This window comes from Calonectris borealis, chromosome 17, assembly GCF_964195595.1.
Source record: "Calonectris borealis chromosome 17, bCalBor7.hap1.2, whole genome shotgun sequence".
In the NCBI taxonomy this organism is placed as follows: Eukaryota; Metazoa; Chordata; class Aves; order Procellariiformes; family Procellariidae; genus Calonectris; species Calonectris borealis.
Window position 1 is genome coordinate 2,466,560 of NC_134328.1, and position 143,613 is coordinate 2,610,172.

A 143,613-nucleotide genomic window follows, 5' to 3' on the forward strand; every position below is an offset into this window, starting at 1 on the left:
TTTTAAAGTGGTGCTCTTTAACTGACTGTCTTAAATGCTGCAGAGGTGGAGTGCCACCTTGAAGCTGCAGTTAGAAATCCCAGGACCCCCCACAAGCTTGCAATACTGACAGTACTTCAGCAAGCAGATTTTAGGACTGTACAGTCTGTAAGTGCAATATTCTGTTTGTCATAATATGATGTGCTGGACTTCTCCCCAGTATATCTGCATCAATGTTAATCAATTATGATTGTGTCATTCATTAGGTCTGTGAAGTTAAAGTCTGTGAGAAGTTCAAGGCTCATAAAAGAAAGCAATTGCAATTGAAAGATTTGTATTACTGTGAGGTAGCTCTTACTTCTTTTACTTACCTTCTGGCTAGGAAGGTAGATGATTTTAATTTTTCTATTTTATTTATTTAACTGGAAAAGATGGGGGGGGGAAGAAATGCACAAAATTTAGCTTTTCCTTGTGAAAATAGAAAATGTGTAATATTGTTGTGGTTTAACCCCAGCCAGCAACTAAACCCCATGCAGCCGCTCGCTCACCTCACCCCCTCCGGTGGGATGGCGGAGAGAATTGGGAGGGCACAAGTAGGAAAGCTCCAGGGTTGAGATAAAAACAGTTTAATAATTGAAATAAAACAAAATAGAACAGTAATAATAACAACGATAACAACAACAATAATAGAATATACAAAGCAGGCGGTGCACAGTGCAACTGCTCACCACCCGCTGACTGACACCCGGCATGTCCCGAACCGCAAGAGCCCCCTTTTCCTGGACCACGCCTCCTAATTATATGCTGAGCATGACATCACATGGTATGCATACCCCATTGGTCAGCTGGGTCAGCCGCCCCGGCTATGCTCCCACCCCCCCCCAGCTTCCCATGCACTTGGCAGAGCATAGGAAGCCAAAAAGTCCCCAATGGAAGCGCCACTTGGCAACAACCAAAATATCAATGGGCCATCAATGTTCCTCTTATTCCAAACCCAAAACACAGCACACAGACCCCCCGCCAGCTACTGGGAAGGAAGTTAACTCTGTCCCAGCCGGAACCAGGACAGTATCCACCCCTTATTCTAAACCATCTACGTCATGCCCAGGTCTCACGTTTTTTGCCTTTTGATATATACACACAGATATCATTCCCTTAGTCTATGGGCCATCCTTCTAAAATGTCCATTGAGTTCATGTAGTCCATTACTTCGGGCTCCATCTGTCATAACAGTCTTTCAGGGCAGGAGAGATGGTATATGGTGTTGGATTGTTACATCTTGAAGCCAGTTCTGGTTCCATTATCACTGCGCTTGTCCGGTTCTATCATCATTGCACTTTGCTCCGTTTCATCAGAGTTCATTCTTCATTAATATGGGAGATTTTTACTGCAATACCATTGATATGACATATAGCAAGCATAGAAGTGATGACATACAGTATTACATAGCAATTAACATCATTCAATTCAGTTCATTGGCTGTTTTCACCCAAAATCAAATCCCCTTGAGGTACACACCGGACCTCCCCATCCTTTCGCATCACCCACCAACTGCACCCAGGTCCTTGAGCAAAAACAATCCCACGAATGGGTTTTTCCTTGCCTGAGGCAGGAGTAACCCAGACTGTCTTCCCCAGCATATTTCTTATGTGCACAACAGGGACTTTATCCCCCTCTACAGTACGTAAGGGTTTTGATTGGGCAGGGCCAGCTCGAGTGACAGATCCCCTGGTGTTGACTAACCAGGTGGCTTTTGCTAAATGTGTATCCCTTATTATTTAATTGTATTGTTTTGGCCTAAAGATCAGGCAATGGAATCTAACCTCTGTTAAATAGGGAGTGACAGATATCCAAGCTCAGAAAACAAGCAAGGGGGAAAGAGATAATCTCAACTGCATTCTTATTTGATTAACAGTCAGAAAAAGAAGTTGTGAATAACTACTGGGAAAAGAGAAGGAAAAAAATCCATTTGAACAAAAGGAAGGAAAATAATCTCAGAGCTGCTGCTTCAGGAGCAAAGATTGGTCTCCTTTCCTCCTCCAGCTCCTTGTACGTATCTTTTGAGATTCTCCTCCAAGAAACAGAGCTGAGATGAGAATTCCTGCTAATGGCATTTCTTTGTCAGTCTCTGCAGCTCTCATGCACCTTCAGACAGTAAGGGACACCGAGCAAAGTGTTGACCTCTTTATTCTTCAGGTTGCATTTGGTTTCTCTACTCTTCTTTTCTTCTAATACCACTTAAGTTTTTGTAATTAAGGACTAACCTACCTTTGTGTGATGTCTGCATGTCATTCCCCAGGGCAGAATTCAATACAGTCTTACTAAAGGTCAGACACTTTTATCTTCATAGTAAGCAGAGGGAAGAAGTCATGGTCTAACCATCTCTTCTCAGTCATTTTCTTGCTTTTCCCATGGCTGTCCACTGAAAAATCTGAATATGCTTTTTCATGATATCCCTCTACCTAATCCTTAGGACAGGTGTTTCTAAGTTAGTAGCTCGTCCATACATCACCCCACTTGTAATCTCCACAAACAGACTCTTTAAAGCATGTATTCATATACATAAGCAAAAACTTGAAAGTTACCTTGCTTAAAAAGAGCAGGAAAAAAAGGCAGAAGATTAACTTCAGACCTTGGTACTAGAAGGGCTGAGTCCCAGAAAGCCAGCCCTTCCCATGGAGCCCCATCCTTGGTGCCATCCAAGACGTTAAGTTCTATGATGAACACAAGAAACCAAGAAATGCTTATCAGGGCAGACTGGCTGTCTGCCCAACCCCATGCTCTGTCTCCAGCAGTGGCAGAAGAGATGCTATTCAAGGAAAGCATGTGAGCTAAACCGTGGGGGTGGTTTGCTGCCATGGTACTTTCCCTCCCTCTTCTCGTGGCGCTGTAACTGGGCTACCTGCGCGATGATCCCAGGTTTGTTCCAGTGGCTGGATGATGCAAATATCAGCGAATGTGACCCCAGCTATTATGGCATAACAGGTTAGCCATAAGCCTGTCTTCTCAAATGGACTTCAAGTCTTCCTGGAAGTTTGCACCGGGAAACCATTTTAAAGGAGTGGTGCTGGCAGGGTAACTTTCTCCTGGGAACAGTTAGGTAGTTAGTAAGTGCTACTAAATGGACACGCAATTATTTGACGGTTGTGTAAAAGTTTATTTCTGATTACAGAATCACACATGTCATCTTAAAATCATGCTGGGGTCCTATTATTTTATTTTGCATTGATGGTAGTGGGTGAGAAGGTAAGAAGTCACTTAAGTGAAGTGGTGGATATCTGGGGTTTTTTTATTATTTTTGGACCAAAAGGTATTGATTTTGCTTCTTAAGGATTTTTTTCTCTTTTTTTGGAAGTTGAATAAGAAACAGTATTAGCTGGGATGCAGCCTGATTATTCTCTCCTCATGGTGACTGATGAGCAATCCAGATAGACTATAGCTAATCAAAGTTCTCTACAATAACTAATAGCAACTTGCAAGTAATTTTTTACTGAGAGAGACATTAAGAAACATAGTATCTATTAAAACTGCATGTAAGAGTCTGGATCTAGTGAAGACAAGGCAATTATGCCAGAAACTGCTTCTACAGGCTTTGTGTAGGTGCGAAGTAAAGTGTGCACTTACATTAGTGTCTTAGTCCAGACCAAGAGTACGCTTTTGAAGATCTCCCGATAGACCCCATTTCTCACCCTTGCATTTGCATTGCAGCCACCGGGTTCGTTCCAAGTAAAACTGCACCCAAAGATGAACTCTGGGAGCCCACCTAATGCACTCACACTCCAACCTTTAACTGCCATTCAGGTCATGGCACCAGATTAGAGCAGGACTAAAGTAAAACCTCTGCAAAGTGCATATTGTGGATGCTGGCTTCTCAAGTGTTGACTGTGTTGCTCCACTTATCTGCTGCTATTGAGCTGCATTACAATCCATAGCTGTTGTACCTCCACTAAGAACTTCCACCTATGCTATATCATCTGCTCTTGCTGTATTTGAGCTCATCTAGAAGCAATACCACAAGCTGATACATTATCATCACTCTGAAACCGAGCAGGTTATTGGTAGAGCTGCGTATGTGATTGTTACTCATGCGAATGTCTAATTTTTAAATCCAAGTAAGTTTTGCTGTTGCTTGTTCCCTGGAAACAATTGCAATTAAATAAAAAGGCCACTTACACAACTTTTCTATCAACACTTTTGCTAAAAGCTCTGCTAATTATTTCAATTTGTCCCTAAGTTTTGGAAGGACCATATGTATTCTTCTGTCTATTTCTGTGCTTTGTTTTATTTATGTAATCTTTCCACATTATTTTATTTAGAATCATAGAATCATTTAGGTTGCTAACGACCCTTAAGATCATCGAGTCCAACCGTTAACCTGGCATGCCAAGTCCACCTCTAAACCATGTCCCTAAGCACCACATCTACACGTCTTTTAAATACTTCCAGGGATGGTGACTCCACCACTTCCCTGGGCAGCCTGTTCCAAGGCCTGACCACTCCTTCAGTAAAGAAATTTCTCCTAATGTCCAATCTAAACCTCCCCTGGCGCAACTTGAGGCCATTTCCTCTTGTCCTATCGCTGTTACTTGGGAGAAGAGACCAACCCCCACCTCGCTACAACCTCCTTTCAGGTAGTTGTAGAGCGCGATGAGGTCTCCCCTCAGCCTCCTCTTCTCCAGGCTAAACACCCCCAGTTCCCTCAGCCGCTCCCCATCAGACTTGTGCTCCAGGCCCTTCACCAGCTTCGTTGCCCTTCTCTGGACATGCTCCAGCACCTCCATGTCCTTCTTGTAGTGAGGGGCCCAGAACTGAACACAGGATTCGAGGTGCAGCCTCACCAGTGCCCAGTACAGGGGCACGATCACCTCCCTGCTCCTGCTGGCCACACCAGTTCTGATACAGGCCAGTAGGTGATAGAGTGAACCTTGCCATCAAACTCTGTTAAGTCGCGCTTTTGTAAATCTCTCTTAAAATTTCTGCTTTCTGTTACTACCTTTGACGGTGATCCTTTAAGCGGCCTCTAAACCACTCATTCGCGACAGCCTGCTGAAGAGTTCGCCCTTTGTAGGCGTGTTAGCGGTCTCTGAAATGAGCTGGCATGTGCCCGTCTTGGGGTAAGTTAAGCTGTAGCGGAAGAAGGAAGCAGTAACACAACCGTTTTCTTCTAGTGTGGGAAACTCTATTCTCTTGACATAGCGGGCTGACTGCTTTGGTGACTGTACATCCTCTGACAGAGGAGGAGTTTAAAATAGCAAGTAATTGGGGAGAAAATGGAAGGAGTGGATTTATTTGAGGAAATTATGCTATTGGCATGCCTTTCACCGACTGCCTGTGCCAGGCTCAGGGAAGGGGTAGGGACAAGTGGTCTTTGCAAGCAGTTGAAATTGTTGCCCATAAGAGTCAAAATGTCATTGGTTATTTGCCTGCTGAACTTTTACATGAGCAAAATGTGATCGAGCGATGTTCTTTCTCCAGACTGCTCCTTGTTTTCTATTCTACTTTAAGTCCATTCTGAGGAACACCACAACTACGGACTGAGTGCTGGTCTAGTATTCCTGAAGGACCGTATCTCAAAACCCCGGACTCAAATTTTAAGAGGGTAAGATGCTTTTGCATAGGGATGGAAAGTGGTTTACAACACTTTCCCCATCTTGAAAGCAAGCTCAGCTGCCATATTGCCATAGGCAGAACTTTATCTTCCTATTCACAATTCTTCTGGCTGTACATGCAACCTCCTTCCCCACAGGAACATGTGAGGAGCTCATGGTAAGCTGATTAACTGCTGTGACTCTGCTGTCTCTTCTTTCCTCTCACTGAAGTCCTTTCTGAAGTTTCTTTCCCAGAACAGGACTCTGCATTTTGTAAGGGTAACCCACGTCCTTTGCTCTTACCTGCATTCCTTCACATTTTACTGTACTGCGGATCATGCTGTTTGTTTGTGCTCAGCTTTGTAAGACCACCTGGGATGGATCTTTCTAAGATCCATCTTGTCTTGTATCATTTTTTTCTCCTCTGTCCCTCTCCATCTATCATGATTTATGGTTTCCCAGTTTACTCATTTAAAAACAAAACAAAACAAAACAAACCAAAAAGATCCCAATAAATATGGCCAGTCTTACAATTCTCCACTTCTAACTGCATTTGATTCTAATTTCATTATTGGCAATTTAAAACTTATTTAGTATCCCGCTGTTGGTTTTGTATGGTTCTAGTTTCCTGATCACTATTTTGGTACCATGCTGCATTCCCCTCTGAACACTGGCTGTATTACATTGGCACTATTGCTTTAATAATAATCTCTTACATATATAATCTTTTCTCACTAGATTGCAAAATGCTTTACAAAGAGAAGCCGCATCATTACAAATGGGCAAAAGGAGACAGAGAGTGGTGAAATGACCTATATGTGGAAATGCATTGATGGAAACAGGCAAGATCTGTTGATTCCCAAACACTTTCCATGCAGTTATAGGGTTCAACCACGAGTCCCACGAACAGAAACTCTGTAAAAACAAATGTAACTAATTAGTATGAATCTCAAAGTTGCCTGAATGTTCTGGTTCTCCTCTAGAAAACAAAGCAGTTTGCGTGTTTAAAGTTAAGTCAGTTAACAATTCAGTCTCCTCTTGAATGCTTTGATGGAAGAGAACATTGGCTTCACTCCAGTTATATGTGATAGAAAGGGCTGAGGAGAACAACAGAAAACAATAATTTTTCATCATTTTATCTTGGAATCCAGTGGGATTATGAGTTTTTGTTTTCAAGATGCGTGGTTGCTGTGCCAGATGACAGTGTAACAATGCTGCAGTTTGAACACAGACAGGGAAAAACCCCCCCATCAATATATCCAAAGAGTGGCTACAATTTGCAGCTGTGCAGTCTTTCTGCTGGCCAATTTCAAATTAAAAGAAATGAAAACTCTGCATGGCACAGTCCCCTACATGCAAGTACAAAACTGAGTGAATCCATCTGTTTCTAGGAGATCTTCAGCTCTAACACTCAGAATACAGCAGGGACCAGGGTGGGCTGCTGGGCTTCAGCTGAAAGTAAGCAGAATCAAAGAAATATCTGGAATAAGGATGGAAATGTGGAATACTGCTGTAATTTTAGATATTTGTTCTTATTTTAACCATTTCCTTTTTTTTTTTTTTTCATCATTGTGGGTTTTTTTTAAGAGCTCAGGGAAAGATCCTAATTTCTTTCTCTCTTTCCCTTGGGCAAGGAGAAATACAGAGAAATGTAATGAACTTCAATGCCTCCTTATAATCTCTCCAGTGCCTCCAGGGCTACCAGTCAGAAATGCAATGGTAAAAACTTAATTAATTTAGATGTATATAGGCATTTTCAGTAAGAGTCTCCCTGACTGATTGCACGGGCAGCTGATCAGAACTCTATATGCCAGTGGCAGAACAGAATAGTCCATTTTAACTCCAAATAGGCATCCTAGTGGGGGCCCAGTTTCTATTAAAAAAAAAATAATTGAATTCCATTCTCATTGGGTTTGGACATACTGCATACAAATTGTGCCTATCAGGATATTTTTAAGAACTTGAGAATTTCCATGATGTTTAGAGATAGAAGCTACTCACCTCAACTGAAATGTAACGGCTTCTGTGATGAAAGCACAAATCTCTTACTAGATGGGTTGTCTAGTAGCCTGAAGGCTCTTCCAGGAATGGTGGGCACTACAATTTCCTCCTCTTATTTTTTTAACAAAGGAAACATAGCAGCTCCTTGCACTTATATCTTCTCAGTCTTTACAGTGTGGGTAAGTGGAACCAATTGGATCTTCCAAGTTGCAACATTTGATTAGTGTTAATTTAGACATTTCATTTCTACTGTGTAGAAGCATATGCTGCTTTTAGATATATTTTTTTTGTACCTTCAGAAAGAGAAAGAAATTAATTTAGAAAATGAGATCACAACCAACATGCTACAAAAGAAAAAGAAGGCTTCTGGAATAAATTTTCTGGGTAAGTAGATACTTCCTTAATGTATGTGTTTAATAGAACTAGTATTATGTGTTGAAGAAAAAAGGTACACATTCAGGAAGAGTTTATTTCCCAAATATGCTAAACAGGCTGTCAATCTACCTCATTTAAATAACAGATCTTTGTTTAAGAAAAATCTGCTGAATGAAAATAGATCATTTTTAATGGTGGAGAGGTGCAGAACAAAGCCTTGGTTTTAGTCACTGCTTTCTCTGTCCTATTCGCCTCTTTCTAATCATCTGTTATTTATGTCGAGACCTTAGATCCAGTGTTACTTATTTCAACCGCTTTCAGTCTAATTTAATTTTGAAATATCGATTGTGAAACTGATTCATTTATGCATTGATTCTACTTTTTGAGTATTTTGGAAACTTGTTAACTGCAAACTTAAAAATAAATTCTGTCACAAAAGCCATTCTGAAGGATGTGAGACAGGTGTTTCTGATTTTAAGAGTTTTATTGAATCCTGGGCTATTTACTGTTCCTTTAGAGAGAACCAACACTTTTGAAAGACTAAAAGTACAAGGTTAGGGACATTGTGGTACTGAGAGAACTGGAAAATATGCCCCCCTAAAAGCTGCAAAATCAAGACGCAGAGTAGACTAACTTATGAGATTGCTATATAAGTCATTACTTTAAGCAAATCTTATGTGCTTTGGACTCTGTGACACCTGATCGTGTCTGTTCTTGCATTTCTTTTTCTGCTCATGCTTGGTCATATAACTTTACGTTCCTTTTATACAAGCTTTCCTTCATATTACTTGCTGAGTATGGTTTTGGCTGGGATAGGGTTAATTTTCTTCACGGAAGCTAGTATAAGGCTATGTTTTGGATTTGTGCTGAAAACAGTGTTGATAACACAGGGATCTTTTCATTACTGCTGAGCAGTGCTTACACAGAGTCAAGGTCTTTTCTGCTCCTCACCCCACCCCACCAGCGAGTAGGTTGGGAGGGACACAGCCAGGACAGCTGACCCCAGCTGACCAAAGGGATATTTCATACCATATGATGTCATGCTCAGCACATAAAGCTGGGGGAGGAAGAAGGAAGGGGGGACGTTTGGAGTGATGGCGTTTGTCTTCCCAAGTCACCGTTACGCGTGATGGAGCCCTGCCTTCCTGGAGATGGCTGAACACCTGCCTGCCGATGGGAAGTGGTGAATGAATTCCTTGTTTTGCTTTGCTTGTGTGCGCAGCTTTTGCTTTACCTATTAAACTGTCTTTGTCTCAACCCACGAGTTTTCTCACTTTTCCCCTTCCGATTCTCTCCCCCATCCCACCTGGGGGAGTGAGCGAGCGGCTGGGTGGGGCTGAGTTGCCAGCAGGGGTTAAACCACACCAACACGCTTCCCATATTTAAGTCCTAATGTTTACTAAATACATTAACATCAAGATTGGAGTTATCTGAACCAGGAGACCAACTTCTAAGCAATCTCAGCCAAGACAAATTCTCAGACTCCCTGCACAAGGACAACATTGCAGCCAGCTGGGCAGTGATAGCTGTGCTGCACGCAGGGAGCCGCTTGCCCACCTGTGAACAGACAGTCCTGACAACAATCATCTTCCACAAAAATGTTCCACCACCAACTAGAGAGAGTTTCCCCCTCGTGTACTGCTGACATGCGAAGCCCAGGCTGCTCCCGGGGAGCAGGAGGCAGCTGGCCGGCCGGGCACGCTGCCTGCAGGCAGCAGCTGTCCAGTTCCGCACCATTTCGGCACGTGTGTCACGATGGCAGTTGCCCTAAGACATCACCAAGATAGTACAAAAAATAAAAATAATAAGGTATTAATAAGATGATGGATTTTAAAATAATTTCCTAAGAAAAACCAGTGTGTTTAGTCCTAACAATTCTGGAGATGCAAGAATGGGATTTAAGGCAGACCACAGATTCTGGCATGCACTGACTTGTTTGTTCAAGACTTGAATAGCTCATTTTAAGTAACTGAAATGGCCGCAGTGATAGGCAGGTCACAGTAATGGCAGTAAAGAATACAATGCCTTACCCTCTAATCTATTTAATCTTATTTTTGGGAAGAGGTAGGAAGCAGGGAGAAATGGACAAAGAAAATGTTCTTCCTGCCCCTGCAGCCAGCATACCACATCCTAGAGTTTGGATTGCTAAGGAATGAGTTTTGAATGGCTGGGAGCATGCATCCCTGTGCAAAGCACTGCAACTTCTGCAGCTCTGAGTCTGCTACAGCAGAAGACTTCTCATATCCTCCTAAAGAAAAGCAGATATACAAGTATCTGATGTAGTCACTGCCTGTAGGTAGATACAACAGGCAATGACTATTTCAAAATATTTGCCTTGTAATGCTGTGTTTATTCAACTAAAATATTTTGAAAGAAAGTGCTAATAATGACAGGATTTGAGCTTTGAAATTAATGTTTTTTTCCTTTAATTACATTGCAGCTTAAGAATTAACAAAACCATTTTCCATCAAGAAAGGAGAGAAAATCAACAACTTCATTATTCAAAGCAGTATGAGCTGAAGGTGTTTCAAGCTCACTGGAAAAATTATGAACGATGTCCTGACTGCAGGTGGATGTCACTACCCAAGGAGGCACTCGGGTCGCAGAGAGGAATGAAGAAGCTGACAGGTGACAACTGGCCTGTGAAGGCTTGTACATCTATAAAAGAACTAAGATGAAGAAAAAGCAAAAGCTCTGTTGGAAATAACACTGAGTCTTGAAACAAACTAATGGCACTGGTAGCACTACTGAAGTGTAGATCCTAAATACTAACTTTCTTTGCTTACCAGGCAAAGCAAACACCTCAACAAATCTGGCCAGTGCTTCATACTAGCCCATCTAGGCGGCTTTAAGTACCTGAACTAGTGCTATGCAACAGCCGTCTGGAGTGTTTGTGCACCTCCGGACGTGCCCTGCTGGCACTGGACTGCTGAGGGTCCCCAAATGATCTGAAAAAAAGAGAAGGATCCGTGAATGAATCTGATGAACGGCATTCAGCGTTCCCGCTTGGCTACACCGTGAAGTGACAATGAAGACCATCTTCCAAAATGTAAGCCCCTTTCTGTGTCTCTGCCAATACCTAGTGGACCTGTGCTTGCTTTTAATTATTAGTTTAGAATGGCTTGAAACCTATGTGTGGGCTGACAGTGGTGAAGAGCTTGTGTAGGAGGTGAACTTGCTCTGCTTGAGCTCTGATGGAGCAGAACACATGTAAAGGCTAAAGTGAGGTCTGCAGACTACTAGCATGCTTAGAGCAGAGAGTGCCAGCCTGATGAATCCAAATACCCTGGGATAACAACCCCACTGCTAGAAGATACTTCTGGTGTCACCAGCTATATGAGGCAAAAGACACTCAATGGAGACAATGTAGGACAACTGAGCATTTTGCTAAGATATATGGTACTGCTGTACTCAAGTAATAAGTACCTGAAATTACAGGTGTTACCATTTAAACTACTTCTGTCTATGTACTCAAGTTGTGGGTTCAGTCCTGTGCTGTTAGCATTTCTGCTGCATTAGGACAATAAGGGCTCAACAGCTTCTATATGGCTTAGGACTATAAAACTGTATTGCTTTAAATATTTACTAATTTGCTGAATTCAGATAAAAGTTGTATTTAGTGGATAAAGCTAAGGGTTTGTGCCTGAATATCTGTATGTAGATGTGACCTCTATTACGTGCCATGAATCTAGAGAACTCTACAGATCCTATTGGTAATACCATGCTAGCAGAAGTCTGTTTACTGTCAAAACAAATACTGGATGCATTGCTTTATACCAAACACTACAGCAACAGAGACTTTAGCACAGCAAGAGCATTAAGAAAATAGTTGGCTATAAAAAACCTGTTGTTCTCAGAATTAAAATGTGATGCACGTATTACGGAAACGGCTGCTTTTGGTAAGACATTATAGTCATAACAATTTAAATTAACTGTGAAAGACACTGAAGAGAGTGAGTTTTGCTACTGGGGCCAAGACCTATCCAGAAAAGAGAATTAGTGTTACATTGATTTATTTGGATAGGAAGTGGTTCCTCAGCTCTGGTCATCCTTTTTGCCTCTCTCTGGACTTTTTTGACATTCACAACTGCATGTAGAATTCCAAATATAGCTGCATCACTGGCTTATGCAGTTCCCCCGCGCCACCTCTAAATTTCTTTCCTGATGTGCTAATTTCATTTTTTCAATGCTAAGAATTAATTTGGAAAATCACTCTGATAACTATTCTGGAAAGCGCTCATGGAGTCATCAAGGATTCAGGCTTTACCTTCCATGTCTGTTTCTTCTCATTGAAATTTTATTGACCAAGCTTTGTTGCAAGATGTCCTGATGCTTTATGCATGGTTATTCTGAATATCTGCGTCAACAAACTTTGTCTTAAGTAATCTGGAAAAGGGCTACATATCACTTGGCAGCTATGAGCATCCTGTAACTCCCTTTGGACTTCTCTCTTTCTGTTCTGAAAAGCAATCATTCTTTCCTACCCTTTAAGCAACTGTTGGTACAAAACTAGTGTCCAGTCTTGCACTTAACTCTTGTCCCGTGACAGCTTAGTTTCTTTAAGTGCCTTCATAAAGGCACTGTTGGAAGATGCATTTAAAAAAAAAAAATCTGTGGTGTATCAACAGCTGATTTTTATCTGTGCCTGTTAACACCTTAACATTTTTAGATTTCTGGGGCAAGACTTCTCTCTGCAAAAGCTATGTTGGGTCTTATCTAAATATCTTATCTATTTGAGACTATCATAACTCAGTTATTTAATACAGTACTGTGATGGGTTTTTTTGCTCCATAATCATACCCCCTTTATTTTGCTCTGCAGGAATCCCGAGGTAAGTCGCACATACAGCTTGTTGCAATAGACTGGCTCTTCAGAACTGACGGTCTGACCAGCTGCTATGCACAGCTCAGGGCAAAATCCAGAGCTGCATCTTCTCTACTCTTCTGCTGCCTATTTGACTTGACAAGCAGCTGTTTATGATATTTAAAAATGGTGCCTCTGCATTATGTACTAGTGTGTCTCCCATTGTGCACGAGAGAGAGGTGACATCTGTTCTTATGATAAGTGGGAAGACAGAAATCTGGACTCCCTTCCTTAGGAAATCTGTCACTTTTTAATTGAAAAGTTTGTTTTAAAAAAGGCTCAGAAGTGATTTGTCACAAGTTGTGAAACAGTTTCTCATGTTACATTGACCCTTTTTTTGTTTTGTTCCGATAACAAAAAATTAGGGGCAATTTCTGTTGTGTTACCTAAGGTTGCCTCTCGTTGCATTTGTCTTATACTCTTAACATTCAGACTATATCCACTACGTTTTCACTGCTAGTGGAAGGAAGATCAGCTTCTTAGCAGCTCACAGCCCGTTCAGACCGATCTCCTCTTTGCAGTGACTGGCCTGTTACATGCTAGAAGTAGCATGCATTTCCTCCAGTAGAAAAAATCAAGGTTACGGACTAGCAAAACTTTTTGTGCATTGAGAATGTGTGTTTGCATCTCCATATGCCCTTCTACTGGTGCCATACATACAAATTTCCAGGAAAAAGAAGCTCTAATGATAAACTGCAGCTGCACTACTCTTGTTCTATTGTTTGGCACATTTCTGTAATCGGGATTGTTAAAGCAAGCAGTATTAGTGCAGACCTAGCTATAGATCTCAACCACCAGCTAAAATCTGCTAGTGTTTTTGAATCTTTGCCTAGACCACAGAATTTATGTAGAACAGAGAAGGGACTCATCAACAGTTCTGGCTAGCATGAACTAGAAAATCAGACCTTTTCGCTGGCTTGGATGCAGGTAATTGAAGTGATCATGGCTGATCCTTGGTTTTGTAAGGGTGTCAATCTGGGCCAACTTAATTGAGGTAAAAAATGCCAATCTGCACCAGGGCTAAACTAAGGGCCAGGATTTGTTAATATGGCTTTGCTATTCAGTGCAGATAAACTGGCAGCATTTACTACTGCAGAGAGGATTCCCTGTAGAAAAGAAAAGCATGTAAGGCACTCAAGGTGTGATTTGAGCTTTTCGAATTTCTCTGCCGGCATAAACCGGGGAGGACCAGGACCACAATGTGCATGAAGATTAAAGGCAACCTCTAAAGGTCATGTGCAAAAAATTAAAGAAGACAAAGCTCCTGACGTAACCATCTGGAGGCTCATCAAACACCACAGCTGTCAATGTGCCCAAGATTTATTTCAAAATGAGCTGAGAGCAAAACTGGGGACCAGTGCAGATATGTTTAACTATATCCCTTGGCTACCTGTTCTTCATTAGGCATAATGTTCTTGTCATCGGTCACCAGCACACTCTCCATTCTACTGAAAAACAAACCCCCAAATCATTAGTCTTGGAAGATTTATTAGTGGACAAAACTTTGTTTGTGTTGGGCTCCATGATGGCTCTGAAGGAGTTGTCTTTCCTTCCCAAAAGGAGATGCAGGCAGACCCTGTAACTTCAGGAGCAAGGCTTTGCAACCAGGTTCGTGACAAACCCTTATTGCAAGAATGCATATTTAAAATGATGAGAAAATTGTATCGCAGAAGACATTCAAGATAAATTTGTAATTCCTATTTAACATCAAAGCAGAAAACTAAAATTTTTCAGTGTGTTTGTACCACAAACCCTTTCCTAGAATTATGTGCAATACAGATTTTACATTTCTCTGGCAAAAAAAGGGAAAAAAAAAATCAATATGTGATGGGGCAAATTGCAAAAGAAATTTTAGCTAAATGAATACATCTAGGCATTCCTTTCTGCTGCCTAAACTCTCCAGCACTTTTGTTTAAGGTATACACAGTGTGAAAAAGTCATTGCATTTCATTAAGGAAGTGTTGAAAGGCAACATTTTTCATAACAGCATGATATTTTGACATTGCCATCTCCTTTCTTTTTGCCAAGTCTGCCAGTGAATTTTGTATCCACAGAATATAATTTTCAGTGAATTAGAATAGTTTGTGAAAAATCTTGCCACAATATTTCCCTCTAGTTTCTTCCCAGAAGCTTTAGACTGGAAAGTTTTAATGTCACATTAAAATGGAAGCACGGTCATAAATTTCCACTGTGTTTGCAGATTCTTAGATGTCACAATGATTTCCCTTAATACATTTCTCTTTTTTTGTCTTTCATTTTCAGAGGAGGTGTACTTTTCAAACTTATTTTGCAGATCTGCAAAAAATCTTGCTTCTGTTTTCAATTCATGCTGTAATGGATTCTTGGATAAAATAGTACTGAAATAGTGTCCAACATTGATTTGAACAGATCATTGGGCTCTGCTAACAAAACGCTAAGCTCACTTCTTAAGCGCTAATCTGAAACAACAGCAAAACCCCAACCCTGAGGTGAAACATTGTCCTGACTGATGGGATGGGGACTGGGACAGGGACGGGGACGTGGGCGGGTAGGGGAGAGTCAGGATGGGTTTCTGCTTACAAAAAGACTGGAAAGGTGTTGATTTTGGTTGTAAGGCAGACAAGCCTAGATCCTGAAAAGATGTTTTTAAATGTTTAAACAATGAAATAATTAAAATAATTTAAAAAATGGTTTAAAAATTATAATATGCATCATATAATAATAATTATTATTAATAAAAATACTTGTTTAAATGCTGTACAACATATTACTGAAACCAATTATCCCACCTGGAGCGTGTAAAGTCAAGCACATGTGTGAGTTTTTGCAAGACATGGACTGTAATTTACCACTTGGATTTCTAGAGCTGTGCTCCCACATGGAAAACACCGTCGCGAGGTCCCTCACACCACAAACCCACCAGGGAGGACTCTCCCTATTTCAGTGAGAAGTCAAGTGAGTTACGGGTTTCAGTCTCCGGGATTTAGAAGTTTCCAAATACGATAACAAGCTGTTACACTACATAGGCGGTTGAAATACAAAACCGTGACTGTGACAGAGATGACTATGGTAAACATGTAAGGATTTAATTTTCAGGTTATTAAAAAACAATGTTTATTTAAGATCCTTTCTGAATTAGATATGTTAAAAGTTCCCGTTTTTGACAGGGAAGTGAGAATTCCATGTCAAAGACTGAGGAGGACTGCAACATCGGTAAATCTGTCCCCGGAAGTTTATGACTCTAGACTTTTTTTAAAGTGTTTTTTTCTTTTTGATCTAGGAGCTGAAATGCCTTTCTCTATCAGCAAGGGTTTTGTTTCTTCAGCTTCATGGAAAATCTAGAAAAGCCAACACTGCTAATCAGGCAAGTACAATTTTACCTGCAAGTTCTTTTTTTGCAAGATGTATTATTCAAAACACATACATATTTTTATTTCTTTCACGAACCAATTTACTGTTTCAAACTTTGACTAGTTTTTCAAAAAAGAATGAAACCCAAGCAAAAATTACAAGGTACTTTCAACAGTCACATCAGACTTGGAGTGCTTTTATGCACACAGAACGTGGAAGGAGCATAAGACAACTTCAGCTGTCACAGAGAAAAAACATACACTTTAACTGTAGCTTGCATTTCTTCAGTATGAAGAATGCTGAAATGCGCTGTGCAAAACCAATTTCATATATTAAAGGAAAATACGGCATTTGAAACTCTAAGCTAATCACGTAAAACTTAATCTTGCATTTTGGAAATTGAAAGCAAGAACGGATACGGAAAAAATCTATTAGGTATATGGGAGCCAGGAAAAAAGAACCTATGCTTATTCATAGACTTTAAAACAACTCAGTAGACTTCCCTTGAAATAGCAAATCTGGTTAAATTAAACTTTAATTCTTGTTTAAAAGCTTTTCAGCAAATATTTTAAATCAGAATGTTAAAAGTGGTATAGTAAGCTCAGAATTAATTTTGCCATTTTAATAGTGCAAAACTTTCTGTAAATAGCTAGCATGTATCTGTCACAATGTTTGTAAAATCATTAAAAAGAACATTATGCATTAAGCTTGCTATAAATATACATTTCAATACAAACATAAATATATATATTCTTGGTGGATTATTATACTTTTAAGGATGAACAGAGCCATAATCACAATCTTCATTAAAATGGCACTTGCTGGGTTTCGATTTTTTAAAATAATCTTCTGGAACCAGACACTTTGATCACTAAATAACGTCAGCACAGGACTCCATGCCATTGCAATGCAGAATCGGAATAGGTAGGTTTTGCATCAGGCATTTGTGGCATTTATAGAGAAATATAGTTACTGAAACGCCTTAAAACATATTCAGTGGATTTTTCCTCAAATATTAAAAACATCTGTGGTTATGGATATGTAGTTTCATCTCCTTGCAATATGCTGAGAAAGCGAAGTCACCAAGCACCAAGAAGAATTTCTGAAGAGCTTCACAAATGCACATAATGTCATTACTGCAGTTATCTTCCCAGGAGAAGCGAAACATTTATTAGCAGAGGGCTTTAAAGAAGTTCAGCTTGTAAAACATAGTAACTTTTAAAAATGAGTGGTATTATCCCATCTTTTGGCACATTTTAAATTAACACTAACTGAGAAAAGAAGAAAAAAAGAAAGCCTAAGCAAAACATGGAAACAATTTTTTTTTGTTAGAGCTTTAAAGAGGTGCCTTTTGTATTTCAGGGTTGCTTTGACACATTTAATATCAATTGATGGTTTACATTATAGCTAGACTTTATTACCATCTACCTATAACATGAAATAAATGAAACCGATGATCCATATATATTGCATATTGGAAACACTTCAATCTCAGGGATCACTAAGATAAAACAGGATATGAAGATTTTGTCAGATCGCTTCCCCAGCATCCTTACAAAACTTTGAGTTCAAGAGTGACTATAAACATTGGTAGAAAAACACTTTTTTTTTTTTGCTACTTTGGTGGTTTAAGCAATGCCATAAATCCAAGAGTCTTGGAAAATTATCTCCTTGTATTTTAAAGACATAAAAAATTCTGCTGAGAATTTTTTAAATTTAATAATAAAAGCTTAATTGAGAATGATCCAAAGGGTAAAAAAAGATACTACAAAAAAGGAAATATACCACAAAAAAGCAGCATGTATTTAAAATTAAAAGCTATTGAGCACCTGTGCAGCATCAGTCTGAGTTTTGTGTGGCTTTGTATGCATATCATAGAAATTTATTTCTCCTCTGATTTCTGTTACCAATAATAATCACACACAAATTTGATACATTAATAATCTAAACCAAGTTAGGTTGTGCTAGCTGGAAAAAAATTGCTACAAAAGATTATTCTTTGCAAACAGGAAATGTAATATTGAGGTCTGTAGGTAGGCACCTCCATACCTGAAGATCAGTACTTTTAAGTATTTTTTTTAAAAAGAGGTTGTGAGATTCTTTATATACCAAGTTATTTCCAGATATTGCAAGGGAAATCCCTTAGTGTTTTCAGGACCAATTCAAGATATAAGATGATTTCTGGCACCTTTCTTTATAGATGTCTCTAAACTATGAAGCCTACGTTTTTCCATCTGCAAAAGAAGCTCACGGTAATAAGTAAATGACAGATACCATCAGCAACTCATTCAAAAGATCAGTTAGCCACTAAAATAGCCAGCTTTAACTCATAACATTGCCTTCAGAAACATGACGCACATGAATCAGACATCTTCCGATCACATAGTAACCACGAGCCTCCCCAAAAAGTCTTCCGCACATTTGCAGCTGAAAAGGAAAACATAAAAAACTGTGCAAGAGAATTTCCTAAATAACCAAGAGATGACATCTTCCTCTGCAACGTGTAGTATCAACAAAGGATTTTGAGAGAAAGAGGCAGGAACTGGAAAGGAAAGGGATAGGATTCGTTGTTACACGCTTGAGGAAAGGAAAGGGATAGGATTCGTTACACACTTGAGGAATAGACTCCAGGAGCTCTGTCCTATCTGAGCAGAGAGCAGCTCTAATCATTCGTCCTGAGGGCTCCAAATTCTCTCTAGTGCAACTGGAACAGCTGTTGCCTTTAAGAAGCTCTCAGGAAAGAAGAAATCTGGCACCATCTTCCAAAAAAAGACACACATGTGTACATAAAAAGGGGGGGGGAGGAGGAATATCAACCCCAAAACGGTCAATAAAGGATGAAAACGTACTGCCTCCACCACAAATCCATCAGTTTTCCCGTCCCCTATCTAAGAAGCTTTTATTGCTACCTTCAAAATGGAACTAATCTGAAAAGGAAACGCACCAGTGTACAATCATCCTAACGTTTTTTCTTCTCCAGATGTAGTCATTGACTGCAGTATACTACACTGTGCTGTCTCGTCCCTGGTTCTAATTTGTGGTGAAATGCATAGCCCATCTTGATTCATTTCTGGCCCCTTGGAAATGAAGGTACAGACTTACTCTTTACAAAAGAAATCCAGATTTTCTGCTGGGAGCAGGAAGCCAGCGTTCCTTGTTGTACCTGAGCGTAGCCTGGCTGACATGCTCCTTCAGAGCTTTAATTTGTTTGGATTTTTGCCCCTCTTCAGGGCCTGATCCCGCAATCAGCAGGCACCCACCTGATGGTTGTTATTCGCTCTGCATTAGTCCCCCTCAAATGGAATCTGGATTTGTAAAACCACAAGAAGCCTGGAGTTTATGTCACAGGGGATAACTAATTTCTACAGGCCTTCCCTTCCAGCTCCTCAACTGGAGTTTAAGGACGGTGTGGGTTTGCCATTTTCCAGCCATTTGCAGCTGGTCACCTCTGTTATTGTACCCAGCTGGTACAAGCTAAATCTTGGTCTAATATAGTCTTGGGTAAAGAATAAGAGAAACGTTATGGTTTCAGGCTATTTGTATCTATTTTAAATATAGTCTTGCAATTTTAAGCAGGAAGAAAATTGATCCTTTAGCAAATATTTCTCACTGATATCTAAAAAGGCCCTCTGCAACTGGACCTGCTCAGCTTTCTCTTCTTTGCATTTGATTGCACAGCTCTTGATGCAAATGTTAAATATTAATGTGATTTCTTAGGCATATCAGGATTTTTTTTTCCTGGCTACATTGTGTGAAAGGAGGCACCCCTGAGATCTGTAGTCCCTTCTGCCCTGCCTTATCTTAGGGAAAAGTCTTTGCAAATTCTTACCCATCTGATACCGGACAGTTATAATCCAAGGGAAGGAATACAGGTAAATAATATCAGAACAATTATAGGTAATTTCTTTTTCCTCTGTGTAAAAAAAATAATGTGGAATAGGCTGGAATGCAAGCCGTAATTTGTTTCTGCTTGTGGATCTCAACACCAGTTGTATTAGGGTTGATACTACCATCGCCATTAGGGCTTAATGACCGGAGAGGACTTGGAGCACCCCATACATAGGCTATACAGAGATAAAAAATTTGCAGTAAAGGAAGCAAGTGATGCTCTGAAAAAAGGAATTCTATCTGATTTTTTTCCTTATGCAATTTTCGCCAAGTCACTAGTGAATTAAAGATGACTTCTAACTTGCAGACCAGTCTTGCCTTTTGGAACAGGTTTTGTCTCACCTTATAATACTTAAGATTAAAAGGGATAAAATCAGTCTTCCATTTCAGAATATTGCTGCTAATATGAGACTTGGTTTTCTTTTAGTTAAATAAATATTGTATAAAAATGAAAAAATATTTATTTTCCATCCAATTCGTCATACATACGATTTCTGAGGCAAATCAGAAGGAAACACAAGGGAAATCAAAGACATGGTTGGCACAGTACCTCATTCGATTTGGCACAGTATCTCATTTGATTTTTTTTAGTTTGATTTTTACCTGCCTTGGTTTTTTCCGCAAATCTTGTATAAAGCTTTAGTGAAGGTGGAATGAAATTGGCAGCAATGCTGATGCCAGTTAGGACTAAATCCCTCTCTCTCTCCTGGCAGCACAGAAGACTTGAAGGGTGGTGAAGCTGAGAAGAGCAGCAATGGGAACACCAGAGCTGCCAGGCTTCCCCAGCCTCTTTCTCCAGACTGCGGGGACAAGGACAGGCTCTACAGCTGCAGCCCCAGTTCGAATGAATGAATGAACCATCCCTCCCTACCATGGGGTTAAACCGTTCTGAAAAGTATCTGTGGGTTTGGGTGGAAATGGTGAGAGCCAACATCTTCTTCTGAGAAGAAAAGTTGGGACTTCTTAGCACTGGGAGAGAAAGAGACGGGGAGTGCTGACAAGAACATAAAACAATCTGCTTAGTTCCACTTAGCAATGCGGGTTGTGCCTCCTCCCAGCTTTGGAGCTAGGGACTTTAAACCCCCACGTCAGGGTGTCCTAGGGTTGGCTGGGCTTTTGTTTGTTTTCCTCCTTCTGAAGCAAGAGGTTGCAGCTATGTCTGGAAAAAAACACCACATGCTGGTACTTCCAGTTACCCTGAGAAAGTTTCTCACTGGGGTTGCTGGCTGGGGTTAAACCACGACAGCAGCTTACAATATAAAGAAGGCTGACATCTTGGATGACGGTATGAAATGAATGGGCCAGAGAAAAGTTAACCCAACTCCACATCAGGTGGGCTCGATGTCTTTCATCTCAATGTAAATTTGAGAAGATGGAGAAGACTGGGTGTGACAAGCCATGACCATCAAGGAAGGGGGAGAGGATCGGCAGGCGAGTCATGTTTCTGCCAGTTTTCCCCAAAATGTCACTAAACAAGCTGCTGGCAAGATCAAAAGCCCTTGTGGCTATGTCTTGGTTTAGTAAGACTTCAGATACATGACACTTTTGTGAGCATGGAGAAACACGTTCTGAACAAAGCGCCTAAGATGGCTGTAAAACTGCTGGAAAAACATGGAAGCTTTGTCAACAGCTCCCTGTCAAAGAGGAAGGATGCATGGAGGGTACTTAATGTGGACCAGGAATAATCAATTTCTTAAATATGGATTGGGAACCAGGACACTGAAAGAAGAAAAGCAGGGTGCATGAAGGGGTGCAGGAGAGATTAGTAAGAGTTCTTTAACAAAGAGGAAACTGGGACCTGAAGAGCCATGCTCCTGTCTTTGGAGAGCTGAAGCATTTGAATGAATGAATCCTGGAACACTGGTTATTATTGGGCTACTGTAAAAGCCGAAAAGGGAAGAACAAGCAGAAATGTGAAAATACCACCTATAGCTGGTATTTTTGAATATATCAAAATGCCAAATATTCAGGCTTTCAGAGAAGAGAGAATTTACTGCTGAGCTGATCCAAAAACAATTAAAAGCTTTGGCTCAGCAGTTAAGTCCTTTAAGCAAAAACATATGTATTGTATCCTCTGCTAGGTGAGGAAGGTAGCTTAGCTGTGAGTGACCCACAGAGCCCTGCCAAGGCAATGCTACTGCTTCTGACCCAACAGTTGTAAAAACTGAATTAAATGCAGCTCCTATGGTAGCAAAGGGTCAGTGTGCTATGTGAGCTTCAAAAGCAAGAGCAGAAACAGAAGAAGAAAGAAAGAAAAATTATCATCTAGAGGAGCACAAGTCCAACAAAAGCACAGCAATATATTTGGGGTTGAAAGCTTCTGTTTGTGGTCTTTTATATAAGAGCTTGACAGGCTCTAAATCATAACCAAGCAGCATTTTAAACAACTTTAGTAGATGGCCTGACCGCAGGAATGTGTCCATGTGTCTAGCCTTAGGGCGTGTAGATGTAGGAACAGCATGGAATGTGTTAGAAGCTCTAGGGCAGGCAGGAATAAGCTGTGAAATAATGAACACAGCTAAAAAAAAAAGTAACTGTAATGAAAAGGAATGGCCTTTGCTATTATAACTCCCTGACAATTTTCCTTGGGGAAGGACAGAAAAGGAGGGTGACTGAGTAAAAAGGAGGGACAGAATAATGTAGCCCACTAGGGAGCATTAGATAAATAACGCTGCAATGGATCTGCAACAGGAGCAAACATGAGCTCACATATGGAAATGGCCTCGGGGGGTTGGGGAGGATGAGACAAGTCTTCAGGATGTGTCCTACTTGATCCCTTGACAGACATCAGGATGAAAAAAAAGGGAAGGTGAGCCCAGGGCCTCCATCACACCAGTTCTGGAGTAGGGATGCCCATCACCTGCTTTACCAGTGCCTGTGGACTGGAGAGTGCCCTGCAGGTACAGTGGATTTACAAGGTGACAGGGCAATAAAGAGCCCAGGATGCTGCTGAGTACTGGTGTGCCCACCAGCATAATGCTGGGCACCTGGCTACCAATCTCCATTATGAGAACTATTAAGCTTGAATCTGCTACCAGATGCACAGCAAAATCCAAAGAAATCGGACCTATTGAAGTACGTATTGGCTTCAGGAGAGGAACTAGAACATTTTGTGCAGAGCCTAATGCTAACAGCCTACCAGAAGAGTAAGAGCAAAATCTTCTGCCTCTAGCCTTTTTGTGAGAAAATGAATTAATACCAGATTTAGCAAACCAACATCCTGAGCCTCTGTCACAGAGAAAGTCAAAATACCCTTGGCCACAGTGGAAAGCCGGGAGCCCACCCACAGAGGCATATTAGAGCAAGGAGTAGTTGTACAATGCCACATGCCTGTAGGTATCCTATCTGGCATGTCCTGAAAGCAGATGGCAAGGCTCACCAGCTAACATCTTTTTGTTTGTTTATTAATAATTCCAATTTAATTTCTAATGTAGGAATTTGTATCAACATTTTTATTAAGAATTTTTAGGATTAAATGTTATTATGCACCAAACAACACCTGCTGTAGCACAAAAAAAAAATGCTAGTAGCCCTAACTGTCATAGTGGCTGGGGAAAAGTCATTCAGTGTAATAAACTTAGCAAATGCATTACTTGCCCTCCTGCTAAGTTGGTACAAGTTTGTTTTTGCAATCAAAAGACAGTATAGTGCTTTACTTGGGTTCACTAAGGATTTCACAGTACCCAGCTATGTTATCCTTGCATTATCTGGATGGAGGAAAAAATATCGTAAGCTGATAAAGCCCATGTTTCGTATGTACATGTAGTGTTTCATGGTCACTCAAGTAGAAGTTAAAAAGTGAATTAAACAAATGTTAGCTATAGCTACGGAAACAGGATTCAAGGTAAATTGGGAAAAGACCTACCTGGTACAGAACACAATTAAATGCCTGGGAGTAGATTTGGATGGGAAGGCTGTCTTTGCGGGGGCTTTTCTAGAAATGTGCTCGCAACTTCAGGCTAGCAATGGTGCGTGAGGCCTGCCTGAACCAGGTTGCTCTGCCCTGCACAACCCTTTGCAGCCCAAAACTTGGAATTCTTTGCAGAAACATCCCCACTGGCATTCCGGCAATGACTGCGATGATGCCTCCCGACGGAGAGGCAGTACTGGCTGCGCCGGTGTACAGTGCTTATGCTAACATGGTAAATACGGGTGTAAAGGTCTTGTGTCAGCAAGAAGGCAGTGAATGAGGTTGGTTATTGGGGTGCTATAATCCAGCTCTCCAGCTGTACTCATGAGGAAGGGCAGCAGCAGAAACAAATTATTGTGGATGTGCTTTGCTTTGTTAGATAACCCAATCCCCTCATGGAAGGATGAAATTCAAGACTATTGCCCTGACCCTTGAGCATGAATAAGAAGGATGGGGGAGTATCTATGCGTAGGTTGTTGTGCCATGCCTTAAGTTTATGATGTTTGTTTCCTTCCACTATTTCTCAGTTTTTCCTTTCCTTTAAAACAAAAAAACCTCCAAACCCCAACAAAACCATAGTCCCATGCTGGCAAATAATAAAGTCCTATCTGTTTCCAGGCACAGTCTGAGCTGTTGTCATTCACTCATAGAATCATAGAATCATTAAGGTTGGAAAAGACCTCTAAGATCATCAAGTCCAACCGTCAACCCAACACACCATGTCCACTAAACCATGTCCCTAAGGGCCTCATCTACACGTCTTTTAAATACCTCCAGGGATGGTGACTCCACCACTTCCCTGGGCAGCCTGTTCCACTCCTGTCTTAGAAGGCCCCCGCGGGTAACTGATCCTTGCTTTGCTTCTGTTGGCTGCAAAATCAAGTAGAATTACATTGATGAAAAGGAATTGGGAATACGAAATTAAAGCTTTTGCGTTTAGAACTGCACAATAAGGTCCTCAAAAGAGCAAATAGTCCTCTCAATCTCATGAGAAAGAACTAAGGTCATAATTTAAAACAGGGTAGCTAAACTACATTAGACTCTGTCTAGATCTTAATTTAAATGGCTTAAATTCAGTTTAGCCTCATGAATTCTCACAGGCTGAACTATGAAGCTATGTACATAATTTTCTTATTTCCTCCCTCTTCTCAATTTCAAATACATGCAATTAGAGGCACATTTGCTAGATTTAAAATTATTTTTTTGTTCCTGTCCAGCACCTCAGGCGAGAAATTCTTCTTAGATAAAATCTCAACAAAAGTTGGCAAAAATTTTCTCCAGCTAGTATCTTGTTTCTAATCTAAGTGAAACTGTTAAAGATAGACCATACAAGCCATCCCAGGCAGAACCGCAACCAACACAGCCACAATGCCGAAATAGCTACAGCCCTACCAAGCCCTTGAGCAGCCACGGGTGGCTCCTCTCCTGCCGCCCGCCAATGGTGCCCCAGTGGTATCCTGACATTGTACTGCGTATCAAAGTCCGTTCTTGCCCTAGATCCATCTCGAAGTGTGATGAGGAAGGTGGTTATTTCTACTACAGTGGGGGAATGGACGACTGTTCAGGAAATTCGAATCTGCCCTGGCTGGGTCCTGGATGAAGCACATGGAAAGCAGGACCAGCACTGTTGAACCACAGTGCCAAGACACTTGTATTAAACCTTAATGAGTAAAGAGTGCACTGGTCCAGTTTTAGATGTTGCTTTTTCAGATTTGTAATAGGACCACAAATCAGGCAGGAGTAACGTAAATTGGAAACAAATGTCATTTTCATTCACATCTCTCGCGTATGACATGTCTGAGGCAGAGAAGGGACCAGATGGCAGGCTTTGAAAATTAGGTGTGGAGATGGGGAAACCAGCAGGGGATTAGGGGAGAAAAGAAACCTTTGCAGCTGGATTTCTTTTCCCCTGTCTTTGTTTCTAAGGTCCCAGAAATTTTCTCTCTTCCCCTTCCTGGCCAAGAATTCATTAGATTCCCTAATCTGTTAGGCTTTACATTCATTACAGAAAAATGTGTCTGGTCTTTCCTTGTTAGTTCTTTTTCTTTCTCTTTTTCACCCTCCATTTCTTTCTTTGTTTCTGCTTCCTTTCCCTCTCACTTCTCCATTTTTCTTCCCTGTACAGATTTGGATTTCAAAAATCTGTACTGATATAATATGGCAATATAGCTGTGCATATATAATATATCAATGCAGCTTGTTGTAGACTCTTTGCCCTCCCCAGAGGTTCTTGTGATTGGGAGACAACAGTCTGAACGCCTGGGGCCATTTGCACTAGATGACTTGCCAAGATTAGTTATTTTTCAGATACGGTGGTTGTGATTTCTGAAACTTTTGTTGTAGTCCCATTCTGTACTACAGATAAAGATGTGTTTCAAGGTGCTGTATCCCAGTAAATAAGAATGAACTGTATTGCAGATTTATTGCTGGTCGGTTAATATTGATGTTTTGATCCCCTCCTGTGTTTTTCCCCCATACATTGCAAGAATAAAAATGCAAGCATTCTTGGCTCAGCCTTATTCAAGCCCTGCCAATTGCATTGAAAAAAATCAACTAGGAGGGATATTACATCATAAAATATTTTATAAACATGGAGGTAAGTTTGCTACATCCTTTGTAGGTAATGTTTAAGGTATATAATATGCTTAGTTCCTTGCTTAAGTGATAAAACCCACTTTTTTCATTCTTTTGAAATGCAAGATTTAAAAGTGGTGGTGTGGGCAAACATGTCTACTTTTAAGAATGAGTGGCCAGTTAACAGCAAACAACTTCCATGTTAAGTTTGGGGTAACCGTGGGTGGTGCACAGGTCTTGCCTCTTTTTATTTAGATGCACGCTATTTTTGTTACATGCTGCTTTTCTCAATTCTATGACCTCTGCATCAGGAACAGAAAATTCATTCTCTTCTCTGCAATACCTAGAACAAATTTACAGGAGTCACTTTTATGTCACCCATTTTGCTTTGAATAACCTGACTGGACCTGAGTGTACCCAATGAAGCACGCAACTACAGCATCTCTTTTAAAAATTCCAGACTATACATTAATACTTTTGCAACGGCGAAATCAGTCACCCAGGAGATACTACATGGTCCTATTACAAATCTGAAAAAGCAACATCTAAAACTGGACCAGCGTGCTCTTCGCTCATTAAGATTTAATAGAAGTGTCTTGGCACTGTGGTTCAGCAGTGCTGGTCCTGCTTGCCATGTGCTTCATCATGATAAGTTTGACACTGATACCCTTTGTACTCTAAGCTGCACAGAGGCATGTCCTAACACAGGGAGACATTTAGTAGAACTACTAAGAAGAAACTAGGACTCTCGTATGCTCGTGGAGAATGGTATTGCAATTCTTAACACAACATTTGGGCTTTCCTTCCGGGCAAAGCATTTGGCTGAAATGCATCAGCTACGTATTAAAACACATTTACGGCTCAACCAAGCAGCAAATTGGAGGAGAGATTTGGAAAAGCACATTTTTGTTTCCCTGATCATTTTGTTGCTCCCTCTAAGCATGCTGCTCCCACAATCCTTGTTCAGGCTCTGAAGCTCTGGCCCATTTGGCTGCACTGATTCATTACACTGGGCACCTCAGACACATGACTCAGGTTTTTCATTTCCAGCAAGCTGCAAGACATTTCCTGAAGGCTGCTCTGAATCTAATCCTAATTCATTTGGACAGTTTCCCAGAGAAAGTCAATAGCAAAGTTTATTTCAGGAATCCCAATCAATGCCTCAATCATAGGCCTTTGCAAAATTCAGCTGTTCTTTAATGAATAAATAACTTTGGTAAGGTTAGCAGACTGCCAAGACAATGTACCAGCCATGTGGCTTGGCAGCTACCAGTCTATGAATGCAGCTCTCGGGGCAGGAGTCGTAGCTTGTTGCTGCTGGGATTTGTTGTACTGCTCTCAGTGCAATCTTGTCATCTCACCCACAAATACTTGTCCGGTTCTATTGACTCAACTAACTCTGTGAGTCCAGGTGCAGGACATGGGAAATGCCACCACTCTGCAAGTGCCTGAGATAGTCATTGGTGACAAGGACTGTGAGACCATGAGTACATCTGACATAGTCTCGGATGCAGCATGATCCAGCAGAGTTGGTTTCACGATCTGATCTAAAGCCCCCTAAAGGTAGTGTGAGGTTTTTGTCGTGGTTTAACCTGGCAGCAGCCAAATACCACGCAGCCGCTCGCTCACCCGCCCCGACGGGTGGGATGGGGGAGAGAATCAGAAGGGTAAAAGTGAGAAAAACTCGTGGGTTGAGACAAAGACAGTTTAATAGGGAAAGCAAAAGCCGCGCACGCAAGCAAAGCAAAACAAGGAATTCATTCACCACTTCCCACCGGCAGGCAGGTGTTCAGCCATCGCCAGGAAAGCAGGGCTCCATCACGCGTAACGGTTACTTGGGAAGACACACGCCATCACTCCGAATGCCCCCCCTCCTTCTTCTTCACCCAGCCTTATATGCTGAGCATGACGTCATATGGTATGGAATAGCCCATTGGCCAGCTCGGCCAGCCGCCCTGGCCACACTCCCTCCCAGCCCCCTGCACATCTGGCAGGGCATGGGAAGATGAAAAGTCCTTGACTAGCGTAAACAATACCTAGCAACAACCAAAACATCAGCGTGTCATCAACATTATTCTCACACTACATCCAAAACACAGCACTATACCAGTTAATAGGAAGAAAATCAACTCCATCCCAGCCAAAACCAGGACAGTATCCACCCCTTATTCCATACCATTTACATCATGCTCAGGTCCCACACTATCCAATACATTCTCATTACCCACCATCCCCCTTCCCATCCTTTGATATAATACACAGATATCATTCCCTTAGTCTATGGACCACCCCTATAAAATGTCCATAAAATATCCATAAATGTACACAAAATTTCCACTGCGTTCATTTAGTCCATGACTTTGGGCTCCATCTGTTATGGTGGTCACTCAGGTCAGCAGAGGTGGTGTGTTGCATGGAGTTACTGGGCACCAAAGCCGGCTCAGGTCGGGTCACTGCTGCACCTGCGCTGCTTCTTGTAAAGTTTGTCCTCCGTTGGTTCAGGTGGTTCCTGCTATAGTAATTCCTATAACATGCAACTCAAATCATGGGTTACAACAATTTAAAGGTATATCCATTACAATCTCCACCCCTGGTCCCTTTGGGCCAGACCATAGGGTTTAACATTGCAATGAACTCCTCCCCTTGCCCCTGCTCCGGCTTGGATTTATCCACAGACTGCAGTCCCTTAGGGTGTACCTGCTCCAAGTGGAGTCTTACCTATGAGCCACAGTCTCTCCAGGGGTGTACCTGCTGCGGCACAGGCTTGTCCACAGCCACAGTCGCTTCGAGGTGCACCAGTTCCAGTGTGGCCTTCTCCATGGGCCACAGTCCCTTCAGAAGTAAACCTGCTCTAACATGGCCTTACCCATGGCTGCAATCTCTCCAGGGGGGTACCTCCCCTGTCATGGGCTTATCCACGGCCACATGCTTTGAGGTGCTCCAGCATGGCCTCATGCACAGCCACTGACACTTCAAGGTGTACCTGCTGCAGCATGGACTTATCCACAGCCACAGATGCTTCGAGGTGTACCTTCTCCAGCGTGGACTTATCCTTAGGCCACAATCCCTTCAGAGGTATACCTGCTGCGGCACGGACATAATCACGGCCACAGACGCTTCAAGATGTACCTGCTTGGGCATGGGCTTATCCTCGGTCACAGACGCCTCGGGGTGTCCTGTCCCGCATGGACTCAGCCACAGGTCACAGTCCCTTCGATTCGAGTTCACGCTGCAGTTCCAGCCTGTCCAGCACAGCAGCACAGAAGCAGCAGCGATGCCCTGGCCATCTGCCAGCCCAGGCGCATCCCCATTGCTGTTATCAGGATGTTCCCAGGCACAGCACAGTAAGACGATCAGCAGTGCAGCAGTACAGCAAGCAGCAAGAGCAAAAAAAGCAGCCACTAACGAGCACAAGACTCCAATACACATTAAGGCAAGCAAGCCCCATGGCAAGCGCAAGAGCCTGCGAATTAATAGCTAAACAGCAGTAACAGCTATAAATTCAATCTAGCACATTCCAATCAAACCTGTCGTTATCTCGAACCCTTCGAGCCCCACGTTGGGTGCCAAAAAGGACTGTCGTGGTTTAACCTGGCAGCAGCCAAATACCACGCAGCCGCTCGCTCACCCGCCCCGCCGGGTGGGATGGGGGAGAGAATCCGAAGGGTAAAGTGAGAAAACTCGTGGGTTGAGACAAAGACAGTTTAATAGGGAAAGCAAAAGCCGCGCACGCAAGCAAAGCAAAACAAGGAATTCATTCACCACTTCCCATCGGCAGGCAGGTGTTCAGCCATCGCCAGGAAAGCAGGGCTCCATCACGCGTAACGGTTACTTGGGAAGACACACGCCATCACTCCGAACGCCCCCCCTCCTTCTTCTTCACCCAGCCTTATATGCTGAGCATGACGTCATATGGTATGGAATAGCCCATTGGCCAGCTGGGCCAGCCATCCTGGCCACACTCCCTCCCAGCCCCCTGCACATCTGGCAGGGCATGGGAAGATGAAAAGTCCTTGACTAGCGTAAACAATACCTAGCAACAACCAAAACATCAGCGTGTCATCAACATTATTCTCACACTACATCCAAAACACAGCACTATACCAGTTAATAGGAAGAAAATCAACTCCATCCCAGCCAAAACCAGGACAGGTTTTCCATTTGTTTCTGTGGGCTTTGGGTCAGTTTACGCACAGTTTGAGCTGTTGGTTTAGTATATATCAACAGTCTTTTGATTAGTTCCTAAATTTGAAACAAACTCATGATCAAAAGTAAAGGCAGACAGAGAATAGAGGAGAATTTTGCTCCACCATGTTGTATCTTCTTAGTAGAGTCTACTGTGCAGAACCGTGGGAACCGAAAGGTCCAGCAGATACTGTCACATGAGACGAAAGACAGTTTCGGTGAGTGGTGCACCCCAAGGTGCCTCAGTCTGCTGGAGAGGAGTTCCTGTGTTTTACCTGTGGACAACAGTTCGCTTCATCACACAGTTGTGCCAGAGCCATTGCAGCAGTAAAGCTGAACTAGCTCATAAAGTTGATATGATGTGCCTTACGCAAAGAAATCACAGGGCAAGGCGTCACTTCAGTGGAGAAACAGATCTGCCAGAGGCATGGGACAATTTGTCATTACAGGGGACTGGTGTTTTGGTGTCTCCAGCCCAGCAAAAACATTCCCAGCTACTGCGGAGTGACAAACAGGCAAGAAGGAAGAAAGATGTACAAAATGAGAGGATCTGTAGCAATCGGCAGAGCACAGCTCTGAAGAGGCACCGTGTTACGGTCACACAATTTCCTCAAGACAAATTATATGGGCAAGAAACAACACTTTCCTCGGGTGAAAGACGTAAGTCTTGCCTGCATAGCCAATAGTAAATGACGTACATTTCACTGTAGCTGTACGTATGTGTATGTGAATACATGATGTAAAGAATGATAAAATAATGAAATAAGCTCTAAGTAAGACTTGGTGTGAGATATGGGGAAGAAAAATAAAACAAAAATTAGCCAATAGCGTTTGGAAAATATTTTCAAGCCCCCATAGCATCAAAGTGTCGTGCAGTTCCCTGTCATCACAAGAAAGGTTCCCATTTTCCCTAGTACCAAAACAACGGCAAGATTTTCTACTCTGATGGGAGATAAAGAAATAATCTCCTAAAGCTGGGGCTTCTCAAAGACAGATGACAGTTACTGAACATTTTTCTAATGAACCATAGTGGTCCTGTTTATGAAGATACAGACTTTATTGGGCTACAATAGAATAATAAAAATGAGCAAGTTCTAAAAGTCCTGTTTAATTTCGCTACCTTAAATGCTCGTGACAGCAGAGATCCTATGATAAATAGGATGCTTTTTCTCACAGGGGAGACATTCTGCCTGGGAAAGGTCTCCACATCAGCCTGAGAAATATGCTAAAAAGCTAAAGCCCATGAGGCAAAAAGGTGAATGCTGCTTCTCGATCTGTTTTGGCTCTCTTCTTTTGAGCTTAAAATCTGCACAGGCTCCTGAGAGCGGAGCAGTTTCGTCTGTTTTCCTTTGGGAAGCGCAAACGCCGCAGCTGCGCTCAGCCCTCGCAGCAGACTGCCGGGGCGGGATGGCTTCGGGGTCTGCTGCCGGGCGGCCAGGCAGGAGCGCAGCAGGACAGCCGCCGCGGGGAGACGGCTGGTGGAGACGAACTCAGCGGTGAACGATCGTGACTAATTTACAATGCTCTACCTGCTCCTAGCTCACTTATACAGCGGGTAAATCACAACATCCCTTTAAATCGTAAAAAGCTGCTTTTTGTTTCCCCCCGCCCCTTCCCTGTCCCGCAGACCAGGGGTCTCCTGGGGAGGGAGAGATCAGGCCCTCTCAAGCTTTGGTTTTGATTTGCTTTGAGGTTAAGGTTAAAGCTGACATCTGCGACAGTCTCTTCGTTTAGTGGGCGTTGGAAGGTACTGTTCTGCACTCAGGTGCGTTTCTGGGAAAAGCATTGCTGTTGTTTGTTTTGCTGTCTTAACTGCCCCTTGGTGAAAATCAAAACAGAGAAAATCGGTGTCAAGGATTGTATTGCGTTTGTGTGGCAAGGTTTTGGTAGCAGGGGGGCTACAGGGGTGGCTTCTGTGAGAAGCTGCTAGAAGCTTCCCCCATGTCTGACAGAGCCCGTGCCAGCCGGCTCCAAGATGGACCTGCTGCTGGCCAAGGCTGAGCCCATCAGCGGCGGTGGTAGCCCCTCTGGGGTAACGTATTTAAGAAGGGGGAAAAGTTGCTGCACAACAGCAACTGTAGCTGGAGAAAGGAGTGAGAATATGTGAGAGAAACAACTATGGAGACACCAAGGTCAGTGGAGAAGGAGGGGGAGGAGGTGCTCCAGGTGCCGGAGCAGAGATGCCCCTGCAGCCCCTGGTGAAGACCATGGTGAGGCAGGCTGTCCCCCTGCAGCCCGTGGAGGTCCACGGTGGAGCAGATATCCACCTGCAGCCCGTGGAGGTCCACGGTGGAGCAGATATCCACCTGCAGCCCGTGGAGGTCCACGGTGGAGCAGATATCCACCTGCAGCCCGTGGAGGTCCACAGTGGAGCAGATATCCACCTGCAGCCCGTGGAGGTCCACGGTGGAGCAGATATCCACCTGCAGCCCGTGGAGGTCCACAGTGGAGCACGGGGATGCCCGAAGGAGGCTGTGAGCCCATGGGAAGGCGCGCTGGAGCAGGCTCCTGGCAGGACCTGTGGCCCCGTGGAGAGAGGAACCCAGGCTGGAGCAGGTTTGCTGGCAGGACTTGTGACCTCGTGGGGGACCCATGCTGGAACAGTCTGCTCCTGAAGGACTGCACCCCGTGGAAGGGACCCACGCTGGAGCAGAGGAAGAGTGTGAGGAGGAAGGAGCAGCAGAGACAACATGTGATGAACAGACTGCAACCCCCATTCCCTGTCCCCCTGTGCACTGGGGGGAGGAGGGAGAGAATTCGGGAATGAAGTTGAGCCCGGGAAGAAGGGAGGGGTGGAGGGAAGGTGTTTTAAGATTTGATTTTATTTCTTGTTACCCTACTCTGATTTGATTGGTAACTAATTAAATTAATTTCCTCCAGTCAAGTCTGTTTTGTCCGTGACAGTAATTGCTGAGTGATCTCCCTGTCCTTATCTCGACCCATGAGCCTTTCGTTGTATTTTTTCTCCCCCTGTCCTGTTGAGGAGGGGAGTGATAGAGCGGCTTGGTGGGCACCTGGCTTCCAGCCAGGGTCAACTCACCACAAGGATGGAAATATAAAATGAGAAGAAAAAGTAAATGGCTACATGTGGCAAGATGTATGGTTTCCAACAAAGAGATTTGGCAATATATACTGAAGCCTCAATGTTATTCCTGCACAACTTCCATAGAAGATACAGCTCTGCAGTGGTCTGTATTTCTGTTTGGGAAAAAAGTGTCATTTCGGTGCTTAACATCCTGGGCTTTTCACAAGACTCTGGTGAAGTACAACATAAAGACATAGCAGAGCTGCTGAAAATGTTTAGTTGCTGCCACAGCATCGGGGGAATACAACATGAGTTTCATCTCAAAGCAAACTTGGAGAAGGTACTTCTAAATTTTTGGCAAGTTTGAAGTAGCAGCTTCTTGCTGTTTTTCTCTTTTTTTTTTCCTCTATTTGTGAAGGTGCAGTTTGGTTTTGAGTTGAATTCTTAAAACAGAGAAATGCTGTTGCACAGTAAGTACCAGATAAACCAGCACTAGAAAATGCAATAACAGGGGTTGTGCTCTGTCTGTGAGGGCTGAGCTGAGAAGAAGCCATCAGTATGGATAAACCGACCCGGTTGGTGCCTGTGAGGAGTCAGGCTCCGGTGCAGGGTGTCCATCTCTGTCTGCAAACTCACGGTGAGCAACTGGCTTCTTAGGCTTTAAATGCCGTAGAGTGGCAGACCCCATGTCAGGCAGAATTGTAAACCAAAAGAAAAATGTTGCTTCTGTGTTTGTCCCAGAGGTAAAGGACTCCTAAAAGGCAAAGTAGCAGTACCCTCTGTTACTGGTAAGGCCACTATGGATTTCCATAAGAGCAAAAAATAGTCTCTTGTACTGGGAAGAGCCTGCGGGAAAACAACTGCCTGAATGGCAGAGGCAGGAGACAGGGAAACCTGCAGAATTTGAGCTAGCTCCAGTTGCTTTCCCGAAAGACCAGTATCAGGGGAGAGTCTGTAAATCTGCCAGCTCAAAGGGGATCAGTTCCTAAGTAAACAGATATATAGGCAAAACTGCCAAGGAGAATGGGGTTTCCCAAACTATATTTCTTCCAAGAATGACTTCCTGAAATGACAAGGTGCCTATTTGGATTTAAAACATTACTATTTGTTGTATTTAAAAGGGACCTGGATCAAATGCTGCAGAGAATGAAAGCATTTGCCATATCTAATAACTGGGTGACATGCTAATAAGTGAGAGAAAGTCTTAAAAAAAAAACCAAACCAAAACCTACACAAAAAAACCAACAAAAAAACACCCACCAAAAAATCCTAGAGGTGTAAAGAGTTTGGAAAGACTCTTTAACAACAGTAAGCATCCTTTCTTTTTTTTCCCTCTCTCAGGACTTGTTTTCCCCAAGGCATTAATTTAAGCCGTTAACTCTGGCAAGCAGGCTGTCCCAACCTGGGCATCTCTGAGTCCAGTGACTGTCCTGTGCACGCCCTTTACCCATGATGGATGCTGCCTTTCTCATTGAAGAGTGTTCAGCTGAAGTGCATCACTTTGCACTTGCCGTTGGCTAAACTTTTAAACACAGAGTTACTGCAATGTAGTGGATGTGGTCTAGTGAACGGTAGCTTAGCAGATGTGGCAACTTGCTACCATACCCTAAATTACTCGTGTCTAGTTTCCCGGTTTAAGTGTACGTCTTTGTTATTCACAAAAGCACCCTCTGAAATGTCTATATATTGAAATACATAAATGACAAAGCAGACAAAAGAGAGAAATTTTCGAGGCAGAAGTAGGTAATGCTCCATTAGTGGCCAAGGACCGCATGGATGGTTATCGGTCTTCGTGGTTCACTGGTGTGATAGTTGTTACAGACCATCAGAAGAACTTGTTATTGCAGGTACCCCGTTTGAATTGACCCATTCATAAGAAAACTTACAACGGGGAGTGTTGTGCTGGTCTGATCCTATTATGGGCAGAAATACTGCTCTGGAAAGAGGTCAAGTCTCTGCCTTTCAGATAGTGTTCGTAGTTTCAGAATATGGGAAGTGTACTGGCTGAGAGTAAAGTATCTCCAATTTTCCTTAAACAGTTATGTCTTTCTTTTTTCTGTAAGGACTTCGAGTTGCACAATAAACCTCATTAAAATTACATAATATATATATTAAAGATATAGCAAGAAGTTATTTTGTGACGCCAAAGATGATAACAAAAGGAAGTGTGAAATGTTCCTTTGAAAAAAAAATTGGGTATTGATTTTATTAACTGATGATGACTACCACTTGCTGGGAATTCTCAGATCTCCTGTGAAACTACATTGAGCCGCAATTTTTCATACTGAGGTTTAAAAATTAATATTGGTGGCAAGTGTGTGGGAAGGAGCTATGTTTTTAAGAAAACCTGCTATTGGTTTAAATTGTAGAAAGCTTTTGTTTCATGCCTGCAAGTTAAAGTTCCCCAGGGAAATATGTGATCAGGATGTTATTTCTACTTTCATTTCAGGTTTCTTGCAACAAGATCACTTCAATTATCTCTGTAAAAGAGGGTCTTTATTTTGTCATGTTAGAAGACTGTTCTAGATTCTCCAGGAAGAATCTTTCTGTTGTTGCCTGTTCAGAAAGAATATAACTCTTGATCTGGATTTTCTTAACTTCACCATGTATTGCAAAAACACAGCAATCATCTGAACTCTCTTCCTTTTAATGCCACTTCAGGTAGAGCAGGCAGATTGCAGGACAGTACCTGGACTGAACAGAGACTGAATCAGCTGCGCTCAGAGCCCTGGGAACGGCCGAGGGCTGTCTTAGCAGAATGACTGTCTCGGCTCCTGAGAAGCTGTGTTAATCTGAGCTCTGGCCAATGCCCTGTGATGCACCCGTCGCTTCAGGAGCAAAGCAACTGCCACACTCTAGGATTTATGCCTGTGGATCAGACCTGAATGAAACACGTGGCTGAAAGCACAGAATGCATCCCCAAAGGGAAAATGGTCAGAACGACTCTACAGCTTTGTTCCTACATCCCTCGGGGCAGGAATCATCTTCCTACATCTTTGCAGAGACCACGCTGTGAAAAAGCCATGAACGTGAGGGAATCAATCTAAGGAATTACCCTTCGGCTCGCTGCACGTGGATGCAGTCTTGAGCGGCTTGGTGGGTACCTGGCATCCAGGTCAACCCATCACATGCTTGTTCATCTCTGCAGGTGGGGGAAACAAGTTCCAGGTTGTGTTTAAAAGAGAGAGATGTGCAAGGGAAAGGCAAGAGTCAGAGACAAAAGAACTATGCTTCTCAGAAGTTACCAGTGATCTCATGAGCTGAACATGATTTTGGTATGTGGACTGTATTTATCTTTGTCATTGGTTACTAATCCTTACCATTTACTGTGCTTTGGTTTATTCACTGCTGTGGCAACAACAGAAGTCATAAATTTGGTCATGAAACAGAGGACTGTCTATTTTTTCTAGAAAAAGGGAATGAACTGAATTTTCTCCCCTCCTGGCAACAAAGTTAAGTAACTTTGGGACAGCAGACTGTTTACTGAAAGAGGCAAGAGTCTTGAGTCAATTTACTGGTGAAATCTTTCAATAAATCGGGGATTCCCAGCTCATCCTGTACAGAACGGACACCAGGAGCTTCTGTCCCTCTCAGATACCTCTTTCAAAATGGTTCCTGCTCTGTGCTTGCTCTGCTGTGTTGTCTGTTATCTTCTGCCCAGTGCCTGTGCCCTTGAGTTACGGCACAAATCTGCGCTCACCTCATCCACTTGCACTGTGGCAGCAACGGCCACCAAGCTTAGAAAATCATCTGAGCTGTCTCCTGAAGGGGAGCAGGATTCACTCTGTGTTGGAGGCTCAAAGGCAGTGTCTGCAAACAGCAGGGAAGTGTTGAACACCAGGATCCCTGGGCTCTCCAGCCTGTAGTTTGGGAGCAACATGTAATCAAGAGCAGAATAATAGCCACAAAACCAGTGTCAGTGGTGGCAAAGCTGTGGAACATATGTTCTGAAAGGCAATGGAGCTGAAGGAAATGGTCCAAGACACTTTGGTGCACGGGGTTCCCAACTCTTGGTAAGCTTTTCAGGGGAAAAGGGGTATGTGGAAAGGGATTTTATTCCTTTATTTCAGTGCTGCTGGCAAAGATGTGCTGCTCATGGGACAGGGAGAAAATGGCTAAAACAGTAATATGGACTGTTCCAGGAATTCCAGCTGCTGGAATTCCTGAAAGCCAGGCTGTCCCCTAAGGGGTTTCTCTGCAGAAAGGGTTTCTCTGCAGAAAGGGTTTCATCATAAACAGCCTCTCCGCTAAGCCAAAATCTGTCCCCTCACCAGGGGATGATTCAAACCAGCCTCTTGGACCAATTAATTTCGGAGCATTTCAAATAAACACCCTCTTCGTGCAAGGCTTCAGTCCAGCCTCGGCTGTGACTGCTGCACCGTAACTTGGGAACTCGGCAAAAATGAAACACGCTCTCAAGGGTGCTTATAGAGTAAGGAGGCTGCAGAGCACACTGCCTTCTAGCAGTGCAAACCTCATAGCCTCTTAGAGCAGATTTTAGTAACTAAAAAGCTTGGTCATTTTTAAGATGTAGATGGGGATGGATAAGTCTTCCTGATGCTCGAATTCTTATGCTAACACCCAACTGAAAGTTAAGATCTATTGTGTGGAGTGGAAAATGCAGCAAAATGAGACTGCTAGTGTGGTGGGTAACAAAGCAGCTGGGTATGAGTCAAAGCTTCGTAAATCTCCAGGCATGTTTCAGCTCCTTTGTCTATGTCTTCATTAACTATAGATCAAGATCAGGTGTTCAGAGAAAAAATATGTTTTTCTTTCCTGAAACTTGGGCTCCTGATTTCTGTTTTCTTTCTCACTTGGCTCAATATAAACAAAAGTATTCAATGCCAAGGCAGACGCTTACTTGTTAAGAATTTCATGGCTTTTTTAACACGAAAGAAACACCTGTGGGAAACCTCAAACCACTCTTCGGGAGTCCAGGGTTTTCCAGACAGCTGCACTGTGAAGATTGTGGTGCTACTGATAGATGCAGGAAAAGGGGTGCCTGGTTCCCCTTTCCACCTAGTGTGTTTCTTTTCTGGACCTGCACCCTTATGTTCAAACCCAGACAGAGCTGGGAACTAATTCGTATTTAGTTTTGTATTTGTAGTTCAAAGACAAAAATCATTAGATGGGTGGTCAGAAGCCCTGGGCTATCTGAAGCCTTAGCCTTTCCCTCAGTAGAGCACCCCATAGCCACTAACAAAGCTGTCTCCTCCTCTGGTCCAGTTCCCACAAGGACGTTGCTAATTACTTTCTTGTTTTTGTTTTTTTTTTTTAACGAGTGGTCTCATTTGTGCCTTTTGTAATGTTTTTTCTTTGTGATTGGCAACCTGTTTTCTGTTTGGCTTATTGCTTTAATACAGAATATGTCTGGATCAAACCAAGGGTTATTTCTCTTATGTGAGATTTTAACCATAGCTGTGCCCTGCATGCTGAAGCTGTAAACAATCTCTGTGCATTTCTTTTCACACTGATTCTAAGAAACAGAAGCAGCATTCTAGGACCAACACATGTTTTAATTTTTTAAGAATCTTGAAGACAGGTTGGCCTGAAATTAGGGCTTGTACGGCATCTCATACAACTAACAGTCTAAAAATATTATTGTTTGTAAAGAAAGCCCCATCTGATCTTCATCTGAGACACATTCATCCTGTTTCACTGGGTAGCTGAATCATCCGGCTGTTCTACAAATCTATTTTTCGCATTTTCAGCACCTCCCCCCTCCCAGAACCATCTGAATTCTTGGATAACTCAAAAAATGATTACTTCCTTTTTTTTTAAACAACTGCCTATTTGTCAGAGTTCACTCTCAGGGAAGGCTGACTACTTCGGTGTATCTGCTACAGGGGCTGTACGGCACCAGCAGGTCCTGCAGCAATAAGCACCACCTACACGTGCTTGGGAACAGGCTCTCTTCCAACGCATTCGTAACTCCTAGAGACAGCAGAGGTGATAAGGAAAAAGCACAGAAGCAAAGGCCTGAGTTACCAACGATATTCAAATGTCTGAAATTAATGGGAATTGGACACTTAATATCTTCTCATAGCCTCGGGCAAAATGAAATGTCAGCAGTCCTGAGATCCTTCAAGCCTTGCTTAAGCCCTGCCCTAGTTTCCACCAGTGAACTTTCCCATGCCACCCGTACTCCTGCAGCAGCCACATACACAACCACAGAGGGTCTCGGCACTTGCCGAGCCAGAGGGAATGAAAGAGATGGCCAGTGGGAAAAGCGTTTTCCTCGGAGATCTGAGAACAACCACCTCTGCTTGGATGGTTTCAGTGTTTTATGCAACGTAGAGCAGCTTTGAAGGAAGCCACAGAATACCATGCTGTCCGCTTTGCCCCATTACTAGGGTGTGCACTGAAGAAATGGGTGATAAGAGTTCAGGCTTTGGAGAAAGAAATGAAATGGAGACTGTTTCCTTTCCCACAGCCTGCGTGCTCTGGCTCTATGTTTGCGGGGGACAGAGCTGCTGCCTCCTGGTCATAGCATGATGGCTGGGTTGCAAGGCTCCTGCTCTGCTTGTGCGTTGTGTTGGGAGACTGGACATCGAGCTCTGGGGGCTGAGGGTCCCACCAGGTTCAGCCTGAGGTCATTTTCTTCGTATTGTACAGAGAGGCAAGGCCAAGCTGGGATACGAAACCCAGAAAATGATGTGCTGCTTCCTCTTCTGCAAGGCATCTGAAGGCCTTTCAAGATGGCCTCAACACCTCAGAGCCCAAGTGTTTCCTTCTGGCTCCATGTTTCTAAAGGCCAAAGAGCAATGTGAGGAAGGATTTAGACCCAGGAACTGTCACAACAGTTGTGCAGCTCCCTCAAAAGGCGCTGATATAATCTTTCCTTGCTTTCCATGGGCACCAACAGCCTCATAGTGGCAGTGTTATTTGCTCCTAGGACCAGTTAAGTTACTGTGTGAAGCAAAAGGCCTATATCTGTCTGTTTGAGATGGTATGATGCTATGTGCAGTCACGCAGGGAGTCTTAAAAGTCTTTTTTTGTTTGTCCATGACAGTGACTGCCAAAGCACTGGAGCCTATTGAAATGTGTGACTAATGGAGCCGTTCCCATGTTACCCAAATCAGCTCCTTTGTAATTTACTGAATGACTCTGATCCTCACTGTGGATTTGCTGTCATCGTTAAGCTAAGGCATTTGCATTTAAACGAACGCCTGTTAGTCTTCCGGATATATTGATCTTCATTGATGGAATAGTCTTTCTCACCTTGTGAAGGAAGGGCATTTCCTGCTTGCTTCTGTTATATTAGCATTTGAAAATAATCAATTATTATTTTGGACTTTTTGATTCTTAAGTAATTCACAGAATCAAATCAGATCCTTACTGTCAGGTTGACAAAAATTAACTTCAACTTAAGGCCAGCAACTGAACTTCAGGATGTCAGAGGCAACAACTTTGTAACTTTTCTGTAAGCAATGCCATGATATGTCTAGAATAGCACTTTTTTTTTTTTTTTTTACTCTGTACCAAGAATCAGAAAACTATGAAAAACATTGGGCCTCCATTTTTCACCCATGACTATACAGAAATCCCATTTAGGAATGTGGATGAGTTGCAGCGTAACTTAACCCAGCTGACCGCTCCAGTGTTTGAAAACCTTGCCTAGCTTGTACAATAATGTGCTAATTAAAAAAAGACTGAACAGCACTTTTACTAATCCCTCTGATTTTTCTACCACAGCCTACTGCACAGTTCTGTTTGTACGGCTTATGCTGATAGTAGTTACCTTGTCTGACTGGTACACTTGTCCCTGCAAAAATTCTATTGCGGGTGCAGTTATAATGGCAAGACCGCACATTTAATAGAGGATCGTTGGTCTGTGTGAGATGGTGGATTGCTTGAAATGGGTTTATAAAATCCACTCAACATTTGCCTTTTCCTTTATGAGAGGTTTATTTTGACTGGGCCTAAGTCAATCACTTATGAATTTAGGAATAGAAAGATAAGGTGCTGCGGCTTAAGTGAAATATATGCATTCACAAGATCTGTGCCTATGTGACACCTTAGAAATGGATCTAATTGCTTTCTTTTTTTTTCCAGGACTTTGTTTGAATTCCAGAACCGAGATGCAATTCAGTCTGTCACCGCTTAAAAAACTGCGTTTATTCATATTGTCAATTATCACTAATAGGTATGTGTCAACTTCTAGTTAAGGGGCTATGATGAGAAAATAATCTAAAATATATGCTCGTCTGTATCCATTTTCTTCTTATACTTCCCTGATCAAAACTTGTGACAGAAGGTGGTATTTCCATCAAATCTGGAAAAGGTTGTTTATGGTCTTGTATCGTTTCTAGACATCCCTTTGACATTTTTAACCACATGCAACTTTTTGAAATATAGACATGGAACAGAGTGTTTTCTGGCAATTAAGTTAGGACTTACTCCTTGTTTAAATGGATGCAATTGAAATCTTGCATCCACATGATGGTGTTCTTGATCAAACCTATTGACAATTTTTCCTGAGTGAGATGCTACTCAAGAATAGCAACAGTATTTTAGATGCTTTTGATCTCAATCTTCAAGTGCAGGAAAGTCTTAAGTGAAAAAAGTGACAACACCTCTGCAAATGTGACTGTCTTGCAGGTGGTTTCTGCACCTCTGTAAGAGGAAAAAAAGGCTGCTGGAGACAGATAGTATTGATGCGATTTTGCTTATGTACACAAAAAGGCACAAAGTCCTCTGTTCCTATGTATACAGGAGGAATTGAACATGAACCATGTTCTTGCTTTCAGGACCAATCCTTGTTTCGCCTGCTCTTTCTCAACCATATTTAGAGCTTGTCCAGGCTGTGCGTTCAGTTTCCTGGATTTTTTAATGCCCAGAGGTGTTTCCCCTCTTTCTCCTCCTATTTTCCATCTGTATTGAAAACAGTACCTAGCAAAACCTCTGTCTGCATATTACTTCATTGCCAAATGGATTTGTCTGTGATTTTTGTCATGCAAAGCAATAGGAGTGACGGCAGCAGCATGTGCTTTAGGTTTCCAGGGAGCTCCTAGACAGGCACTAGACTATAGCCACCAAAGCTATCAAATCAGGTAAGGAGAAATCTGACTATAAAAGCTACATTACAAGGGCTATTGTTCCCAATCTGAGAATTTCTCACACACTGAACAAAATGTTTATTTTAAAGGACGCCCTGGGCAGTTATCCAGGCAGAAAGTTTAGAAAACTAAGTTGTGACAGAGGAAAGTTAGGCTCTCTACATCTGTGGTTCTCAGTGGATTTCGAGCACCTGATTTGTTTAGCACCTGTTGAAAGTGTCTGCAAACACCATGTTCAGAAGAGCAGAGCTGGAGACAGTTAGGAGAAGAACTAAGTTCTGCCTTACCCTCTTCCTGTAAAATAGTGAGCGGTGTGTTTAAACTTTCCTTTGCAAGTAATAAGCAGGGGTTTCAAGCGTAAACCTCTGTATTAGCCGTTTCTGGCAGATTTGAACTGAAAGCTGGCTAATCTTCCAATGTTCTGAGCTCTATCATGAGTCACCATGCTCCCCTCTTAGCCTCTCTCCCAAAAGAGGTGCAGGAGAAATGAAGCGATGCTCCTGCATGACACCGCAATGTCCCGCTGCCCGCAGGCTGCAGAAGTCACCATAAAAGCAAACCATCCGAACCCCCTGGAGCGTCCTGGGACGTTTCAGACCCGTGGGCTCCAGCTTGAGGCAAAGCATTTTGGGTGCTGTCTTCTTGGAGGGTGCACTAGTTGGGGCTGATCGTCTAGCTGCATTATGCATTTGTTTATTTTGGTAAAAAAAATCCCAAAACCAAACGCCACCTCCCCGCTCCCCAAAAGCCCTTTTATTAGATCTGCAGTTTGCTGTTTTTCAAGGCTTTGTGACTCTGCCCAGGGGAATGACAATAAACTTCGGGGGTTTTTTTGCTCGCTGGCCCTTCGCGCCAGGGCAGAGCGCGGGGCCCCTTCCCCAGAGCCGCTCTGCGGGACGGGTCGGGGTTGGGGTCGCCCGGGAGCGGGACCGCCCGGGACGGGTCGGGGTTGGGGTCGCCCGGGAGCGGGACCGCCCGGGACGGGTCGGGGTTGGGGTCGCCCGGGAGCGGGACCGCCCGGGACGGGTCGGGGTTGGGGTCGCCCGGGGCCGGGGCCGCCCCCGCCCGCTCGCGGCCGCCCCCCGCCCGTCCCCGCCGCGCGCGGTGCCCTGTGCGCCGGCGCCCCCTGGCGGCGGCCGCGGGGGGTGCGGGTCTGGCGGCTCCCGACGCGGCCCCGGGCGTAAGCGGCGGTAACGGAGGCGGGAAGAACCTTCCGAGGAGCTTCGCACCGGTGAGGCGGTTCCTCGGCGTCTCTGCTGGCGGGGCCAGTCGTGACGGTTGTGCTCGCTCTTCCCTGCGCACCACCTGGTTTGCAGCTCCTCGTAGCTGCACGATCCCCAAGGATTCGGGACGTAAGGATAAAAGATGAGGAGGCAAGGGGTGGTGAGCGAGGAATGTACGCACGAGCAACAAATCTTGACATCCGATCGCACTGGTAACTAACGGGCTCTTCCTCTTCCAGCGCTTGCCCGTGCCCGGGGCGGGTGGCTCCCAGACGCCTTCTCCTCCATGCAGATGTGGAGCTGCTGCAGGGAGTTTCGGTGGGGACAGACTGACAGACGACCGGTGCTTCAGGCAGCTCTGTGGGAGATGCGTTTTTGCGAGACAAGAGATGTAGCTTGGATTCCAGCGTATGTGCTCTGATTACTTCAGGCCAGCCAACCAACCTTGCCTATCTCACGATAAATCTTGATACAACCTATTGTTTTGTTAATCTCTACATGGAGATCATTGTATTGTTTGATCTCTCAGCCAATGAAACAAACAGCTGAGCAGACTGTTTGAAAAGCTCAGTCCCACGCAGCAAGAAGGATGATGCTCGTTTAGGGCGAGAGGAAATGGCCTCAAGTTGCGCCAAGGGAGGTTTAGACTGGACATTAGGAGAAATTTCTTTACTGCAAGAGTGGTCAGGCCTTGGAACAGGCTGCCCAGGGAAGTGGTTCCATCCCTGGAGGTATTTAAAAGACGTGTAGATGAGGCGCTTAGGGACATGGTGTAGTGGGCATGGTGGTGTTGGGTTGACGGTTGGACTCGATGATCTTAGAGGTCTTTTCCAACCTCAATGATTCTACGATTCTATGCCTACCGGACACTTGGCATTCAATGTGCAAGGGGATTTCCCAGCCCTCGGGGCGTGAAGTGGAGGGAAGAAAACAATCCCTTGCATTTCCTGACTCACAGGTGATTTGGGATTGGATACTGGAAAAGGTTCAGAGAATAACCTGGTCCAGGAAGAAAATGGTACAAGTGGGAGTGATGATCACCTTAATCTCTATTACTCTTCCCTGCAGAGACAGCTGATAGCCATCACCCCAAGGAACACCACCATGGAGAAGTGGCAAATGACCTGTCAGGAGCTTAAAGAGACGTATCACTGAGGTCCTGAGTGCCAGGGTTAGACCCTATTTAGGACCAGTACCTTTTCTGCAGTAAAACACTTTCAATAAGCCCTTAAGGACTATAGTTTTTAGGACCAAGTCCCTTCAGGACTATAGTTGGGAGAAACGTCGGGAGACATTTATTAGAGGATGAAGGCCATAAATGCCTGCAAGGTGTGACATAACATGTGATTGCTCCAGGCAGAAAAGGGAGTAAACACATCCACTGGCTCTCAGGAAAAGAGACTTTATATATAACTTCGAAATGTCAGGTTTTGGAAAATAGTCTCTGGTCATGAGAAGATGCAGAGTTCTTCTCCAGACCTGAGAAAGCATTTGGACAGAAATGTTTTGTGTTCAGAAAACAAAAGAAAATAGGGACTAAAGGGTTTTGAGAGGGAAAAGCAAGGCAAGGATGGACTGGCAGGAGGACTATAGCTTGACTGTCTCCTGCATGCCAGAGAGCAGACATAGTATATTGTTGTAAACAGAATTGCATTAAAGGTAATTGACTGTCACTAGAGTTTTCCCCTTTAAGACCCCGCCCTTTGCCTTATTGTTCTGCTAAATCTGTCAGTTACCATGAAGTTCAACTTTGGACAATAACGTTCACTCTTTTTTATGCTGCTTGTGTCTCTGTTTTTCTCAAACAGCCCAAAAGTGACTATCTAATTTAAACCCACTGCTTAAAATTTTGCCAAGAGGTTCAAACTTCTGACTTTGCGTGCATTTTCATGCAACTGCAGTCCAATGTAATAGTCCCTTAATTGTTTTAGGTGGTTTGAGAGTGATTCTACTCTTTACTGCAGTTGGCAACAATGCAGGATCATTTTTGGAGTGGAAAATGGATTTTAGTATGGCTAATTATGGCACATTCCACTTCCTCATGAACAATATCACAGTGCTCTGGAAATTATTTTCCATTTTTCTCTCAAAAGACTGGTGAACACTCTGCCTCAAAAGAAAGCAAGTATAGAACCTATTTTATTATTATCATTTAATAACTGAAATCAAGAAAAAGACAAGAAGCAGCAGAATTATGGGGAAGAAAATGACAGTGAATCTAGCACACCAGCAGCCTAAGCGCTGCTCTGTTTTTGTAAGTATTGTGACAAAGAGGAGTAAGGATGGATTTGGAGGTTGGTTTTGAAGTGACTGAGGATTTCACATACTGGTGGAAAGAAGCATGGCGGAAGACAGAAAGAAGAAAACTTGCACTCACCCTGAACGATGCTAGACTGTGGGCCGGGAGAAGCCTCAAAAATAGGCATTTTGACCAAGTGCTGGTTCACTTTGGGAAGAGCTTTCACTACTGTATGAATGCACTGATTAAAATGCAAATTTGGCTTTTCAAAAACGTGTGTTGTAAAAGCAAGTCCACAGGAAAGGTTTGAAATCCTCCCCTCCCTTTTTCAGCTATCCCCTTTCTGCACAGCCAGAACTGTATCACCCCTGTCCCTACCAGCTGGGCTTTCGGCTGTGAAGCAGATCTTTCTTTGTCCTCACCAAGCTGATTAAATCCTGACGGCTTCCTCTGTCTGATGCCTCCTCAGAGGGGCCCCGTTTGTCTGGGCTGCTTTGCTAGAAAGTCTTCTTTTTCCATGCAACTACTTTCTTCTCCACACCTACTTCACCCATTCTCCGGGTGAAGAGCTCTTCCCTAAGAGTACAGACTTATTGGCTTCTAATTTCCATCGAGGATTCTTCTTCCTGCTGTTTCACTCTTTTTGGGTGGAAATAGGGCTACAATTCTGTCTTATAGATATCTTAAGCAAAGGGCAGTGGCTAAACCTGTGTCAGTGAGTTTAAGCCCAGCTGTTAACACCACTTATTCCACAGCAACCTTTAGACTAGACATTTTAAAAGAACTTACTTACTGAGAGCAGAATTCAGTGCTATGCATAGACTTAATAAAAACTGACTTACACAAAACTTAAAGCAAAATCTACTTTAAAACTCAATGCTCACATAAGCCTTAAATTGTGCCTAGAGTTACACCAACATCGTGGAAGAGTGAACTTCACTCTGTACAGAAACAGATGTTTGGCCATCACCTAACAGTGGCTAGAATGAAATTCTTCCTTTTGCTCCCTAGGAAATCATACAAACACAGCTAAGATCAAAACAGCCGTGCACGATTCTATAATCTCAATTTATGTGTGTAATAGCTACTTAAAACAGATGTCTGATGTCTTCAGTTTTTGGCACTGTATAAAAGTATGGCTTCAGCATCACAGGGAGCTCTAGAGCTCAGAATTCAGTAAGGCAAATTCACAAGGTCTTTTTCTGGAGGGCTGGGTAACACTCAGAGGGAAGACATACTCGCAGCCTCCACAAGCGTATTTCACATGATTGTGATTTTCATTGTGCCATCCAGAAAGGCTGACAGTTGGGGTTGTTCAGCCCAGAGAAGAGAAGGCTCCAGGGACACCTTATTGCGGCCTTTCAGTTCTTAAAGGGGGCTTATAAGAAAGATAGTGACAGACTTTTTAGCAGGGCCTGTTGTGACAGGACAAGGTGGAATGGTTTTAAATTAAAAGAGAGTAGGTTTAGACTAGATATAAGGAAGAAATTTTTTACGATGAGCATGGTGAAACCCTGGCCCAGGTTGCCCAGAGAGGTGGTAGATGCCCCATCCCTGGAAACACTCAAGGTCAGGTTGGACGGGGCTCTGAGCAACCTGATCTAGTTGAAGATGTCCCTGCCCATGGCAGGGGGTTGGGCTAGATGACCTTGAAAGGTCCCTTCCCACCCAAACTATTCTATGATTTTATGATCCCCCCAATTCAGGGTTGCATTTGAAGTTTATTAATCGCAGACTGTGATTGCTCATCACTTTCAGACTATGACTTGGGTAACTGCATAATACTTCCAGTGCACTCAATTTCTGAGCTTTAAGTATCTGAATTTTGGTTAGTGAAGTTAAAATTCTACTTGACATGCTGCATCATATGCCTCTTCCTTAATATGTCATGACAGTTGCTCATCAACAAAATAAGAAAAAAAAGAAAAAGAAACCTTTTTATCTGTGTGTTTCTGCAAACTCTTTAACCCAGACTGCGCTTTCTTTACCAAAACTCATGTAGGAATTTTTTCCCCAAGTATCAGATCAAAGACACTAGTTTGTTCTTGGCCAACTGTTGTAATTGGTAACAACTAATTAACAACTAATGTAGCAGCACTCTTAAGTTTCTGGAACTTATTTAATTCACAAGGAAAGCAAAGAAGAAAATACAACAGGAAAGTCCTGCATCTGGGACAGTCTGTCAGCAGAGGACGGGAAAAAATCAATATAAGGTGATCTCCCAGGCCTGCCTTTGATGTTGCAGTGTCTGCAGCCAAGAGCTTCAAAGACAGTGTTTTGGTTTCTATCTGAAGATCACGATGTAACTCCAGCATAGCTCTTCTAGCGGCTCCCACTAGCTTTTCCTCTGACATGTTCCAAATGTATTATGTATGTGCACAACATTATGTTATGTATTATTCATTAGGCAGCCCAGCTGGAGGAAATCTCAGGATTTTTCATCACCAGATATCTCAGGGTATTTGTCACCAGTAATACTTGGTCCCCAAGTACTACTGACAAAGAAAATGGTGAATCTTATTCTAGAATGTACTAACAGATATGTTATGGATGAGACATTGGGGGGAATTACACTGCTCTATTTGGTACTGCCAAGGCATCCAGTGACAGTACTATGCCCAGTATTGGGCGCTGCAGTTAAGAAATACGTACATAAGTAAGTGAGGTGTAGAAGATAGCAATGAAAATGAGAAGAGAACAGAAAATTATGATCTCGTGAAAAAGGTTGGAGGGGCTGGATTTGCATCTTTTGAAAAAGAAGACTGCGGGGGGCAAGACAAGAAAGGGCACAGCGATATTCCAAAGGCCTGCGGGTTGTCACACAGAGAACAGTGGACTTCTGTGGCCTCAGGGGACACCGCAACAGGCATTGGATTAAGTCACAGCAAGGAAGATGAAGAAATTTGTCAGGCACTCGAACAGGCTGCAGAGAGAATCTCTGTCCATGGTGGTTTTTACGAACAGCTTAGACAAACGTAATTGGGCGTGCTATAAAAATATAGTTATCCTGTCACCGGACAGGAGGCTGGTCCAGGTGAGCTCCGGGGAGTGAGGTGGGTGTTGGGCTGTGGCTGGGCCAGTGCAGGCACAGTCACCAGCAATCCCTGCGCTCTGGCTTCATGCCAGTGAGAAGTGTTTCAGGGTGAACCGTCTAGTATGACAGGGATGTTGAAGCAAACGCTTGCAGCAAAAGAAGGAAGAAGAATTTGGTGGGAGACCGTCTTCAGTGCTACAGCCGCAGCGTGTGTCTGCTCAGCTTACCAACAGCATTAAATAACAGCTGCCTGCAGTCCCTGAAAACCCATGGTATCCCTGTGACATAATGGCAAGGGACAAAGACACAAATGCTGCAAATACCAAGAGAAATGTGGTGGTATTGAAGCAAGAAAGGAAAGCAATCTTTTGAAGTTGGGTTTCAGAGGTTTAACCAAAAAATATTTTAGTTGTACTGGGAAAAGCTAAAACTGGTCCTGTCTCCAAACTGATGGCTTTGCATACAGATATGCTGGGTCTCCTCATTTTCAACTGAGGCAAGCAAGAAGGTAGATGAAAGGAAGACCAAGGACAGACAGGTTGCAGGTGATTAAAAAGTTAAATGATATAGTGTGCATAATCTCCCGCTAGTGTAAAAAGAATAGTACAGGTTTACATCACATTATGGGAAGTTATGGGACTCCAAGAATGCGAACAGTCTGGAAACAGTAAAATGTAAAACACCGTGTAACAACGTTTGGGTTGATGGCTGTCTGCTTTAACACCAAATCTTGCATGAAATGGATGACCTTTTAATTTCAAAGAGTTGGTTGGGAGGCAGAATTTTAACATACTTCGTGGTACGTAATTCTGTTGTGTATTAGTACCATATTCTTTTATTAGCTAGTATTACGGAAATGGAATGAGGAAAAAGGACTAAAGGATTGGAGCATCTAACATACGAGAAGCCGAGAGAGCCCTGACTGTTAAACCCATAAAAGAGAAGGCTCAGGGGGACCTTATCAGTGTGCATACAGAGGGGGTAAACAAGACAGAGCCAGACTCTTCTGGGTGACAGGACAAGGGGCAGCAGGCACAGGTTGAAGTACAGGAAATTCTACTTAACCATAGAAAAAACGTTTTTATTGTGAAGATGGTGGAACGGGTTGCCCAGAGAGGTTGTGGTGTCCCCATCCTTGGAGATATTCAAAACCCAGCAGGACGAGGTCCTGAGCAACCTGTTCTAGCTGACTCTGCATAGGCAAGCAGGTTGGACCAGACACTCCAGAAGTCCTTTGCTACACCAAGGACTCTACGATTCTGGCCGAGGAAGGAGGGTCTGCTTTTTCAATGATGGACAAAGCGGTACTGCATTTCTCCCTTACTTTGATCAGTGCAACCCCCCACTTCTCTCCCTCCCCTGTGCCTCTGCCCTGACATTTTCTGATACATATTCCGCCTATTCCCTTCATGCTTTTGCATGCAATAAACCTGGGAAACAAATGCTGCTTCTTCTGGGCCCAATAAACCCCGGGAAGAGGCGCACACACCCTGAGTTCCTGGGGGTCCTCCCGCCGTTCCCCTCCCTCACGCCAGCAGCAACGGCCGCGGCGGCCGCTGCCTGACTCCTCCACAGGCCCTTCCACAGGGGAACGAGCCCGGACGGAGGTGCCTGCTGGGTTAGCTCGGGGATGCCGAGGGGGAGACAGCTGCGCCCGTCAGATGCCACCCCGCTTGACGGCCCCGCTGCCCCGGCGGCGGGGAGAAGCCGGGAGGGGCCTCACGGCTCCCGCCCGCCACCGCCTCACGGCTCCCGCCCACGGCCCCGCGGCGCAGGCGCAGCTCCGGAAACGACAACTCCCGCGAGGCGCCGCGGCGGGGCGCGCATGCGCGGGGCGGCTGCGCAGGCGCGGGGGAGCGCGGCGCGGCGCTGCGGGGGAGGGGAGCGCTGATGCAAGAGGCGAGCGCGGCGGTCGCGGGCAACGGCTGACCGCGTCCCTGAGCGCCCGCCGCTCCGCTCGCCTCCCGCTCCGCTCCGCGCCCGGCCGCAGCCATGTCGGGCGACGAGGTGAGACCCGGCGGCCGCCGCCCTCGGGGGAGCCGGGCTCGAGGCCTGCGCCGCGGCCGAGGCCGCCGCCATGTGGGAGACCGGGCCTGAGGCCTGCGCCGGGCAGCGAGCGCGGCCGCCGCCCTGAGGCAGAGCCGGCGCCTCGGTGCTCGGGCGGGCGGCGGCGCGCGGGTCCCGCGGCCCCGCTGGGCGGCACCGGGCGCTGCCCCGCTCACCGCCGCCCCTGAGCAGGGGGGCCGCGGCCGCCTCTCGGTGCGCGGGGCGGAGGCCGGGCCGGGTGGGGGGCTGGAGCCTTCCCGGCCCCTGCGCGCCGCGGAGTGCCGCCTGGCCCGCAGCCGTGGTCTGGCTCCGCGCATCGTGGGAAGGCCTAAAACTCGCCGGGAGCTCCCCGAGTTCTGCCGGCGCCCGCCTCTGGCAGAGGGAGGGCCGGGGAGGAAGGCAGATTTCCCCGCCACCCCTTCTCCATCGTCTTTCGTGCTCTTCTAGCGGTATTTAGCGTTTAGCCAGTATGCTACCACTCTCTCTTTCTGGAGCCTTACTGTCTTGTCTTTTAACCCCGAGAGCTAAATATCTACATCTTAACAAATGATAACTTCGGGTTTTCCGGATCCCGTGGTGTTGGCTTAGGCACACTTCCAGGGCAGTAGATACTTCTGTCTCAGAGAAGTTTTTCGAGCGTTGGAGATGCCACGTGTTGGCACCTTGACTAACCTCATTTCAGTTACTCTCATGGGGAAAAGGAAAGCTTTACATGTATGAGGTTATAAGCACCCTGATGGATGCCTGTATAGCTTGTGGGAAACTGCACTGGCTGAATCCGTGAGGTAGCTGCTTTCAGTATCTTCTTTCTGGTAGTGTTTAAAATACCAGTGTGACTTGTTTTCTTCTGAGCAAAGTGGTCATTCTAGCCGTGGAGACAAGCAAGTCATAATTTGTCCTACGTAATAAAGGAGAACTAGTGTAATTATTTTAATGGTAGCTAAGACTGACTTATTCAGCTACTTTAACATCTAGAATGAATGTACTGCATTTTTATGCCTAATTAGAACTGCAGTTCTAATGTCTAGGTTGTACTCTAGTTGCAGAAGTCAGGACCCAGGAATCCTTGCATCAGATGCTTTCTGTCTCAGGTGATCATAGGACCGTACAGCGCTTCATCTGGAGTTCCCAGTTTGGATTTAGTTTGAGTATCAGTTAAATTATTTTCCTGCCTAATGCGTTTGTTCTGACATTGAGGTGATATCAGGAATATCTAGTGTAGTAAAGTTACATCTCTGGATTGCTGTATGTAGCAGACTGACAGAGAATAAAATTGGTAGCAGATACCACAGTTGAACTGTCACTGTTAGATCTGGCTAGTGTACATGTGAGAGCGAGTGAGCGCATATGCCTTCCAGAACTTCTGTATATCTGGTTGTTAGGAGCCAAATAGTTTGTTACTGACGTTAAGTTGATGAAACTTTTTAAAGCCAATGATCCTATAAAGTTGAGGAGGGTGAAGACGCATGAGGACAAATTTGCACCTTAAACTGGTATAGATGTTACAAAACTTTGTTCTGTTGCATTGGACTGTAGCTTAAAATTTTCGGAGCTGTATACAAAATGAAACTCCTTTGTAGAAACACCTGCTGTCTGAGTGCTGCCCAGAAGTGTGGCACAGCAGAGGCAACACGGGCCCTATTTGCAAGGGGAAGCAGTCTATTAACATCTATTTGCTTTATTAAAAATCCTACTATATATATAATCCTACTAGATACCTAAAAGTTCTTCCGGCCCTGTAGTTTTATGAAGCTTCAGGAAATAATATTAGAGAATGCTGCGTTTTGAGCAACCAGAGGGTTTAGGTGCAGATTGGTCTTAATAATTTTGCACGCTGTCGTAGACATCAACTCAGTGTAGTGTAGGGATACCTGAACTGACTATCGGTGCAGAGTTGCTATCTGCTTTGTAGACATGCCTGTGTTTATTCAGACTAATGAAATGGGATTAATTTGTGACCTCTGTTGCCGCTGTCACAGCGGTTTAGAGTAATGTTGTCTTCTGTCTTGAGAGTTGCGTTTGGATTATGAAGCTTTGATTTCCCGCCCCCCCCACTTCTTTCACTTGCTCATTTTCTGTAAGTTGGGATTTTGACTGTGTCGGCATTTGAAATAAGGAGTAGATGGAGCTGGATGTGAGAAAGAACTGTGTGGTCTATAGAAGAGAAAACCCCATATGGGAATTTGGCATAGGAGAGAAGAAATGGGATGGAAATTTGTAACCATTTCTACACAGGAAAAGCATAGGGTTTGGTGTATTTGGGCTGGAGGCTCCAGTCCCTTCAGTAGAGGGCCTGCAACTTTGTGGAGTTTTTCAGTGCTTAAATGGTGTCATAACGCTTCAGCTAATCAAACATACTGAATAGAGAAAAGGAATGAAGAAATTTCTGAACTGTCTAGCTCAGAAAGGCAAAACACAGAATAGCTGGTTATTAGGCTGGTTAGTTTATATCATGATTTGTTGAAGCATCCGTGACCTAAGACTCCTGCTTAGTTTTTGTTGAAGCTCTTGATGAACAAAATATTTCAGGCATAGACCGCCTTCTCAGGTTGTGGAACTCTTATATTAGTTTCCTGAGAGCAGTTAGCATGTTATGACTAGGTCTTTGGTTTGCAGAAGCTTGGCTTGACCTGACTGGATGGAATGGACCTTCAGAGCAGTGCTCTGTTCAAGGCCAGCTAGATTGTTTTTTAAGCATTAAATCTTCTGCGTCCAGAAGTTGTCATTGTGTGTGTGCTACTACTGAAGACACATTCTGTCTCTTGTAGACGCAAGATATGCTTTATGGTGGTTCAGGATGAAAAACATCTTTTCTTTCACAAAGAGAAGAGTGATTTGGGGCGGGTGGGCTGGTTCCTTCTCAGAAATCATTACACCCAATCTAAGCATAATTTTATGTTTGCTTAATCATGTGAGAAGATATAAAACTCTTCAGAGCCTTGCGAAGCTGCTTTATTGAAATGAGTCATGATCTCGAAAATGGTGTTCATGTGCTTGTTCCCAAAGCTGTGGACTCTTGCCTGTGCAGGCAGCTTTCCTTCTGTTTCCGCAGACTGTGGAGGTTTCAAGAGGAAGCCAGCAGACAGTGCAACCGGTTGTGCACATTCTTTGATTACTGTGCATGATTCATACATGTGTCAACTAAGCATTAGAGGGAAGCCCTCTGACTGAACTTTTTTGAAAATCATTCTAGCGCAGTGTGTACAACTAAAGACACACTTCAGCTTTGAGTTTCAGTGTCTCGTATATGTGGACACTTTTGTGAAGCTGTGCTTCAAACACCCATATACGCAGTTTACTGCCTTTCAGTAGAGCCTTTATGAAACATGTAAGTTCCAGAAAATCAGAAAGGTATCACAACAATATCATGTGTAGGGAAATGAGAAGTGCAAGGAAAAGATTGCTTCGTGGGGGGAGGGAAACCCCCAAACTTGCAGGGTGTAATGAAACAAGAAGTTGGAGAACTGCTCCTTTGATGAAGTGGTGGTATTTTCATGAGTGAGGGTATTCATGATGCTAAATTTTAAATGTCTGTGTCTCTTCAATTACTAGATAAGAAAAACTGGAGGAAGAGTCTTACTGTGTGTCTAAAATTGTTTGATGTATTAAGTATATACTATGGTGTGAAAATACGGCCAGATATATGTAACAAAACTGACCACTGACCACTAGCTATGATGTCAAATTTGCATCTTAAGTGAAAATAGTAAGAGGCATTCTTTTGTTGGAAAACTGAAGAGCTGGTGTGTTAATTATCTCAGGTCTGCAGATGATGAATAGGTTAAAAGTGAGTCTTGGGGTTAGTGCCTTCTTCACAGTCAGACTAGGTGAATTAAGCTTCTTCGCTGACTAAAGAACTCATTAGCAGCTTTTAATCACTTGGTGTCTGAGCTTCATTTTCTCACCTGTGGGGGCGGAAAGGATGAGACCTTTGCTACTTGTGTTGAGAACGTTGAGAGCTGGTACAGGTCTTGCTGTGTCAGCAGTCCCTTCTAGGTTTCTCCCTAGTCCAAAGCATTCTTGTTAAGAGAGTTGTTGGTAAATCTTGCCTTTTAATAAATCTGGAAATTAATGTGTCTCACAAGTGGAGGTACAAAGTGTAACTGACATGTAATCAGGCTCTGTGGTATAGGTGTGCTTAAATTTTTTCTGATGCTAAGTGGTTCACTGATTGCTTCGCATAGTCTTACTTCAAAATCTGAGGCCATAATGATAATAAAATGGAGAAGCAGCTGGTAGCTAGTCTGTCAGAGATTCACAGCTTTAATATATTTTCAGCTGAACTGATACATAGATGGCAGGAAACTTGGACTATCATAGGAAAAGTAGCAGAAGCTCTAAACTGTCAAGCAGTCTTCTCTTGTAATTGGTCACATCATATATGCCTTGGGACAAGATCTGTGTCGTTTTTAAAGCAGCCTGTGGAATCACTGTTTTAGGTCAGCTAACTTGTATTATATTGTTACAGATCTAAAAAATTCCTAGTTGAGATTGAAGCCAAGGAACAGTTTGGGTAACAGAAGGAATGTTGAGAGAAACTTAAAAGGTGTTATAAATATTAAATGGTAGCTGATTATTATGCTGCTAAGGAACTCTTGACTTTTACAGATGATTTTCGATCCCACTATGAGCAAGAAGAAGAAGAAGAAGAAGAAGCCCTTTATGTTGGATGAGGAAGGAGGGGATACACAAGCAGAAGAGACTCAGCAATCGGAAACAAAAGAAGTTGAACCAGAGCCAACAGAAGACAAAGATATTGAAGCAGATGAAGAAGACAGCAGGAAGAAAGGTAAAGTGAATTCATGTAGATAAACTCTCAAAGGTAGTCCTTCTGTATTTTGAGACTACAAGCCCCATTTCAAGAATTTGGCATCACAGTGTATAATGCTGGGACCCTAGTTTTTTTAGAGGCTTGTGAGTAATATTCTGCTGCCTATTTGGAGGGCATATTTCCCTCCTGTTTGAAATCACATTCACAGACATCTAGCAAGCTACCAGTGGCTTTTGTAAATTCCACTTTACTGACTCAAACAGAGGGGTTTTGTGTGAGACAATGAAAAGAGAATCCCTAAAATAGTTAGCATGAAGTTTTAAATCTTCCACATGCAGCTGTTGCAGTAATTCCACAATTATGGCTGTTTTTCATTTGAACAATTAAGCAATAGTGTGAATAACAGAAATATGGTTAAAAGAGTTTCTAGTTTTTGGAAACTGTGAATGTGATAACTAGAGTGTTCTTTGGAATCGTTCAGGAAGTAAGCTTGCAATTGTGTATATAACCTTGCTTTTTAAATTAAGTCTAATGTCATTTCAAGATGACCTGATTCAGGGAATACTGTTAACTTAAATCCAGTTTGTTGATAAAATTGGCTCCTGCAGTAGACCAAAGAAACTATACCTTCCTCCTACAGTTTTCAATTTTTTCAGGCATCTCTACTTATAATGACAAAAGTGGCTAGTTTCTCTTGTACAGCAGAAAGAAAGATTAAGCACTTGAAAAATAAGAAAATGCAGTGAGGAGTTGCAGAAAGTGTAAAATAGTACTGAGGTATTTGGGGGTAGAGGGGAATGACCTCTTTAAAACCTGAAGGATCTCTGTAGGGGCTACAGGTCATTGCTTATGTCTTACTGTAATGTTTCGAAGATTTGGATGTAAATTAGAAACCTTAATGTCTAAACTGTTTCTACAGTTATACTACTTTTGGCAATCCTTTGTTTTTTAGATGCAACAGATGACCTGGATGATTTAAACTTCTTCAATCAAAAGAAAAAGAAGAAAAAAACAAAAAAGATATTTGATATAGATGAAGCAGAAGAAGGTGTAAAGGTTTGTTTACATAACTAGGCCATCTTGTCTGTGGCGGGAAACTTTCTTGCTTTCATTTTCTCGGGATTGGCAGTGCAGGAGTTGTTTCGAGTCTGTCATTGTGTCTTAGTGCAGTTAATAATGAAACTTACGTTTCACTGTGTCTTTCATATATAGTAGGTTCTGCAGAACATGTTGCTCCTGCAGGGGTTTTTGCCCAGAAGTGAAAAAATCTTAAGTGATTTGCAGAATGAGCAAGTAATTCTGCAATCTGTAGTAAGGGTTGACTAGCATTAAGGTTAATTGTCTTTTGGGGTGAGAGAAGTAAATGGATGTCAGAAGCCACACACAGAATAGTCCTCTAAAGGCCAGCCCTTCAAATAAAGGGTATATATCTGCTAAGAAATGTGTTTTTACTCTGGTGTTTTCTTTAGAAATGATTGGCTACTGTTCTGTGTCCCAGAAGGTGTACGAGGTATTTTTACGCTTCTCAAGTTTTATTCCAAGTCGTGTTTTTGTATCACATGTCACTGTAACTGGCAAGCCCAGACAGCAAGAGGACAGAGATATGTTATGTTATGTGTAAACCTCTTCTTTGGATTCTGCCTTTTGGGGAAGAAAATATCCCTCTGATTTGTCCCAGACAGGTGAAATGCTTGCTCTGTGTTCTCTACATCTGCGGAATTGTGATAACAAACTGGACTGGCTGCTGGTAGCACAGCTTTGCCTTACCTTATTGTCTGGCATGTAGGGTGTTTTGTTCCCTTATGCCCTAAAATGGCTGATGCCTTTAGGCAAGTGTAGCGTGACCTTGTTCTTTACGAGCCAGAAGTTAGACGAGAAGGTAAAAATCTAGTCCTACTTCATGGTAGTTGTGCAGTGCTCTCTTCAACATACTTTAGTTCCATTCATATCTGCTATGTTTCATGATTGTGGTGGATATTACTAGAATTCATCTAGTATAGTATGCTACTAGTATTATTTCTAATGCTGTGCAATGGAGTTTTGTGTTTTAATACTGTAAACTATAGTCTTATTATTTATTTGTAGGACTTGAAAATTGAAGGAGATGTGCCAGAGGCAGTAGAACCTGAAGATGACCTTGATATCATGCTGGGCAATAAAAAGAAGAAAAAGAAGAATGTGAAGTTTCCAGATGAAGATGAGATAATGGAGAAGGATGAAGGTAAAAGTATAACCTAGCTCAATGAAATATTGAAAGTGAAATGTAGTTCATGTTGTAGGTGAGTTCTGTTCAAGTGCCTTTTGTTTCAAAATTAATTGTTACCTTTACCACTATATTATTTATCAGAAAAATGTTCTATAAAAGCACTGTATAAATTTGCCATAAGTGCTGGTGTCCCTTGTAGGCAGACAAACAGAGAAGACTTGTGTCCACATCTTAGTGGAATCTTCTTTGATGTACCTTCTAGAAATGGTGTAAGCGTCAGGTTAAAGAATGTTTCTTTTCTTCTTAATGAATCCCAAACAACTTTCTTGACAGCTTTTGAGGATGAAGATAGCAAAAAAGATGATGGAATTTCTTTTAGCCTTCAGTCAGGACCTGCGTGGGCAGGCTCAGAAAGGGACTACACATATGATGAGGTAACGTTCAAAAGACTTCTTAAAAATATTTTCCATGTTTATGTGCATCAGTAGAGCAGGGCCTTATGCTCATATGTCCTATTTCTAACTTAAAATTAAAGGACTTGTAGTCAGAAGCTCATGAACAGAAAAATAACAAAGCATATCTTTTATACAGTTAATTTTCATATAGGGCAATATTCGTGATACTTAAAACACCTCTGCAAATAGGCTGAGGTACATGCAGATTATGAAGTAAACCCTTGGGGAAACAGCTTTTATATTTTGCATTTATCAGAACATTTTTTTAAGTGTGTGTTCAAAAACATGTGGGGAAATGCTAATGGACAAAGTCTAATATTCATTGTGAATGCTGTTTCAAGTTTTTTTAGAAGTGATGTACTTCATTTGAGAAATGCAAGATATTCATGTTGATGCGAATCCCTTTTTTTGTAGTTGCTCAATAGAGTATTTAACATCATGCGGGAAAAAAATCCAGATATGGTAGCTGGAGAAAAACGAAAATTTGTCATGAAGCCTCCACAGGTTGTAAGAGTAGGGACCAAGAAAACATCTTTTGTCAACTTTACAGATATCTGCAAATTGTAAGTTTCCTCTTTAGATTTCCCAGGAATAGCAGGTGAATGCACTTTTCTGTGCTGTTGGCTGTTGTGTTGAATGCATGTTTTCTCACAAAAGACTATGGCAAACCATAGTAAACCAAGTAAACTGAAAGCTATTTCAATCATACTGCTCATTTCCTCTACATTTCTCTGTGAGAAGATATTTATGAAGATGATTTATCGAGATAATTTCTTACTTTATACTTAAATTATGAAAATGGTAGGCTTGCTACATGGGCCTTGTGGACAGAAACTAAACCTATTGCTTTTGTGAGTTCACTGGCTTCTATCAAGTCTGTAGTTGGGCCACCAGTGATATTTTATTTGCAAGTGTTGTGCAACAGGGTGGGGAAAGTTCCTTCTGATTTGAGCTGACTACAAATACTATTCTCTTAGTAAATGGTATGGAGTTCAGTAATTTTTTTCCACTGTTTTCTACAGTGCTTTCTATGTCTTAATTGTTTCTTGTGAAGGCAGTTCTATTCTTTCTGGGCACTTCTGGGAATGCATATATGGTTTGTTTCCTAAGTGTGCCAGAAAACAGTCCTGATGAAATCATACTGAGAATCTGGGTAGTATACTGAAATGAATTTTTAATGGTAGCTAGTAACGGAACTTTTTTTGGGGAATGGCAGGGGGATGGGAGAATAAGAATGGAAAATCTCAAATAGAAAACTTATTTGCAATAGTTACTGTAATTGTGAGCTTGGTTTGGGGGAGGATGATGGGGTTTTTTGTGGACTGTTCAGCTTGCTTGTGTTTTCAGTCATTGTCTGCCTATGCTCTTTGGTGCAGACCCTCTGGCACTGCCCCCTTTTAAACTTGGTAATTTAAGATCGTTTTAGCCTGCCAGTCCTGTATAAATATCAAATTTCTCTGAAGGGGGAAGGTTAAACATATCCTTGCTTTATTTTTAGATTACATCGTCAGCCAAAACATCTCCTGGCATTTTTGTTGGCAGAATTGGGTACAAGGTAAGGCTACTGGGCTGTGATGTGCTTATGCATGTAGGAAGCAATGGCAACATAGTTGACGTTGTCTGATCAAAAATAAAATTCTTGGGTTTAGGTCTGTGTATATATGCTTGAACTTCAGGCTTTCCTTCCCTGCGCATAGATGCTGTGCTGGGTGATCGAAGAGATACCATCGTAGGGAATAGGTACAGAGGCAAACTATAAGTCCCAGTGAACAGCCTGGATAGGGGTTTGAGTTCCCTATTTGGGACCTTTCTCAAAGATGCTCTGATAGCAGAGCTGTTTGTCACAATCAGTGAGGATGGCTCTGTGGCTCGTATCAACCTAAGATAGGTGATAGGTAGATAGCTGGGGAAGAGAGAATGCCTGACTGCCTAATGACAAGTCTTGTGGGCCTGTAGCTAGTTATTCTGTCTAATGCTGCAGTTAAATCCACCTGTCGTAGCATAAAACCAGTGTTGATTTTATATGCCTCTTATCGAAGATCTCGTGCTGAGGTGTTGTACTTTCTGGTTGTCTATTCACTTCTCTGTTGTATACTACAGTGTTGTTATATGTAGACATAGGAATCAAGGAGTCTAACTGCAACACGTATATAACAAATGCCCAATTGAATGGGCTTTGGAGTCTCTTCAGCTTCAGATGACTTAAAAACTTAGAAACCATAATGTGAAAAAACATTCAATTTACTACATCAGACTGGCTAGAAGAGGATCTTATTAGTCATATTACACCTTACTAGGGAGTTGTCTTGGTCACTTCCGTGAGATAAGCAGGTGTTAATTCTCAATTCCGTAAAGTTGTTCTGGTTGGGTAGCTTAACTATGAGGCTGATCTCTGCTGGAGTTTGCTTTTACTGCAATGAGGGTTATGCTTGGGCAGAACTTCCTCTAGGTTTTTAAGTGCCTTCAGAATTTTGCATTTTTTTCCACAAAGTAATTCTGGCTTACTTTTATCTTGAAGAATGCATCATCACCTTGCTTCATGTTTCTGACTTGTTTTAATGCTTGATGTCTTCTGCAAATCAAATAATTAATCTTTCTTTTAAATTAGTGGCTCAATAGATGGTAATAACCAACTTGTAATCAAAGGAAGATTCCAGCAAAAACAGATAGAAAATGTCTTGAGAAGATATATCAGTAAGTATAACTCCCTTTTCCAGTATAGATTTCTCCCAGACCCCTTTTGATGACCAGTGGCCCATGTATGCCCCCATGTGTGTGCATGCTGTGGAGATTCTGATCTAAGAAGCTACAACTTTGCTGCAGCTTTATAATGAAATAATGCAAATACAGGTGGTTCTGCCATGGTTATAATAAGCACATGGGTCGTACTCTGTCCTGGCACTAAAACACACCAAGGAAAAGAGTAAGAGCATTTGAGAGTGGCTTGTTTTCATCTGACTTTCAGTTCTTGGCTTTGACGAGGACTATGGAAAATAACAGTAATTGTTAATTTTAAAGTCTGTTGTACACATAAATAAACAAATACAGTGTGCGTGTCACTGACTGCTGGTCAGAGGACTCACAGATTATATGTAACAAAAAATACTGCTTTAATACTATGTCTATACAAGAGTTGCTGACATCTGGGAATGCTGATTCAGCAGAGGAAGTTATGGAATGCCAGTGGGAAGTCTTAACTGTTGTTATTATTTTTAAAACACCAGTGTCAGTGCATAATGTACCATATGAAACCTAGTCTTTATTAACCTGGGAACTAGGGGGGATTTTTAGGTTGCCTCAACCTCTGTGGTTTTCCTAGTAAGCTACTTCTAAGTTAGTAGCTGCATTTGAACAGCCTTTCAAGACAATTGTTAAACTAAAGGCTGAAGAAGTGGTGACTTGTCTGCTGATAATGCATCATCTTTTAACTGCAACTTAATTCCTTTTCTGCAGAGGAGTATGTCACCTGTCATACGTGTCGGTCACCAGACACAATCCTACAGAAGGACACCAGATTATATTTCTTGCAGTGTGAGACCTGCCACTCTCGCTGCTCCGTCGCCAGCATCAAAACTGGTTTCCAGGCTGTCACAGGCAAGAGAGCACAGCTCCGTGCCAAAGCTAACTAGTTTGCTAATCAACACTGGATTTTGCAAAGTGTTCTGGGGAGATATGACTGGACAGGTTTACAATCTGAATGGATTTACCATTGTATTAAAACAAGATTGTAAAAACTACAAGAAATTTGGCTTTTGATTGATTGGTCTGTGAAATCCTTGCAAGATGCAGATCCTCAAGCTGTTCACATACATTTGCTCATTGGATATATTTTACCAACTGTAAGGAACGTGATGGGAAAGGAGGTGCTTTTTAATCCGTTCAGACTTCTGTAAAACACAAGATAAATTAAAGATACTATAACAGTGAGTGTCTTCGATTTGGATTTTTCCTTCAGTTTCCTCTTTAAACAGCTCGTGGGAATGGTTGGCGTGTTGTTCTGGCAGATCATGTCACTGAACTATGTCCCGGACCCAGAATAAAGTTTAAGATAAAGGTTATTTTATTTTTACATAACAAGCTTATTTTTAGTTAAGCTATCATTAAACAGAGAAACCAGTCACAAAAAGTCACAGGGACGATATAGCAACATGAGAACTGCTCATGCTTTTATAGCCACATTAATATGGGAATGCATTTTGCACAGAAAGTGACATCAGGACATGTTGATGCTGCTTAATTAGGCAGAATGTAGCTCTGAGATAGTTCAGACATATTGATGCTGAATCATAACATAGAATTGATAAACTGTACTGTAAGCTTTCATAGTGTCATAGTACTAAATTTTGCAATTTCTAATAGAGAAATGTTTATATTTCTTAAGTCCTGCACTCTTCACCACTTTAAAAAGAATCTAAATAAATGCAGCAAAAAAAAGAGAAAAAAAGGATCTAGGTAACATCATTATATGATGGCTGCAACGCGCTGTCTTATATGAATCTTGAATTTACAGAAGATACTGCCAAGTAGTCCGAGTTCCAAATTAACACATGCTTCTTGATCATAACGTGCACTTCTCTCTGCTAGCAATCAGTATCAGTAATCTCGAGGGGACATGCATAGTGCTGTCCTAACTAGTTTTTCTAGTGCAGTAGAAATTTTGTTACAGCTGCCAAATACAAAGATGCAAACGGGGAGTGAAGTCCCTCTTGAGACCCCCCCTTAAGGGGGGACAGTTTTCATTTAATCGCCAAAATGGCACAGGGTCAGAATAAGGTGTAGTAGCTCAGGACCCCGGGGCACCCATCCCTGCAGGTAAGCAGAGTAGCCTCCTCCCCAGAGAAAATGGTGGTCATTCTGAATGCAATTCATCAAATATCAGAAACTGAAGGGTTTCTACCAAGTTTTAATCTTTGTATGTATGTTAATACAGAACACAGTCTTGCTGGGAAGTCACTTACTTGCTATTTAAAAACTTGACAGCACTGTAAGGCAAAAATCAAGGTTTTATGGTTGGTTTCTTAAAAGCATTTTGAATTTCAAGTGAGCTATAACAAATGTTGGATGTATCTTTAAGTGAATAAAGCCAGGATCAGTGCCTCTTGTAACACTATTGTTGTATTCTTGTTTTTTCTCTAGCAAATATGCATTCTCCTGTTGGAAGTAAAACTTTTTGGAGAAGTACTAGTTGCCTTTTTGTTTTGGTGACTTGCTGTTGGCACGCACTGAAATAGCTGAAGAACAATGATACTTTTTGTTTTTAAATGCTTGCTTTTTCCTGGGTCAGATACCTTTAATGTACAGTATGGCCTTGAGCTGGTGCTGTATGTTAGTGCATTGAATACAAAGTTTGACTTCAGTATATTTGGATCAAAAAGATCAGGTTAATAAAGGAATAAATAATTGTTCAAACCCATCATCTGTGAGCTCTCCTGGCTCACAGGAGAGCCTTATAGATGTATCTTATAGATGTATTTTGAGTCTGTGCATGAAATCCTGAAGGCATTGGTTTTGATGACTAATATTTGAGTGAAACATCTTGAGCTGTAGACTCTAATTTACCTGTGGAATAACCTTACTGATGCATGAAGAGTCTTCTGTGTCTAGAGCAGCTATTAGTTGATTTTTATTTTTTTTAAAAAAACAAACCCTTTCTTCCAGTGTACATTAAAAAAGTATAGTCTACCACAAGTGTTGTATGAACATAAATGCCCCTTGCTGCTTGTAAGGCTGATGTAAGTTTGAAGTGCAGTCATATGTTCAGAAGCAAAAAAAGAGTTTTGTACTTAAGCTGAATCTAAATAAGCAGCTTAAGGATGGAATTCTTAACAGAAGAAGGTGGTAGCTTTGTTTGCCTTCGGTCTGCGTGCAGGCATGTATTTGGAGGCAGACAGAACTGTGTTTCTCCATGCTTTTTTCTCTGTGAGCTGAAAATTGGCTGTATGGTGCGTATGGAGATGCGGGAGCCAGACTTTCTTAGGTACTGAAAGACCTGCAGAAGATTCTGCAGAGTGGAATGGAATCCCCGTTTGAGTGGCTTGGGGAGGAGCCTGGGAGCTAACAAAGAGCACAGAGATGCAGCTGGGTTGCTCCTGATCATGGCTCCTGCTGTGCCCAGAGTTCTCTTAGATTATCTAAGTAATCTAAGCTGTTGCAGGTCTGTTCCTTTCCAGCAGTAAAGATGCATGTTCTGGGTTCTTTCAGCCCAGAACGTGCAAAAGAAAATCTTCTGAGACTTGTCACTGGAGGTCCTAGGAGAACTATACAGAAGAAGTCAGTCAGAAATTTACTGATATCCTTGTGAGAAGAATAATCTCTTTATAACCCACTTTTGCCAGGTAAATGCTTTTATCTTCATTGCGTAGATATGGGGGTTGGAACTCAAAGGGTTAGGTGACCTTGCTCAGGTCACCAAAGTAACCAGTAAAATGAAAACAGATCTGCTTCTCTGGTTCGGTATAGATGCAGTGGGATCAGCTATCTCCGAGGTGGTGTGGTTCTGTTCTGCTGAAATAACTGTTTACTATTATGAAAATAAGTGAGATTAAACTCTTTTCATGGAAGCTTCTGGCTGGAGCAAGGATTTAATCAAAGCAGTAGTATTTTTATAAGCAGAAATGGTATAAAGAAGGAGAAGCATTTATAAAAAGTTTCCATTGAGAGTGAGGGATTTCTGGTTGGTACTGTGCATGGGTCATCATGCATTGTGTCCTCCAGACACGTACATCACACCCTAAAATCACTGGTTTGTGTCAATTGTGGGCCTGCTTGACTGGGAAACTGTGTCACCTAAGATCGTAAGCAAGGAGAAGAAAAAGCAGACCTTCAAAGCTGCTGCTGCTGAAAACAGGACAAGGTTTGTCATGAACTGCATGGGATGTTCGGCTGTAGTCAGGCGGAAGTGCATATGAGGGTTCTAGTGGAGGAGGTACAGAAATAGAAATAGCAGGAAAGCTCTGAAAGTCAGGAGAATAAAGCTGAGTGTGATGCTGACAGCTAAGATTCATTAGAACTTATCTGTTAATGTTTCAAATAACATTTCTCCAGCTACCTGTTCTGCCCCTCTGCTCGGTTTTTTGCTAGAGGTTTATTCCATGTTACCAGACTAATAGAAGAGTATCCAAGCAAGCGGGAGGCCAAACTTTGAGAAAGAATTGAAGGCAGATGTTTAGCAGAAAACAGAAGCTGCACAAGAATTACCAGTTCAGCTTCAGCCTGTATGGACAACAAACTCCAAAGCCACACCAGCTTTCAAAATAAGTGCTTGCTTCTCTATTTTTCAATTGTTTTTGCCATAGTAAAGGTTAGTCCCATGTTGCCCGAGTAGCAGAATATAATTTTCTGTAGCTTTCCGTCTGACAAGTGGTTGCCCTCGCAGTACGTGGGTTTGCACCCTGGCTGCTCCAGTGCAAGCTCTTCCCTGAGCAACCAGCTTCTGGCCCCTGCCAGAGGCAGGACATCCGTCTGGATGGACTGTGCTGTAACCCTGGTTGGCAAGTCTGCGTTCACTCATCCTGCTTCTGAGCTGTCCTTTTAACCGTTGTGTTTTTCCAGCTACTAAGCTCACTCTTCCCTAGAACCGTGAAGGACTCAAATGGTGGGAAAATGGGCAGTTCGGTGTCCCTGGAGGAAAATGGCCAGGAAGACCCAGGTTAGAGATAGTGGTCAGGTATCAAGACAAGCCTGATCTGGTGAAAGCCTCTCTTGGGCTTTTCCAGCAGTGCAAAGGGGGCCTACAGCTAAAGGCTACAGATGTTTGAGTTCCCACAGTGTTTGTGGGGATCGGCCAGGGTTAGGTTGGCCTTTCATGGCTCTACCTCTCATTCTGCTTTTTTTTTTATGTCACAAAGCTGGATCTTCGTGTTTCTAATGTGGTCTTACAGTCCTCTTCTGATAATATTAATTTTCATTAAAAAAGGAAAAGAAAAGGGACTTCTGTTGCCTTCATTACAGGAAGAAAAGCTAGATGTAATTCATTTTGAAAACAAGGCACAAAAGGAAAGTAAAAAATAAATTTTCGGTTCTTTTTAGTTTTGTGGACTGAAATATCTTTCCGTTCTGCTCATGGTCCTCAGAGCCTGCTGCAGGCCTTGTGCTGTGTCTTTGTTCAGCACCAAAATAGCCTTTTTTCCACCATAAGTATGAAAAAATAAGTTCTGGGAAACATGAACTCATCTGAAATGAAGCGTAAAATGTTTTGCTTCCTTTCATTGTCTCCACACTTTCCGACACCCTCTAACAATGGGTTGCTTTCCTACGAGACCCAGCCAGCAGGGAGGATTGCATTTCTTTATTTTTTCTTCTGAAGGAGCTGTGCAAAGATCTCTTCGGTTCTCTTGAAGTCGTTATTTATGTTTGAGGCTATGCTTGCCATTGAGGTTTCCCTGTTGGTGAGAGGCTGCTTGGGGATGGCTGTAGGGTCTCAAATTTTTTTGTACGTGACACTTTTTAATTCCAGATGTACTCCACTTTCTCAGATTCGTTTAAGCTGCACGCTGAAGCGCATTGTTTCCCTCTACACTTTGTTCTGGATGAGGGAGGTGGCCATTAAATCCTGTCCTCGACCAAGAACATACTCAGGCTTGAAGAATGAGGAGCGTGCTTGGGCTGGAGCCCCATCTGCGCCTCGTGGAGATGCTGTGGGCAGAGAGATGTCTTCTGAGCTGGCCAAAATGAGAAGGCAGGATGCTGTGGCATGTGTGGATATGAAGGGGATCTTCTGAGCAGTAAGGAGGGGGCCAAGCTGCAGCACCAGGTGAAAATCAGGAGTGGATGTCCCAGCTGTGCTGTCCTCCTCTCCCCAAATGGCTCAGGATCACCCAGCAGAAGGAAACTCCAAGCAAACACAGGGAGCGTTTGCACTGTTGTGGCTCTGAGCCCCTCCTGCCTGGGCTAACCTCCCCTCCGCAGCCCGAGCCCACCCGGGCTGGCATCTGGCAACTCCTGCTGCCACCACGGCAGTCCCGCTGCTGCCATTTTACCGGAGATGGAGCTGCGGTCGTCCCCGTGCAGCAGAGAGCGGTTTTGCTGTGAAGCTTGAAGGGTTCTTGAAGATAGAAAGGAAATATGTAGGTAATGAAAAAATAAGATTAAACTTAATGCATAGAAATAACAAAAGGCGAGGATTGGGCAAATATGCAAATGCCGTAGAGAAAAAGCTAAGAAATGCAATCAGAAAGGTATCGATTTGTGTGTGCAGAGGCACTGGTTCTGGGTTAATATTCCTGCTATCTTGAAATACTGTTGCAAGCTCTGCTGTTAAAAAGGTGATTGTGTATATCAGATTAACCTTTCTACTTTGGATTGTAATGCCCAGTGCACCACGCTTTGCCTGTTATGCATGTTCCAGAAGAGTGGGTCTTGTACATCCACAGCCTTGTGGGTTGAAATGATGCTTAAAAGGAGTCAAGAAACCAGAGGCAGGGAAGAGGGGAGTGCCGTGAGGGGCAGAGCTGATGGGGATGAGACAGAGGTAGGAACTAATACAGCGCACGACAGCCCGTCCCTCTGCCTTCCCATCGAGTGCTCTGCCAAGCCATCGCTATGGCCAGTCCTCGTCTTCTGAAGTACAGAAGGGATTAGACTATATATACTGGTTTTTCTTTGTCGGTATGTTTTATATCGCCACATATGAATTGGGGTATGAGCAGGGTTTTTCCATTTCTAAGTCGGGTGGCTCTTTGCGTGTCCTCTGTGTGGTGATGTTCTTACAGTCTCTTTACTGGCTCAAGTTCAGCAGACTCCTTGAGTTGGTCCCCGCTATGAGTTTAGCAATTTTCCAAGGCAGACGTTCTCCATGCACAACCAGTGGTGATGGATAGCAAAGGCGTAAGTTGGATATCTTAAATGCAAATCCCATCCTCTTAGGATAGTTCCTGGCTGGGGTTTGGGAGGACACAGGACTCTCCCATACGTCTGGACTTGGTGGCTGGAAAGGCAGGGAGCCTTGCTGCTCATTTGCCAATGCAATTATTTTTTCTTTGGTAAGAAAAGAGCGGAGATCTGTCTTGGATTGGAAAATGATCCCACAACAAAAATTATAATGTGTGAAATGGTCTCTACTATTATATTGTAGAAAGACAGTATCATACTAATTTCAACATATATATTTATAATTAGCTGAAAAAGCTCTCTTTTACCAGAAAACCAGCTGAAATGATGGCAATAAACCCAGGATTTTTTGTTCCTTACAGTGAAGTGGTATGAGAGACAGAAATCGTCTTAAAACGACGACAGATGAAACGTACCTGCTGCAGAGTGCTATGGTTTTTGCCCTGCCTGGCTGGTTCTGTGTTGTTTCCAGCCAGTTTCAGTACCTCGCTCCCAGATTCAGTGCAGGTTCCGTATGTTCTACTGCTGGGGAAAGGCTTTTCCTGCTGCGGAAATAATTCAGATTCATTAAGGCATGAGTAGAAAGCGGTGAGGAGCAGTTGCAAAAGCAGCACTTGATTTTTGTGTCTGTATTTTAAATGAGTGCAGTGAGGGATGGAGATCTGGGATGATGGAAAGCATGTGTTGTGCCATACAGGAACAGAAAAGTCCTGCTTGTGTGTTGCCTCTTGCTACCCCACCACATACCCCTGTTATCTTCTCTGGCTTCCCTCTTCCCAATGCTGAGGACAGGTGGGCGAGTCTTGTTCTGCCCCAATGGAAAATTGCTCCTCAAATGCATTATTAAGGTTTTCTGCAGATGGGAACAATTCCCAACGGACCATTGTTTTTGGCTCATTTAGGACCAGATTTTTCAAAAGCTTTTTGTAGCACAGCTCCAAGTGTCAACATCCACAGCTGTGATATGTTTTTTAGAAGAACTCAACACCCAATGCATCCAGCGTTTTTGAAAGCTGGACCTGGAGTGAATTAGAGAAGCCAACTGCATCTTTTGTCCTTGTTTTTGCTATTAAGGTTCTGACGCATTTGCCTTTTAATGTTCGTTTTGTGGTCAGCATTGTTCATCTCAGCCATGTTTTGGGCCACTTTCCCACCAGTATCTCAGTCCTGTGAAGGCAGCTCTGATCCCTGTCCTCCTGCCCGCAGCGTTGTGCTGACCAGCGCTAAGCTCCACCACCTGGGGAACGCTCCCAGTGTTGCAAGGAAGGAAAAGAAATTTTTATCATGGCCTTGTTGGGAAATCTATTCACGCGTGCAGGTATGTGACAGGTAACGGTGAGGCTGGAGCAAGGGTGCATTGCTCAATCAACTGCTTCTTGTTGGGAGAGGAGAACAAGAGAAGGAGAAACATCTGCTGAAAGACCAGCCACTTGCGTGCCCCAGAGATTCAGCCGTTGTTGACCTCCCCCGTGCCCTCCGTTTGTCTCCTGGCAGGAGGAAATGCTGCCCAGCCTGAATTTCCCGCAGGCACGGTGGGTACGGCTCTGGAGAGGAGCCTCCCCTCGCCGCGTCCTCGGGATTTGAGCTCTGCAAGGAGAGAGGCCAGTCCACGGTGTTGGGTTCAAGCCAGTCCCCTCTGCCCCAGCACCGGACAAGTGCAGGTGTGAGCAGCTGCGTCTGGTGAGATTTAAAGCCTGTTTTGTAATAGGCTGAGAGCAAATGACTACAAGTAAAACTGATAGGAATGACATTTTTGCTTCTACGTAACCCCTGGTTACCTTCCGAGTTGCTGTGCTGCTTCTTCCTAGGATGTCCCGTGTGTCTGAGCCTCGAGACCTGGAAAATTTCATGGGGATACCTGTCTGCTGGGTTACACTTTGGGCTGCGGCTGTAGGTGTCCTGGAGGGTTGGGTGCCTGCGCTGTTACTTTTCTTAATGTCTTCTTTTTTTTTTTTTTTTTTTTCTTTTTTTGCTGTCCTTTTAGTTTAAATCCACCCTCCCACATTGCTCTTAACACATCTTTGTTTCTCCTTTTATCTCTCTAGTGTCTCTTGAAGTTTAGGATTTTGAATGCAAATGCACGTCCCAGGTGGCTGTGTTGGCCGTAAGAGCCCTGAGTACATAAAAATGATTTCTGATTCCTTGTTCATACCCAATCAGCCAGGAGCATGTGAATTACTTTAGAAGAGCTTTTAGGTACAAAGATAGTTCATTATGGTATGTTTAAGATTATTCTACTTTTGTCCTTATTCCTCCTGCTGGTCGCCTGCTTCCTGCCCAGCCTGAACTCCCTTCACATAAAGCTCTTAATGCATTTACTGAAATATTATATTAGATGCTGATATGCAAACAAGTTCCTAATTTCCTGTGTTAACAGCCTGCGCGCACGCTCTCTCCCCCTGTGATACAGTATTAATAGCCAGCTCTGGTGGCACTGGGACATCGCTGCTTTTGCCTCTGGGAACGTGGTGCTGGCAGCTGTGGGAGCCGTGGTCGGGGCTGCCCCTGCCTGTGAGGACGAGTCTCCTGCGCTCCGGGCTCCTGCGTCGCGATGGGGTAGGATGCTGCATTTGGGTCCCTGGACCCTGCAGCCTGACTGGTCTTTAAGCAGTTTAAATGGATATATTTAAGTGTCACCACCTTCTTGCACCCAAAGCAGTTTTATCTAAGGGTATGTGCAGATGAAAGTTCCCGAAGCCTCCCAGGTCTCCTGCTCCTAATGCAGGAAATTTTCACCTTGGCCTCAAGGAGCTGCTTGCGCTGTGCCCAGAGTGTAATGGTCCATGCTCCAGAGCTGCTGAAAGCATTCCCGTCCAGCCGCTCGCGGCCAACCCAACACCCAAGCGGGGACATCGCCGGCTCCCAAGCGTGGTGAATTCAGCTGCGGTGCTGAGGAGGAGCCGCAGCGGTTGCTCACCAGCGGGGCAGGAGAGGTGAAGAAGTGGTTGGTGAGCAGACAGGGGAGGCTGCACCTCTGGTCCGTGCTTCACCCTCAGCGATATCTGCTGGCAAACGGGAGTAGAAGGTGTCAGCAAGGAGGCTCATGTGCTGCAGGCAGCTCTGCGGGCAGCGCTGGGAGACCAGGTTCCTGCTTCTGCCTGCATCTCACACCCCTATCCTCCCCTTTTCCCCCTCTCGCATCTTGTCTGTCTCGATCACGCTTTCTCTGGGTCTCCTTGGCAACTAGTTTGGGCGAATCACTGGGGCTGTGAGCCCAGGGAGGGGGTGAAAGCTGGGATCCATAGAACTTGTGTTTGAGGAACCCTCTCAAACCTGTCAGAGAAAATAATCCACCCGATAGGAAGTAAATCTGGGCAATGAAAAGGTGCTGAGCTTGAGGGTTTTCTCTCTAAACTGGTACAGTGCATCCGTACTGGCACGTGCCCGTCCACACGCCGCCACGATGGGTACGCGAGCAGTGCCAGCGGCGCGGGGCTTGGTGCAGGAACGGCTGCTCGGGCCCCTCTGCCGGACACGTGCAGAGGATTTTGGATGTGGCTGAGTCCTTTTGGCATCAGACCGTCCCCGTCCCAGACTCGGGTGTGTTTTCCTGGCAGAGGATGGACAGACTCCACCAGGAGCCCTTGGAGTTCTTGACCACATCTCCAAAGGTCTCCACAGCTTTCTTGAGAAGAGAAAAAATACGGAATTAATCTCCTGCAGATTACGGGAAGACAATGGAGGAGGGATATAACTTTCACAGAGGCAGCAACTGGCTTTTACAAATACCCCGAAGAATGGGTCCTGTTACAGCTGCAGTAACTGAAGTGTTTCCAAAGCGCCGCATGGACTTTAACCGTGATGCTCATTAAAGTTAAAAGGATTTATTAAAGTTAGTGGGGGCTTTTGTTGCATCTCCTGACTCAAACTGAATGCAAGATCACAGGCGTTTTGGCCTGACAGATAGCCTTTCCACGTCCAGAAGCACATAAAAGGAGGATTTGGGACCGGAGTAACCCTGCTCTATTGCTCTAATGACCACTGAGGCCATCAAATGAAAAAGCAGAGCACCAAAACTTCTTGCACATCTGCTATTCCCATCCAGAGCAGCACATTTAAGCCCAAAGTGTGTCGGCAACCTCATACATTTCATGTTTCCTTTGTAGAGGTGCAGACAAGGCAGTGGGGACTGAGACCTTCTGTTTTGTTTCCAACAACGACCACGCTGCTGTCGCCACCAAACGCAGACGGGACGGCAACAAGCAGAGCAGCAGATGTGAGAAGCCAAGCGAGGTCCAGGGCACTTGGTAATGAGATCTTGCCTTTGTGGGTGGTGGGGAAAGGCTTTCACAAAAGCGTTTTTTTTCCAGTTCAGAAGATGGAAACTGTGTGTATGTTCATTTGAGTTGCTCAATTTGTGGTGGTTGTTTTTCTTCAGAATGTGCAGATGTTGAATTAACTGTTGCCCTGGGAGAAATGCTGGGGGAAAATGGACTGGCCTAACCCTCGTCTTCCCACATCACAGCAGGGCAGGGACAACTTACAGGGAGCGACTCTGTGGGGACACTGGATCATGAAAAAGGAGGTTGGGTGCATGAAGGGTGGGACCCCTTTACATTCATTCAAGAGCTAACGAGATCGGACAGATCTTTTTGTGTCACAGATATTTAAAATGCCTTGGGCGGGCCACACACCTTTCTGTTAACCAGGACAAGCCCAGTAATGGGGCTTCTGCTCTTCCCCGCGGTCTGTTCCCCTGACATCTACAGCCCGTGTGCTTTCACCTGCCTCTTTCTCCAAAGCTCTGCCCGTGCCTCGTGCCCCTGCAGTGGGCATCTGCCCGCTCCGTCCCTGGGACAGCGGTGCTGGGGGAGGCGGCAACACCTCCTCTCCCTCTGCTCCTCTGCTGATGGACCCCGAGAAGTCAGCAGGAAGCTTTGCAGCCGCTTCACGGCCTTAAGAGGTGAAAGGGGTGGTGTGCGTTCCCTTTCCCACCCCACTGCTGTGCCCTCGCCTCTTCATGCGAAGATCTTCTGCATAGTCACATACAGAACTCAAAGAGCACGAAAAACCCAGACCTCATTTCGTCGAGGCCCTATCTACAGCCAACAGCAAAGTTAATTACCATACAGGGGCCTGCGTAAGAGCTCCCAAAGACCCTCGCCCTCCCCCCAAAATAATTAAAAAAATCAAAAGGGTTGTTGCAAGGAGCCCTCGACCATGCCCCAATAGCCTAAAGCTGATGAGCTGCACCGCGCCGCAATTACCCGGCGCCAGGCTCAGCATTCGGCCGGTGAGGCAGGGGCTCGGGGGGATGCAGCTCTGCCCTCCTCCGAGGCGCTGAGCCATGGTCGCTCTCAGAGCCCAGGTACACAGGTCAACAGACTAAAGGTTGGGCTGATTTTGATCTTCTTGATAGCCAAACGTTTTGACCTGCTTTTGAAATTTTTTTTGCCCTGTCTTACCTCGTTCTTCCCAGCTGCAAAGATGTCCAGCCATTAGTCTGACCATGCCGCTTTCCTCATCTTGAAGCGAACTGGTGACTGACGGCGGGATGGATGGACAGATGGATGCTCAGGCATCCCCAGACTGACATGAACTTGAACAGACGCAGTAGGCAGCTTTGCCCTCCAGTGCTGGATGACAGCTCAGGCCAGGCTCAGCAGACAACTTTCCAGGACTGGAAACTTAAAAAAGCATTGAAAGTGTGGTAGCAGCTGGCTTCTCCCCCTGTGGTCACTGGTGCCCTCCGGACACAGCTCAGGTGCCCAACGTGCCGGGGGTTGGACGATTACTCCAGGAACACGTGCGGAGCTGGCAACACGGTGTGAGCTTTGCTCTGCTGAGGAAGGGACCGGGGAGTCGGCCCGAAGACATTGTGCTTGAGGAGCACTTATGAGCACCGTTGGCTCCTGCAAACTGGAACAGCAGCCTCATTTTTCCAGTCTGTTATGAGCTGGACCAGTGCAAAGTCCAGAGATTAAAGGTCTGGATTTGTTCGCTACTCTCCTGCACGGAGTTTCCAGGCCTCCGGAGGAAAAGCCCAGAGCCCCTGTGGACCCAGATGTTTTGCTCAGCCCAGTGGGACGTACCTTGTGTAAGGGAAAGGAAATCCTGTGGGCAGCGCTGAAGCTTAGAAAGGGAAAGAAGACTTACCTGTCTGAAACAGAGGAAAACAGCGTGTGTGTGTGGTACGTACGACAGAGAGAGAAGAGAGCGAAAGCAAATTAGATTTCTTTCTTTTATTATACAGGATTGTATGTACAAGGTCACCTTTCTCCCAAACATCAGCATCACAGTCAGTTCATAGCAAAAACTGCAGCTCACCTCTCAAAGCCTAGAAAACAGCTCTACAACGGCTCAGTACAACACAATGGATAAATTGTACAGGAACCGGAAAAAGGTAGGGGAAAGCACGGTTATCCCTTTAATCCCTCATGAATTATTTGAAACTAAGAAATGCAAATAAAACATTGTGCTTCAAGAGCCATGCTTGCTCCAGGACGGCCCTCGGGGGAGGGAAGCGTGGCCCCCGGGACCTGTTTTCCCCTTCACCCTTCGAAGAGAGATGCCGTAGGCGAGGTCTGGCTTGGAGCGCTGGAGCAGAAAGCAGGAGTTCCCTCTCAGAGCACTCTATACGACCGGGGGGCCACGCGTTCTGTGGGAGGGTTTGACCAAGGAGAAGCTGTGGACACCGTTCCGGATTCAAAGCGCTGATGTGCGTGTGTGTGTTTTGGAGGGGAATAGGGGAGACGGGCAGGACACACCTGATGTGAATAAAGTGTTGTGCAGTTTCAGTCCCATCTACCCCTGAACTCAGAAAAACTGGATAAGCCCACAAAGGAGGAACGAACAAGAAGAGAAAGGCTGAGAGACCTCTTGGGAGCGTGGTGTAAGGGGGTTCCCACAACAAGCCGCATGCTGGCTGCTGCAGCCCTCTGCTCGCGGGACGTGGCATGGGTCAAAAGCAGCTTCAATTTGGGTAGGCAGGGGAGGTGCTTGCACGCCCACATGCACCGTGCTCGGGGTGTTCACCGTTACCAGTCTCGTTACGCTCAGGCAAGGTGTCATGCTGCGCAGACCCGCCAACCGGTGATGGAGCACAGCTTCGCAGTCAGGAGCCCGAGCTGTCGCGCTGCTCTCCTGGCGCCCGTCGGTGTGAAGACCCAGCGAGGCTGGGGCGAGAGGAGACATCAGCACCCTGGGGAAGGGGCTGATGTCTCTGGCACTGGGCTGGAGAAGTGGGGGGATTACATCCCTTCTAGGGAGCAGCTGGTCCAAGAAAAGGGCCTCATCCACACACGCTTGCACCCCCTTACTGTGCAGAGACTTGCTCAGCCTTTCCATAGTGGTTTCCCAGCGGAGAACACGGATACCGAAGCACTGAAGATGACGCATGCTTTGTTTCTCCTGCTTGGGATCACTTGCTTTCCTGCAGGCAGCTTCCTTCCCCCTTCCCTTCTCTTCGAGCAGCTGCAAAGAGCACAGCACATGCACCAGCACCGACTCCTCTCCACCTGGAAGTGACCGTGTGCCTGCGGCAGCTCACGGGGCAAAAGAGACATGACAGGAGGTGACCGTTCTGGGCGGACAGCTCACCCCACTCCCTCTTCCTCAACACGACCTTTAGCGTAAGAACACAAATTGTCCAAACTGAGACAGTACTTTTCCCCCAGTTAGCAAATGCTCTGGCTCTCACCTAGCACGGGAAAAATCGTCTTTATTGGGTTAGGCTTAGTTCTCCCTCCTCCCCTACAAAAAGCTCTGTAACATCTCTGACTCATTTGGTGACGCAACCGCTCTCCCGTTACCCAGTCAGTGGCGGTTATGGGTTGCGCAGGGTTTGGTTCCTGCCTCTGCTGGCTGCAGAGCTCCGAATCCATTGCACGGGTAGTGGGGATTCACTGGGATGATGAGTTCTCTTTGTCTTTGCTTTACAGATGGATGGAAGATGTCGGGCCATGTTTCTCCTTTTGAATGCCAGGTAGAGATGACAGCAGCACTTCGATTCAGCTTGTCTTGCTCAACGTGCCAGGACAGGGTTTAGCCTCGTGCTTTCCTCACGCGGTTGCTCACTGCTGTTCTGAATGGGCTGCAAGGAGAGAAGGGAGGCGGGGGCAGGGAAAAAAAGGTACATAATCTTCCTTGAACCTCAAAGATTTGTGATTTTAGGAAAGGGAGTGAGGGGTAGATCAGTGACCCAGCTGAGCAGCCAGGCTCAGTGCTAGGAAAACAGAGAATCAGTGGAAAAGAGCATCTTCTGAAGCAGCAACCCCCCCCCCACCCGAACATGCATGGGATGAAAGCTTTTGCCCAGAATCAGCCTCTAAAACGCAGTGTGTGAGCTGTACCTGGTTACTGTAGTCTGGCGTCCTCCACATCTGTGTAATGGCTGTTCTCCTGGAGGGAAAAGGGAACCAGAAACCGTAAATCACCACGTGTCCCTCCTCCCTGCCCTGGGACACCGCGACACCTCGCATGCGGTGACCAGCTGGTACCATGGGGAGAGCTGGCAGTGCCAGGCTGCTCAGCGTGGCCGAGGAGCTACAAAACACCCCTGATGTGGACACCGGGTGCCGTGGCTGTGGTTTCTGGCAGGCACAGTCCCAGGGAAAACCAAAAATTTCCTCTGGCTCCTTATTCTGGAAGGGCTCTGCCAAACAGACGGGGGATGTGTGATTCCCTCCCGGATTTTGAAGTCTGGCTCCTGCTGAACCTCAAAGCGACTGGGATGAAATTAGGCCCACCTTCCCTTGTGTAAAGTCAGGTGTCTGACCTGGGCTACACCAGAGTCAGCACCTCCAGCGGGCATGTCCCAGGGAAGGTCTCGAGCCTGTGGCATGAGTTGCCATGCTTGACTGCATGCCTAATTTCTGCATGGCCAGGTTAAGTCCATGCTCAGCACTTTCATGAAGTTTACTGTGTGTGCTTGCACAGCTCATGCCTTGTTGTAGCACTGTGAGAAGTTAATTTGGGACCTAGAAATGGCCCGCACTGGGGAACAGGCATTCCTGCGTTACTGGAACTGCCCGATGATGCCAAGGCGCAGTCAGTCCCCAATGGCAAATCGTGCACGATGTAATGACTCTGCTTTTGAAGACAGAAACTGGTCCCAGTGTGCAGCCGAACTCATCATCCAGAATGGTAACACTCAGAATAATCATCACTCCAAAGGCCACAATAACAGTGCCGGTGTGCTGAACCACTCCCCGTGCAAGTGGTTTTGAGAGCACAGCATGTGGAAGTCCCTCTCCTGGAGCCGTTCTGCAATGCAGTATCGTTAAAAGAATTAGGTGCTCAGCAGTAGTATTCTACCTCCTGCATAGGCCAGATTTTGTGGTGAATTTTGGAGATGGAAATGGATCCAGGAGATGTCTGCAGGGGATGCTAGGTGATCTGAAAGGAAAGGCAAGGGAACCCAGTCCCAATCCTCTTAGCAGCAGGCTGGTTTACAGGGCACTGGGGGAGACCAACAGGGTCTTTGCACAGACCCTACATGGGAAAAGCCTCAGGACTGCAACGCACGAAGAAGGGGCAGCCAGAGACTACGCTCAAAGGAGCTGTGGATGGAGTCTCCCAAGAGAGGGAAGTCTGGAGGCTCGTGACTTCTGGCAGAACAAAGGCTCCTTCTCTGCCATTGCAGAGCAGGTAGCGCCCTGGGAACAGGTTCTTCAGGAAAGCCGGGGGAGGTGGCATGTGCTCTGGGCAAAGGAATTGCCTTGGAACAGCTGATGAGTCAGCTGAGAGGATCAGGGGACAGACCAACACGGGTGACATCATGGCAAGCATCTGCTACAGACCACCTGATACCGAGGGCTCTCTGGATGGCTGGAAAAAGCCCCCTGATCACAGGCCCGTGTACTCCTGGGGGACTTCAACCACTCTGGCATCTGGTGGGAGGGCAGCAGGGCTGGGTGCAAGCAACCCAGGAGATTTCTGGACTGTTACTGATGACCAAGAAAGAACTAGTCAAAGATGTGAAGATGGAGAGAAGTCTTGGCTGCAGTTTCCATGAGACTGTGAAGTTGAGTATCCTGAGCGAAGTGGCCAAGATAAAGAGCAGAATCAAATCCCTGAACTTGAGAGAGCAGATTTTGGGTTGTTCAGGGATCTGCTTGGCAGGGAGACTGCTCCGGAGGCCAAGAAGGCCAGGGCATCTGGGTCATCTTCAAGGACACCTGCCTTGAAGCACACGAATGGCCTGTTCTGATGACAGTTGGGCAGGTATGGCAGGAGGCCAGCGTGGATCCCAACAGCAAGCTCCCAACCGAGCTTTTTCCTGCATGAAAAGGCAGAACCTAGAAGATGGAAAGCAGAGCTGAGACACCCAGGAGGAATATAGAGCCATCCCTCCAGTGTGCAGTGATGGAGTTAGAAGAGCATCTGTAGGTACACCAGCAGCAAAAGGCAGGCTAAGGAAAGTGTAAGCTCACGGCGTGAGGGGGCAGGGGACCACGGGACCTAGTGACAAAGCACATGGAAAAGGCCAAGGTACTCCATGCTGCTTTTTTTTCTTCTTGGTTTTCACTGGTCCAGTCTGTCTTCTGGCCTCCTAGGTCCCTGAGCCTAGTGGCAGAGCCTGTGGGAATGAAGCATTACCTACTTTATCCTTCCTCTGCAGAGCTCCTTTCTTGCCCACCCTCTCTGAAAAGGGCACAAACTCATGCTGGGAGGGGGGGCCCCTTCGTCCTTCTCCCTGTGGGCTGCAGCATGTATTTTGGACTTGATTTCCCCAGGTGATGTTGGAAACTTCACCAAGGCCAAGCAGAGATTTGTGCACAAAACCAGGGCAGCCAACTTTGCACTGGAAGTGGGGCTGAAAGGAAGTATTTGCCCAGCTCCCATTGACCTTCGATGGAAATTGTGTGCCTGACTGCCTTGGGGACTAAAATGCTCCCCCTCACCCAGCTGGGGCTAACACCACCGTGAAGCACCACTCTGCTTAGCCGTAGTATTTTCACAAGAGCTCTGGTTCAGTGAACTCCCCTATGACCAGGGATGCTCAGGCCTCCTGGTCCCCAGGAGACCCCCTACAGTTGCCTACAGGGTAAAGGTGGGACCTAGACCCAAGTCCAATTGGATCTTCCCCGCTTGTCACCACGGGGAAGAGGTTCATGGCAGGGAAGCCTCTGTGCTGGGCACTGCCCAAGCGTGGCAGGTCTGGTTCCTGCCTTGCATAAACCATGTCTTTCCCACTTGTGATGGATGCACTCCTCCTGTTTGAACTAGAGGGACTTTGGTCCAGGCAGATGCTCAGCAAGTAAGCCTAAACGAAGTTAATCCTATTGTGTGAGGCTATCAGTGAGAACCCAGCACCAAAACAAAAAAAACACGGCTTGGCTAGGTTTGGCTGATAAGCGGCTGAAACTGCATGAACACAGCAGAAAATCTGACTACGAATCAACCACTTAACGCTATAAATAACTGCAGCCATCGGGGCCCTTTGAGCTCTCCTTCCGTAGCAGCTGGCTGCGCGGCGGGGATCTCCCCTTGCGTAGGGACGCCTCTCGAGGTTGCCCCTCCAGGCTGAGAGATCCCTTACCTGACACCAGGCATCGATGGGTTGGTAAGTGACATTTTTTTGCACGCGTGTAACATTTAAGATAAGTATAGTAAGCTTACACGATAATCTTTGTATCCCATACTAACTCTAAGTGTAGTAAATAGTACAGTATTGACCGGTATTGCCACCAACCCAACTGCACTTACGAAATATTTTACATACCTAAATTTACTGATTAGAACTCAGTAAACTAACTACTAGATGAGATTTGTCTGATTGACCTCTGACTCTTCTCCGACAGCACTGCCCTTCAGAGCCAAGGGCAGATAATGCTATTAGGGACCGGTGTGGGCACCATGGACAGCAGGTGGTGAAGGCGACACTGGTGGGTGTAAGCCAAAGAGACGTGGGATAAAGGAGTCGCTCCCCCGGAACTGGAAGGACTTTGGAACTGTTCAGTGTTGTAAGGTCAGGAGCAAAACATGAAGGATGGCTTTTGTGAGTCGCCTTGCAGGGTTTAAGAGAACATCCCTGCCGTCGAACTGCACACATTAACCTGCCCCACGCTGAGCACATGTGAGCCTGTCTGATGTTGGCAGTAAAATATTTCTGATCTCAATGCCACTTTAGGACCAGAGAGTTACAGAAAACAGAGACGGAAGGGAGCTGAAATAGTCATCTTGTTCATCTACTCTTAATGAAGACCAGCTCTTCTAAACTCATTACCAGCAGATGTCTGTACACTCTGTTTTCTTATCCCACATACTGTTTTGTTGACAGGCTGTGTCATCATTAGCATCAGAAAGTTTCCCCCTAATTTCTACTACCTGTTTCCCTTGATGTAATTCAAACCTGGCCTTCCTTACCCCGATTGACATAGGGATGGAGGCCAGCTTTTGCCTTCTTTATAGCATCTGTTATGATGTCTCCCCTTCATCATCTCTTTTTAGATTTAGCAGGAGTCACAGACTTCAGCTATGAGGCCCCAGACACTGAAACAGCTGAAAGACGCCGTTCAGATCCCTCATCCATCATGACTAAGGTAGGGCAGAAAAGAAGAATACAAACAAGCTGGGAAATGTTTTGAGTTAGAGGAACTTTTTGGCCATAGGAAGAGTGCCGCCCACGTGCAATGCGGTGCGGTCACCTCAGCGACGAGGGGGTGAGGAAGAAGAAAGGGATGCTGAGCTTCATCCTCACTTCTGCTGCCACCAGTGCCAGGGTGGGGAAGGAGCGGAGCTGTTGCAGGGGACACTCAGTCCAGGCTCAGGGGCTGCCCCGACGTGCCCCAAGCCTCCGTGGGAGAGCCGTGCCAGCCAGCCTGGCTTCCCAGGGCTGCGGTCCTGGGGAAGAGGCAGCAAGCAGGGCTCTCCTTCCACCCCAGCACCCTGTTGCCCTTTGCCTGGGTCTGGAGCTGATCCTGTTCTCAGAGGAGCCTTAATTTGGGATAAATGACCGTGCTGCCAGTGGTAATACCATGCCTTGTATTACCCTTGCCATCAGAGTACCCAAGAAGAGGGCTCCCATCCAGAGGCTTTTTAGGCACAAAATTTGCTCACGGGGTTCACTGGGAGTGTCCTTATTCGGGGCAGGACTAACACCAGTGGGATGATGGGGGCAGGACATCAGGCAGCCACGCTCGAGTGCTGCCCTCGCCGTGGATGCACAGCGCAGCGGTCGTGGCTTGCTCAGACCTTATAAAGAGGTTTATGCCATTTGGTGCCCATTCAGACGAAAAGGCATTGCAAATGCCCGTTGTTAGGAAAGTGCAGTTAATAAAACATGGCCTGTCTTTGCCCTGTGTTTCAATCCATCTGGGAATTACTTGGGAGCAGAGCAACTTGTTTTAACCGTTAATTGATAGTTGTGAAATCAAGGATAAATGTGGTCCGAATTTCAAGAGCCAACCATGTTTCTTGAGCATCTCCATATGCATTTGCTAGGTCAATGCTTTGGCAAGCAGCACAACAGCTTGAAAGAACAAGCTGTGAACAATCATGGGATTTAAATATAGCAATTGCTTTTGAGGAAGGAAAAACTATTTTTCTGGGGATTTAGTAAGTTCCAGTAAAAATGTGATCCATTACTGAACTCCTTTGGCTGGAGGGATGTATTACCCAAACTCTCTTACCAGTTCATCTTCACACTCATCCCGTGCGAGACCCTCTTCCTCACCCTCATCCCCATTCAGCGGCTCCTCCGTGTTGACCTCTGCCTCTGATGCCGTGTCTTCCTGCGAGATTTCGCTTTTGCTGCCATCCGCCTTCTTCCGTACCTCTGTGAGAGCAAGAGCCAAGCCCCCAGGATCAGGGGCTGGGGGAGGCAATGTCCGAAGCGTGATGACCCTAATCCAGTGGGGCCCAAAATTCAGTTGGTAGGTAAATAATGGATCTAGGTTTTTTTCTGCAATGGGAAATTTTGCTGATTTTGAGGAAGCTGCCTGAAAGCAACCCTGGAGAGGGCAGGCAGAGCAGGTCATCGTTCTGCATCCCTCCAGAGTGAGTGTGGGAGGCAGACAGCATAGAATAGAATAGAATAGAATAGAATAGAATAGAATAGAATAGAATAGAACAGAATAGAATAGAACAGAATAGAATAGAATAGAATAGAATAGAATAATAGAACAAAAAAGCAAACTAAAAAAATACAAAATATATGACAAAAAAAAATCTCCTAATTTTAAAACCCAATTCCGTAACTTGGGGAATTCTGGCATGTAATTTTGGCCTGTGATTCCACCCTGGAACATGGGGGTCGACCCTTCACCGTCAGAGCCCAGAGGATGCTCTAAGCTGCGGTGGTTTCAAGGCCAGATCTGCAGATGCTTCCCTGCATTCTTTGCCCCAAGGCATCCATGCGCACCCAACTGACCTGTGGACATCTTCTGTTCTTCAGCGATCTGCTCCAGTCGGCCCAGGAGAGCATCAATGTTGGATTTGATCTGTGTCAGCTCAGTTTTGATTGTTTGCAGCTCGCTGCACTTCACTTAGGAGGAAGGAAGGGAAAAAAGGCATTTAGTGCCCCGCAGAGCGCCCGAGGCGCCTGCCTCACCCCTCTGCCTGGCCCAAGTCACCTCGCTGAGCAGGTTAAAAAATCAACCAGAAACCCCACGCTAGAAACAGACTCTGCGCATCCCTGGGATCAACGCGCGGTGATGCCCACACCTCGCTGCACGGCGTAGCTGCAGGTGGTCGCATGCACCCAAAAAAGCCTGTGTCCCTGCTGTCCAGGCACGTTGTGGAGGCTGACACCAGGCTTTGGCACGCTCAGGTTGTACGTGCGCCTTCCCCTGCTGCATCCGCAGCCGCGGGCTTCTGAAAGGCCCTCGCTTGGGCTCTTGTTTCCAGATGTTTTGGTTTTTTTAAGGTTTTCCCTGGGAGCATCTGGCCCTGCGGGTGAATGCCTGGGGATGGGAGGTCCATGTGCACAGTCTCCACACCGTCCTGCTGCACCCCACGCACGTACTCACACTTCAACTTGGCCGAGCTGTTGGCGATGGCAGCCGACCTGGCGAAGAGCTTGACGGGGAGCGTCGCCTTCACACGCCGGACGAGGGGGATGGTGACCCGCGGCCGCTTCACGGGAACCACCCTGGGCACCGGAGAGACTCGGCCCCGGTACTCGAAGAGCCTGGAGCGGTGGGGAAGGATGGGAGGGCTGAAGCAGCCCTGCAGCACCCCAGCCCTGCCGCGCCGGCGATCGGGTGCCACAACCGAAACCCAAGCAGTGCTGGCAGTGAGCCGGGGCACAGCCTGGCCATGCACCCCACCGCAGCGGGCCGGGGAGGACCACCCTGCACCCCACCTCGCTCCCACGGCAGGAACCGCGCTGCAGGGAAGATCTTGCCCCATAGAAAGCCCCTTTGGCTGACGCCTCCCCCGCTCACCTGTCGTAGAAGTCGTCTCTGTAATAGTCATAGTCGAAGTCGTAGCCACTGCAGAGACAGAGTCAGGATGGCACGGGTTAGTTAGTGCTGGCACTTTATTATTATTACTCCGTCATCGCCTGCTGAGCCTCCCAGGTCCTTTATTTATTCCCCCTCCACAGGGGAGCCCCTGTCCTTCCACCTGGCAGGACGTGCACACTCCTCCTCCCGGCTGCGAGGGTCTGCAGGGAGGGGGGCTGAGCCCGGGAGAAAGATCTGGGGGGGCTGAACGCACTGGACAGGGTGATGTTGGCAGCAGAGTCTTAACCGGGTTATCTCAAGCTGGAGCAAGAAGATGTGCGGGTGGATTAAAACCTACAAACTGGGGTGGGAAGAAATGTCTGCTAACACCCCGTGGGGATGTCCGCATTTGAGGCGGCGGCTGAGTCTGGGGAGCGGGGACCAGCCCCCCATCCCCGCCGGCCACGCAGAGAAGTTCAAAGCACGGCTAATGTGTCTGTGAAGTGCCAGTTGAACCGATCTCACGGCATTGCCGATATCCCTCCGTCCCGCCTTTTGTACAGCGGGACCGTGCCCGTGTCAGGAGGGCACTGCCCTGCCCCCACCCTCGTACGATTTTTTTTCATAGCATATATAATTATATGCTATATAATATATTATATTATATTATATATAATTGTTGGGGGAGAAGTCAGGAAGGGGATATTTATTAATTTAACATCTTTGCTATCGAATATGTTTAAACCTCTCTCCTCCCAGCAAGACGTTGCCCACGTCCTGTTTTCTTAAGCTTGAACGGCATTTTAACCCGAAGTTGGAGCAATGCATTTCTCACTGCCTGGAGACCCAGTAACACACTTTCTCTCTTGCTGCAGCTGGTTTTTCACAAGGCAACACAAACCGGGTGGTTACAGCGGGCAGTCACAGAGACAAGACCTGCTCTGGTGCTGCCTGATGCCCCGGCACGCTCTCAGCAGCGGGGAAGAGCAACGCTGCTGAACGGACCAGCTACCCCAGCTAAACACGGCGTCTGGTCCCCGTGTGCTGCTGGCTGAATTAATGCTGGATAATAAGCAGTTACGCTGACGCTCCCTCCTCTCTGCTCTGAACAAAGAGAATGGTTATTGCAGCCCTGGAAAGCAAAGAGTCTGTCCTGCATTGTGAAACCGTTTGAAGTGGCTTATGAAAAAAAGAAAACCTAATGGGAAGAAAGAGAGAGCGATGGGGAGAGGGAAGGACTCTGAGCCAGGAGAAACTGGGGCATGGGGAGAGGGAAGGATGAGTGCTCAAGTACGTAGCTAAGAGTAAATTTGGTGTCCTGCATTTTAGGCAAGAAGTGACAAGAAGAATGTGTGGCTGGCCAGGACGGCCAGCGGGAAGCAGTTTGGACCAGAAATTCCAGGCTTGAGCCAGGACGCCTGTCCTGCCTATGCTGGCACTGGGCTTCCCACCCAATGTTTTAGTTTCAGTAACTGGCTGGTTTCTTAAATGGGATTTTTCCATGCTCCTTGGATGCTCCTTGGGCTCCCCAGAAGCCTGCGGCAGCATGTGGAGACTCAGCCTACGCCTCGAGGGGACCTGGAGCACACTCTGGATGGTTGGAGACATCAGGGCTCCTCTGGGGCCAAAGACAGTTGGTGCAGGGGTTAAGGACAGCAAGAAAGCATTTGCACCTACTGCCTCTTTTGGGGTTTGCTGCCACGCTGACTTCAAGCGAGGAGGTATTTTACAAAGCTGGACCTTATCTCTGAGCAGTGGCTGACCAGGCACCACGGCTGGCCAGGACGTTGGATGCAGGGTCTCACTGCCGAGCAAGCAGCAATGGCGGGGTGGGGGAGATGTGACTGGGGAGGTGTTATTGCCATAAGCCTTCCGAATTCAACTGCATGATGAAAAATAGCCATTTTGCTGACAGTCTCAGCATAGATGAATTTCAACACCTTTTCAGCCTTGGCGTCCTCCCCTCCTGACCTGATTTGTAGACAACGTTTCTGCTGGGCTCACAGCAGAAATGAGCATCATGGCAGCCTTCTGTCCCAGCCACTGCGTGATCGCTATTTATTCCCCTGTGTGCTTTTCTGAATTGAAAGGGAAAGGTAATTCCTACCACGTCGGCTCTTGCTGGAATATAACCAGCCTGTTCGTGTGGCTGAGGAGATGGGCAGTATGGAACGAGGAAATGTATTTTCATGGAGATTTTCATGTAACTTGATTTTCATTCTAAGCTGGGATGAAACCTGGAAATACAGAAAATCTCCAAGAAAATAGCTCCCCCCAGCCCGCCAATCTATTTTGGTCACGAAGGATGTTTGACTCCACAGAATACAATCAAAATAAGAAGTCATTTGAAAGGAAAATTGAACGAGGATGCTTCTACACTGTCAGACTCCCCCTCTTCATTTTTTGGGTGTTTGTTTTTTTGTTTGTTTGTTTTTTTCTTACATGCAACTTAAATGAAATTGCTGCAGTTTTGTAATACTTGTCAATCCTGAGAGGCTCTGGTGAACTGCTTCTGGCTAGATCCAGCAATGCCCTGGAGCCAATGTTCTCTGTAGCCACAGGCAAGAGAAGACAGTGGCATCTCCCTGCGGCTCAAGGACTCCAAATGGGATGAAGCAGTGTTTTTATTCACAGCAAAAACTCCCTCCATGGGCTGTTGCTCTTGCTGGGAAGCTCGCTGTGGCTTGGAGACCATGAGGAACTTTAGACCATTTGCTCATAAACAACACAAAGCTTTGGGGGCATTTGGTAAAATTTTGAAACACCGGCACTCCTTTCTTCTCACCCTATCCATGCTCCTGGTCTGAGCCGGCTTTTCTTCCAAGCCTTCGCTCCCCGGTGGGAGCCCTGTTGGTAGAGCTGTGGACACCATGGGCTCAGCACATGGCCAGCTCCCTGGAGAGATGGGGATGGAGAGGAGCTGCAGCTCCAACCCCATCGCATGGGCATTGCTCTGCTGCTGTCAGCGCTGTCCCGGGCAAAGCCGTGCATCTAGGAACAAGGAATGTAGCCCCAAACGGGATGGGCACCCTCCATCTCCATCACCGACCCTGCCCTGCGGCATTTGGGCATCTCCGCATCACTCCTGGGCTGGGCTACAGCACCGACAGGATGAAGCCCGGCCTCAAGGACGTGTAGATCCAACCTGGTGTGGACTGGAGAAGGAGGGAGAAGCCTAAAACCTCAGATGACGTCCTAAGCCTTTTTCAAGAGTAGTCAAAACAGCAGTTTGGTATATGAAGTGGCTAACAAACACTGTAAATGTTCTTACGCTATTTGCAGTAGGGAATGTGTGAGCAAAGCTGGGCAGCCTTGCGTTTTTCTGGTGGAAATCACTACTGGCCCAGTTTTGCAGCTTGTGCACAGAGGCAGTGGAGATGGCTTACAACATGCCTGATCTGCAGGGCAGGGGGTCCAAGAGCATCTGCTAATATTTGTGGGTGAAAAGCAAGAGGGTGGGGGGTACTCCTGCCCTGGCCCCAAATCCTCAGGGGATTGGAGACACTTCCACCCGTTTCAAAAGGAATGAGGGGCATAATTATCCTGGGGAGCTGGTCCTGACTTCCCAAAACAGTGGGATTCATCTCACTTGGCTTCAGACGCTGGGAATGTAAAGAGATGAATCCAAGCCGGGGGGGAAAGAGGCAGTTCCAGGTCATGGTACATCACATCCAAAGGCAGACATCTAAAATACTGTCAGGTGAAGAACTGTTTTTTCATCCAGCGAGCATAAAGGGAGTCCAGACAACCAGGCCACATAAAAGCCTTGACAGCGTAGACAGCTGAACTCAGGTGAGATGAATCCACCCTTAGACTCGGTGCGGTGCGGGACGGCAAATGCTCTGATCTCAGCCCCTGGCAGTACCGCCTTCAATACCTGCTAACCAGGAGACAGCCCTCGAGGACAGCAGCAGGCTGAAATAGGGATATTCGGAAGTCTGTGACTGTATGACCCTGCTGTAACACGGCAGTCAGGTCATGGCTCTACAGGTGATGCCAGGAGGCAGTGGCTGGATGCTTTTACCAGCACCCTTGGGAGTCAGGCGTTGAGCAAAAGGCAGGCCTTCCAACATGAATGCAGGAAAAAAGCTAGTAAAAAGTGAGTGCCTTAGTGCAGGTGATTTATCTGGACATCGTGTGCCTGAAAACTTCACTGCGCGTAGGAGAAACCTTCCTGAGACTGTTGGATCATTTTTCAGTGACCTGGCAGGGCTTCCTTTGTGTACAGGAATAATTTTTGCCATTTTTCAATCAGTTGGTGATATTGCGTCCTTTAAAAATAAAGCAGGGACAATCAGAGAGGCAGCAGAAGGCTGTAAGGCTGCGTCAAGTAATACGATGCTTCCACCTCCTGATGCATTTCTTCTGCTTTGTTTTTCTTTAATAATTAAATAACATTTATTAATGACTCACAAGGGTTCAAAATCCAAATATTCATAATTGAAAGGCAATTGTTTGTATGTGCTGCCTTTGCATTACATTTGTGGTGCCAGTTCTGAGCATGTACCTGAATAGCAAATGTACATTTGAGCGGCTGTGCTTTTAATTACTGGCTGACAGCCCCGCACTGATAATCACAAGTGACACGTTGTGCTCAGCTCGCATCCTTCTACTAATAGTTGCACAACCTTAATTATTGCAGCAGTAGAAATAATATCCGCTGGAAAGCTACTTGGAAAATCTGGCGTTGATCAAATAGTGAGCTTTTAAGATCTTGTGTATCTGGTGTGAGATTCCTTCCTCCTGCAAATAGCCAAGGTAGCGGGAAGCCGGGAGAGAAACGTGGGAAGGGAGCCCGGCATTTCCAAGGCACCGGGGCTGCAGAGGGGCTGCATGCACATCCTTGCTGCCAGTGTCGGGTCTGCTGGGTTTGGTACCATTGCTCACCTCCTCCTCTGCCCTGCGGTTGTTTCTCAGCCCTGTCCGTGTGGATTTGGCACCCGGGCTTGCCGGGGTGTCATTGCTCCCAGCACCGCGGCTGAGACACGGGAGGAGTGGATCTGTTTGGAGATGCGTTGACACCAGCTTTCTGCAGGGATCGTAATGGGTGTAACAAGGGACGCGAATGTCAGCTGAGCTGGAAGGACATCGTCCACTTGCATCTGAGGACTGAAAGTAAGTCAGCGGTGGTTTGTGTCTGTCACCGCTTTGGAGACGGTTCCTTGGGCCACTGAGCTGCCGGCCACTTGGTTGCTCTTGCAGTTCTTGCTTAGGTTGTCCTCACTGTCCTTTTGGCTGCAGAGCAACATTAGCACCAGCATTACAGGGAAGGGCAGAGACTTGTGCCGCCAAAGGTCAAGTGCGGCACTGGCAGACCCCACTGCCCTGGGGCAGCCAACTCACAGCACAGCAGGGTCACTGGCACCGACCCAAACGTGGCCCAGACTGCCCTAGGAAATCCTGTCCAGACATTCGCTATGCAGGCAAAAAAAGTATTGCCAGAAGGCAAAAGGTTTTGAGACACAGTATGTGAATACCTGGGGGACATGGTCAAAATACAAGTTCATCTTCCAGCCATCCTCACTAACTCGTTTGCAGTATCTCCAGGCACGTCTGCGTTCAGCAGCGGTGGCCGGGTGCCAGGCAGGAGCACCCAGGGGACTTCCCACGTGCAAAGAGATGCTCCGGCAAATGCCAGAGGCAGCGGGAGGGAGGCCCTGAAGATCTGGAGAGATCGGGGGCAGCAGTGATGACAGCAAGGTTTTATATTAACTGAAGGTTGCTTTTGAGGAGACACCTGAGAAAATTTATGATGGCATGAACCTGGGTGTATGTTTTACCTATTGGAGGTAGATGGGGGGCTACATCCCAAAGGATTTCTATTAAACACTGAGATACCCCCTGGGCTAGTGGATCAAGTAAGACTGTCAAGATTGTTGCTTCCTCTATGTCCAAAATGAGATTTCCTTTCCCTTCCCTTCCCTTCCCTTCCCTTCCCTTCCCTTCCCTTCCCTTCCCTTCCCTTCCCTTCCCTTCCCTTCCCTTCCCTTCCCTTCCCTCCTTCCCTTCCCTTCCCTTCCCTTCCCTTCCCTTCCCTTCCCTTCCCTTCCCTTCCCTTCCCTTCCTTTCCCTTCCCTTGAAAAAATAATCTTACGTGCTTAACACAGCATTTCCATAAATTATAGTGCTGTGATGTTTGAAGTCTAACATTTAGAAAAATTCATGATGGTTAGGGAAGCTATAACCACGGCTCACAGCAAACCTGGATTCCCTGCTTTCCGTGAGATATCGTAAGTTCTGTTAGTCCAGATGGCAAAGTTTAAATCTGTCACCAATCTGGGATGAAATATTGCTGAAGCTCAGAGCAGTGTAGTTCTCTGGCCCATATTTTAGCATATCCATATTTGTGGGAGGAAGCAAACATCTCTCGTTTGCTCTCTCTTCATCTACGTGGCAGCCTGGAAGTCTGAAATATTGGTCATTTCAGCAGAAATGGATTAGCGGTCAAGGCATGGACGAAAAATAAATGAAACGCTCTTTATTGCAAGATGTATGGAATGAATTGATTTGCACCACGTAAGTAGTGCACCTGCAGCTACATAGAAAGATCTGTGTCGTCTCTATTTCCACGCATCAGCATGGGTAGTGCAGAGAGTCCACCTCCCCTCGACTGGCGTCCCCTGAGAATCCAGAGGGCCAAGTTCTGGTGAGGGGCCGAGGTGGCCCAAGGTGGGAGGAGAAACTTGCCTGGTGAAAGCTGCAAAGGAAGAGCTGAGCTGAGAGACTCGGGGAAGGTCTCAACAGGCGCCTTGGGGGTGGTGGGAGGGTTTCTGAAGCTCTGGTGGGTTTGCCTATGCCACCACTGACGTTTGCCATTTCGTAGCACACTGGTGTTGGACTGCGTGGCTGAGTCTGAACCATAGGTTTTTTCATTTCTCTTCATCCCTCGCACTTTTTTTTCTTTTTGTCAAAAAACCTACAGTTCTCTCATGATTTCCTTTTTTTATTACGCCCACCTATAACCCTGACACTGATTTTAGTCTTTCCTTCCCAACATCACACCTTCTAAATCCTGACTCAGTGCCCCAGTCTCCATACCATGAGACTGGCATAAAAACAATGAGAATTTATAAATAAAACACATTCTGGGATCTTGTTATTTAGTTTTGGGTTCTTGAAACCTGCAGGGTACTCTCCAAATACCTTTTCAAGTTTTCCCTTCTGCAACCTCAGGAGCAAGAACTTAATGAGTTTCTCCCATATTCCCATGACTCCAGACTCTGGGGCTTAAATGAAAATCTTTACTTCTTGTGAAAATCTTGATAAAGTCTCTAGAGCTGGCAACAGTGGCACTGAAGGCACACTCTGACATCTTAACACCCTGCATCTCCCACAGGCCTGCTCCATGTCCCACTTGTCCCTCCCGTTCCCTTGATCCCTCGGTCACTGCTCCGCAGCACAGCTCCCTTGGGGATTCCCCCAGCCACCTCCTTGGCCCACCTCCATCTGTTGCCCCAAGGGCTTCCCACTTTCTTCCTTTCTTCTCTCCCTTTTCCTGTCATTCTTCTCTTGCCCTTTTCTCCAGTGTCTTTTCCTAAATTACCCCTGTTCCCTGTTCTCCCCCCACACCCAACATATGCCACCGTGCCCCACTCCTGCTCCCCAGCTGGAGGAGCTGGGGCTGGAGGGGAGTGCTCCTCTTGTTACACCTCTTCCAAGACCTCTGATGTAGTTAAAGCAGATACTGCCCACTTTTCTCCAACGATCTCCCGGTCCAACACCATTCACAGGTTGGACCATGCCCCGGCAGAGTCCCACAACGCCATGAATGTTGGCCAACCTTGGGTCTGCCGCTGATGCCTCTTGCTGGCTCTCCTCCCTGCAGCCTACCACTGAGGGGCATTGCAAAGGCCAAGAAGCCCATGGGAGGAGAAGATCTGACCGTGTAGCAGCAGCCCAGGGCTGCCTGGGGTAGGGGCCAGGGAGCTCGGGGCAGCAGCCGGGGGGTGCAAGAATCAGCTCCAGCTGGAAGGCAAATACCAGCCTGGAGACCTCGCCGCAGGGAGGTGGCACGGTGGAGACCTACCTGTACAATGCGGAGGCTGCTCTCTTCAGCCCTTTAGGTCTGTTGGGTTTAGGTTCCCCGGCCATGTTGATATCTGCAATGAACGGACACGCAGCTATGACACGGCACGTCCAAGCTCCCTGGGAGCTGTAGCCGACCACGGAGCAAGAGAGGCTGTGCACAGCCCTGCCATCAGCAGAAACAAGCTCTCCACACCTCCCACCACATTTCCACCTGCTTTTAGCATGTCTGGGGCCCTGCTGGACCTCCAAAAGAAGACAAATGTATTGCACTTAGCAAGCCTCTTCCTTTTCCTTTACAAAGCTACTAACATTTATTTTTGAAGTCAACGCCCTGCACGTGGTCTAACCCACACACACAAATTCAGGACAGGCTTCCCAGGAGAACTCCCTGCTGTAATGATAAGGCACGGACAATATATAAAACCGCTGCTAACCGCTACCAATTTATCCCTTGCTCCTTCCAATAAAAATGACCGCGAAGCACGAGCCAGCTCGGCACCACCGTGGACTGGGCTGCGTTAGAAGCTGCGCGGGGCGCAGGCACACACCTGCAGCCACCCCAGCTGATCTCGGGGGAGCATCTTCTACCAGGGGAGGTGAGAATGAGCTCTTCTACTCCGCCGAGGAAATTTCTCTCCTCGGACTCAGTGCCAAATGTGCTTTTGACGTGAGAATAAAGCGATACAGCCAATTTCATGGAGGCTGCTGAGAGCCTGGCAATCTAACGCTGAGTGCAGCCCCCAGAACCGCAGAGAGATGAGCTGCTGGGAGCACAAGGCCTCACCCCCTCTTCGTTTCTTGGCCCAGGAGTGAGCAAATTCCCTGCTGGCTTCTCCAATCAGCCCTAAACTTTTTCGGTTCTTCAGGTCCTTTCTGTCTAAATCGGTGTCAGACCTCTGGGCATGCCAGATCTAAGCCCAGCAAGACAGGATCTCCTTACATAGACCAAAGGCACCGTTTGCACAGGGCTGGACAGGGGCTGCCCCACAGCATTGGGGCAGGTCCTTGTGCTAAGCTGGTGGCACGAGCTACAGCCTCTGAGGTGCGGGTGGATTTGAAGGTCTCCATCTGGGGCGCAGGGTTTGTGGATCTGTGACTGCCAGCTGGGGTATTTAAGTTCTCACCTCTTCAGGACTTGAAGGGCACGCCATGAAGCTCAGCAGGTTTAAGCTTACGAATCATTGCTTTTTTCATGCTGCGTGAAGGGACTTTATGGAGAAATGGGGAGAGGCTGGCCCGCTCACCATCAAAATAAAGAGCTTGCAAAGTGATCCAAAGTGAACAGGGTGCTGACTTCATTATTAACCAAGAAAATCATCTTCAGGAGCACAAGGAAGCTGCAGCACTGCTGAAACAACCTGAGCAGGAGGAGTACAGGCTGCACACGTGGGGGACGGCTCCGGAGGAGCATGGACATGCTCCCACTGCCCAAATGTCTTGCTGTGCAATTCCTTGGGCTGCCTTTTAGGGTCTAGCAAGAGACATCATTCCTACTGAAGCTGGAGCTTAGCCTATTTATAAGCTTGCGTAACGAGTGTGGTATCAGGGTGCTGCTCAGACGCTACATTGAATGCTCCTCTGGAGGCACATTCAGATCAGAGCGTCTGTTTTCTTTGCTGCCTTTCACCCTGCATCCTCCCATACTCAACTGCTAAGGGGAGTGCAGAAGAGTGCTGAGCCTGCACGCCAGCAAGAATGTGCACGGCCATAGGACAGGTCGGTGGACAACTGCTGCCAGCGTGAACATTATGCATGCGGTTGCCTTTCTGAGTCTGTTGAGCAACGCAATGCTTCTGGCAACGCTGTTTGCTGCAAAGGAAGAGAGGAATAAATGCTTCCTTGGTGCGTCCCCGAACACATTCCTGCTCAGCTCCCTTGAACCCTTTTTGCTGTCAGGGTGCTTCTTTCCAGCTGCCAGTCACTTTTCTTGAAAAATGAAGAGCTAATGACAGCACCATGCTGATTAACACCCTTCAAGGGAGACGCAATGAAAGCCCAATGGTGGATAATGACAACAATTAGCTCAGTCTGCTGGCACGCACTGCTAGAAATGGCACTGTGGAGCCTTTATTGGAGCATGCACACAGACCAGGAAATTTATACTTTCAACCTATAGTGGTGACGAGCAGTCAGATCCCTCAGAATTCCCTTGATAGTGAACAAGGAAAGAAAAGAGCTCAGCACACACATCAACCTGGACAGATTTTGCATCTTGTTCCCATTCTGGCACCCTCCTCTGCATCGCTGGACCCATCCGCCAGCCCATGGCAGCATCTATCCCTCCTGCTCATATCCAGGCACCTTTGCCCACCCTAAATGGGGAGGTCGGGTTTTGCCTAGGCAACACGGTAAGGTCAGGTTATGGTGTGCATCCAGCTTCCAGTGCAGAGCTTCCCTCACTGGAATGGTAACCGCCTCCTGCAAGGACTGGGGTGTCTGGGAGCCTCTGGAGAAAGCACAGAGGTTGCCAGGACCTGCCTGGCAGAGCAGTCCATGTCCCAGCACATGATGGACTACAGCTGTGGTTTCAAACACCTCCGTTCTGTGGTGCATTCAGTATCTTGCTGATCAACTAAAATGCAAGTTTGATTGTTTGCATATCTGGTGACAAAGGAAGAAGAAGAAAAAAGAAAAAAAAATTGAATAAATGCTATTAATTACACCACTTAGCTTGAGAGCTGACCTTAGCTGGGAGATGCGAGCTAGAAGGATGCTGCTGCTTTGCCCATTCATTCTGGTATGTGCTGGAAAACGTCACCTGCAAATCATCATTGGCACCCCCCCGGGAGCAGATGGAGGGCTGGACCCTCCTGCCACCCCGGTGCCTGTCACTGTCCCACGGCAGCGCAGGCAGCTGCGCACCTGGAGGGGCAGGTACCACTGAGAGCTGGAGTCATGGACGTAAGGGTTTCTGCAAGGACCAGCTTTTCCATGATCTATTAGAAGGAGTTGCAAGAACCTTGACGGATGCTGGGGGAGAGATGAGCTCCTTAGGCCACACGCCCGCTCAGACGAGGCAGGCACAGCGCTCACGGCACGTGCAAAAACTCTGATGCTTTCCCACAACATTTCTCAAACGTTGGTGCAAGTTCTCTTTCCCATCTGAAGAGCTGAGGCAGGCAAGGCAGCTTCACTCGAACTGTGCCATGCGGGGCTGCTACAATTGAGTCATTACAGCAAGCGCTTGCCGTGTGGCTCCGGACTCGGACGGGGATGCTGTCCTGCCGAGTGACCACCTGCTGGCACCGGGGACAGGTGGCCTTGCACTATCAACAAGCTGCTGCCCCTGCGCAGGTTGGGGGTACTTTGCCCCGACACCGGGCGCTGCCTTGAGCCATGCTATCCCACCGTGCAGGCGGTGATCCCCCATGAGCTCCTGCCACCCCAAACACAGCCGTTTGCCTGGCAGTCCTGGTTTGCAGCTCTTCTACAGGATCGTGTGGTTGCACCCTGCTGAAGTTACTGCCTGGAGCTGCCAGGGCAGAAAGCAGCCTACCCTCCCACTGCCCGCCTGGGGGGGGGAGTTCTATCATCACCGCAAAGGACCTCCCCAAAACCCTGCCCGTGAACCGAAGCAGGGACAGTCTCTTCAGCAACGCGTCGGCCATGTCCCCTGCCTGTCCCATCCTGTCCTTCCTCTCCACGCTCCTATGTGGCCATCACCTCCTCTTTTTTAGGGGGGGACTTTCTACCTTGTTTTGTGCAAAGACGTTTTCTAACCACATTGTTCAGCTCTTCTTCTCTGCTGGATTCTCCTGAAAGGGGAGCATCCCTGTGTTTATATTGGTCCATGAACAGCAAAGGAAAGCCAGCTGAGCTCTTCTGTGGTAAGACCGGCCCATGAAGGGAAGGCAGATGAAAGGGAGCTGAATTTGCACCTCGTCCAGTACATATATAGGACTCCCAGTTATAGTACAGTCCTTTTGTCTTGTTGGCATGCCAGACCTCTGGGACCAGCACTGAGAGGGGACTAAGATGTTCCTATCATGGTAAATCTTTCATCTCTCTCTTCAGCTAAGTGGGCAAGTGTTGCCTGTCTCTTAGCTGCATCTCCTGTATCTGTCTGGAGCATCACAACGAGCTCCTTTGCTCCCCAAGGCCCTCTTTGTCATAGCTACGGACTCTGCCCATGGGCAGTGCCTGGGCTGGAAGCATCCCTGGCACACTGCACTTCGCCTCGGTCTGCAGCTCCACTCTCTGGACTGTAAAAGAAGTGAAAAGAAGTTTCTGGTATTTGAGTAAACCATGGATGGAAACAGCACACTGTCTTAAAGATCAGATCGGAGATGCAACTTTTTATTTCAGACTGCTGTGCCAGAAGCAGGGTGGGAATGGGCTGCAAATCGCTTTCCTGAGTGCCCAATGACCACTGCCTGCAGCAGGCTTAGAAACAACAATTTTTCATTAAAAATACTATCTCCAGTTCAATTCTCAGCTTAGACCTGGTGACAAGAGCTTCTCAGCATGTGATGCTTCAGCGCAATCTGCAAAATAAGGATGCCGCTGGGAGCAGCTGGGGTGGTTTTGTTTGTTATTTCTTATCACACAGCAGTGCAGATGAGAGACTTTCATGTGTCTGGGGGGAAGTTCTCTCATTTAACATCAGCTGGCTAAAGTTAGTCTGAGCTAGTCTGAGTTAGACTATCACCTCTCTTGACAGGCAAAGGGTAAGGCCTGGTCCAGAAAGGGAACGAGGCAATGTCTCTTCCCACCCTTGTTCTTCCCCACCAGATGAAGGACAAGGACTTAGGATAATTCAGAACCGTGATTTAGCTTCTACAATCGCAGCCCATTACATGAGTTTTTGTTCCACAATGTCACAGCCCTGAGGGTGCTAATATGCCTGAATGGCCATGACCAGCCTCACTTCTGACCCCTGCCCACATGGGACCCGGGAGTCTTCAGCCCCGGTGAGCTCTGGTGTAGGAGTGCTGGTCTCCAGCTCTGTCACAGCCATGCCTGTGCCCGGCCATGGACCTGCTGATCCTGACCCATTGGCTGACTTCCCGGCCTGGCCCCAGACCTGCCTTGCCACCATGGACCTGCTTGGTCATCACTGGGTTGTGTCTGACCCGCTCACCATCGTTGGACCTGACCCCGACCTGCAAATTGATGTCCCAGTTTGACCTTGGACTGGCCATCCCTTGACCATCCCCTTGGGAGTAACCAACCTGTGTTGCACCTGGACACCTAAAATGGCTTAAGAAAAGACTTACCAAGCGTCTGGCCAGCAAGCACTCGCCCGTTCTCACCCAGGACAGCAGCACGCGCGTGCCTCTCGTTGGAGTACTGCACGAAGGCGTAGCCCTTGTGAACGGAGCAGCCCACCACTCGGCCGTACTTGGAGAAAATGGTCTCCACATCTGACTTCTTGACCACGGCTGTGTTGAGATTGCCAATGAAGACTCTGGAGTTGATGGACTTGGGGTCATTCTTGTTCGTGATGTTGCTTGTCTGCACCTTCAATGACATCTTGAACACCTGGAGGAACAAATCAGGAGTCAGGAAGGTGTGCAGGGGAATTGCTGGACCCTTACAAAAAGGGGCAGGGGATAAATCTCCCAGCAAGCCTGGAGCGAGGGAACCAGCTCCTCAACTTCAACCAGTCACAGCTGGGGGGATCCCATCTCCAAAGAGCCCTCTGTGTTGGGGAGGGGAATGTCACAGCCAGCGCAAAACTTTTGCTGGAAACCCATTTATCAGGCTGACACTGGGTGTAAGCTCGTTGCTTTTGGGGGACAAAACAAGATTTAAATAAATTTTACATCTAAGTAAACGCTTTAATGCTATTTTTGGAAAGCTTTTACCTCTCTATTCTTAATTACAATTCAAATGACTGCTCTTTTTAAAGCAGTTTGCATTCAGCACCTTTGCTCACGCCCACCTCCCCAGGCTTTCCCCTGCTGAGCACCTCCAGCTCTCACCACGCACAGGGACAGCCTCGTCCCCGCGGATCCGCACTTGCAGCTGGAATAGGACTTGAATTTTCTGGATGCAAATGAAGAGATTTAAGTGGTGGAATAGCCCATGAGCTCCTATCTGGTATCTGCACTCTGCTGCCTGCCTGCACATTTACGTGCTGGGCTTTGAGCTGAATTTTGTGCAAACAGGAGGTGTCACTGTTAGCTTGGGAATCACTAAGCCGTCAGCCAGATCGGCTGGAAGCCACTCCAACCCGCTTCCCAGAGCTGCAAGGTGTGATCCCCTGGGTTTCTTGCCTGGGGTATTTAATGGGCAGCCCCTGAGAACAGGCTTCACCTCTGAGGACAAAGAGCAGCCGGGACAGGGCTGGAAATTGTGCGAAATTAAAGCTTGTCTGGCTGCCTATTACACTGCCTGCTCACATTTCTGCAGCAAAAATTACGGCTGCCCGAAGACATCGGTTTGATTTTCATCTTCCAGAAACAGAGGGGATGCTTTGGGATGGCTACTGTGTGCTGCATACGTAGTGTGTGGTATTTACCCGGGAGAAGCCCGCTCAGAGCTGTGGAAGGTATTTTACCATGCACGTTGCAGCGCTGCGCTTCCCCAGCCCCTTCCAGCAGCGCCGGCAGGTGCTCCCAGCACCGGGCAATGCCACCGGCGTGTCCACGGCCCCAGGCAGCCACCGAGCCTATCGCCCTGCACAGGGGACGCGCTGCTACCGCAGGGCCACGGTGTCCCCTCCCTGGTAGTCCCCAGTGACTGCCTCGGCACTGGGCAGAGCTAAAGCACCGCCTGGATTTGGGGCTTTGGCTCTCTGGGCTCAAAGCCCAAGTTTGTCTGAGCAGCTTGGTCCGAGGTGGGGATGGTGGCAGCTGCCCGGCTGCATGGATGCAGGTCCCGTGGACCTGGTCACCCTGGTCCCCAAGCCGTGACAGGCTCCGCTTGCCCACAGCCCAGCCTGCCCCAGGCCCTGACACTGGCAGTGTGCGATGCTCTGGCTTCGCTGAGCCCAAAACCACACAGTGAGTCTTTCCTACACTCCTCGCCAGACAGACAGAGGCCTGGGAAAAAGCTGCACGTTTCCTGATGTGGTTTTTGGGACTCTCAAAGAACCTAAGTCCTCCATCTCCCCTGTCTTCTCCTGCACAGAGCTTCCACTCAGGACATGAAATCTCTGGTTGCTCCTATCTCCCCCTAAACCTGTTAGGGGGGATAACTTAGAATCATAGAATCATACAGGTTGGAAAAGACCTCTAAGATCATCGAGGCCAACCATCAACCCAACACCCCCATGCCCACTAAACCATGTCCCTAAGCGCCTCATCTACACGTCTTTTAAATACCCCCAGGGATGGTGACTCCACCACTTCCCTGGGCAGCCTGTTCCAAGGCCTGACCACTCTTTCAGTAAAGAAATTTCTCCTAATGTTCAATCTAAACTTCATTATACTCATCTCACCCCTCTGCCAGGTGAGCCCCGTTTTGGCTTCTTGGGTGATGGATGTCCTTCCGACGGAGCCTGCTCAGCTACTGGCCCCGCAGGAGGCTGCTTCTGCCCATAGTCCCAGTTTGCCTGAGGGTACTTCAGAGCACAGACAAGCACCAGGGCTCGCTGCCGCTAGCTCTGTATCTCCAGGATTTGACATGTCAGTCCAGCATGGAGGTAAAGAGACAACAGAGGAGACTCGCCCAGCCCTGCATGCAGATGCTTGCGGCCTGACCTGGGGAGACACGGAGCATTTGAACACCGATTGCAATCGATGAGCTCTCAACAGACAAGCTATGATGTCCGGAGCTCCGCCTTTTTAATTTTCAGCGCACAAAGGACTGGACACTCGATTCCTTTCATCATTTAAAGCCTGGAGATACCTGGCAAGGCTGACCCTCCGTGCGGAGCAGGGGGAGGATGCGATGGCACAATAAATCTCATCCGTGTGACTCTATTAACCAACCATTGAGGCTGGAAATGATCTCCCTGCTAAATCCAATCAAAAAAAATGTTAGACTTTGTCTGAGTCTGGCTCATTATATTTTCCCTTTCACCCTTACAGATTAAAAGAGCCAGAGGCTCTTGTTTTATTTTTTTAAAAACAATTCCTGGCAGCACAGTGTTCCTAAAAACACTGGAAAAAATAACCAAAGGACAGGACTTTTAAAGGCATATAAGTGAATTAAATCCTCACATCTTTGGCAAGAGGTGCCCAACCTCTTCAGGTTGCTCAAAGTTCCAACCTATATAATAACATTTGCTTAATACTATCATTTTAACATATTTTTGCAGTGCAGTCTGGAGGACGTTCACAGAGGAACCTGTCCCCATTCCCGGTGCAGAGGTGGAGAAACAGAGGAAGAGCCAAGGCCGTTTCCAGCCATTCAGTCACTTTGGGTACCCAGCTTGAGCCTCAAAGGCCTCATTTCTCAGAAATCCCAAGTATCTGCACAAAGCCCCGCTGGAGGCTGTTCCAGGGTGGCCAGTCCCCAGGAAATCTCCATCTTAAACCCCCCAGGACCAGTTAAGGCTGTGCGGGACCTTCAGAGCGCCTGCATATGTGTAGGGTACCTGTATCCAGGTAGCTCTGGATGGTCTTGGTACCCAAGGACACGTCCGACCCCTTGTGAACCCACGGCTTTCCCTGCCTTGGGGGGATATTGCAGACAGTGACTTCAACACGTGCCTTTACACTTGGTGACTCCTGGAGTTCCTGACGCCCATATTTTCTATTTCAGAGTAAATCTGCCCCAGCACCTCTCTTGCCCACACTAGCCCATGTCACATGGACATCTTTGGCCCCACTTAGCTGCGTCCCGTCTAGATGATGCACTCCCACTTTTCTATCCTTGCTTATTTGCCAGATTTTATGCAAATCTCCAACCCATTTTGCTACCCACCCACAGCCCTCCTTTCCCCCATCCCCAGGTCCCGGAGGAACTCCTCTTGCAACTGGCCTCCAGGTAGATTACGACCCCTTATCACTGCCCGTGGAGCCCCACCATCCAGCTTGCACTGCTCTTGGAGGCCACCCATCCGGACTGCCGTGTCCCAGCTTGGATGCCAGGATGCTGCAGGAGATCATGTTCTGAAGTCTGCCCTCCTGAAGTCAAGGCAGACATCACCATGTCATCTCCTCGGCCACACTTCGCCACAGAAAGTGAGTAGGTTGGTCAAATTTGGCCGTACCATTTCCAGACCTGGCCCAGCCGCAGGCAGGCAGGAGGAATGTTCTCTTCCTCAAAATAAAATATAGAGCTCAAATAAAATACACCCCGTCTCTGTTTTCCCACCCCATCTCTGAAGAGTTTTACTGCCGCTACCCCAAGCCCCAGCTTAGGGAACCCCAGGCTGCTGTTTGCTGCAACCTTTCCCCAATTCTAACGAGCCCAGAACCGTGTTATTTACAATAGTCTGAACCTCTGACCAGCTGTTTGCAGCTGCAAACACCAGTTGCATCAGGGCACTGAGCTCCTTAAGCCTCTGTAGGAGGCATGTGGGTTAAGCTGCCTCTGTGCATGGGAATAGAAAGGGCTGGCTGGAGGATTTGGGTAGGATGGGGGCGTGTGGGGGCATAAAACACGTGTTTTCCTCCAAATCTGGTGGGCTGCCCTCTCTCAGCAGGTGCAACGTGAGCCAGCTCTGCTGCTGTCAATGGATCCTCCACTCCATGGATTTGTTTTAAAAATAAAAGAGCTGGATGAAGATGATGCATTTCTCAGGTGGGCACTAAGGCACCAGATGGATCTTCACTTGGAGAAGGACATCTCCTAAGACATCTCCCAAGGTATGACCTTGGCTGCCATGGAGGTGGGGGGGGTGTAGGGGAACCTGCGCCTCTCACAGGTCCCTGCTGCCCCAACCCCACCTTGCACGCTCCTTGTCTGGCTCCTGTGACCTTCCCCCACGCTTCTTGCAGTTGGACCAGCGTGCGCTTGTCCCCTGCACTGTCTCCTCTCCTCTCCTCCCCACCTGGGATGCTGGGTCCCCCCAACCTGATAAAGCCTGTGGCTGTAGGAGCTGGAGATGGGAGAACCCACTTTCACCACCCATTACAGGGACCCATGATGGAGCGGGTAGCTTGGCATCACCCCTCCCTCGGTAGAGCCTTTCCCTTGGCTCCCTGGCGGAAGCCCCAGTGACTCTGCGCATCAGGGCCATCTCGGGACACTGCACAGGAGACATGCCTGCGGCTGATGAGCGATGGGACGGGGCCACCAGACGGCAAACTCAAGGTCAGGCAAGGTGATGGCCACGCTGCTGGGAAAGACTTGGGAGGAAGCCAAGGAGGACCCGACGTCTCTATGGATGGGATGCTCTCCCACTGCCATCTGCCCGCTGACGGCTGTCCCTGCCCAGGCAGGGAGCAGGGCTTTGGCAGGGAGCGTTGTCCGAGGCTGGGGAGCTGGAACTCTGGGCTTCTAGCACGGCATCGCTCTGAGATTTCAGGCACCATCAATGACGTCCTCCATTTAAGAAGCAGCCTGCGTGGCTCTCGTGTAGCAGCTTATAAAGCAGTCAGCACTGGGCGTTCAGAGACCCTGGGCAAAGTGCTCCCTGTCCCCGCGCAGGCCCGGCATCCCCTGGAGAAAACAGCCTCCCTTGCCTTCTCTGTCCCGTTCATTTGGGGTTTCTTCTCACACACAACATTCATTTCATATCACTTATTGGCCCCCTTACCGCAACAACTGGAAAGGACATTTTAGTCATCGCATATTAATATTTCAATTCTCCACCCAACTGCCTTCCATCAGAGCCCTCTGCGTTGCGCCCAGATTAAATCCAGCACAGCACCAGCCACGTCGGCCCCTTCCACGTGAAGCCACACAGCGCGCCAGGGCAGTGCTGCAAAGTAGGATGTCTTTTCAAGCTGCTGTCTCCTTGATACGACACGTAGAAACCAGTGGGCACGACTCAGAGCAGAGTATCTTGGTGATACGTCTGATTAGAAAAATATCCACAGCAGAGGCACGTATCACTGGTTATAGATTAATATTCTAATAACTATACCGTCTTCAGCAGATGCATTTTCACAGCTATTATCTTACCTTTCATCCCCCAATCCACAACTGCAACAAGACAGACTTGAGTTGGAAAAGAGAGCAAGACAAAATGCAACTAGTAATAATACTTGGACACAGATAAATGAAGGTATAAAGGGGTCCTTCATCTTCAAAGAACACCAAAGACAGATTAGTATGATTATCCCTGTTTTCTGCAAGGGAAACTGAGGCCCAGATGGGAGAGGTCTGGGGTGGGGGGGGTTGTACCACTGACCTCACCAAAGCTTACAGAAACATCATAACAACACCTCCTGCTCCCAATCGCCCCCAAAACCAGCTGCTCTTAAGAATGAGACTGTCAGAAGTTCTTCCTCCCTTCCTTCCCTCCCGCGTGTCCCGTGTCCCTCTGCAGGGGGCAGGTGCCTGTAGTGGGGACCCTGCGAGCTCTGCAGGGGACAGCAGTCGAGCCACGCCACGGTGACCCCAGAAACACGTCTGTCTGCACCCAGGCTGCACCCCCAGGACTCTCCGACCGTCCTCTGACCATCATCCCTGCCACCTGACCCTACCACGGATCCCAGGACCGCAGCTCTCCGTGGATTTACCGCCCCGCTACGCGCGGCACAAGGAAAAGTGTTTGCCACCGCCAGGCTCAGAAAAAAACACAAGGTGGGATTAACTAGGCTTTGTACCCCAAAAAGTCAAGGACCCCCCCCGTGCCATTTATTAGGGGTGGTGAGAAGCACTCTGAGCTTCCAAGAAGCTCCCACGCTGGAGGAAAGGCTGTGCCTGCCTGCACGTGCCCTGGTCCGCACACCCACCCCCGAAGCCCCCTCCCCGCCAGCGCTTCCCTCTCCTCCTAGGACAGCACGGCTGGAAACAATGTCATGGTCCCTGCTGCCGCGAACGTTCAGGAACCCTTAAAAATATTGATATTCAATCTGGTAACAGCCCAAGGCCAGAGCTGGTTTACTTGATAAGCTATTTTTCCTCCTTGCTTTAAGTGCCTTGCTTCACAGATTAGCTGTTTAATTGAGAGCCAGGTGTCTGAAAACCCCCGGGGCCTCAGTCTTAGTGACGAACTGTCAAAGAAGAAGAAGGCAAAGAAAAACCACCGACCCCCACCACTCTCCCGCAGAAAGCGCTCTTTATTTCAGCGTGATGGCAACACGCGGCCGAGCTGTTATTTTCCTCTTATCACACTTGTTCACAAAAGGGGAGATGCGGTTTTTCATCCTGTCCCTGTCTCCGTCCAGTATCAAGTTTTCCCAACTTGGTGGTTTTCCACTGGGAGCCAGCTGACAAATGAAGATGTCCTGCAGGGACCTCTGGCGCGGCTCCTGCCAGATTTGGGGAAAATTTGGCATTTGGGGTGCCGAAAAAAGCACCAGCAAACCTGTGTCTTGCCAGCACACGTGATGGATGTTACAGCCCGTGGTGCACCCACTACGCTTCGGTGAGAGCTTGGGTGGTCCCCAGCTCCGACGACAGGGCTGGTGCACCCCTGCTCACACGCTGGAGGAAGCCTGAACAACGCAGCTTGGTTCAGGTCTTCTTTAACCTCCTCTTGCATAGGACAAAAGCCAATTCTGCACCACCGCACTGCTTTTTGCAGGCTGCCCCCCTGCTTTCATCCCAAACCTTTAACATCCGTACATCTTTCTTGCCACTTTCTTGCAAGTGATGATGCAAGATGATTTTTAGGGAGAAACAGGGCAGTTAACATGCCCTAGCACAAACAAATTGGCACGGCTGTCACACGGCGACCACCTCGCTTTGGGCAGCGATCAACCCAGATGCTTGGCTCTGAGGGATCTCTGACTAAAACAGTCCTTCTTTTAGCCAAAAAAAGCAGTTTTAAAAAGAAACACGGCCAGCTACAAGACAGGGATTCCACTGGTTGCACTGCCACGGTCCCATCGATAGCACAGAAATGCACATGCATTTAAAAAGAAAGTCCCTATTACCCCCCGTGCCAATCATTCCTCCCCCGAGAGCGGCGAGTAATTTGCTAGTGAGTCCCCGAACACCAGAGCCAAGCTCCGAAGCATTAGTTTAATAACCAACACAAACCCTGCAATCTTTTTAATAACTTCTGAGTCCCCAGCAAGTCCTGCACAGAAACCCAGAGGGGCTCAGCCCTCCTCCCGAAGAGCGGAAAGACCCTGTTCACTGCTGTGTGGTTCAATAAATAGAATAAACTGGGTCCTTGGGTTTCTGGGGAAAACAGCTTCGATTCTCCCAAACGTGATTGTTAAGGGACCAGAAAGTTATTAAAAAAAGGGGCTAGACAAAGATGTCACGATTATTAGACTAGTTCTGCAGGACCAGGGCTGTCTTTTGGGGAAATTTCCACTACGCTGAGTGAGCTGGAAGGGCCAGAAAGCTGGAGATCAGCTCAGCAGGAGCCAGAGTAGCTTGTTGTGAAGCTGGGGGTTCCCTTTGCAAATCTTTTTCCCCCCTGTAAAGAGCAACTGAGCACAGCCTGGTAAGGGAGGATGCTTTTGCTGTGGGCAGAGCGGGTCTCTCGAGTGCTATTCTGGGCTGTCCCACCTCCCATCAGACAAGGGGCTCCTCGTACAGGCTATGTGAATTCTCCCACCTCGCAGACGCGTCAGCCCAGACCCATCCAGGCTCAGGCTTCATCACTTGCAACCACTGACCCGGCTCCCGGTCCCCACAGAGATGCCACTCTCTTACCCACCCCAGCGCCAAGCCCCAGCCTGCCTCCCGCCCGGAACCCTCCACCGTCACCCAGCCCCAGCCACCCTCCATACCCCCTCAGGGTTGTGTGGCTGGAGCAGAGGTGGAGAAGGCACTGATGCTGCCTTGCAGCCCACCGTACATCCCCGCAGCCCCCCAGACATTTTTGCTGGGGGGGCCGCTTTCTGCCTGAGGACGCCGTTCCCTCCTCCTGAGCATGCAGGCTCTGCGGGTTTCCGTGGCGAGCCCGGTTTCAGCCCAGTTTCCACCCTGCACATCGTATTTTCCTTGATAGAATGAAATGGCGTTAACACCTGACGTGTCAGGAGACAACGCCACTGTAACAGCTCCGGATGGGGACTGCCCGGAATGACGCAGGCGGCGACGCATCTGCACCGCCCCGGGTCACGGGCGAGCACCCAGCAATTACTGCCTTTGCAAGCACGCTGCCAGCTCCTGGGGTCGCAGCCGTATTTATAACCTGACCTCTTTGCCTGCTCTCCAGGTCTCAATTTACGGGGCGGGTGAAGGGGGGGGACCTGCTGCCCACCCCTTGTCTCCTTCACCCCTGTTTAGACGGAGGCTGCACCCATCCCGCGCACTTGGGCTGTACAGAGGAAAACGCAAAGCTGCTGAGCGGGAGGGGGAGAAAACATCAGCCAAGTCTGGTTCATTAAAGCACATTTGCTGCAGGACGTAAGCAAATAATCCAGACTGACACCATTAGCTTGTGGCAGATGCCGAGTTCTGCATTTCGCAGGGCTCTGGCAGGAGGGGCTGCCTCTGTCCCCTTAGATCCATCTTACTTTATGCCACGTCTGACGCACTGTGAATTTTTACATCGGCGCATCCTCTCCCAGAGCCGCTCCGGGCTGGCGCAGCCGCAGCCCTCCGTCACCATTACGCATTGGTGGTGTCACCTATGGCTGAAGCACCGGGACCTGTGGGGACATCCGCAGCCCCCCCGGGCTGGTGCCTCGGTGCCGGATGACGGCGTGCGAGGCAGAATGAGTTTCCTGAACCTCTCTGGTTTGGAGTGGTATCCCCACAAATTTGGGGTTCACGCCTGTTTGATGCAGGGTGCTGCTGCCCAAACGGGTGGATGTTGAGCGCACAGCAGCATGAACAGAATTAGTTCCCTCATAATCTTCTTTCAACTATTCGTCTTGCTATGCAAATAGCCTCCTTTTTTAAATTTTTAATTAAACAACAAGTCATTTTGAACTGGAGAAATCCTGCCAATCCTTTGAAAAACCTGGCTCTGATTTAAATTTCAGTTCAACTGGTAAATCCTTCGTAAAGGAGCAATAAATAATCAATAGCTGTTTTAATAAGTACTTAATCAGTTGTTAAAGGTACAACGGTTACAAAGTCTATCAGGTCAGCGCATAGTTTATAGCTGTGGCTCATAACCATCTGTCCTATATATTATTCGTGCCTATAGAAAGCTTAAAAATCTGTTCATTAGAGTTTTAAATCCTTCCTAACAAGTGTGATAAAGGGATGACCTACGGCTGGAAACTCCGAGATCCACCCAAGCAGCCCCCGCAGCGGCACTGCTCCTCACCCTGCCCATCTCCACCAGTTCGGGGCCCGCTCCAGAGGCTGCACAGCCCATTGCACGCACGCGTGTGGCCGGGCTGGAGCTCATGGGGCTCCCTGGGGGCAGGACACGGCTCCCAGAAGGCAGATTCGGGAGATAAGTACATATACGTGCTCCTCACCACGGGGTCATGATGCTCTGCCTTTACACCAAAGCTGCTGATCTACATCAGCTCTGGAGGCAGCGTTTTCTCCCATCTGCTTGATAAAGCCAAAGTCTCTCCTTGTGCCAAGGCAGACAAAAGCTGTCCCACCAGCAGCGCAAGGTGACAGCAAGGAGCACCCAAAGTGCCCCTGACCCTCCGTCCTGCCCTTCGGTTCAGAGCTGAGTTACTTTGAAAACAGGGATTTCTGGTGTGCACTGATCAGGATTTTCAGGCAGGTGTCAACCCTGCTGGGTTAAATTTGGGTTTCCCAAACATCGTATTTAAAACATGAGAAGAGTCCTGACAGCATACAGGGCCAAAAAAGAAATCCCACCAATAGTACTGTGCTAGAACCAAGAATCAGGGCACCTGCTGAAGCCTACATCGATCAACTCCCTGGGTTTCACCCTCCTCAGCAGCTCGTCGACTGTCTACTTGAACATGGACTCCCCATTCGCACTGACTTTTCTGGACTCTGCTTTTCCATGAAAATATTTTTTAAATTAAGGCATTTTTCTCCTAAAAAAAAAAGCTAGGATCATCCTTTGATTGCACACCATGCAACAAGTAGACTTTTCAGGAGTGTCTGCTTCTAATCATCTTGGAAATCTCTTGTGAACAGACTAACATTCTTTTTGACAGCAGCAAAATAAATTTTAAAGGTCAATTGAATCAGATAAGCCCAGTCTGGCAGCAATTTCAGATGCAGAATTCCATGGATAACATTTAGGTTATGTTCGAGAACAGAAACAAAATTCTTTGGAGGAAAGAATCTTTAAAAGGAAAAAAAAGGAAAGAAAATGAAAAGGAAACAGCAATTAAATAGAATGTCATGCGTAATCCCACTGGTGCAAAACCTGATGATTACCTACTGGGCTATGGACAATGCTACATGTATTAATCTAATTAAAGTCCTTTTTTACAGGCATCTGAAGCCAGCTCATTAGTGTGTTACCGAGATGCTCATTAATGGCTGGCCATGACTAATTTCTTGGGAATTATTCTTTAATTCTTTATCATTCACAGCCTAATAGGAAAACACAATCTTTCCATCCCCCACTCTCCCACTTGTACGCAGCAGAGACAGGTCCTCATCACCACCTATTGACTTGATGTTCCATAATGAACTACCCCCCCACCAGCCCAAATGTTGTTTTAACAGCAAATGATTTATTTATGAGGAAAAGCAAGTGAACTTTCGGGGAACTTTCTTAGTTGTTAATGAACTGGCATCTTCGCTGCTGCTTTTTGCATCTCCCTGCACGTGGCAGAAAGGAATCGGAGCGGTGGAAGAGCAGGGCTCCCAGTCTGGCCAGAAGAGCCTCCTGCCCCAGTCCACGAGCCCAGTGCTCACCTCCTCCTACACTACCCCTCTGGCCATGTCTAACGGGTGACCTCAGGAGCACTCCCAACTCCAACGTTGTCCCACCCTACATGGGGCATGATGCAGGTTCCTGTGAGAAGGACACGTAGACCTCTTACCATTGGGCAGCGCTGAAGCAGGGGGAAAATCTGGGCTCCACAGGAGGGACCCCATTTCAAGCTGCCAACCCACCACCAGATAATTTAATCACCTGCCAGGGCCACCCAGCTCCCAAAGAAGAGCTGCTGTGGATGGAGCTTCACCGGATTCTCGTTATTTAGCTCTGCTGGGGTCTTCCAGGCAGAAGTCCTGCATCTTGATGCCACAGCTTCTTTAACATACAAATGCTTCTCTGTTCCCAGCCAAACTGGTCCTGCTCATCCCCTGGGTTGTGCTGTGCTCTTCCAAGCCATGAGGGCTATGGCTGTTTTTTTCTGAATGAACGAGCAGAAGTCAGGGATTTCCACGTCACCACATGCCTCCTGCCGCTGGGGATTTTAGCAAAGCCCCGAATGCCAGGAGACTTGGCAAAATCACGAGCTGAGGAGGATACCGTGAGTGCAGTCACTACCCGCAGATCAAAGGTGTCCCTCTGGGACCCAGACCAGACTGTTCCTCCAAAATGCTCGTCCATGTTTTCCTACAAAGAAAAACAGCTGATTGTCCCCCCACCCGCCACGGGACTTCATGTCATGGGTATCACCGAAGCCAGGCGCTCGCTCCCCAGAGACTGTGCTGGGGCAGGGGGAGCAGGACATGGGATGGGGAGCCTTAGGGAGCGCAGAGCAAGAGCAAGTTGCTGGTCCTAACCCTCAATTCTTTAACAGCTGAGGCTTTTGACATGCTCCTTTCCTCTCTCAGAGTTAATTATCAGCTGATTGCCTTTCAAAATTATTTCAGACACTTTAAATATGCAGAATGACATAAATGATTATGATACATATCCCTGTAAAGTCGCTGGGATGTGGGCTCCTACTTCACTTGCGGTGGGATTTGCTGAGGTTTGGTTGTCTACACGCCACCTTCAAGGCTCCACAGGGATTGGGGAGGCACCCTCACCCCAAGGAAAGCAGCTCGGATGGGAGGGATGCAGCCTGCAGTGATGGGAGAGGGAGACCTGAAAAGCAGCTGAGCTGCTCGAGGTGACCACTATAGAAGACCTGTGTTGGTAGCCATTCCTTTTCCTCCTGAAAAATAATCCTGCTCCCCATCTGCTGGTCTCCAGTTCTACGTGGATGCAAAGGCTAAAAGAAAGCCTGGTTTTAGGGAGGGCACACCTGCTCCCGTGCGCTGTGCCACCCTCGGCATCGGTTCGCCCATGACGGTCCGGCGATTTTCCCACCGATGTCAGCGGGCTTTGGGTCAAAGCCGGAGGTGAAAGCGTGTCCTCCGCTGCCCTCATTCTCCATCAATATCATCATGTCAGTCTTCCACACTGAGATTACGTGGTTCAGGACTCTCGGGGCTCCCCGTTGATGCTGTTTTTATCCCTTCACACCCTGCCAGCCCTTCTCCGGGACGGCATCACCCTTCCCTTCGCAGTGTTAAGCTCCCACAGAGGGGGCTGAAGACACAGGCTCTTTTTTTAATAATACAGAAAGATTAGCAACCCATCATTGTTTGTTGATTATGGTCATTCTTTTCTGTAAATGAAGTTTAAAAGTCATTAAAAGATTTGTCAGCTGTGACTTATGAGCCCTTCTTGCCGTAGGGGAGTGAAGCAATGACAAATTCCCTCCACCGCCGTATCATCCGTTATGTGTTAGAAGTTGCCACGTTCCAATTACCAGGGACCCACTGAATCCGTAAACGAAAAGCAACTCAAATATCCTACACAGCTGCTGGGACCATTAGTCAGAGCTGGCGGGTTTCACTGCCGGAGCATCAGGCTGAGAGGGAGTCAGGAATAAATAACACCCTGATGCGTGCAGGGCATCACTGGCTACCGCATGCGGCTTTATCAACGTTAATTATGCCTTGGGCCACCTTTGGGGGGGTGGAGCAACTCCCGGCTTCCCAAGCAGGAGACAGGGCTGAAGGGCTGCAGGAGCTGAGGCCCGGGGCCACCGGGACGTGACCAGCGTCGGGTGGTAGGTCGGGGCCAGAAGAGCTCTGTAGCCCAGTCAAAAACTAAATAAAAAAATCAGCTTGCTCATTTTTCTTGCTTGCAGCACAGTGGCAAAGGATACAGTCAGTGCCAAGCGCTGTGCTGCCGCGTCTGCCGCTTCCAACGAAGCCTTTCGCGCTGGGGCAGCCACAAACCCCTGAAGACACGGAAGGGCTCGGTGGTCTGCCCTGGTCCTGCCAGCCCCGGCAGGCAGGAGAGCCCGGCTCACCCCGCGCCCAGGGAAGCTCCTCCTGATGGCACGAGGAGGAGGAATGTGAAGGAGGAATACGGAGAGCCTGCGCTTGCTGGGAGAGCAGCCAGTGTTGTACCGGGCACAGGAGATCTGTCTGGGGTGCAGGACGCAGGGCCAGCACCATCCCAGCCAGCAGAGCCTGCCATGGCTCGTTGTCTCTGGGATGGGGGGGTTGCTTCCCATAGCTCATCCTGATGGAGGCATCCAAGTTAAAGTCAAATTTTCCTGCCAGGGCAGGGGCCAGCACTAGCACCAAGCTCTTTCCAGCTCTGTGGGGACCCTGCAGCTCCTCACCAACACGGGCTGCTCAACCTCGCCCTTCCCATGGGATGCTGAACAGCTTCCCCGCACAGACGGGCACTCCTTCTGCCCCTGCCCACACAGGGCGCCCGAACACCCCGGGGAAGCCAGGACCAAGCTGATGGCTCCTGAGTCGTGGCAGAAAGGTAGAAGCTCTCCAGGTCTCTGTAGCATCCTTTCTCTAACCCTCGCCCTGGGGACCAGCCCCAGCGTGTGGGTTACACGCAAAGCTGATGCCTACCAGCAACTCCCAGTGCTCGCCCACCGCTGGGGAAGGGCACGCGCCAGATGTTACCAAACTGTCTGGGTGATGTTGGGGGAATACCGTAGAGCTTCTTGTTAATACAACAGCTTATAAAATCAATTAGATCACATTAAATGGCAATTTGGCCCTCATCACACTTAACCTCCTCTGTGAGAGGGGTAATGGCCCATGGAAGTTTACTGCCTGTTTGGCTTTAATTTGTTGGGCATGGTGGAGGGAGCATTCACAATGGCAAACCTTGCTTTCCCAGGCAACAGAATCTGTCACTAAAATCTTCCTGACAAGCTTCTCCCCAAGCTTTTCTCTATTAGAGCCCACTGGAGGTGTCCTGGAGGAGCCACACCAGAGCAGGGACGCGGCACTGCAGTCGTGACTCAGTCGTGGGGCTGTCACGACGGACCAGACCGCTGTGTCAGGAGCTCTGCGTTCTGCATCTGGCAGTGGCCAACACCTAACTGCTTCCCGTAACGCCAGCAGAGAGGACCAACGTGCCTGCTCGGTGCAAAGAGCTGCCTTGAGGTCCCCTGAAGTGCGCGGCTGACATCCTCACGCACGGAGGTTGATTATCTTCCATTCACCCTCCCTGACCATGCACAGCAGCAGGCAGGCATTTATCCTGTTAACCCTATTTTATCCTATTTAACCCTATCAAATCTGATCTTTCATCAGCAAAACTGGCTGCCTGGGGCGGTGTCTACCATCACTGATCCACAGATCTTTGGAGACTCACCCGAGTCAGCACGACTTTCAGCTGCTGTTTGCTTTCCTTGCTGCATAGGGCATCTTTGACTATCACCAAGAACTGTGAGCAGAAACAGTTCTGTCTGGACACGGCTGCTCCACAATTATTCATTTTAACAGTAGCAGTCATTGGAAAAGCAAAAGAAGAAGAATGATTTCATTTTCATAACCTTGAGTTCCCCCTGCCCTGCTTGGACGAGTTTGCCTACATTATTTTCATTCCCCAGGAACGCAGACACCACATTGCTCCTGCTACAGAGCACACCGTGCATCTTCCACACGCGCTGAAGACTTGGATCCCCAGGGCTTGTTCCAGTCTGATGGATGATGAACCCCCCTGGGGAACCTGCTATTGACCCTAACAGATAAACCCTGGGCAACCAACCCACACTTGGTTCCTCTGGTTAGTGCTCATCTGCAAATGCTAAATGAGCTGGGTGCAAATGGTGCTGCTCTGCTCCACCGGGCACCTCGTAATAAATGACGAGGGAGTTCATGCCATCGCTGTGCCAACAGCCCAGAGCCGAGCACTGGCTCTTTGATGAACTGAAGCTGATGAAGTTAAATGGGGAATTCAAGCTGGTTTATGAAACCTTCATGGTTCGCTGTGGTGGGGTTTCAGCCATTCCCTCATCTTCCACTTTGCAAGGGTGCTGGTTGTGCAGGCAAACACACACTGATGCACCCACCGCCACAACACAGATAAACCTCGTGATACACCAAATGGTCTTGAGAGAGTCTGATTCCAGGAAAGGCGAGGCGGAGGTTTTATAATGATGTCATGCTTTTATATTTTATAGAGGAGTCTGAAACACGGCAAAACCTCTCCACAACACACAGTTATTGCTTAGGAACTCACTACTGCAGAATACCAACAGTAGAGGCAGAGAAATCAAGAAAATTCCATTTTTAAGTGTCTTCCTAACCCCCGTCCATCCACAAGACTTTAATTTTCTTAGGTCAAAGTGCCAGCTGTTTTGTTCTTTGCAGGTGGAGTATGTAATGGCAAAGGGGCAGCGCTTGGCATTCACATTTAATGACTGTCATGGGAACCCACTGGTAACCAGCATTTTCTCCTGGCACCAGGTGATATTGTGAAACCTGTTTTGATTTTGCAAAACACAACTCCCACCCTGCCTTTGCAGTGGAGAACAGCAAATGTATCCTAAACACTTTGGCAGGAATAAAGAGAAAAGAGTGCTTACTTTAAAAAAGTCTCACCTTTTTAAAACCAAACTAGGGAAGAAGGTGAGGGAGGGAAAGACCGGCTGCCGAGTCCATGGGGTTGGCAAGAACTCCCTTCATCAGCTGGTGCGAGCCAGGTGACCTCCAGGAGCTTGGAGAAACCTTCTCTAGGTTTCCGGAAGAAGCTGGGTGGGCTCAGGAGCCTCTTCATCAAGGATCACCTACTGAATGTGTTGGCCCTCAGGGGTCTGTCTCCATGTGCCCTGAGGGAACTGGTCCTCCCGTAGAGAACCACTGGCTGAGGATGTCCCACCCATGGCTACATTCTGCAGCTCCACGAGACCAGTGCTCCACAGGAGCGTTTGGGATGGACCAGAGAGGTGATGGGGAAAAAAGATGGCTTGCTTTCCGATTCCTGCAGCTTATGGGGCATCAAGTCAGCTTTTATCACATCAGGCTATTTAAAACATTTCTTTTTCCAAAGGAAGAATTCATAAACAATCGTGTTTATCTTTCTGGCTTTGCAGAGGCGTTTTTCCACAGCTCTACCTGGCCAGCTGACCTCTCGCTCCTGAGCGGAGAGGAGTAAATATCACTGCAGTCACTTCCTCCAAAGTTATTTAATTTCCTAACTTGTCTATATGGCTCACATACGCTTTGTCTCTGCAACTGGCTGCCAATTCGGGAGGACAGCTGAAATTGGGAGGGCTCTGCATTAAGGGTGCTGATCATCCTTCATGTAAGGAGGTGAAAACCTCACCCTCTGAAGCACCCATGAGAACACCTTACATGGGAAAGCTGGGAGAAATCCTCCTTCTTTCACTATGATCTTTACCCTCCCTGTACCATAGTCCACACGAGCGTAAAGGGGTTGCTTTTTGGGTTCAATATAAAGTCATGAAGATTTGCTCATGGCTGCAAATCACTTTGATGAAAAGCAACCTATAAATGCAAATGATGACAGTGATAGCTGCTATATATAATGTCTGTAAGATCATTAATGCCAATCAACTCACATATATGGAATATACATCTTGTTGAAGTAAAGCGAGATCATTTTACAGTAAGATCCCAAGCTGGGTTTATAGAGGTAGTAACAGTAACGATAAACTTAGACTTCCTCAAGATATTTGACTTAGGGCACATGTTTTCATTACGAAATCTGAACGTAAAACATCAGCTTGGATTAAGACCTGGCTCAGCAGGGAAGTCTCAAACCATCAGCACACAGCCGCTCCCGGGGTCCCGCCACAGCCGGCTTTTGCACCCATGCTGTTTTCTGTCTTTATTAATGACCTGGAGGAAGGCACTAAACCATCACTGCGATAAAGCTGGGGGAGCAGAGAATAACAGAGTGGGTCACAGCCAAACGCGCGGTAGCGAAGCAGAGCTAGACTCACACGGTGAGGCACGTCGTTTGGGAAGCAGAAACTTTGGAAAGTCCTTGAGCTTATCGTGGAAAACTACCTGGACCCAAAATGGCTTATGAAGTCCTGGGTGATCAGGCCAGGCAATGGTTTGAGGAAGCATCGATAAATCTGCTTTTGTCTCTGGCAGAACTATTTCTGGGCAAAATCCAAGGAAAACACAGACAGTCTAGAGACAGCTTGGTCATAAGAACTATTCAAGGATTGGAAAACATACTTTTTTACAAAATCTTTCTTGCTTGACAAAGAATTTACTTGGTGACTTGGCCAGGAGCTGTAAGTGCCATTATGGTGAGCGCAAATGGAAAAGAGAATTTATCAATCTGCTGGACCGAGCTATGACAGCATCCAGCAACTAGAAGATGAAGCTAGACAAACTCAAATTATAAACAAGGTACAAATGCTAAACACTGTGGGTAATCAGCCTGAGAGACTACTTGTTTTGATAGATTCTCTATAGTTTTTAAAGCAAGGTGGATTATTTTCCTAAAAAACCTGCTACTGTTTACGTGTTAGTTCAATATGGAATTCAGTCTCAGGGCCTGATTCATATAGGTGGTCAGATTAAGGGATAATTTGACTTAATAAATGTATTCAGCACCTTATCATACACATGACTGCTCATGCACATGCTGCATCTGTTTCCCTCCCGTTTCACCGCCAGAGGAGTTCTCCTCCCTTCGCCACCACCAGGACATGCTGTCAGAGGCAGGAGGTGATCCGGTTGCCTTGCTAAAGCTAATGTTAGTTGTAACACTTTATCTAGATCCCTAAAATCTCTAAGAATGTGCCTTTGGCTGTTACGTTACAAGCTTCCCCATTTAAAGGATGTTCAGGTCCTACTTTCAACTCTCTTTGAAATTAAATCCACATTTTCATTCATTTTTGACAGTCACTATTACCAGATGAATCCTAATTTCAGTCCAGCACCAGTGATGCTGTTGGCATCACTAAAACTGAGCAGGGAAGAGACACTCGGTGTTTTGTTCAGGGTTCGATTCTCACTCAGTGAACAAAAACCTGTTAGTTTCAACTTCAGGTGGCCAGCTACGCAGGTAGAGATGGGTGCCGTCAACTGCCCCTTTCCTGACTCATTACCCTTCTGCATGCCCACACCAAGACGGGTTCCTGATGCAATTAAGGACCACTGCTCCGCTGAGATCACTAGCAGAAATACAGTAGGAACATGTGAATTAATATTACGACTTTGTTTTTTTCCCTGCCTGAAACCTCGCGTGATGCCATTTCTTTCTGCGCTCTACAGTCCTGCATCGAGATCAATTCAGCTGCAGCTTCTCCTGGCTCTGCTCAGGCTGCACAGCAGGAGAAGATGAAGTGCTGCGTACGCAGCGATATCAAACGGCATGCAATCGCAGCCACACTTTCGGGAGGCAGCATGTGGAGTGCCTGCACTCCGCAGAGAAATTTCTCTTTGGGACAGGAATGGGCTGCAATGAATGGCACAGGTCTCCTGTGCTCTGCATGCGCAGGAGCAGACAGTTCCTCCTCTGTCTGCACACCTGCATTATAGATCTGGTGTAGTGCCCTGGGAGCAGGTGAGGAGAAGCAAGACCCAGAGGAGAGGTATGGGAGCCACCAAGCCCAGACCAAGCACCGGCATCAGGAGGAAGCCCGGGGTGACAGTCCCTGGAGACAGCCTCCTAGATATAGAGGCACCCATTGGCCAACGCGACTTGGTATCTCCACAGGTTTGTTGCCTGCTTGGGGACCTGGATCAGGGATGTTGTGCAGAGACTCATCTGGCAGAAAACGAGAGATGCTCTGTTGGACCTGTTATTCATGAACAGGGAAGAACGGAACAAAGACCTGAAGGTTAAGAGAAGTCTCGGTTGCAGTGATCATGAGACTGTGAAGTTGAACATCCCAAGAGAAGTGAGCAACAAAAATAGCAGATGCTGGAGAGAGCAATACTTATGAGAACAGATTTCAGTTTGTTCAGGGATCTGCTTGGCAGAATCCCACGGGAGCCTGCCCTGGAGGCCCAAGGAGCCCAGAGCAACTGGGTCATCTTCAAGGACACCTATCTCGAAGCACAAGAATGGCACATTCTGATGACAGTCAGGCAGGCATGGCAAGAGGCCAGCATGGATGAACAGTAAACTCCTAACTGAGCTTTTTCCTATACAAAAAGGCAGAACCCAGAAGGTAGAAGCAGGGCTGGGCCACCCAGGAGGATTATGGAAACGTTGTCTTGCTGCTACCATTTCACCTCCACCTGTATTTCCCTTTGGTGGATCATTATATGGGCAGACAGAGTTAATGATGCTGCTGAAGGACATCAAGCCATGAGGGAAAGGAGACATTGCAGCACAGGGGCTTTACTCAAAGAGCAAGGGAGTAAGTTGGGAGGAGGGTCTCTTGAGGTAGCATGACTAACCTCAGGAGTAGCTGTACGTGAAATGAGATGTACCTAAGCGAGATGGTGAAAGCGTGGTGCACCTTCCCACTGCCAGCATCCCCGCTGCCAGAGAAAGCCCAAAGCTCCCGCAGCTCCAGGGCTGCAGAGCCGGTCTCAGCTGCTCGAGGAGCTATCCTTCCTGGCTAATTCTTGCTGTAAGAGCTCCCTGCTTGGCTGCCCAATAAAGCTCCTACAAGACAACGGGATCTTACAACTGGCCCTCTTGCACAGCCGACAGGGCATGAAGGCTGGCCCCCAGCTCAAGGAGATATGAAGGGCAGGTGGCAATTTGTAACCTGCCCAGCAGCTTACTAAGAGATGGCAATGTCCCCCTCAAGGCAACCATTCCTCATCCCCCCATTGTCACTCTTGTGCTCCCTTGTCGTGCTTATGTTTCTCTGACATGTCACCTGCAACGTGCCAGAGCATGGCCAGGACTGGCTTGACCTTGGGGGACCTCCCAAGCCAACCTGCTTGGCAAACTCCCAACAGTGCTACTGGGAATCAGGCTGCCAAATTTGTGATCCTCGTTCAGGCAAAATTCCCTAGAATTTGCTAAAACAAAGATCTACTATTGCCAAACCAAAGCGCTGAGTGGACTTCTGCAGAAGCTACGTGGCTAAGCCATGGACTAGACAATTCATGCCTTCAGCACATTTCAGGTCAACTCTTTTGATTTAGCTGTCTATCTGGGCAACAAAACACCTCTGGAAATTCCACTATTCACTCCATTTAATCCACCAATTTAAGCCTGTGGGAAATGCAGTGTAGCTGAATGAGGAGGAGATGGGCCGATACAGGCATTAAATAGGTACAGATGTAAAAAGCTCAAATTTGGCCACCTTGACGCTCTGCGTAGATTGTGCCTTTAGCTCATCACATGGAATTTGCTACCTGCTAAGGGCAGCACAGCAGTACTGTCCCTGGCCCGTGGGTGCCGTACAGTGAAGGAGATGGATGGTCCATCTCAAACGTGCTGTGATGGAGTAAAACTCCCAGAGGTGGGAGAGGAAAGGGACTCGCAGCGGGTTTAGAAAGAGATCCCTTTCTTCTTAACTGGCTTTCCACTCATGAAATCGTTCTGTCACACGTTTGGCATTGCCCTTCCTTGGTCTGCCTCCAGCAGTCAGGCAACGTGTCACCGCAGAGCTACCAGGAGCAGAGAGCACGAGGGCATTACATGGGAATTTGGTGAGATTTCCACACCTTTACAAAGCTCCCTGCTGCCTGGACATCTCCTGACTAGAAAGATTAAAGGGATTAGAAGCTTACAAATGATGAGACAGGGAAGAGAAAGGCTTTAGAAAATACCAAGGTCTTAATTTACAAGAGATGTTTAAAAAATGAACGGAGTGAGGATTTTCTCCCACAGGAAAGTGGAAAAATTTATTCCGAAGCAAGGTTACTTGACCAGCAAAATGGTTGGCTCATGCCATGTGAAAGTACTACTGTATATTTTATACAGTGCAGAGACAAAGGCATCTCTCATTTGCCCCTCTACAAATTAGGTGAAGAGAGTAGTTGGGGTTAGTAGGATGGGTAGAGAATATGGTTTTATGAACACAACAAATAAAGCACCGCTAGAGTAAAGCTGGGAAGCACGTTTCCAGGTGAGCAGTTCATTGACTGAAAATTATATTTTGGGGTAGGCTGAACACTACTCCCAAAGCATGCAGAAAGTCCCACTGGAGCACTTGCAGAAGGAATAAAGTGCAGATCTCTCATTTTCTACAGACATATCGGCAGCGTTTTAGTTCAGCATTGGCAACACCCTGCCGAGCTCTCTCCTTTCTTTCAGCCCCCATCCCTGCCCCGGGGAGGTTGTGCTATTTCCCACCCTAACTGGTTGCTTGGGCCAGTTTAGTACCCAGCCCTGGTACCAACAGAATTTAACTGAGCCTGTAAAAAGCAGAGGGTGGAAAGAGCTCTTGAAGGCTTTCCAAAGTGGGGTTTACAAGTCAAGAATATGTTCTTCCCTTTCCATTCTCCCCAGGCACAGATCCGGCAGAGAAGGAAAGGGCAGGACGGGTGGTGCTGAGCAGCCTGCAGAGGCTGGAAGATCCCTGCCTTGGGTACAGGCTCCCAGAAGACGTCCTCCCCAGGCTTGTTTCTGAAGGTTTCTCCTTGGCCCTGAATGCAGCTCCTGCAGAAGGAGAAGCGATTCCCAGCGTAGGTGTCTTTCCATGCTGGCTCTTTCAAGCGTGGTCTTCTCCACCCTCAGTCCCCGCTGACTTGTGCACCCCAGATAATCGTGTAACACCAGGACGCCAGCCAGTGTGTGCCACCAGCGAAAGCCTCATCCTCATGGGCTGGTAGAGACTGTCTCCAAATGCCCACCAAGATTGTGCACGGCGGCAGCACTTCTAGAAAGCCCCTCAAAACTTCAGACCCCAGCACCAAAAGGGACTCACAGCAAGAACTCTGTTTGCAATACCGCTGAACCAGTCTGAAAGGGCTCTAACCCCTGCAGGCATCTGCTCTGGTTCCGTATCACTTCTGCCCAGGGTCCCAAGGGTGCTCCTGACAGCCCTGCACCTCTCGGTGCAGAAGAGATGCTTCGAGTTTGCTGGGTCCACCATCACGCATGAGCGTAATGCCAAGGAGCACCACCCAGCCTCCTTTGCATTTGACAGGAGAAACAAAGACGTCGGAGGGAGATGAACATACACGGGGTTAAAGGTACTTTACTACAGGTGACTCGTCGTTGTCCCCCTCAAGTCAGCGAGGCAGAGCAGCTATGTGATGCTGACACACATCAGAAAGTAGAATCCACCCTTGTGAGATGCAAAGTGGATGGAAACCAGGCTTGGCTGGATGAGGGGCTCTTCCCCTAGTGCAGGGACATTTAGCTCTGCTGCGTGGGTGCTGTCTGTGACCATCAGTGGCCAGGTGGGATCGCACGTACCATACCTACGTTTGCACCAGGAAGAGACTTACTGCTGTGTTAGCCACATGGGTAGTGGAAGATCGGATCAACCAGGCTGAGGATGTAGAGGCTGTCTGATGAAAATCTGGCTGTATTTGCATTAAAACAAAAATCCTGAATCAATTAAAGAACATTTCTGTACATCTCAGACTGTCAGCCGTTCAGAAGTGTCACAAGGTTAATTATAGAAAGCCAAATTCTTCTCACTTGCTACTTCCCTTTTGATGTCACGTTTAGTGTTTACTCTGCACCAACCTATCTGGACTTGGGTGTTTTTTACTAGCAGAAGTAATGTGTGACTCCAGTTCTGCTCTGCTGTGCGAGGGGTAAGTTGGTTACAGCTAGATACATCAAAAATCATTTGGAGAGGCTTTTTGCCTGGCCATTACAACACCAACCCTCCTCCTCCCGATCCAGCCCTTGGAGTAATTCAGAGGAGCTCCAGGGCTTGTAGATGGTCTCGGTGCCACCACTGCTGTGTTCTGCTGCGGGACCATCTCCCCAGTCCACTCTGCCCCATGGCACGGAGACACCAGCTTGGCCCAGATTCAGTCGCACCAACTTTCTATGGCTCGGGGAAGTACCTGCACTAGGGGAAGAGCTCCTCATCCAGCCAAGCCTGGTTTCCATCCACTTTGCATCTCACAAGGGTGGATTCTACTTTCTGATGTGTGTCAGCATCACATAGCTGCTCTGCCTCGCTGACTTGAGGGGGACAACGACGAGTCACCTGTAGTAAAGTACCTTTAGCCCCGTGTATGTTCATCTCCCTCCGACGTCTTTGTTTCTCCTGTCAAATGCAAAGGAGGCTGGGTGGTGCTCCTTGGCATTACGCTCATGCGTGATGGTGGACCCAGCAAACTCGAAGCATCTCTTCTGCACCGAGAGGTGCAGGGCTGTCAGGAGCACCCTTGGGACCCTGGGCAGAAGTGATAGGCTAGCAGATACGCTTCCAAGGCCACGCTGGCAGCAAGCGCTCCTTGGCTCACGGCTGCGTACCAACATAACCAACCCATTGCAAACAGATAATTTAGATTTTGTTTTAAATTAGCAACAGGCGTGCAGAGAGGTATAAAACATGACATAAAAAGAAATGTCTCCATAATTTTAGGGTTGTGGCTATTTTTATGTAGTTCAGCCTCCCCTGCAGTGTCATAAACCATAATGAAAATAGGTCCATGCAGAGGGTGTGAACTGGAGTATTAAACCTGTTAACCTATTTATACTTCAAAAACCCTATGCAAAGTTAAAAGAAATTAAGACAGATTAGGGCTGTTAATGGAATTCAATGGTTTCAAATGTTTCAGTTAAGTTACAAAATCCCAACCATAAGGCCTAGAAGGTGGGCAGCAAGGATGCTCCACGGGGGTTTCCAGTTCCCAATAGCCTGACCATGGCCCTAAGGTCTTTGGAGTCAGATTGTCCCTTGGTTCACTTGCACTACGCCTTGCACGAAGGGGCCGTATTTCCTAATCCGATCTGCAGTTCACTCCTGCGGAAAATCAATAATCACTGTAATCACACCCCTGCAGTGCGCCTGGTCTAGATCTCTCTCATTACCCTCATTTTGGAGGTGGAATAACTTTGCTGATTTCCGTGACTCGCTCCTGATTTATTTCTAGGGTTGTCACCTATCACTTTCCGAACGGCTGCCGGCTGTCGCAGAGGACTTGCTGGTGGCTCCTGGGGAGCGCGGTGGTGTGAAGGTGGCGGTCCTCCTCCCTGGGTGCCGGGGGGCTCTGGCTTCAGAGGGGCAGCACCCTCCACCACATCGCAAGTGAGATGAACATGGTTTTACCTGTTTCAAGTGCCGGGTGGCATCGACTGTCGCTGGCTGAGCACAGAGAGCTCCCTTCTCCCCTGGGTCCCCTGGGGGGACTCAGCTGCCCCTCGGATGCTCCACATGCCCTGGGTGTGGGCATGGACTCCACGCGGTGCCAGCAGTGCCCTGCCCCGTGCGGAGAGCCCCAGCCTGAGCAGAGAAACGCACCAGTTCAGGGAGGAGGCTGAAATGCTCCTGCTTAGGGCACGATCTCTGCTGCTCCAATAGCAGCGGCGGTGTGACTTGACAGGGTGCTTTTAGAACTTTGCAGGCTTGGGGTGAGATTTACAGAGCACTGGGCGTAGGAAAGTATTTATTGTGGAGCAGAGGCGACAGTGAACCCAGAGAGCGTGGGACACGGGAAGGAAGGCAGCATGATTCATCAGTGGGGAAGAGCCAGACAACTTACCTGTTTTCTGCAATTCCACTTACAGCCAAGAAAAATGAGCCATCGTAACAGAAATTACGTGTGACAGGGAAGGACAAACTGCTCTAATCAAAACAACAGCGGTTTAGATAACTCCTGGAAAAACCCTGCCACGGGCACCCGACTCCATTTGGAGGGTGATATTGGGCCGCAGGATGCTCCTGGCAGGACAACGAGGCACAGCCACTGCACACCCTCACCTCCTCCGGGACGGATAAATAAGTACTCAAAAAGCAAGCAATGCACCTCCAGAATACTGATTCCCCGGTGCTAATATCTTCTGGCTCCCTGCTACAAAGCCAAGGCGATTTGATTTAAGCCACAGCATAATAAATAAATGAGAACTTCCCAACTGTAGGGTGAGGTGAGGCAGAAGAGGAGGGTAAGGAGAAAATATGGAAGCAATGAAAACAAAAGATAATAACGCAAGTCACTGAGAATGACTGGCTCCCAGAAATGCTTCAAATGGCTCCCAAAGGCAAAGCTTTCATCCAGGTCTCCAATGCACTGTTTATTTTGCTCAAGTGAAATGTAAACCTCAGGGTCAACAGCATCACCTTGAAGCTCCTCTCAAATTAGCCGACTCCTGAGCAGCAATCAACTCCTTTCTGCCCCCGTGTTGGCAGAGATCAAACCCCAGACCCCAGGTTTTTATCTTCTTGTGGTGGAAAGAGAGGATGCGTTATCAGTCGGAACTACATTTGTAGTTGGGCAATAACCGCTCCTTGGGGACTAGTTAGTAGCCCCTGTTAAAAACTTGATTGGGGGAACAGGTTCAGAGAAGATCCAAAATCTAGGAGATGACTATTTAACTAGAGATCCAGATCTCCATTCAGATCATACAACAAAGACCCAGGCACCACCTGAATCTAAATCAGACCACTTGGAAAGGTCACAGTGATTTGGATGCTGAAATTTATCCATATGTTTCAAGTCTCTTTAATTTCAGCTATTCTAGAAACCAGCTGGGTCTTAAGTCTGTTTGATTTATCCTTGAGAAAGTGAAGAACCAAGCAGATCACGCTTTGTGGGGAGAGAGGATTTCCTACTGCAAAGGCTCTTTGATGCTTTGCCTTTGCCCATGACAAGGTACAAAACCTGGAGTCGAGCACTACGGTCTTTTGCCATTGCCATGGTTTAACCCGGCAGGCAGCTAAACACCACACAGTCGTTCGCTCACTCCCCCCCCACAGTGGGATGGGGGAGAGAATCGCAAAAAAAAAGTAAGATTTGTGGGTTGAGATAAAGACAGTTTAATAGGACAGAAAAGGAAGGGATAATAATAATAATAATAATAATAATAGAATATACAAAATAAGTGATGCACAATGCAATTGCTCACCACCCGACTGATGCCCAGCCGGCTCCTGAGCAGCAGCCCCCCGGCCAGCTTTCTCCTAGTTTATATACTGAGCATGACGTCATACGGTATGGAACATCCCTTTGGCCAGTTTGGGTCAGCTGTCCTGGCTGTGCCCCGTCCCAGCTTCTTGTGCATCTCCAGCCTTCTCAGTCGGTACAGCATGAGACGCTGTAAAGTCCTTGAGTTAGTGTAAGCACTGCTCAGCAACAACTAAAACATCAGTGTGTTACCAAGATTATTCTCATACTAAATCCAAAACACAGCACTACACCAGCTACTAGGAAGAAAATTAACTCTATCCCAGCCGAAACCAGGACAGCCATGTTCACCTTAAGTGACTTGACCAAGTCCACGTGGTCTGGCTTGGACGAGGAGAGGACAGTGCACATGCAAAGAGCAGGCTGGGTCTGAGCACTTGACCATCCTCTGCAGAGCAAATCAAACTTGAGTTCCTTCGGAGGACCTCTGCTATGCATGTTGACCATGCCAGCATATGATGATTTTCTAATTTTTTTTTTATTTCTCACTCGGGTCCGTGCTGGTCTCCTGCAGCCCAAGGAGGAGCTCACCTTCGTGGTCTGGGCACGGGGTCCAGCCCAGCCCTCTCACACTGCCTAGCCTTCAGACTTCACAGAGGTGAGCTGGGATGGACTGAAATCCAGACAAGAGCCTACTGTGAACAAGCCCCTTCATTTTAAAATCTAGATCCTGTACCCGGGTGTGCCATGCAGTGTGACACAATGCTGAACGTCCTCTCCCATTCCGTTTGTGCAACGTGGATGTTTTACCATCTCTGCCAGCCCGTGACATCTCCCAGTTCCCTCCACAAGCCAAAATCCCATGATGAATTTAGACTCTTGATAATCTTAAAAACACATCTTTGAGTTGTTTTCATCAGCCTTCTACTTTTTTTTTGAATTTATACTCAGGCTGAATTTTCAAGCTTTTCACCATGATAGGCAAGAAGTACACTATTACTTTTCTGAAAGCGAAGTGAAGATGTTCACAACTGATATCCCTATAAAAACAGAATTTTTAAGAAAATAAGACTTGAGGCCCATGGCAAAACCACAAGGGCTGGCAAACCCGCAGGAGACTGAGGCTGTAGCATGACACTGCTCTTCCCTTTGGGTAATTTATTCTAGAACCGAAATAATTTATTCATAAAACAAATATTGCTTCTAGTAGAACTTTATTATTAAAAAGTCCCCCTCCCAAACACACAGTTCTCATGATTATAATTCTAATAAAATTATGAAACTATTAATGAAGATACAAGAAATAGAAACCTACTGGCAATCCAAGCAGCAAGACCTGTGGATCAGATGCTTTATTGATGCAAACTGATGGACCGCTGGTGACTTTAATGGTCTGGTATCAGCTGACACTGGCAGAAGATTTGGCCATGGCTGATGAGATGTATAATATTAGGACTGGACTGGCAAGCAGATCTCCAGTGGTGTAAGCTGAAGTCAGTCAAGAAGCATATCTATGCTTTCCAAAAAGTGAAGTCTTAATGATGGAGCTTCATCTTGGAGAATTGATTTCAAATTTGAAAAAATAATGGGCTCTTTGAGTTCACTGCAAAGGTGAGGCAAGCTTTGGGTCCTGCAGCTGCACATCTCAGAAACCTCTGTGTGCAGGCTCGATTTATTGGGCTTGCTGTGTGTGAACACAGAGCCCGGGCACACACCACACCTCCCACGTAGCAGCGGTTGTACCGGCTGAGCGCTCGCCGTGCGCAGGTCCTCCTCAGGTCCAGGGGCCAGGAGTTAAGACAGCACGTTTCTGGTATAAAAAGATGTTGAGTAGACAAGATGCAGGGAGTAACCCTTTTGTCAGGCAACAGCAGGAAAACCCCGCGTCCTAAAGTTTTAGGGAACTGCTGTGGTCCTGTGCTGGTGATGAGGGAAAGAGCAGACGGGAGAGTTGTGCTGGGAAGAAGAAATAAACTGGTGAATAGTGGAAAATAAGACCCCATGTTGCATTTTGGAGCACCATCTCTGGAGGGATGGCAGAGAAAGACTGAAGCGAGAGTAGGCAGGGTGAAGGAAGAGGAAGGCTTTCACTGCTCTCCTTGGGAGGTGCTAGAAGAAAGGGAGTTGAAATAGGGCAGTGCCAAGATGTGGATGTCTCAAGGGTCCAGAGCGCAGAAAATTCAAATGGAAAACTCATTGTTCAGCATTAAAACAGGCTATGGCCACACTCCTCTCATGGGGTAAAAGCCGCCCTGTCCGGCTGGGAGCCCCGACACCAGCCTGGGACGAAGTACAGCAGAGGGGAAGATGCTGCTTCACAGGGCAGGGGAAGCTGAGCTAAAGCACCGTGGCCACCGGTCTGGCAAAGCCGTGCTTCGGTTCACCACTCGCTGCACTGCACCACGGTTCGTTACCCAGTTTGGTGCAGTCTTGCTTTGCCTCTTAACGGTGTGCCTTCTTTTATACACAGACCCAGCGCTCAGGAGAGCAGTCATGGCTTTTGGCACTCAGCTCTTCCTGGGCCTCCAGAAGAGGGTTTGCATCGCTGTTCATCTGGAGAAGGACCTGGAGGCTTTCAAACCCTGGCTCAGAAGTCAGTTATGCCCAAATAACCCCCCCTGAAGTCACCTGAATGCCACTGGGGGACACTCCGGATTCAAAGCACGGTGAAACACAGGAGCTATCTCCCCTGGCTTCAGTGAGCCTTCAGGCCCTCCAGAAGACCGGTGACAAACCCAGTGCCCGGGGCAAATGGGTGCAGAAGAGGAGAGCTTGTGCCTCCCATCTCAGGGTCTCCAAATCCTTGTACCCAAGACCAAGCAGAGCTTCTTCACTACCAAGCACCATGGGCTCTGTGAGCCCAGAAGGTTGGCCTGCCTGCTGCTACTGCTGTGAAACACTGGACTGCTCACTTAATCCTCTCCCTCTCTCTCTTTTTCTTTTTAACAGTTGGGTTTTGTTGCTTTCTGCTGTCTCAGTCCTTGTCCAAGGCTCACGCTTTGCCTGAAGCGTGAGGGAATAACCTGTGACAAGCTGGCACCGCTCTCAGCAGGCAGGAAAGATCTCCCTGACACGCTGCCCGTGCAAGGAGACATCTGGGCACCTTCTGGACCAGAAGGAACCAGACCCACGCAGGTAAAGGATGAAGGAGGAAAAGGAACACGTGCAAAAATTCATTCCTGAGCTGATGCCAAAGGCCAGCTGGATCTAAAGGCAATGACGGCAATTAAAGGCAACACTCTTGTCTCTGGTCTGCGCCATGGATCTCCTTTCCTGCCTTCGCCAGTTGTACCTGGCTTTTACAAAATGCATCCTGAGGTCTCTGCCAAATGCATTGTGAAAGTAAAAAGTCTCGTGGGGCAACGCTAGTGGGGACAGCAGGCTCCAGAGTGATGGAGCACAGGCTGGTGGCGTCCCCCCCGAGAGCTCCTGCTCCTCGCACAGCGCAAGCTTGGCTGGCGCCCAACGAGGAAAAACCAAATATCCTCACTTCAGGAGAAACGGGGCCACCAGGATTTGAAAGGCCTGAGCAAGCACCTCACTGTCAGACCTTGAGCTGCAGGTCCTGCCGAAGGGAATAACAAGCCTTGCTTTCCCCCCAGCTCCCCAGCGGGTTTGCCAGACCATCCCCTTCCCGAGCCAGACAGCTCCGGCTCTCCTTATAGCTCTCCCCGTTCCCTGTGATGTATGACATGTGGGAACTCTCGTATATCCAGTGGGCAGGCTCATTTATACAGTGTTTGAAAAATAGATGGTGTATGAAGTGCAATTTGGTGTTGTAGCAGAGTTCTGTCCCCCTTGGGGTGTCAGGGCATTTGATTAAAACCCTTTTATGGGAAATCAATATTTTACTCATTATAACTTTCATTCTCAGACCTAAAAACTACCGAGATGGACTTGTAAGATGCTGCACTACATGCACGCACACACAGGTCTACTCATTAGGGGAGTAATCCCTTAGCATTTATTTTTCTTTCATAAGCACACAGAGGTAAATAAGCAGCGAGAGGTGCCTTTCTAATGGGTTAGTGACAGGCTGCAGCAGGGATGCACCATTTACTAGATTAAAGGCTCCCCATTAGAAACACTGGCCCAGATCACCCCAAGATCCCAGCCAAGGCAAGAAGAAGCAATCTTGGACAAAAGTCTTCCAAGTCCAAAACAGCCTGAAGCTTTGAATTACACCCATGAGCAGGAGCTGACACAGGAGACTGGAGACGCTCGGTTGAATGAAATGAATAAAGCACTGCCTTGAGATTCGTAAGACCTAGACTTGACTTCGGCTTCTGTCTCTGACCCCCTGGGGACCCCAGTGAGTCCCTTTGCAGCTCTGTGCTTTGGTCTTCCCATCTGTACAATGGGCTACAGACACTGTCCTCCTGCGGGGTAACACCTGCAGACAGACTCACCTTAGGCGCCGGAGAAGGAGTGGGACCGTTGCTGGGATTTTGGCACGCAGACTGTGATCAGCCAGTCCCGGGCTCTCCCCAAGAGCGGTTACAGGGGCCGTGGACAGGACTGGAGGCAGCACGGCACAAAGTGCCTGTACTGCACACCGGGCTGCTGTTAATTACCACCCCTGCAAACACCCAGCAGCTAAAGAAATGAAACAAGCAGCAATAATAGTAACAAAATAATATTTAATAATCCCTTCCCAAAGCAGCACTGATTTATTTCTCTAAGGGGTTGCTTTGCCTCCTACAACCTGATCCGTTAGTGCTGAAACCATAGCAACAGCCTGGATTGCACCATTACACATACGGATGCACAGCCACTGTCATCCGCACCAGCACCAGCACCCTGCCTTGATTTTACAAAGACAAAAGATGTTCAGGTTCCACCCTACAGCTTGCACCACATCTCACAGACGTATGGGCTGCGGGTGCTGTACGGTATGGGCTCCCCGGGCTGCTCGGGGTGCTGCGTGTGCTGGGACGTGTTTGCCAGGACCGTTGTCCTGACGCCGAATCCAGCAGGAAAAAGTGAAGCTGGCAGTGACGGTATTTTCCAGTACAAACTGGGGCCAGAAGAGACCCTCCCTTACCAGGGAACTGGAGCAGGTGTGAATCTAATTATGATAAAACCAATTTCCTTTCCGCTCAACACTGAGAAGGAGGCAGATGGACGTGTCCAGCACTGCTTTTTTTTTTTTTTTTTTAAATTTAGAAGTACCACATTCCAGTTTGTTATTGGTTATTGTTTACGGTGCTTTTGGGAGCCAGAATAAGGGATGCGAGGGCGAGATGGCACATGATGCACAAGGAGGGGACAGGTCCTGTCTTACAGGGCTGAGGGGTCCCCAGCCCCACCCAGACCTGTGCTCCTTACTCTGTACCACTCCTCCCTCGTGCGTCTCCAGTATGGACTGACTCTGTCCTGCAAAGACCGGAGTAAACATTATTACCTTCTGTTTAAAGCAGTTCAGCTGCTCAACCCACCAGCAGAAACAGGAACATGTGACAAACGGACGAACTTCTCAACAAGATGAAAGGAACAAAGTGACCGGAGATGGCAGAATGAAGGGAGAGAGTATCTGGGGGGTATTTTTCTGTTTGTTATTTTTTTCTTTCAAAATACAAGATTTCATTAACATTTGAAAGCACTGAATATTTTCTACTTGCTCCCTGGAGGTTAGGAAGTGAGAAGAAGTCTACGAACATTTCACAACTATCCCATTGTTTATTCTTGGAAAAATGTCAGATGTTCAAAACACGTCTGAGGGTTTTGTGCACAAGCTGCATGTAGATAATTATGCTGCTTTGCAGTGGGATGGGTATATATGAGAAATGCCTCCAATTAGAGAAAATATAAGTGGGTTGGGGTTTCTACAGGATAAGTGGGATCAGACAAAGGCATTTTTGAAGGGGACCTAGTTTGTTACCTGGGACAATCTCGCTCGCAGTGAAAGCAGGCTGGCAGAGCCCGGATGGGTATCGGCTGCTGTAGACAGTCAGCACCCGCCTGAATCTGATCTGATGTTCATCTGTGCTGCGCTATCTTCCACGGCTCCTTTGCTGAATCAGTCACACTCTTGCAAAGCCAAAAAATGAATTAATTTGTCTAGGTAAAGACATCCAGACAAGAAATCCAAACAAAATCAAGCATTGCTGCTCCAAGGGAGAGCAAATGACTCCCCCAAAGACATTCCTCAGGTCGAGCCTATCTCCGCATCCACCTCCGGGAAGAAGTATCTTTCTAACACTGGGATGGGAAGGGAGCTCTGCCCTTCACCAGCCGCCTTCCCCAGACTTCAGCGTGCGGCTCCGTGGTGCAACGACCAGGTTTAAACCTCGATACGGCATCTGCCGACTCTCGCCGTGGCTGCACGGGAGCAGCTCAGCAGCCCCCCAGATTTCTGTGGGTGGGAGCACAGCAGGGCAAGAAGCCAACAAGCCATCTCTTGTCACCAGCAGCGCTCCTCTGCAGGGCTGGGGAGCTACGAGATGTCCTACACAGGCTCATTTTGGGTGATGGGCATTTTATGGCCCACATGGCTAACGCTGGCTAATGACTTGTCCTCTTCTCTTTCAGCGATGCTCAGGAGCAGGTACGTCCATCTGTCTAACATCAACCCCCTTGGCTGGGCAGAATAAACCCCTGGTACCTCCTGACTCTGCATACGACAACACGGATCCGATCCGCCATCCACACTCCCCCTGCCCCAGTAATTTTAGGATTTGTCACTGAGGGATTTTTGTCATTTTGAGAAGCTTAGAAACCAGAGGGGAGCCCTGCTGCTTCGCAGCGCAGGCAGGATTTACAGGCAGGGGTAGGGGAAGGAAACCTTATGAGATTTATACATTTTCTTTAAAAAGTGTCATTTTCTATTTACTGACCTGGTTTCCAGCCTCACATCTGCACGTGCACTTGCAGGCACCAAGCTTGAGGATTAATGGCAAGCAGGCAGCATGCTTTTTATTTTATTTTAAAGGCATTAAGAGTAAAACCAGACCACTCTCCTGTGCACCCCAGTGAAATGCATCCTTCGGGGTCCCCATGGCATTCGGGGCCAGACGCATCACGGTGACTCACGCACGTGCGTTGCGGAGCTGAAAGCATCTTTCACAACAGGGCAGCTCTCGCAAGCGATAGCGGGAGAGCGAGAGCAGTCACACCTAGGAAATACAGCATACGGCTCGAAGCAAACACGCATCCGACCCCATCCCCTCTTACAGGCACCCTCCCGGCTCGCGGCCCCTGCCCGCGGCTCCCGGGGATGCTCCCCCGCCTCGGCGGGCGCGGTGACGCAGGAGGCTGGGGACCTCCGGGGTGATTTTGGGCTGTTTCTCTCCAGGCGCACAACGTGCTGCTCGGTGAGTCACGGCGCAGCCAAGGCAAGCGGAGTCGCTGCGGGGCGCGGGGCAGCGGCGAGATCTTCTGCCGTGCCCGGGAGGGTGCGAGTGCTAACCCACACCTGCATGGAGGGTGGCCAGACGCGGGGGGCCGCGTCTCTCCCGGGGCTGGGTGGGTTTCCCTGCACCACCTCTCTTCTTCTCGTCTCCCCTGAGTGGTTCCCAGGATCACAGCTTCGGAGGATGGGGAAAACCTCATGTCAAGGACGAAATCCGGGACAGAAGGATGACACTGGGACAGTGTGTGTATTCTGAACCTGCTCCTGGCAAAACTGAAGGCTGCTCATGCTACTGCATCTTAGACGTAAATTCCTACAAGTTATATAAAAATCGGTGGCTGGGAAGAGAAGACCTCTAAAAAGGTCTTAAGGGACCCTTTTGGGTAAGACTCTAACAACAGCACAACACTTTTTAGACATCAGAGAAGTTACAAGGAGGAGTGGAAGGTTCTGAACAAGTTGCAGGAAACCTTTCAGCCTGAGTCTGTGCTACATTATACATGAGAAAATCCATGTCTCAGCCAGGCATTTCCTCCTGCACAGACTCTGAATCTCTTCCTACCATTAGGGCATTCATGTTTTATACTCATTTATATCCACCGATATCTAGGAAGAGTTCAGCTCGTGCTGAAACCTTGGCACAATTCAGTCAAAAACTCCATGAACTGAGACCAAAAGCGGCTCTGCATGAGATTTGGTAGCACCATGAAACTCCAGGTTCTGCCCTGCACTCACAGAAGTCAATTAACTATTTCATTAACATCAGCAGAGCAGGATTAGCCCCTAATTAAACAACAGGAAGATTTTATTTGGTGTTATTCACCCTCTGGAAAACATTGCCAGATGACAAGGGTCAGTTAAAAAATCACTACAGAAGTGTTACCAGCCAAAGTATTTACAAACCCTTCGATTTTCAGGATGAGTGAAAACAGCATGGACGTATTTTAGCCACCTTCTCCAAAATGTCTTGTAATCTCAGGGTTAGCACAGCAGCACGATTTGGGGTGAAACATTACATCCCGTGACATACAGATAGTTTGACTCGAGGTGATAACAGCTCTCGAAAGTCCAGGCTATTGCACAACTTGGCAATGTCATGGGTGTATATAGACTAAGTCTGACATCACTTGTTCAAGAAGACAACGCAACACCTAGAAGGCACTTAAAAACAAGGTCTTTCAAGTCTGAGTAGGAAGTGTAATTTTTTTCCCAAAACGGTATCTCCTCGAGGACCTTCCTGAGCGAAATCATCTTCCCTCTCACTGAAGTGTCTTGAGCTAAATGCCAGGAAAAATAAACGGGGAGTAAGCCTTGCTTAAGGAACAGGCCTCCAACACCAGCAGCTCAACCAGCTGTTCCCATGTTATTCTTTACTGACTTTTTCATTTTCAGTGAGGCTGAAAAAGCATTGATCAAAACCTCCTGGATGACAAAAGAAAATAGATCTAGAAATGGAGGCACAGCACTGATGCCAAAGCACAGCCAGAGGAACATGAGCTTGACGCCTCGCACACAGCTACTGCTCAGCTGGCTGCAGAACCGCCGGGGCTCCGCAGGGACCAGGAATGAGCACCCGGACCTGCCGGTCCTCTGAGCTCAAAAGTACTTGGAGAAACAAACCTGCTCCTTGCCTGCTGCAAACGGCGGCCACAGTCTGAGCATCAGCAAGATTCAGTATGAGGAGGAAAACGAGCACGCAGAGGGGAAATCCAGCCCCTGGCTCCACGCTCCCACCCTGCTCCGGCGGGATGCCTCCAAGACCCAGCACACGCACACGTCCACACCTGGCTTTGGGCAGAGGACTGACATGTCCCACCAGCCCACAACACCCGCGCTGGCTCTGACCATGCTAGGGACACTTGGACAGGGCAGGGCACTATGGTTTCATGACTTGAGGTCAACGAAACTGCAGCGTTTCTTTACGGGAAATGAATCACTCCCTTTAAGTTGGCTGCAGAAGAAAATGCTTTCTTGACTAGAGATGCTCTCCTACACAAGGGCTTATTAGAGGGTTTGCTGGCTGAAGCCAAATCCTGCTGTGCTGTGAACATCCTGTATTTTAAGGCATGTGCACTCAAAGTTAGATTTAAAACTGTCACTCGAAGTTTGATTTTAAAAAAATCTCTTCTAAATATTTCTTGATCTGGGGTTTACTCTATACCGTTATTTTTCATTTGTATAAGAGAAGGTTTTAAAGATACGAAATTCTACAAAAGATGGAATTCCACAAATTCACAAAAATCTGTGATTAAAACAAGATGCCAAAATGGTTGTTCCTAATTGTGGAAACTTCTGAAATTCCTGAGAGGTGCTTATCGGCTGCGACAAGCTAATAAACACCTTCCACTCCTACAATCAGTGCCACGTACTTTGGAGTAGATGATACATTCCCAGCAACGTTAAATTACGTTCGTTAGAAAGATCATTAAATTTCTTCTGATTAAGTGTCAGGAATAAACTGTAGATGAATGATGGAGTTTCTTAATGACTTCAAAGTCCATGAAATAATTTTCTTCCCTGGGTCAATTACAATTTCAAAGCAAAATTCCTATGGGACCAATTTATTGGGAGTGCAAAGAGGCTTTTGTTCTGCAGCTCTCAGCTGCTCCATACGCTGCCTGACCCTGCCGATGTTTCCTTAGCTCCGATTTCGCTTACTCAGATAAGATGCTGAATGACCCAGCAAAAAGCTCTGGGGAGCAGCTTTCTCTTTCTGGCTTACAATACATATTTTGGTGCTATTACCTACAAAAGAAAAAAGATAAATGTCCTGCACAATGAACATTTCCCACCGATTTCTGAAACTATCCAGGGATTTTTGCAGGCACGTTATGTAGACAGAGATATTCAATGTAGTGCGGGTAAAAAGGGCTCTTCCTCTGAGACTGAAGGTATGGGATCGTTGCTGGAATACCTACAGAAAGAGGTCTTACCAACGCAGGTCACAAAATGTGCCTTTCACAGTGCGACACGGTATTGCACTGCATGAAGAAAGCACTGGACCCAAAGCATAGAGAACATGGTTTAGTCCCATGTTTTCGTCCCAGACACATCTGTGTAAGCCAAATATTCACAGTAAAGATGATCACAGTGACAGCATCCACGTGTACATCCACCTCATTGGGTTTCAATGGGAATCTGAAGCTGATGTTGGATGCCTGTGGTGAGACAACCTTCAGTCCTCCAAAATCCCAGCAGAAAGTCATCAGCCAGCTTCAAAACCACTTAGAGAAACACGACATCTCCTGCTAGCACCAACAACCACAAGAACATCCAAACTGCTGGCCCAGGTCAAACCAAAGATCCATCCAACCTGCCTCTACGGGAGTCTTGGAGAAGAGTACAGGGGACAGCGTGTGTGCAGGGTGACACCGAGTATACCCATTAATTTAAGAGAGTAACTGAAGAAACATGGCAGAGAAGGCAGAACAGGTGACTGCAGCCCTACAGAGGCGGCGGCAGCAGTGACAGAGAAGAGGCGAGAGCCATGCAAAATGTAAATGAATTAAACCCTACCCCCTTATTCCTGCGTGTGAGCTGTGCTGGCACGCAGTGAGCGCGCACAACCCACGGCGGCAAGGTCCCTTTCCAGCACAACCTGCTGCAGTTAACTGAAGTCTCATCGATTCGTCCTTCCAAATCTGGGCGCAGCATCTAACCAGCACAACCCCGGCACTGCAACAACGCTCTCGTCCCACGAGAAGGTCCGGGGAGAGAGGAGTTACTGCAGACTGTTCTCTCTCGAGCAGGACCCCAGCCTGCCTCCCTCCTGTCTTCAACAGCAGAAGAGTTTCTTGACACTTTATTTACTGCCAGCTCTTAATTTTGTCCTCTCTTTACCCACACCGCCGTCTGACCCAAGCCCTGACCTCCCCTTTTGCTGTTCTTCCTGAACACAACTTAGATTGTCATCCACAGAGAGGCAGGGAAACCCTGAGAACTGATGGCACGAAGCATTTTGATGGACCTGGGCATCAGACTGCACAGTCTCTAGACCATGGACCTGGTCTTTGATTTAACCATCTACAGGTCCAGGTGCCACTCTGGCATATAACACATCAGATCCAGAATAACGTGGCATCATTTCTGCTAAATCCATTCCTTGCTCAGTAGGATGCACTAAAAAATAGGACATCCGTCCTTCAAAAACTTCCTAGCGTGTCGGCTTCTGCAACTTCTATGATAAAATACAGCACCAGACTCAACAATAAAATAAGATGTGGGCTCAAGTGCTGCTTGGTCCAAACCTCTCCTTGGTGGAGTGAATTCCCAGATTCCTGATTCTCCATCTAAGGCAGCTTTATCTTCTTCCCCCACCAGCATGGTTCTGCCCTCCAGCTGAAGGCTGAAACCTCCAAAGCGGAGAACAAAAGTGGCCGACACCTCCTCAGCCACCGTTCACAGCTCGAGTATTCAGCTAAATTGCCATCGATTTCCACGGCCATTAGCGCGGCAGGCTGGGCGCTGCCATCAGATCAGGCTGCGTCTTAATTATGGTCTCAGAATATTCTGTGATTAAGCATCTTCCCAGCTTCAGACCCTACTACCCCTCTCAGCTCCTTCAGTGGAAACAGTATATAGGATGGGATCTTAACTCTAAGTCTTTGCTATAAGCTGACCCTTGCTATCCACAGGATAATCCTTGTGGTCCGTTTGAACCTGGATGGATGTCCTGCCTCGCCCACCCTGCTCAGCAGAACCTTCCAAAGTTCCCCTGTACCCCACGCATGCTCACTTTGGGTATAATTTCCCAGACTAACAGACTTTTTCCAAGGCTCTGCACCCAGAAAATACACTGTTCAACTGGCTTATTACCCAAAGCACAGGCATTTTTGAAAACGTTTCCACAAAGCCTTCACGAAAATCAAGACAGCCTTCATTTACTGCACTTTCCATATCTCTCAAAGACTGAAAATCTCATCAAACCCTGAAAGTGAGTATATTAACCAACTCCATTTTATAAATACAGATCAACACACATTCACAATTTTATTGCCACGATGCTATTCGCTTAATGCAGGTCACCGAACACGCACTGTATGGCAATGACGAAATTCAAGCCCTTCTGACCTGGGCTGATGCAAACTATGCCTCCCATTAATGTGCGGTGCCGGGGACCTGGATGGAGCCAAGCTGGGACCTCTGAGACCATATTTTGCACTCTAATAGCAGGAGCTGAGAAAGGAGCTGGTTGAGCAAAGCAAAATATTTAAACATGTCTTCTGAATATGACTACAAACTTTTCAATGAATTCTCCTTCTCCGTGAGCAAGCACGTCTGCAGAAAGGAAACTGTAAGTCCTACGCCCTGGTGCTCTTGCACGCCCCATGGCAGAGCATCTCCATTGGAAGTGGTGATTTTGGTAACTAATCACAAAGCAGAGGCAATGCACGTGACTTATCTACATATTCAGATTTTTTAGTGGATTAAGGATTTGAAATCGGTGTTTACCAGGGAAGAAATGATAACCAGCTGCCAGGCGCTAAGTGTGCAGAACAGAGGTCGAACGCGACCCATGGGAAACACTGGGCTCCACAACACAAAGAAGGGGCAGTTTGCAAGGTGCTCACTACCCTGGTGCTGATCCAGGAAATCAGTTAATTATTTGCTTAAATCCATGCACACAAGCAGCCTAATTACATGCAACAGGACACCCCTCCAGCTTAAGTGTTTTGCTGGACCGGCTCCCTGATATAATGTATAAAGCCAGGGGCTCTGTGCAGAATAGAGAGGGATTTTGATTAAATTCTTTTGACAAGGAAGGAGGGAGGGAGAAATGTAGCCTTTATTTAATACCCTCCTCAGTTTACAATTTATATTCCAAAAAGCTGCGAGCTATGGTCTTAAGTAAGGAAAGAGGAGATTTGCATTGCCCACGGTGTCCCTCCCCCTCTGCCCTCCACGCCGCGTTGACGTGAAATCTAAAGAGGAATCAACCTTGTCTCATCTTTTCAGTCGAAAAGAAAAAAGCGGAAAGATTGTCCCTCAAAGGAGGGACGAGATTGTGTGACCGAGGCCTTCCCACCGATTTTGGATTCCCCGGAGGACCAGGCATGCTGCAGAGAGCTGGTCCTTCAGCTGCTGCTCCCAGGAGCAACCCCTGCAGCCCCCGGAGCACGTCCAGCTGAGCAGAGCCACCTCCAGATCCGCTGCGAACCTCACCCGAACCTATGCAAAGCACAGGGAAAAGCTGCTGCACATGTAAAGATGAGGTTTCTGCACAGTTTGGAGGTGTTGAATTTGATAAGGGGAATTATCTCAATCTACCATCAACCCCCCAGCTCTCTCCCCGTAAACCTCCCCATAGGAATCAACACGCTAAAACCTTGGATAGATAGACCTGACCTCCTTCCCAGCTACAAGCTTGTAATGACCAAAACGACTATTTATCTTTCCCTCAGCCTGCAGAGCGGCGAAGATGTCAGCTGTGCTGGTGACCTGGTAATCCCCAGCTGGGAGCAGGGCTGCAAAGGCGGCGCAAACCCAGCAGAGACAGCCCTGAAACCCCGGCCTTTGCCGAGAGCCTCAACCAACGCCAGGTCAACAGAAAAGCAAATCTCCCAAAGATCAAGCTATGGAGGTCAGTACTCAAAACCACCCCAAACCAATAGAGGACAAGCATCCCACCGGCGGCGGGCGCGTTTCGGCATGGCGCCGACGGCTCCTTCGGCAGCGGTGGGGCAGGGACACGCCGCGTCCAGCCCTTGCCGCCGGCACCGGCTCTCGGCTGCGCTGGAAACTACCAGCGTTTCAGCTTCCACAAGATGGCAACTTCCTCCTGCGTGTCTCCACCAGCACTTTCACAGTTTGTTTTACGAGCAGCCGGTTTAGAGGAGGTTTACGCTGCTGCCTGCTTTGAACGCGCCGTCACTGGTCAGCACTAAATCGGAAACCAAGCTCTGCGCATAAACACTACCATGTTTCACCACATTTTGCTGCTCTGAATTCATCTGTCCCCCAGTCCTCCATTCATCCCAAGCCACTTTCTGCATCATTTGAGGTGCTGGAACGTGTCCAGAGGAGGGCAACGAAGCTGGTGAAGGGCCTGGAGCACAAGTCTGATGGGGAGCGGCTGAGGGAACTGGGGGTGTTCAGCCTGGAGAAGAGGAGGTGAGGGGAGACCTCATCGCGCTCTACAACTACCTGGAAGGAGGTTGTAGCGAGGTGGGGGTTGGTCTCTTCTCCCAAGTAACAGCAATAGGACGAGAGGAAATGGCCTCAAGTTGCGCCAGGGGAGGTTTAGATTGAACATTAGGAGAAATTTCTTTACTGAAAGAGTGGTCAGGCCTTGGAACAGGCTGCCCAGGGAAGTGGTGGAGTCACCATCCCTGGAAGTATTTAAAAGACGTGTAGATGAGGCGCTTAGGGACATGGTGTAGTGGGCATGGGGGTGTTGGGTTGACGGTTGGACTCGATGATCTTAGAGGTCTTTTCCAACCTGTATGATTCTATGATTCTATGATTTCACCTCCACCAGCCCGTCCCTTCGGAAGTGCCGGAGCGGGCGAGTGCCCGCGGTGCCGCAGGGCAGGACCAGCAGCCTGGCAGCAGAGCAGGCTCCCAAGGACAGTCAGAGGAGAACGTGGGGATCTGCATTCAGGTCCTCATTCAGCCGCTGGCCTCACATGCAACCCTAGGCAGGCATTTCACCTTTCCTGGGCCTCGACTCCCATCTATAAATGGAGCTAACGCAGCTACGTCTCGCGTGTCCGCTGCTAATTCATTAACCATTCACGACTGCGTGTCACTGCCACCCCTTCGCAGGGAGGTCAGACCCTACCCTGAAAAGATTTTTACAAAGGTCAACAAGTGAACAGCAAACCCACGTCAGCGGCTGCTCAATTCTTCTTATTTTTTTTCACTTTGGACACAGTTCCGTGCAGACTTGTACTCTGTAACACATTCGCATCACTGTCCCTTTTAATGCATTTTAAAACCTGGAGTTGGGTAGAGAAGAACCAAAAATGCCTACTACCTTCAGAAAATAAAAATGCTGTATTTGCATGGAGTAGTAACATTTTTCACCTCCAAATCCATTTTTGAGTCTTCCTACGCACACACGTGCACAGGGCCGCAGAGAGGGAGCTGCGTAGTCTTAGCAATCCTCTGCCCACAAACAGGTCAGAAATATTTATCAGGAGCAAAGACAGTAACGAATGAGAGATGCTGATTAGAGCAAGAAACTAAAAAAACCCCTTTCACAAGTGACCAACGACATTAGCTGCGACTCAGAGGCAAGACTAAGCTTTAGGATTATCCCACTTAAAGCTTCAGAAGAAAATTCCGTTAAATTACAGTCTACCTTGATTGCCACCTTTGTCGGGACAAAATGGGGATGCGAAGGAAGGCCCGTCTGGGCCAACTAATCGAAGCGAGAAGGTCTGAGTTGGGGGAGAAGAGTGGGAAGGAAAAGGGCTGTGTGTCAAGGGGCCAGGGACAGATGTACAACCTGGAGCAGATACTGGAGCAGCTGGAACGTACCAGCTGCAGGTGACAGGGAGCAATATCGTAAGTCTCAAATTGATGTAGGGGATATAGTTTGTTAAGATTCGTTGTTTAAAGTGAGGTAACTAACAGGTGTTGTGTTTGTAGGTATGCAGATAAATCGTGTACCTTGAAAGCATTGTTAGGCTCCAGTAAGCAATAATTACGGAAACGGAACAACCTTATAAGGAAGGAAAGGAACAGTGAAGAGACGGGAGATTCCTTCTATGAATGATGTAGATGGGTTAGGAATGCTTCATGAATAGATAGGCCGGACATTCAATAGATAAAAGAACCTTGAAACTTTGTACTTTACGTTAATTAGATGGAGAAGCTAACCTTGCAGGGTTGATAGGGAAAGTATACTGGAATAAGCTAGCTCGTTACAAGTGAAAAACACGTAAACTAAGCCAAGGGACTAACAGAGCACGCGTGAAGACTGAGCTCAACCAGAGGGCACCGTGATGAAGACTATCGACGACCACCAGAGGACCCCAAAAGACCACCAAAGGGCACAAGGGCGCATGCGTCGGGGACATTTGCATATGTTAATGAATTCCGGGAAACAACATGAATATTTAGATTATTTCTCGGAAATGTAATGAATATGTATACTCTAATTGCATTTAACCCCTATGGTTACGTGATTTGGCACGCACACTAGGTGGAGCGATCCCCTGTGTGTCCAGCGCTGCAATAAAGAATATCTGCTTTCTAAAACTCTAAATTGAGTCTTAGAGAGTTTTTCGGAGACTTCTTCGTTTCACAGGAGACAATTTAAAGAAAGGAATTATGAGATGGACAAGGAGAGCCTAGAACAAAACCCAGAAAGTCATTCCTTTCAAAACCGAGCGTGAGAAAGGCTTAGCACTGAGCGGTCCCCAGCAAGGTGAGTGGTACAACCTGACCCGGCAATTTGCAGGGAGATCACAGCTCCATTTGAGCAGCACCGGGAAGCAGAAAGCTGGAGAGTCAGCGGCTGTAGCTGCCCCTGAAATGGCACTTGCTTAAGGAGCTGGCCACCGACACCAAAGCTGGGTGATGTCCCAGTGTGCTGCTGGCACGTGGCTGATGGACATGGGGGGGCACGCACAAACCCAAACAAGTGACCCACCTGCAAACATCTCACTGAGATTCATTGCCTTGGAGGTCTCCCATCACCCAGCCTTGCTCTCTCCTGAGAGCTCTGCACCATCCACTTCTAACCCAGCATCTCTTTCTCTCTAGTCCAAGCCGTGCAGCCAGGAAAGCTCATTTTGGGAGTATTCCTCTGCCTCCTCCTCACAGCCGGGCAGTGCAGGCTCAGCGTAGGGCATGGACCTCTCAGACCTCCTGTCCTTCGCTCCCCTCCATCTGCTCTCCTGGCTCGGCTGGTTTCTCTCTGTGGTTGATGCGAAAGCAATGCGGGGTGGAGGAGCAGCGTATGCCAGCGAGCCAGGCAGTTTGGTTTCGGCTGCCCAGTGTCCTTGCTACACACCCCGTAACTGCTCGGACACAGGAGCACCGGTGCGTGATCCAGAGGGTCTGGTCCATCATGCCATCAGGTACCTGACTCCCACCTACAAACCTGTGTGTCCATGGGGAGACTGGCTCCAGGTATCTCCACGTCAGGCAGATGAAAATACTGAAGCCTAAATTGCAGATATGAAAAGCATGTTGGGATCTGACAGTGGGCTCCTTGTTTGTTTTGCAAATACATTAAATACTCTACAGTACTTAAAAAAAAAAACCCAAAACCCCAACCAAAAACCCAACAGGCTATTCGAGCATTCAAGACAAAATTCTTGCTGGTCATGAACTGCTGCCTGCTAAATAGACAGGCAGTCTTTATTAACCAACAACTGCAGCAGAAAACTCAAGTGACAATGGAGCTCAAGAGCTAAAATAAATCTTAGACACTCTCTCCAGCCAACGCAGCAGAAACACAAGGGTTTTCCAGCAATCTGTGATGCCTGTTTAATAGCAGGGTGAAGGACATTAAGAAAAGAAATTGGCTGGGCAAGCTTTAACTACACTGAACAGATCACCTTAGGTTAGCAAAGCTGCAGTCAATACCCAAGCCTTAGATTTAGACTTTCAATCAAATGCCTAATTAACGGAGCCTAGGAAAGCAGGGTTCTGAAATTTAATGAGACATTCAACACACGGCTAAGCGCTTCAGATATCTAAGCTTTCAAAAATCATGAGAGGGTGATAAAAAAACTGAAGATTATGCAAATATAGCCCCTCTTTGGGTCCACTGTAAGGTTTGCTGGAAAGAACTGAGGATGCACCACCGCTGGAATGGCTCCGAGACGGTGACGGGAGCATTTATTAAGGGGCCTGATCCTCAGTGGCTGCAGAGTCCCACAGTTTCTTTGATTTCAAGAGGATACCCCAGATTTCCATCTGCTATAACGACTGCACTACCAGAGTGCTGCCTCCTGCAGCCCACTTCCCCTGAGTACCTTCACCGGCAGGAAAAGTCTCCTCTCGGGTGAACCAGGTTGAGGAGCTGGGAAGCGACCAAGAGCTGTTGGCGACTTCGAGAAAGTTTCAGAAAAGTTTGGGCCACTTCCTGGGCTCTCCTTTTCTCCCCTGCGTATTTGGGTGGGAGGATCAGAAACAAAATGCCCAAGTAGAGCTGGAGGTGCCCTCAGCGCCGGTGGCCTCGGGAGGGTCACTCTGCACAGGGAGTCTGGTGGTTCCAGCCTGGCAGATACTCGGTGCAGGTTGGGGTGAACACCTCCTCGCTGGCATTGCCTGTCTGAACCCCCCCTTGCAAGCACCGCATGTCCCCAGAACAACCAAGGGAAAGAAACAACGCCATGAAAGCACCAGGGGGCAAGGCTAGGAGAAACGAACTTCAGATCAATATAAACCCCTGTGTGCACTTGCATTTAGCCTGATCCTGAGCTGGTCTTTCCAAGAGGGGTTAAAGAGACATGGTTGGGGAGTGTGGTGGGACATCAGATCGGAAAGGAGGTGCGGTATCTGTCCTGGCTTTGTTTCGTAAAAAAAGGTCTTATACCAACTGGCGAGTAACTCGCGCTGATTCAGTTTAAGATCTCAGCTCAAAATGATATTGCCAAAACTGAGCCGGGTGCTGACCCAGAGTCTTCTCCAGGGGCTTATTTACAAAGGCATTAAATAAATGGGTTGACATTATTTTAAACTGAAATTCATTCTGCATCTTCAACAAGAGGAACACAGGCTGGGATTTTACAGCTGGCTTTCGCGGAGCAGAGCCAGTGCTGAGCTGTTAATCCAGACCCAAGCTGCTCGCTGCAAAGAATTGCTCTGTGCAGCGTCTCGCACTCCTCATCCGGAGGGGTCGATGGGTGCGATCACGCGATAAACAACACTGATGGGTCAGCGCAGGCAGGTGGGACAGGATACTGATCTCACAAGAGAGACAGCAATGGGGACCTCGATGGCGCTTGCTGCTCTACAGATGGACAAGAGAGATTCTCTTTGCTCGCTGGCGGACTGGAGAGTAGCAGGGCTTTGAATGACCACCTGGCAAAGCCACGGCCAGATCTCTTCCAATATCCTCCGCTCCTGCTGCGCGAGACGGTGGCCAGCAAGAGGACGGGTTTGGCGCTTGCAGCCCACAGGGTCCGTGCGAAGACCACGGCGGGAGGCTGCAGGCTGGAGGGGAGCTTCTAGCACGGCTGGTTTGAAGACGTGGACTCTGCTCAGACCTCTGCTGCACCCTCCTGCCAGCCCTTGGGATTCTAAATCCCAGGCATTCGGGGGCTTCCTGCTCGACAAGCATCGTGGGGGGTCTCGGAGGTCGGGGGGCTGCGGAGGGGGACATCCAGGCCACGGGATAGGCAAGTCTCCATGCTCAGGGCTTGAGGCTTGGCAGGACTGTTGCGCTTCTGACTTGAAAACTTAAACACCCAATTCAACATCC

At 47.1% G+C, this 143,613-nt stretch overlaps 2 protein-coding genes and 1 long non-coding RNA gene across 4 annotated transcripts; 2 read left to right on the forward strand and 1 right to left on the reverse strand.

Moving 5' to 3' along the window:
• The first annotated feature begins 51,094 nt into the window (after positions 1-51,094).
• EIF2S2 (eukaryotic translation initiation factor 2 subunit beta) lies at positions 51,095-62,678 on the forward strand. Its single transcript, XM_075166280.1, has 9 exons — positions 51,095-51,280; positions 55,928-56,108; positions 57,043-57,146; positions 58,176-58,311; positions 58,630-58,730; positions 59,166-59,314; positions 60,250-60,306; positions 61,360-61,445; positions 62,205-62,678. Exons 1-9 carry the CDS (start codon positions 51,266-51,268, stop codon positions 62,378-62,380), a joined length of 1,005 nt encoding a protein of 334 aa, XP_075022381.1. The 5' UTR covers positions 51,095-51,265; the 3' UTR covers positions 62,381-62,678.
• Positions 62,679-68,828: 6,150 nt separating this feature from the next.
• On the forward strand, positions 68,829-79,857 carry LOC142089608 (uncharacterized). 2 transcript variants are annotated; one of them, XR_012676239.1, is made up of 4 exons: positions 68,829-71,135; positions 71,236-72,826; positions 74,773-74,922; positions 76,460-79,857. It is a non-coding gene; the product is annotated as an uncharacterized LOC142089608 (long non-coding RNA). The 2 variants fall into 2 exon arrangements; XR_012676238.1 differs by having other exon boundaries at positions 68,829-72,826.
• Positions 76,487-97,408, reverse strand: RALY (RALY heterogeneous nuclear ribonucleoprotein). The gene is made up of 8 exons (XM_075166281.1): positions 97,153-97,408; positions 91,935-92,007; positions 83,909-83,956; positions 83,492-83,652; positions 82,894-83,007; positions 82,154-82,299; positions 76,871-76,919; positions 76,487-76,611 (listed from the first exon to the last, which is right to left on the reverse strand). The coding sequence occupies exons 1-7, from the start codon at positions 97,406-97,408 to the stop codon at positions 76,875-76,877; spliced, it is 843 nt and encodes a 280-aa protein (XP_075022382.1). The 3' UTR covers positions 76,487-76,611; positions 76,871-76,874.
• Positions 97,409-143,613: the final 46,205 nt, after the last annotated feature.

Bases quoted from the DNA above. Each gene is read 5' to 3' on its own strand.
- EIF2S2 (XM_075166280.1), top strand. The intron at 56,109-57,042 runs GTAAAGTGAATT...TTTGTTTTTTAG, and splicing joins AGAAGACAGCAGGAAGAAAG to ATGCAACAGATGACCTGGAT. The intron at 59,315-60,249 runs GTAAGTTTCCTC...CTTTATTTTTAG, and splicing joins TTTACAGATATCTGCAAATT to ATTACATCGTCAGCCAAAAC.
- RALY (XM_075166281.1), bottom strand. From the start codon at position 97,408: ATGTCATTGAAGGTGCAGACAAGCAACATCACGAACAAGAATGACCCC. The intron at 83,653-83,908 runs GTGAGCGGGGGA...CCACCGCTCCAG, and splicing joins AGAGACGACTTCTACGACAG to GCTCTTCGAGTACCGGGGCC. The intron at 83,008-83,491 runs GTGAGTACGTGC...CTTCCTCCTAAG, and splicing joins CAGCTCGGCCAAGTTGAAGT to TGAAGTGCAGCGAGCTGCAA.